Source organism: Tauraco erythrolophus, chromosome 6, assembly GCF_009769465.1.
Source record: "Tauraco erythrolophus isolate bTauEry1 chromosome 6, bTauEry1.pri, whole genome shotgun sequence".
Lineage (NCBI taxonomy): Eukaryota > Metazoa > Chordata > Aves > Musophagiformes > Musophagidae > Tauraco > Tauraco erythrolophus.
In genome coordinates this window covers 18,366,162-18,490,532 of record NC_141470.1, presented here as the reverse complement: position 1 = coordinate 18,490,532, position 124,371 = coordinate 18,366,162, and the positions used below count along the sequence as shown (strand labels likewise).

At 39.6% G+C, this 124,371-nt stretch overlaps 1 protein-coding gene across 1 annotated transcript; it reads right to left on the bottom strand.

Moving 5' to 3' along the window:
* Positions 1 to 22,762: 22,762 nt before the first annotated feature.
* PRMT3 (protein arginine methyltransferase 3) lies at positions 22,763 to 92,181 on the bottom strand. Its single transcript, XM_086612896.1, has 15 exons — positions 92,039 to 92,181; positions 91,200 to 91,282; positions 89,784 to 89,833; positions 88,367 to 88,469; positions 86,514 to 86,667; positions 82,325 to 82,466; positions 79,160 to 79,225; positions 74,389 to 74,510; positions 69,733 to 69,832; positions 57,658 to 57,736; positions 52,397 to 52,584; positions 45,118 to 45,204; positions 32,470 to 32,520; positions 32,185 to 32,272; positions 22,763 to 23,088 (listed from the first exon to the last, which is right to left on the bottom strand). Exons 1-15 carry the CDS (start codon positions 92,179 to 92,181, stop codon positions 22,979 to 22,981), a joined length of 1,566 nt encoding a protein of 521 aa, XP_086469022.1. The 3' UTR covers positions 22,763 to 22,978.
* Between the last annotated feature and the right edge of the window lie 32,190 nt (positions 92,182 to 124,371).

Genomic DNA, 124,371 nt, shown 5'->3' with positions numbered 1-124,371 from the left:
TCGGAAAAAACAAACAAACAAAAAAAACCCCACTCCCTTCGGCTTGAGGTTTTAACATCCCAGCTTACTGCCAGTAAATTAACTAAAATCACTTTTCTGAGCCCCGTTTTGGTTTCTCATCATCCCCCCCAAACGCCTGTCCCGGGGCCACCTTTTCCCAGCCCCGAGCACCTCCCTCGGGATTAAGGAAAAGCACCCGGCTGCAGCTCACACCAAACACGCGCCCCCCTCTCCCTCCCTCCCGAGAAGGGTGGTGCGTGTTTGGTGTGAGCTGCAGCCAGGTGCTTTTCCTTAATCCCCAAGGGAGGTAATCCCACTCCCGATGTAAACCTCTCCTGCCTGGAGGGGTCCCTGCCCACTTCCCAAAACCGTGGCCACCGGCACAGTCCCCGGGGCCGCCCACACCGCTGCTGGGAGGAAGGTCAGCTGCTCCGAGGAGGGAGGGGAGAGCTCGTGGTCTTCCCCAAAAAGAGAAGACACCTCTCCCTTACTCCTTCCCCGAAATAGCCCCCATGGGGTCCGCCTGCCTGCCGTGATCCCCCCGCGGAGGCAGCGCTGCCCGCAACGCGGCGCCCTCCGCAGCCCGCGGAGCGGAAGAACAAGTGCTTCCGTCTTAATTACTTTGTCAGAGATGAAAAATAGCAATTGATTCCCGCCTCCCCTCCCTTCTTGCTAGCCATCCGTCCTCTTCCCCTGCCCGTCTTTGCGGATAAGCAAATGCGCAAACCAAGGAGGGGGAAGCTGGCATCGCCGGGAGGGAGCGGGCTGCGCCGGATCCCCCGGGCACTCAGCCCCCGAACTGAGCCGTCTCGGAGGGTGCCCCCTCGTCGTCTTCCCCCTCCCCTCTATGACACGCACTTCCCTGCCGTGTCTCAGTGGAAAAAAACAAGTCACGACAGGAGCAAGCGATGACACCTTTCCGCAAACACCCGAACGGACACCACAACGGTTCCCAGCCCTGCGCTAAAATCTCCATTCTTGGCTACTTAGGACTGGGTTAAACATTGCAGCTATTGATCATAAACCTGCCTCCTTCTCCTTCCTTCCTACTGGAAAGTTTGCCTAAAACCGACGGAGGCAGTGGCAGCAAGAAACTGCACTCTCTTCCCTGCCCTCACCCCGTTATCTCCCAGGGCTTCCAGCCGCAGCCTTTGCAGCCTCCGCAAGTGCTACACTCCGAGGTCACAGCTTGTCCGGGGTCCTCACTTAGAAGAGGAAATCAGTTTGTGTCAAGCCGTTCACACAGCACATGAAATTACACAACTGGCAGGAAGTCTCCTTCTTTCCTCCTCTCTTTAGTCTCACCTTTTTTTTTTTTTTTTTCGTCTCCTTCTATGAAGCTTTCCAGCAAATCCGGAGCAAGCTCTTGAGTGGGAGTTCTCTACAGAAAACGGCCACTTAAATTCTTTTGTCCCTTAAAGCTAAAAGGCAAACACAATAGTAAGGGTCAGGAAGGATGCGAAGACCTGGGGGAACGCCTTTAAATGCCCAGTTGGGATTGCCATTGACTGGCCTTTTTATCGAGGTAATTAGATTAGAGAGGTGTTTAACGCCAGCGGGGAGATGCCTGATTGAAGCTGTCCCGCGCACTTTGTGGATTTGACTTGCAGTCAAAGCGTTTTTTTCCTCTGATCGTCAGACTTACGGGTGGGTGACATGGAATTCGGGCAAATCCCCTGCTCGTTCCGCAGCTCGGGATGGTCGCGTTTCGCAGCCCGAGAGATGGGCAGGTCCCCATCGCTCCTCCGAGGATGCAGAGCTGCGAAGCGAACCTCGAGCTGCTCCCTCCCTGGGGAATAAACCTGCCCTCACCCAGGACTTTGAAACCTTGCAGAGAAATTCCAGTGTTGGGTAACACGGAAATGTCAATATATGTGTAAAGAAAAAAAAAAAAAAGTTATGGCTTTTCTTATAACCAACAACCGTTTTAAACCATTATAATGATTTATGATTTTTTTAAAAAAATTTACAGCAATACATAACGCAAAGCCAAGAACGATATTGCATTCACTCGGCTGGGTGAGACATCGAAACCAAAAGCGGGTATCATAAGCCAGATCTTGCGAAATGATACTTCACCTTCAATTTCTTGTCTTTCCCTTTTCATTCTATCTATACACATGAATTTTTATAGCCTTAATTCCACTGAACAGTTTTCCCCTGCAGAGAGCACGGACTCTTCCTTAAGACAAAGATTCACCTTATCAGGCTGCGATATTTTTCCTCTCTCAGTTAATTATGTCCAAATAATGAAGAGACTGTAAAAATCTTTCAAGTGATAATGACCTGTTTATTTGCTTCTGTGAAATGCCTCAGGCTCATCCTGGTATTTATTTATCCTGTACACTTTCCAATGAGCTTGCTCCCAATTGCCTTAACCCATATAACTCACGGGATGGCCCTTGGATTTTCAGATCCTTGTCAAAGCCTAGTATCCTCATTGTAAAAGGAGTCAGTTCCCTGAGAGATTAAACTCATTCAGTAGAGACCACCGTAAATAACAGAATTAAACGAAAGGGGGATCAGGTAGTGGGGGTGTGTGTGTGAAACAGAAGCATCTGGAGGAAATTTCTGCACCGCTGGCCAGGAATTTATGCTCCTAACAGCTATTAAACTCATACATACATGTTTCTCATTTGTCCAGACATTTACCTTACCACAGGGGCATAATAACACAGGCTTGAACCTCGACTTTGCAACAGGACAGGACTTTTCTTTTTTTTTTTTTTTTTTTAAGGGATATATTTAATGAAAATTGATAAGTAGATGTTATTTAGAGATGTAAACGTATTTCCATGATTTACATGTGTGCTATCAAGTCAAGGATTTCTTTGTCTGGTGCCACAGTTAGCTTCAGACTTAGCCTAGCCCAGTCGCGGAACACACTTTCTCCCTATTCAGATAAGAATGTACCTGTCCTTACGTTGCAACCAAGATAAAATACATCTTTTGAACTAGTGGTGCTCAAAACTGGATTAAGAGCAGCAGTTTCTTCTAACTGCACAAATATCTAATAAGTAGGCTTAGCACTGAGAACAGACAAATGAAGCCGCCTTAAGTCCATGCTGGCTCTGTGCAGGCAGAGCTGCAGAGACAACACATAAAGGAACACTTTGTAGAGCAATCCAAGTGCTTTCTGGATGTCATCAACCATGTGCTTTATCTTAGCCTTGGCACAAATCTAAGAGGGATGATGAGCAGTGGCTGTGGCAACTGTGGGACAGAGAGGCTGGAATAGAAGCAGACCTTGGCCGAAGAAGAACGTGGCGGCCAGCCCCAATACTAGACACAGCAGATCATGGTGACAGGGACAAGGAACTACACATGGAGGGATATCGAACCCCAGCACGTTCACAGGGGAGCTTCATCTGCAGAAAGGTGCCTAAATCACCTGCAAGGTGGTTTTGCTTGGCAAGAGGGGAAGTTTTGGAGGCATGAAGACTCATTGTTCAGCCATGAAGCATCGACTCCACTAATTTCATTAATAATGATGATTACCATTGTAAACAACACTATCTGAAAACTGTAATTCTCCAAACTGTGGTATTTGGTCACTTGTTACCATGTGAACATATCACACTAAGGTCTGGACTCCTGATCAGAAATTTGGAAAGAAAATATCACAAATATTACAAAATGAGAGAAAGTTGATTTTCCAGGCAGACATCCTGAGAGGACATAATGAGCATCACACAGAAAATACACCAGATTCTGGCAGATACTCAGTCCATTTTAACACCTCTCATTCACTGCCTTACTCACTTTGGACTGTTGAGACAAAATCAGTAAGAACGAAAAATTGTGGCATGCACCTCTGTGAGGCTACAGGAGCTTTCCCAGGAGTCAGCAACATTGACTACATGGTCTCATTTTAAGAAAAAACATAATAAACATACCAATGTTACTACAGCAGTATTTCATAAAGCAAGTCACAATAGTCACATGGATTTCTGATGGGGGAAGAAAAAAAGAAAAGTAAGACTCAAACTTTTTCCGTGGTCTGTCATTGGAAGTTCTTGGTTTGCTTAAAACCAGAGTGCTCCTCATTAATTTTTTTTTCCTCCTTTTTCACTGTGAAAGAGGAAATCTCCTGATACATAGTGAATTGGGTACGGCAATTGTCATACAGAGATAACAAACCTGTGATCCCTCTGTCAGCATGAAAAGTATCCCATAACTCATCTTGTAGAGTGCCAGATGAAGAAACCCATCTGTTTGGGGTTGGTAAGTCAACCCAGTGTTGGGATGTAAGTCTAAATCGGTGAGTGTTTGTAGGACATTCATAGGAGCAGTGAACTTTTAGGGTCATAGGTTAAATCTAACTTTATTTTGGTTTAAGAATAAATGGTTAGTCTAAATTTCAGTTACTGCTTCTCTCACTGGAACACCCATTTGGAGAACATTAGTAATGACTCCCTTTCCTGAATCAAACTGGTCCCAGTGTACTCGCAGCAGCTCTGAGGGAATATACTGGTGGAAATACTTCACCTTATCACATCCTCCTTAGCAGACTTCCAGTGTAAGTCCAGACAGAGTCCCTGTTCTGGGGTCTACGCCTTGGGTACGAGAAAGCTGGGTACGCCAGCGCTGTGGCAGCCGGGATCTACCCTGTGGTTGAGGAACAGAAGATAGGGATATATTACATCGCCACTTTTCAGCTCCATTACACCGTCAGATGGCTCAACGGGGCTGGCATCACAGCGGAGAATCTGGCTTACAGCTTGTACACATGTGGCTGTTATCAAAGCTTCTCAGCTGTTAGTCAAAGCTACACAATCCCATAACGTCTGCACTTCACTAAGCTCAGACCTATGCTTCTATAATCCCACAGTAATTTTTCTGGTCATGCTGAACTAGACTGGAACTGTAGCATACCTTCAGCTTTCATTCTGAAGAGACAAGTCCAACAATATTTGCAATAATACATTACTAGCGCTATTTACTCCCCAAGACAATCTGTGCATTCCATTTATGGTATTGGATTTAAAACAAAGGCATTGAATTGCTTAAAAACAGAAAAAAAACAGGTAAGCTTCTACCAGTTCGCATATTGAAATCAGGTTTAAACATTCTCTTGAGCATAGATCTCCAACTAAGATGACACTGCTCTCCTAAGGTAGAAGATTCATTGTTTTAAATGACCACTTTGTTAATTCCTACAGCTTATCTTCCAAAAGTCTGGGTAGCTTCAACACTGAGCTCCAAATATATACTTAATGCCTTGGCCATATGAAAAATTCAAGGTGATCCACTATTTAAGATGATAGAAAACTGAAGCCAGACTTTAGGGTCAAGACCATTTTCTTACTAAGCTTCTCAGCTCACTCCTATGCTTTTAGTGAGATGGTAAGAGATGCAAAAAAGATCACCAGAGGTACTTGAATAGACAGTTTCTCCTGAGCACCTTTTTCATTTAATCTTTCTTCACACTTTCTTAATAAAGCCACGTTTATCTGGGACACTCAGGGGATGTTTTCTCATCACATTGAAAAGAACTTAACAAAATATAACTAAATACCATCATTCCTCTTCTGCAGCTAAAGACGCAAAACAGGCCCAGCACAGACAGACAGTGAATGAAACTGGAGAAGGGAGGAACCTACCAAGGACGATGTGAGACTGGAGCTTCGCTCTGCCACAAGCCTCCCAGGTGACTTCAGGCATATCGCTTCAAACAAGAGTTTGAATGAACATGGGCAGTAACCTCCGTTCTCTATCCTCCTCCTGTTCAGCAATATATTCTTCTGAGATCAGGTCTGACTCCAAGGACTCAAATCAGTTTCATAGCCCCTTCTGTGACCTCTCAGTAGAGGCCAATAGTCTGAGATAAAAGCATTTATGTAAGTAACTTTATACTCATGCATTTGCCTAAAACTGAGATGGCTAATACTTTTTAAAGTATTGTTATGATGGCAGTTAGGATGAGGTTTCACAAGTTTAAGGAATTAAACCCTCCCCACTCCTCCAGAAAACTCTTTCTGTCAAGCTTTAAAGAAAAGAAAAATTGGTACAAAACCCTGTCTATGAAACAGTCCTTATTCCATATTTTCTTGGTCTCTATAAATACAACACTGCGATACAACTATGTCTTGAAGCCACTGTGCGACGATTAACCCATACTATGCTTTCCAAATTGCATCATACTGCTAGAAAACTTTCCTCAAAATTTGAGCATTTTTAACATCTTGGCATTAAATGTTTCCTTTCCAATCCAGCAATTCATTATTTCTTATCATTGCACAGAACATCAGCTGATGTGGATTTATTTGCATTGTCCCTTCACTGTAGCATCCTACTTTGACACCACAAATGAACTCTATGTCCAAAAATAGTTAGACATTATTAGGAAACAATCTGAACCAACAAAATCAGAGTACTCAGAGTTGTTAAATAATATTTTCCAGCAGCCAATTCAACCCTTAAGAATATGCTTTAACTTGGTCAGTTCTGAATTGGTCAAGCAGTTGGACTAGATGATCATTGTAGGTCCCTTCCAACTAAAATAGTCTATTCTTTTCTGTACAGATCTTGAGATGTGGAAATGAATTATCTTGAGTTCAAAGCATGAGACAAAAAAAAGCTTCACCTTTGTCCAAGGTAACAGTCACCCAACTTGACTGGTTACATACAATTACAAAGAAGTCAGCAATATTCTATAGCTGAAAGGCAGAATTTATCCTAGAAAGGGATTTGAAGCAATATAAAAACATTTTCAAAATCATGCTTGGTGGACAGGCAAAAGGGACTATACATTAATGCAGAAACTGTGATATTGGAAATTACATGCAAAAAGTAAAGTTTGCCAGCTACTTGTGCTCATGGTCTTTTATTGTCAAGTTAGTCAAGTGACATTAGCGCAAGAGGAACAGATTCAAAGGGTATCATTCAGCACAATACCCAGTGCCTCCATATCCTGGGGTCTCAGATCTTCATCTGTCTGAAACTGAAAGTTAAGTCCAAGACAGAAAGGACCCAGAGAGATCTAAAGGACAAGCATACCTCCACCGGCTTCAGCAAAGTAGTTTATTGTGCTTTTAAAAAAATTTTTATTCTTGTTTTCTTCATTACCTGACATTTTGCAAGTGGATTCCCATTCACCATGACAAGAATTACTGTCGTTCATTCAATTATTCATTCCGTGTCTGAACAGCAGCTTAGGCTACTGGAGATACAGGCTGAAGTCTTACCCTTCCCTCACACACCTTCTTCCCTCCCACCAATTTTGCAATCCTTTTCTGAAAAGCCTGACCTACCAGCTCAGTCTTGGCTGGTGGAACATTGCCATGGTTCTTCTGACCAGAAAGGTAGCTAAGGGGGCACTGTCTTAGACATCTCACATTTTCCATGCCAGAGTATGGATGAGACTGTGTGCTGGTAAGATTGCAAACATGAATCAGCACAAGATAGAGAAGCTGCCCTGTCAATCTTTCCTTTCTTTATTTTCCTCTCTTGTGGTTGTTTTTGCTTTGTTTTGTGATTTTTCAGGTTGTTGTTTTGCTTTGGTTTTCTTCTGTGGTTTGCTTTTATTTTTTAAGTAACACTTTTTTCCAAGTAGCATTAGATTCTCACAGCAGTAGCAATGGAAAATAACTCCAACCTCTCACTTGTCTTTATTGTTTTTCCACAAAAGAAAGTGCTTACCATTTTTAAAACCTCGTGAACACCTAATAAAGAGGATTCTATTTCCCTTTTCCATTTGTTTTTCTTAACATATATTTAGTAAAGATAAAAAAAATCCCTTTTCGGTTAATCCTATATAATCTTTACTTTCAAGATGTTACACTGGCCTAACTATTTTATGTTGTACAGCACGACATCCATGCTAACCTCTTTCCTTCTCTGGATTTATTATGTTAGCATAATATGGTCACATTTTCAAGGAAAGATCTCTTTTGACACAAGCAGTCAATGCTCAGCATCTCTTAGAAACATATTTGAGTTCAGGCATTCCCAGCTGACTACCCCTCTTTTCCTCAGTAATCACATTAGTAATAGAGGAATCTCTGATGACTTTGACATGTTGTCTGGTCACTGCTCACACAGGACTCCCCTTTTAAAAAAGATGAAAATACATGACTGACACGAGACATCTATGCAAAACCAAGTAACATCCAGAAAGTAAGACCTTTCCATTCAGAACACCCCAAAACACAAGTCCTCAAAGCCACTTATAGATTAATCCTGTAATTTATCTGGTATTTTATTTTTTCTCTAGACCTCGTGCAATGAGGGAGTGATTTGCTGATGCATGCACTTGATATTCTACCCTTTTTTGTCTTGCTGTTAGGGGAAGAAATCTAAGTAGTCTTTTGGGGATCCGTTTATAATTTTAGTGTTCAACTGCTAAAGTGTGTCTGCCTGGAGCTCAGGAATGTCTGGCCTTACTCTGGCTGTGTACCAGAAGCTTTTACATACCTGCTTCTTCATGGCTAGCTTCATAGAATCATAGAATGGTTTGGGTTGGAAGGGACCTTAAAGATCATCTACTTCCAACTCTCCTGTCACAGGCAGGAACACTTTCCACTACACCAGGTTGCTCAAAGCCCCGTCCAACCTGGCCTTGAAAGCTTCCACGGATGGGGCATCCACAACTTCTCTGGGCAACCTATTCTAGTGCCTCAGCACCCTTAGAGTGAAGAATTTCTTCCTTGGATCTAATCTTAACATACTCTCTTTTAGTTTAAATCCCTTACTCCTTGTCCTATCACGCCACGCCCTTTCAAAATTCAGATAAACTGCTCTTTGCAACAGGTAGTCATTTTTCATAAAACACTAAGTTACAACAGCCAAGAAAGCAGCAGAGAAAGGAAACCCATGACCTATTAAGCAGGCCATTTTCTTGACTAACTTAACAGTAAAGTTCAGTAAACACATCCAGACCGTGCCCTTACCAGACACCCTATAGTGCAACCCAAGCTGGAAAAGCAGCCTCACCAGGGCAACGTTGCAAAATCCAACATGGAAAACAGGAGAGCTTTAACAAAACCACCACACACACTGCACAAGAACAGATAAAGGACAGATCAGACTCTCAAAGCTGTGGAAACCAGGAATGGAAACTCCCACAGTGCAGATTTCCCAGCCCCAGAGGTGACCAGACTCTTTGACTCAACAAAGCAACCCACCACAGATTGCATCATTGCTCTACCCATTGCTGACATGGAAGGCAAATGGTTACTCTCCTCTTCAGAGTTTTGTAGGGTTTTTCAAAGTAATATTTAGAGTTTCAGCTCCCTTGTTCTTCTCTACCTTGAGATAAATAGCCTCAGTCTATTCATTGCTTCCTCAGCAGTCAGCTTTTCTAGGTCTCTGCTCACTTTTATTTTTCCATACTTACGGCAATTGTTCCACCTCTTCCTGAAATATCACATCCCACGGCACTTACACATCTCTAGCTACAAACAAAATTAAATACAACTTCTAAAGCACTTGAAGATTTTCAAATATGGTTAGAATTTAAACAGTGCTCAGTGGTTTTCAGGTTAAGTCAGATGCCCATCTTGCTCAGAAATTTTAAAAATTCATCTTTCTTCAAGATAAAGCCTTCCAATGAAACTATTTAAGTCACATAAACAAGTTCCTCTTCTAATTTAATTCTTTTAGACATTTGCCTTTTTACAATATGTGTAATAACACAAGTCAGAAAACGAAGGTGTGTATTTTCAGCTTGAATTTAGCAGATTTACAAGCAAATCAGTTACTGATTCTGGGCCAATGGTAGCTGCATGCATTGCGGCTACCAGTTCGCATATTATTTAAACATTCTAAAATTTAAATCAAATCTCACAGGTTTGAAGCATAATTCTCCTATTTTATCAATATGGTTGCCCTTGTTATTGCACTCTTCATTTTACCACAGCTATATCTTAAGAGGTTTACTTTTTCTATGAGATGTTATTTGAAAGGTAGAAGAATCTTGTTTGGTGCCATGTATGTGACTGGCACCATTGGCTTTGTGTGCAACATGGTGTTTGATCTCACCTTTCATGTACCTCTGCATATGTGTTTTCCACTTCAGATGCTGTAAAAGCAAAAGAATCATATTACTTGTGAAAGAATCATAAAAATTCATAAATCTTTATATATAGTACTTTTCAAAGTAGTTTTGATATTTCAATCCAAACTTCCAATTATTTTGATGGGAGATACTCCTAATATTTGAATAAATGTCTCAACCAAAAAGCGTAATTTAATAGGCTTTTGTTCCATGACAAGATATGAAGAAGAGGTTACGACTACTTTCAGTTCCCCTTGCATAATTCCTAAGGAAACAAGATATCACATCAAATTCTGCTTTGTTGGAGATGGTATTTTAAGGACTTTTCTGCAACAAAGCATCTAAGCATCTCCAGATACCATTACTGCAGAACAGGAGCTTTTTGGATTACAGGCTTCAAGTATAGCGGTTCATTGAGTGACTCTACAAAGCATTTCTGCCCCCCCTCCTTTTTTTGCTTAAAGTGTTTTGCTCTGCTGCTTTGAGACTAACCCCTCAGTTCTCTTCAAGTTGATCCAAAAATCAGAGGGAAACCTACAATTCATATACCTGCATCTCCTACGTTATTACAATAATGTCTCTCTCAATCATAAACACATTCCCCCTTAGGTGTAACTGGGAAAACAGATAAAAAAGAGACATATTTAGTAAAATGATATCCTTGGAAGAGAGACTTTTTGACAGTGGAAATATTTGCTTTTCTGTTCTACCACCTCAGCATGAGTGTGGGATTTGGCCAGGTGAGGAGATGAGCTGAGCTGACTCACTTGTGCTGTCACCATTCCTGTTCCCGACGAGGAAGGAGCCATGGGAACATTCAAATCAAGGTCTTGCATGGTATGGTGAACCACCTGGTCAAACACCAGAGACAGTTTATACCTGCACAGATGTATGCAATATATCCACCTGGACAAATGCATTACTTCAGTGCCAGTATTCTCCCCTCTCCTATGTCAGAGGAAATTTTTCAGAGCAGCAGTTGTTACTTTACAAGACTTGTTAAAAACCTGACAACAGAGAGACATCTTTAATCTAGAGGATGGCTCCCGCCTCTTTCTACCCAATTTGCTTGTCTTTGAGCAACACATCATTACTCAACTTCGAGCAATAACATTTAGACAGACAAATGAAATCGATTTTGACGTTTGGAGACATTAGCCTGGAGAATTTCACAGAACTTGGCCAGACGTTCCTTGCTCCAATCTCCTGCTGGGATTGACAATTATTAGTGGTTTCACTTCAGACATAAAGAAAGCAAGTCTGCTTGGTCTGTAGCAGACAGAGGGGCAAATTCCAGGTACTCCACAGCCCTGATCCTGAGGAAAAGCAAAGAACCCCCAAAAGAAGTGAAGGAGCATACAAACACACACTTCAATACAATTTTGATCAAGACTAATACAATTTGGGAGCATGTGCCAGATACAGGGAAAAAAACCAACCACAAAACCACACCAAAACCAGACTGGAAATGAATGTACAGTCCAAGGAAGAGTAGCAAAAAGGCAGAACTGTTTCTTGTGCAGAGATGATCTGGAAACCACCAGCAGCTCATATCAGTTAATGGAGTCAGTGATGTTCAATTAGGGCTGACCCAGGATCTTTTTCCCCCCCTCCCCGCCCCCAGTGAGATCATCAAGAACTGCTGCAAAATTTAGTTACATGGGCAAGAGGACCTGATATAGGGCTTCCCCTTGGACAGTTCAAGGCAAGAGAAAGAGGGATACGTGCATGCTCAGTATTTACTTTTGGTAATCCGATTCAGTGATTACCACCTATCCTAGAAAGCTTGCATGTGGAGCCAGAATACTATTAACACCTATGGCAAGTTTTAATATTCCTTTCAAATTAGAAGGAAGCAAGCTACTGCAAACCACAGTCCAAAGGATGTACTACAGAAAGATTGTCATCTACACGATCAACAGCCGGCCTTTCATCAGATCCACGCGTAACCCCCTGTCGAAATCCTCCAGGTGATGATAGCTCATCCTCTCCCTTCTGTTTCCATGCTACTGAGCATGAAAAATAGCTTCGCGGTGTAACCTGCAACAGGCTGGCAGGGACTGAAGAGGAAGAAGAAATAACACTTGCAAGAAAACATAATAGGATCTGGTAATATTTTCTTAAATCACACGGAGTTCTAAGTTGAGATAATTACTACACCAAGTTCCAGGTAGGTATTTTATTGTCTTTTATCAACTTTCCCTACCATCTACACTCTTGTTACCAGCTAGGCTTATGCATTCCTTCCTTTAATTCAGCTTCAGCCCTAGAGGAAAGATAAATTACACTCCGCTAACGCCATCTAAGATTTTTATTCTTTATGAAAGGCAGGGAAGAGCAGGTAGAAGTGAGGCACTCAAGAAAGAGGCTGTGTATTTAAAATATTTTATGCAAAAAAAAAAAAGCACAATAGATCTACCAAGTCCCCCGTCCCCTCACCTGACCCCAGTTCTCCACACTTTTTAAACAGACTGGTAAAGTATTGTTTAATCCACAGTAAATATCAAGAAAACAAATCAAATGGTTCAACTCTGGACCGCTTCTCCCCCAAACAACAAAAGCTGCACATATCAAACAGAGAGAATGCAGATGGGGAAAATGATTCGAAAAATACGTGTTTGTCCTCTTCCAAAGGATCAGAATGCTTCCGTGTTTTAAAAATATGGCCGGCAACAACAGAATTTGCTGAAAAACATATTGACCAGCAATGACGTACTGAAAACAAGGTTTACAGTACTGGCAATATATTAGCTAGGCATATGGCTAGTACTGCTGTAACAAGGTGTATAAACATGTGAAGTTACTGAAAACATTCAAGCACAGAGCAGTCCCAGAGGAGCAACAGCAGAAGGCAGAAAAAAAACCCCATGTTCTGGCAGGCGTGTGAAAGTAGTATTTTATCAAAAACTCATTAAACTTCCTCTGTAAGTTTATTGAATGCCTTTTCCCAACTCTGTCGACTATCAAGACTATTTCTTGCTAGGAATAAATCCACATACCCAGATAAATGGTGAGACTGTCGTAACAGCTCAGCCATTGTTTGCTTATTCCACTCACTGAAGCAAGGGTTTCAGATGGCAACTACAAAAGCAGACTATGAGATGATCATAAAATTGTAGAATGGTTTGGGTTAGAAGGGACCTTAAATATCATCTGGTTCCAACCCCCCTGCCATGGGCAGGGACACCTGCCACTAGATCAGGTGCCTCACAGCCTCATCCAACCTGGCCTTGAACACTTCCAGGGATGGGGCAGCCACAACTTCTCTGGGCAGCCTGTTCCAGTGCCTTGCCATCCTCAGAGGGAAGAATTTCTTGGATCTAATCTAAATCTCCCCTCTTTCAGTTTAAAGTCATTGCTCCTTGTACTGTCGCTACACACTCTTGTAAAAAGTCCCTCTCCAGCTTTCCTGTAGGCCCCCTTTAGGTACCGGCAGGCTGCTAGAAGGTCTCCCTGAAGCCTTCTCCAGGCTGAACAATCCCAACTTTCTTAATAGGAGAGGTGCATCAGCCCTCGGTTCATGTTCACGGCCCTCCTCTAGACCTGCTCCAACAGCTCCATGTCCTTCTTGTGTTGGGGATCCCAGAGATGAACACAGTACTGCAGGTGGGCGTCTCACAAGAGCAGAGTAGAGAATCATCTCCCTTGACCTGCTGGCCACACTGCTTTTGATGTAATCCAGAATACGGTTGGCATGATCTTGTGGTGTTGATTTTGCTAAGGTTTTCCTGTTGACAGCTCTCCTACCCACTTCCTTCAATAATGTCTCAATTACTTCAAAAGTAATTAACTGTCATATGGATGAACAAGTCAGGCGTGAAACATCTGATTCAAAAAATAGTTGCATGGGAAAACCATAAAATTCCATTAAGGGATGGGGTGAACCACAGCCCTAACTCCGTGGTATATTCCTTCGTCAGATGTTGCACCTAGGTTTTAACTTAAGAGTTGACCAAAATAATGGAGTAAAAGGCAATCTGAAAGCCATGAAAAACTGAGACTTTACTACTGCCCTTATAGCACGTCATCTGTGTGTTTGGTTTTTTTTTTTAATATAGGAAGAAGACAAAAAGCATGTCACCTTTAAAATATTAAAACATAGATCAAGTTATTATGAAGACATAATATTCAGGAAGTCTGTTTTAGATAAAACAACCTTTAACTATCTTTCACTTTGGACACTACAAAGGGGCTTTTCAGAAAGCCAAATTCTTGTAAAAAAATAATTCTGAGTTTCAGCAGACCAATAGAAAAAAAAATTAAAATCACTAGTCACTTCAGAAAATTTTGATCACAGCTGAATGGTCTGATAGTTAAAGAAGGACTTGCCATTTTTTTCCTCAAAATTCTCTATTTTGGACAGCATTAATGTTCCCTGGCATGTCCATATTTCCAATAAAACCACTCTCCGCTTTTCCTCAGATAGCAGTGTGTTCCCTGCTGCTATTTGCCCTTGTTTGCAAGAGATGTTGTTTTTTTCTAGATGATAAGTCAAAGAGATTGGAGCCACGCATCTCCAGCTAGATTGCACAGGCCAGGGTTATTGTCATCTGGTACCCTAAAGGTGGTCAAAAATTACACACAAACCTATTGCAACAGCATTATTTCTACCTCCAGGGACACTACATAATATCTATTATTCTCTAATCTAAATCTATTTTGAGGTCTACGTAGATATAACAGCTTTGAATGCTCTAAACACACACCACCTTCGAAATTAACATCAATGCATATATTAACATGTGGCAAGAGACTTGAGTTTCCTACTGCTTTATCTTCTCAGTGTAAGGCTTTGCATTAATTCACAAGAAGGCAGTATAGCGCAGTTGTAACATCTGAGTTGCAGAGAAGTCCTCCCCCTCACATGCAATTTTCCAGTTGAGCAGACTTTGTTTCAACAATGTCCAGTATTGTGACAGAAGTCAATAATATTAAGAAATTCTCTCTCTTCATTGCTCTTCTCTTTGCATAAACCCATCAGAAGATTTAATCAAAGTTCAATTCTACTTACCGAATCCTATTTGTAGTTCAGGCTTAATTACCTAAATCATCATTAACCAAACTGGATCAACACTCCTTCAAGGCAGTTCTCTTTGTGCTATGTGCCACCTGGGACCTGCAGTTCTCCAGCATGTCTCTCACCAGCTGACCTTTCTCTCCTGCCACACTAGAGCTCCTTCTTTCATCCAGGCAGAATGCAATGCTCAGGGAAATACAAGGCAGTAAAAGTTGGTAATTCTTGGCAAGACTGACTTTTTAACAAAAACTACTGCAAACAGCAGTACTGGAGAGTGACGGTATTAAAGAGCTAAGGAAATGTGTATTAATTTGTTTGAATAGTACTGAATGACTGAATCAATTTTACAGATTTTAATTTTTTAAAAAAACCTAGGTTTTTAAATATATCATATGAATATCATCTGCTAAAGTGGAAAAAAAAATTAAGCCAGGTGTGATGATATGGAGAGGAGCATACATAGAACAGATTATGTTCTGGTAACATAACATTATGTCCTTGAGATGGTTTTCACCAGTGGAAATTTCCCAAACGTGGAAGTACTTGAATCACCCATATTCTTCTTACTCATTTCTCGTTACTACGGTGTACAGATGTGATCTCTTCCAATTGATGCAAGTCACTTTGGAAAAATCTATCCCTTATTTTGTACAGACCGTAACATACCTCAAGGTGCTAGAGTGGTTAAGAAAAAAACGCAAAACACATGAGAAAATGGGCATCCCCAGCTTCACTGGGCTCTCTTTGGAAGAAAAAAAAGAAAAAAATTTGAAAAGCCTCTAAATCACCATGTAAAGCAGGATTATTCTAGCATCTGCCAATCGAATCCAAGGAGAATAATTTTATTTAGGTTGCAGTTCTCACTCGTGAAAGGCTAACTTCAGTTAGTTTGTTTTCCATGGGACATATTTGCTCTCACTCTGTTTCCACTGATGTTTTGAGTAGTACCCAAGTGGAAAATAGAATTAACATGTTGAGTAAGCTTTATTCCTCTTTAATTTGTTATTGCTGTCATTAAGAGTCTTTTATTTTACTTTGGCTAATTGTTACAGGAACAGCAACAGAAATGTTATAAATCTCTAAATTGATTGTTTCATGGTAGAGTTTTTCCATGGGGCGAATCTTTTTCATTTATCATGCAGGAGTCCAGAGAGCGCTGGAACATAGAGGCAGTAGTAAGTCAAAGAAACTGAGTAACCCTCTTGCCATTCTGAAAGGGATATAAATGAAGTTTGTTTTTATTTTGACACATGAGAATTAGCAAAGTAGACAAAAATTCAGAACCAGTTGGAAGACATCAGGGAACAGACTGTTACTTACAGATTCACGTACTGAGAAAGCACAAGCTTTTGAAATAGTCTATTAACAAAATGCTAATTTCTACGTGCAGAGTACCTCACCAGCAGTAACATTTCTCCTTGCCCCTTCTGTCTTTGCTGCTCAACAATACCATTAAAAACACTGCTTTGAACTGTGAAGTTAATTACCTATTAATCTTATATAAGGTCAAATAATTTATCAAACCGTATGTGTTTAAATTCTTTCACCAAACCTGGAAAACTGAACCATCTTCAGGTTCCAGTCCAATTATATAAATGCAACTCAAACTGACTTGCTTTTAAAACCCATTTAATCACATACGCCCTTCTGCAAATTTATCTGCAGTGGTCATAACATGAAGTGCTAGCTTTTCCCTACATTTTCTCTTGCCTTCTTAAGTAATACAATATTTGCCTTTTAACTGGATGTCACTGTTTCACCAGCATTAACAATGCCTGTATAAACAGAAGGGCAAAAAATCTCTTTGGCATTTCTTTCAAAGTCTTATATTAAGAGATATGTCATAGGCACAACGTTATTTTTGGTTCCCTTTGAAAACATTTAAATGCCGTTATTATTCAACAAATCAATGTTGTAACAGAAGTAGCAAACTGTACCCCCAAATCTGATTTCTAAAACCAAAATCATCATCATTTTAGTCTTCATACAAGCCTTTAGTTTCAACTCTTGATCTTCCACCTTCCCTTCCAGTAAGGGCGAGGGCTCTTCCTACTTCTTCCAGAAAGTCAGTCATAGCTAGGCTGCGACATTCTACTAACCTTGGTAAATACACACTTAGACAATTTTCTCTTCCAATAATTTAAACCAGGGAAAGAAAATTTCAAGAGTCATTACTACAGGGAACTTCAGGCACTGTTAAACAGACAGTAGAGAAACACCCTTGAAAGGAAAAAAAACAGACTTAAAAACTTCCTAGCAGCCTGTCTTTTTTAGTTAGCAGCTATATCTCCCAAACCAACTCTTCAAATCCTCTGTAGAGCTTTACCTATCTGAAGTTGAGGCTTTGCTTTTATCTGGATCACAGAAGCTGGATCTAACTCATTATAGCAAACCCCACAGGACAGAATTTAGAAGGTCAAACGAGGTGCGCACAGAAAAATCCTATTAGAGACCCCAGCATGATACACACTGACAAGACATTCAGTAACGAAGGATCAGGAGCTTCCAAGTTTGTCCTTCTTGCTTACCTGCTCTCTGATGGGTAGAACCAGGAACATAGTTTTTATGGCTTAGGGCAGTTAAACATTTAAAAGCACTGTGGAAGACAAGGAAGATGAAATAAGCAATAGATCATAAAAAGAGGAAAACCTCTGTAGTTTAGCATCTAGACAAAAAGTGGAGCTGTGAGCATCCATACCCTTTTCAGTGGGGTTATTTTTGTCCAAGTACAAAGACTATGGGCACAGATTTGCAAGCAGAAAGTAGGCCAACCTTCAGTTTTATCTGAATATTAAAAGAACTTTCGTGAATCACTAGTCAATCTTAACACCTCTGACCTTGAGCTAAGTATAGTGCCAATTACTTAAGCATGAATAAAGATTGATAGCTGAGAATATTCCTCGCAAAAAAGGTTAACTATTGGATTAAACATTAAAAACTTTTGCACATTTGATGTTCTTCAGAACTCTTGGAATTCATTATTAAGCACGACAAAAACATACTTTCCCAATCCCTGCCCCCCCCAAAAAAAACATAGCAAACCCAGCTTATTCAATAGCATCACAATCATAGTAATTAATCTAGAAATGTATTTTTACAGAAAAAAATAGTTTAAATAAAGGAACATTCAGTGAATACTGTATGTATACATATATACACAAGACATATACATACAAATATATATAGTGTTTTGGAAATACATGGTGCCAACTGGAAAATTTCAGTATGCCTCAGGTATGGGTGCGTATATGAGCACATATAGGTGTATATATGAGTATAAATACTGGAGACATATACCTATACACAATTCCATGGCACTGCTAATATCTACCGTTCAAGTTCCTTGGTTTTGCAAATTTCCCATTAAATGTATAGTTGCTATCTACAATTTGGGACAGGCAAACTGTCATCCTCTTGGAAAATAGACATGCTTTTCCCACCATGTATTTGTTTGTCCTTTACCATAAGCAAGTTTCACAAAACAAACTTATAAGGTGAATTAAGGGTCCTAAATATTGCTGATGCCAAAGAAAAGGCTTTTTCTATTTAAGTGCGTGAAATTACATTGCACACACCTTAAGCAAGGTATCACAATATCATATCACATCACTTCATGCATCTGACCGTTGAGCCAAAATTACTGATCTTTGTACAAATTTTTTTCCTATCGTCCTCCTAGATAAGCATCATAGACCGAATAAGGTTTTTTTAGCATGCTTCAGCATTCCTCCGTTAGCAACAACAACTAATTGGTACCTCTTTAAGGCCTTTTGTCTGTACCTGTCTTACTGCATCTGCATCCTGTTTCCGCCAAGCCCAAGGACACTCTGGGCAGTGCTGATGGCTGAAGCAAAGCTTACACTTGTACACGGATTGTTGCATCTCAAGAATAATCTGCATGTTCAACATGTAGAAATAAAGAAGGAACTGTGAGAAGAGGAACAGTTTGGGACTGGGGATGGACAAAAGCCTTTGGATAACAGGAAGCTCTGGTTATCAGAAATAAGGGAATGCTGTCAGGGCACATCAAAAGTAATTCAAACAAAACAAAAGTCAACCAAATAAACAGAGCAGGAAAAAACCCAAAGGCTAAGGACAAGAGAGACATGCTCCGAAACAGAGCAAACAGCTCTGCATATCATGTCAGATAAGAAATACAAGGGGAAGAACGAGTGGTGTAAGCAGGACAGCAGCCAAGCACCAGCGGGGTTTGCTGTCTGCATGAAAAACTGCATCTGTACATACCAGTACACAGGAAGCAGAAAGAAAAGAAAAGACAGAAGAAAACACACGTCAAAGAGAGAGGGGTAGGCAAATAAATGCCAAATTTTAATTTCAAAGCTAGTGAGATCTAACCCATAGGATATACCAATTTGATATTTCTAAGGGAAAAAAAAAAGATTTTGTCATGTAAAGAGTTGTTACTAAGAGGACAAATCCTGTGAGGTAGACCAACTCAACTTACGTCAACTAGTCTAACAGACAAATACTGTCAGAGAGTAAGTGAAATTCAGGCTCTCTACAATTTACTTTTTTATTTCTTTTCTGAATACAGGAGCATACACTAAAGTAATAAATCTAGGTTTGAAACTGTGACTGTCCCAGTTATTAAATAAAATATTAAAAAAAATTGATACATGAATGACTGACAAATGGCTGTCTCTACAGCTGGGCTGTATTATCATATCGTAAAAGGAATTTAAAGAGGATGCGTAAGGAGCAAATGCCTTTGGCAGTACAGAAGCAGGTGAGAGTGCTGTAACTCAAGGCCAAAGACTAAGAGAAGTTGCAGAGAGGTTTGCAGAAGGGCTGGAGATGTGTGGTATGAAGCAAAACTCTGCCTGTGGGTATCAACGTGACCATGCAGCCCCTCTGACCAGCACCAACACACAGAGACTACAAACACCCAATACAGATAAACGAGTGTGATTCTCATCACCCTTCCTAGGAAGAAAACACTCAAGATAAGGACGATGCTATTTGCTTTTCCACAGCAATGAGCTGTAGCTATGGCATCAAACAGATCAGACATCTAGTCTGCACAAGTATTACTGTCTCTCAATGAACAGATTCAGGGGTATTTCTACTCAAAGCATGCACTTTCCACTTTTCTGTCTCTGATTCAATCATTAGAGTCCCTTTAAAAGAGTATTTATTGATCACGTTTCCTACAATATTTAATTCTCAGAATTACAATTAGGAAATATAAATAACTGATTGTGTTGTCAGATGAATCCCATATTATTCAACTGCTAGGCTGAGAAAAGCCACTTATAATCAGTGGGTTATTTCCACAGGACACAGGGAGACATTGGCTATTAGACCAATTTCCACTGATGCAGTGGAAAAGTTCTTTGAAAGTCCAATGTCTTTATCAAATGACCCTCCTCAGGCTTTACATTAATTAAGGTTTTTACAGGACATTTTCCTTCTGGTTAAATGATACCAAATCCTTTCTTCTTCACAAAAACCCAAACCAAAACAACAAACTGCATAATAGCTAGCATTTCCTTTTTTTCTTTTACACTTTTTCAATCATTTTTTCATTTATAGTCCCCTCTCACTGAAAGCTACATAAACTCCATATAGGCCTTTCTGCTGCTCTCTCTCAGCATTCTTTTTCTTCCTTTCTTGCCTTCTATGTCAACGTTTACACAAACACAAAAATCTGCAAAAGTACTGAAAAATTCAAGTTGGAAGGGATCTCAAGAAGATCATTTAGTCCAACACCGACCTCAAGATGATAATTTAGTCCAACACCAATATCCCAAAGTATTCGTCACACTAAAAACATGTGAAGCTCCTAAAGTCAACTACGGATCAGATGATCAAAATCAGATACAGGTTCTTTCATCTTCTGGTTGCCATAGTACTGAGAACACCATATGAGAACTCTGCTTAGTCTGTCAACATCCCGTATTTCTACAGTGCCTTTCGGCAAAGGACAAAATTAGCAGTCCATCCCCTAGCCTGTATATTTACTGTCTAATACTGATAACTGTCACAAACTCCATTAATCAGTCCAACGCCAACCGCTGGCATTTCATCTGCAAGGTCGATTTTTATACACAGTCAAACAGTCTTTAGTTTCAGATAACCAGGCTCAAGCATTTTAACAATCAAAGATAATCAATGTATTTTCAAAATGAATATACGTCCCCATGCTAGAAAAACATTAGCAGATCAGGGACTTATACATCAACTATATCACTGTAGAGTGTTCATGCTTGTCAGATAGTACTGTGAAATAAATCTTGCATCTTTGATATTTTTTGGTGTGCAATTGTCTCACTTTTTATAGTAAAGTCCATCCTGAAAACAAAATTCTGAAAATATTTCGAATTTATAAACTGTGTGCAGTTGCACTTGCACAAAATCGAGTGATCTAAAAATCCACGTGAGTAATGAATTCATACTTATTATTGGATAAACGTAACAACCAAGCTGACAACATGGGTGGCCAAGCCCTCCTTCAGACCATTAAAGTGAGTTGACCAGATGAGGTGCTCAGCACCTGAACATTTCTATCAAGTTGCACGAGTGAGCTGAGCTCTTGAACATCTAGATGTTAATGGACATCTAAGGATCTAAAGGTAATTTGACAGTTTTCACACAAAAAACCCATCTCCGCCCCACCCCTACAAGCCAAGGAAATTATTTGGATGCAAATTAATTAAGCCACATTTCCACAGGGGAGAATAAAAGCAATGTAAGATGAATCCACAAGTTTGTTTTCAGTTGAAAACACAGCAGCACTGTAGCAACTGTCACTTCCTGTTCAGTGCCCACCTCACTGTATGAAATCAACGCTGCCTCGCAGGAGAATTTCAGCTTTTGGAATATAAAGTTCCACTTTCCTGCCAAATTTGCATTACCACTGGTAACACTTTTGTTTAGTTACAGGCAAAAGAGTAAGTATTTTGCCCCACTGTACAACATACCATTACCTAAACTTTGTTGAGCAGATTCCAAGGGAAAGAATTTCCTTCTCATCTTAGCCCTTTACAGAAGGTTCTAATGTTATTTTAACAAACACTAGCAAAACACTGTCATCTTAGCTTCTTGAAATGAGTTTTGAAACCACTTCCAACACAAATACAGTGTACAATACAAGCATGTAAACTGCATGGCATTACACTTAGCTCCAACTGCATTGCAGTTTGAAATGTTTGAACATCACGACACACACATGAATCCTTGATTGCTCGTAGTCTGTTTCTGTAAGCAGCCAAGCCAAACCCACCATTGCAGCAACTGCTGCTATGTTTTCACAGTATTTTTCCTAAAGCTGCTAAACCACACATTTCCATCCACCTACGCTGCAACAGGCTAGTACAGAAAAAAAACCCAAACACAGGCACAAATAAATGAGCCATCACTGGACAGAAGAATTTGCAATTACACAGAAAACAAGGAAATTGGCAACTGTAATATATAACATTTATTTGGGTAACTGAAATGTGATACAACTTTTTAATTACATAAGTGTAATAAAAATAAAGTCCTTGTTGTTGCAGTCCTGCAGTTGGAATTCCAAACTTATTCCAACTGGGATTTTCCAGCTACTGCTGAGGTGCACTGGCATATGACTTAGCTGCTTCTTTCCTAAAAAAAAAATATATATAAAAATTGCGCAAGGATTTTGCCAGTTGAAGAATAAAACAATATTGAGAGATCATATTTATTGTTCCTCATGGCAAGACCTTAGCCTGATTTTTCTCACCTAGCAGTCTCAGGTAACCTGTGAAACAGCAGAATCTGATTTTGTCGTCAGTCTCTGTATCCCAGTGCAAAAGTATCCCAACAGTACACTCTCAGTTCTAGGTAAACTATTCATATTCTTGTGTATGCATATACATACAAAAATCCAAGAGTCCACAATTTTTGTATCTTTAGAAACAGTTATCAACAGTTAAATCTAACATTTAAATTTGACATTTCTCAAAGTTACATGCACAGAATTTTCACTGAAGGCTGTACGTCTGCTGCGTGTCCTTCACTGCAAGGGTTATGAAAAGGGACCGTGGATCCTTTCTGTTTTTGCGGACTGTTATCTTTCCTCTCAGGGCCTCTCCTGAAAAAGTAAAAAGGAAATTACAATTCTTACATTACTGAATCATGCACAGTAATAGCAGAGATGCATTACACACTCTTACGTTGCACAAGAAGCTGTTCCCAATTAATCAGAATTAAACAAGTCTAGAAAGGTTTCTTTTATGTTTCCAAAGCTCTAAGCAACGGTCTTGACAACAAACGTAAAGTCAAACCGACTGCAGTTCAACCTAGTGAGTTGTCGATTTATGTCTAATGCTTTACTGTTCAGATGATCCACCCAAAGAGCTGACACACCAATTATTTCACTTGTGATTGAGGAAAAACACTGTATTCCTCGGATGCATTAAACTCTCTATCTGTTTGCATTGGATCTTCACATCACTACTATAAGCATCAGGGTATCTTCTTTGGTGGCCTTCAGTCAGATACTCAAAAGGTGAGTTACAGCTCAAACTTACGTGCAACTTGTATTACATTGCAAAAGCTCCAGAAAGATAAAATTCTGTTCCTATAGCCTGGCTCTGGCTTGACAACCAACATACACATTGCATTGTTTTTATCTTTAGGAAACTACACATTCATTGAACGTTCTAATATCTGTAGAAAAAAAACATTCCACAAATAGATATGTTGCCTCATATTGCAAGTAAATATTACCTATACAGGCTTTAGTCTTGTTTTCAACGAGCTTACTGAGCAAGTATCTCTTAATTTCACTATGCTTTTGTGAAGATTGGTGCTTGCGGTTAATAGAAAAAAACTAATCTCAATTTATTTTCAGTCCTTAATAAGACCTGCAATTTAAGTTTTATTTGTAAATACTTAAGAAGCCCATTGCTGAGCCACTTCATACCATCATTTTAAAACCACAAGAACTACATCTAAACAGATGATTCTACTAAACACATTATAGGAGAGCACGACCTCGAGATACAGCAGTAAATTCTCTGCTACTCTTCCATTAGGCCTCCCTTGCCCCCCTCATCTTCATCCCTCACACCAGCCACATCCACTGTTAACTACTTTTCTATCTCTCTGGATTCAAAGTATTTCCCAGCTGTTCATTATTCACTGTGATTTTAAAAGCCATTGTTTATGTCTGTTAAAAAGCTGAAATTTTCAATATTTTTACTGCAAAAATGCAAACAAATAGCAATTTGAAAACTAAGCCAATTGCAAATTCAGTAAGAATTTTAGATTTGTCCATTTGGCACAATACTCAGTTGCATTCACAAACAGTAAACTCACAGAATGTTTTGTCAAAGGCTGCAGCATAAACATTAGAGAAAGTTTTTCAACAAGAATGACTGTGGTACCAATGCTGTGCAAATGAAAAAAAAAAGTATTCTTTGATAATTTTGTGTTGAAAATTTAAGAGTTAGTTGGAGATTCCACTTCAATCCTGTGCAGCTTTATTATTAGGACACAAATGACTGACATAATAAAATGCAACTTGCGAAGAATTGCAAAAATGGTTTCACAGACTACTTAAACAGAGACAGATTTGATAGGTAGAAGGACAAGAAAAAGAAAAAAGGGCGTGACAGCTTCTCTCCAGCTAGGAAGTTTAACCTAGTTTGAGCATACAGATTTTCAGGACTGCTGCAAAATGAATTATGTGATATATTTTAACATCCTATAATAACTATTTTTAAAACATTCACTAAGACTAAAGAGCCTCTAAGAGAACTACAATTACACAACTTAATCCATACTGCAGTCTTAGCACTTAAAACATTATATACAAAGCAATACAATAAATGAAATAAAAACCTAATTTTTATATCTAAATTATAGCTGACTTCATAGAACAGAACCTTCAGGTTCTGTTTGCAAAGGCAGCTAACGAAACCAAACGCTCCATTTTCCTCAGCTATTTCTTATGCGGTAACCACATTAAATCTGCCTTTCTAAACAATCTTTTCTGAGGGCCGAAGCAAACAACAGCAGTGCAACCAAGTAACAGAAAGGCAGTTCTGAACAATTAATCAATGTCATGTAGATAGAAAATGACTGATGTTTTTTCACCGTTCTGCTGTCCTGTGAGCTGCCTGAAGGAAGCCGTCTCTGGGACTCAGCTGCATCACCTTGCTCTTATCATGCTCAGTTGAATGCAAGTAAACCACGCAGTGCCATTGCAGTTTGATTAGGACAAAACTGAATCCATTACGAACCCCTTCCTGCATTTTTATTATCCCTTGGAGAGCTCTGAAATTTGCCCCCAAAGAGAAAAAAAAACCAAAACCACCAAAAACCACCAAACAAAGAATTCAGCAGAACTGCTGCACAAGCTTGCTAGCACAAGAAAAAAATGCACCCCATGGTCTATACTGACCCACTGTCAAATAATACACATCCCATTACATGCTCTACAGTACACCCTATACACGTGGTTTGCACACTCAAAATTGTTTATTTTGGTTCTTACTTTCACCATCAGTGAAACTGTAAGCAATCGCATCTTTGTCTTACATTGGTGTAATACAATCATACAAAGGGCAAGCCTGCAGTTTGTGAGTGAAGACACCTCTCCACGCAAGAGCCCCATCACTAAGAGTTTAGACCCAATAAGCTGTGTTTTCTTCAGTCTGCGACTCGATTCATCTGAAAGGATCTGACAGAACTCAAAGATTGCATGCAGTCTCCTGCATACATATCCGTAACATCTAAAAGCATTAAAGCTCAAAATGATCCATGGCAAGAAATTTGTGATGTGAAGAACTACCCTGCCTTTCAACATAACTTGGTGTCCTCTCCCTCTTCGATTATGAAAAAGATTGAATGAGTTACTGAAGGTAGCCAGCAATCTTTCAGGTTTCCTTCTTTTCTTCCTGTGGAACAGCTTTATGAAGTTAACAGTGACACAAGGAAAAAGATGGTATTCTTTCATGGCATTCTTCATTCTGAACCTCATTAAAATTTAAGAACCTTACAAAAGATCTCAAAGGAATTGTTTCGAAGAGAGCTGCGAGGAAACTGCAGTGGATTTGGGCTAAAGACATCTTAACTATGGAATCGTTGGTGAGAAATATCTTCACAAATCCCCTACACTACAATAACCACAGGCTTTTAAGTGGTAGTCATACATGTCCTCAAAGTTACACAATAGTGAGCTTCGACACCTCTCTTCAAAATAAAGGTGTCCTTGCTTAAAACTGACAATTTAAACATTACTTAGTTTTCCATTCTGGTTTAGACTAACTGGACCCAATATCTTACGCAAGATTGAGGTCTGGCACGCAACTGAAAAAAAGCAAGTTTCAAAAGCATTACTTCTGAAGACTTGGCTAGAAAATGATTTCTATATACCACCTATCTTCTGAAAACAAAAAACAACAATGAAAGACAGAAATAATTTGTGGTGGGACCAAGAGCATTTCCCCTAAACTTACTAACTTATCCTAATCCTCCCATTTATCTTCTTAAACCGCAGGCACCTGCAGCTGTACACAGATTGCCACCTTCCCATTTGGCCACTTCTCTAACTGAATCCCCAACCCAATGAGATCCAACAAGCAGTTTCTGTACTGAGCAGTAACCCACTGCCTGTTGGTATTACCCATCTGATCTGTGACACCCTTTTTACACCGGCTGGCTACTTTTATCAACTTAGCCACTGTTTGCCAGCTCCCTTCTGGCACATCACTGTTTGGCCTCTTTTGAAACTACTTTCAGGTTCTGTGTTTTTTCCTTTCATGCTCTGAGCATGCTGTCTGAAGAGTTTTTGTACCAAATTGGCACATTTTGGCTCCTCAAGACAAGCAATGAACCAGGCTGCTGCAAAGAAGTCTACACAGCCAGTTGAGTAAGGAACAGTCTGGTATGGCTGCCTAAGATAACGTGCACATGCAGCAAGTGACTGAGATTCCCAAGATATCTCAGGTACCAGAAATAGTTGCCACAGGGAATGACGAAGGCAGATACATGGTCTTCTAAAATATATAGCTGCAGTAGTCAAACTCACTCACCTAGAACTAGTCTTCACTCACTACTTTCTGTAGAAGACATCCTGAAGCCTTGTCTCAGTCTTTCTCTCTCAGCAGTGGCGACAAAACTATAAGAAAACTAGATTTTTGTTGCTCTATGAGCCATATCCTCTTGCAGTCGCAGAACTTGCAAAGGAGGGCACACAGAATGGCACAAGGAGTCCATCCAAGTTTTCCTGTCTACATACAGAACTTCTATTATCTTCCAATGAACTAAAACAGCCATGGGAAGAGATGCTCTCAATTTAATGCCTGAAATACACACTTACAAATGTTTCCAGAAAGTCAGCAGGATGATTTTAAATCACCGCTTTTGAAAGATACAGGATAAGACAAGCAAGATTTGGCATGACCTGAAAATTCAAGTTCTCGCAATTACTAGATTTTAAAAGTGAGCATCATTTTTGGAGGTATCACTTGTAAGTAAACAAGTGGCAGCGTTCTATAGACACCATGCTGCAGCTGTAGACAGGCAAAAGACACTAAAATCTCAATTAGGAACCAAATTATCCAACTGGGATGCACAATACTGAAGTATTTCAGTGTAAGATCAAAACATTCAGACAGATTAATTGTGCCAGTGTTGTTTTCCTACTTTTAACAAAGCTCTCTATGTAAACAAATTAACATTTTCAGTTTGTAAATTTACAAACAGCTACCCAATTATGGAGACTGGGGAGTTAAAGATAATCAAGGATTTTGCAGGGGCTTAGTCATGTGAGTTCTACTTCAGTTTTGCTGTGCTAGCTCCTTTTACCACCACAGAAAAAAACAAATCAAGGTTTTATTTCCACTGCAAGGCAATATCAAGAACACAATATGCCGACAATGTGCTGGTTTATTGCTAATAGAATTTGCTTGCATATAGATCTGGGTTTTAACTTAATGCACTGTTACTGAAAAGATTCTGTGGGCCCTTTAAAATAATTTTTGTAGGCATTTTATTTATTTAGTAAATGCTTGAGACAACCAAAAGAGAATGATATTCTGTATATAGTTTTTTGTATATGAAACTTAGCAGAAACATTTCAACAAACAAGAAAAGGAAGATACTTATGCTTGGACCATTAATAAGAAAGAGACAATGCTTTGGCATCTCAATTTCAATTTTCAAAAAAAGATTTTCAAGCTATTAAAAGGGCTGCTATGTGAAGTCTCGCACTCTGCAGGGAGTCCTACAATACAATACTCTTTTGTGTGAGAAAACCCAGTTTTTTTGGCAATAAAACATCATCTGGCTTCTTTCTCCAGTTTCTTTAATTTTACTGCAATGCCAGGCAGTTAAAGCATATCCAACATGCTGATGCTATTTCGTTTTACTTCGCTGTACATCAGCTTCAAGTCTCTCGTCACAGTCTGTGAGGAGGAAAACTAGCTTTTCAGAATACGAGTAGTAAGAGACTAGCCCCCACTCACACATTAAATCTAAACCAAATCAACAGAAATTATCCGTTAAAATTATAGAAAAAGCTTTCTACCATGGTTAGGTATCAAGCTGAAATTCGGTGGCCAATCAGTAGTATTAATTAGGTGTAACTTCTCTTGCCTCACTCTACAGATCTTTGGACCTAGATTAAACCTTTCCCATTTCATCCCAGAGAATCTGCAAACACCACACACCTAGCGCAGGCTGTGGCAGAAATGGCAAAGGAGGGAGGATTAGTTGGAAGCCCCATCCTTTGGCTTGTAATGGCTTGATTCTGTTATTGTTAGAATAGAGATCAAAACATTCAGGTTTTTTAATCGCTTAGAAAGTAGATCTATTTTTACAATAAATTATCTGGCATCAAACACCTGAGAAAAATTGGCTACTTGACACTACAGAATAAAACAATTTTGCCATGGCATAAAGCAGCAGCTTTTTCCTGTGAAGTACCCAACAAGTTCAGATATCTGTAAGCTCAACCTCTTTTACAGAGCAAATCCAAATACAGTCAGTGGTTTTTAACCACTTCAGGCATATCCCCAAAGGCTATAAAGCATCCGATAGGGACTTTCAGTCAGTCTTACTATTTCACTCAGAATTAGAAATCTGAGGGAAACATTTTTCTTTACTGGGGAAAAAGAACCACCACCTCTCTATCCGTTTTGAAAGCATCTTTCAGAAAGACATTTAAAATGCATTTTATATCACCAAATTCCTCTTTCACAACCTACTAAAACACTGAAAGCAAAACCCACCATGCGTACACTGGTCAAGACCCAAATGATATTATTTCTATTTCTTTTCCAGTATTCACTAAGAGAAGAGCTTGTCCTGACTCAAACAGTACATTTAGTCACAAGTGCATCTTCTTCGTTGTGTCTCCCAGTGCCATATACACATTTCTTATTGTAAGAATTTATAGAGAGGATTGATGAATATTGGTAAACACAGGGATGGACATAAAGGCTGAAGACTTCAAATGATGCAAATGTGTTTAATCTAATACAGTTATTTTTTTTCTTCAGTTAACTTGTATCGAGAATACTCCATTTGCAGACAAAAATATTTCCCCAAAAGCTAAGCACGCTTGGAGCAGAGCCCAGTTCAGCATGTCAGGCAGAAACAAGGCATCATAAAATGCTAACAAGCAGTGCTAATTCATTAACAAGTGACAGATGAAAAATAGCTGGAAGTCCAACTTCACATCTACTGCAAAAGAAGTTTGAGCAGTTTGTTTAGTTGGTAAAATGGAAAGTGAAAGACTGAAGAAATAAATGAGCAGGGTTAATCACAAATTATCAAGATGAATATTTAAGTCACTATTTTTACAAAGGAAAAAGAACACAATAAGAAAAAGTGGAAGATAGGGAGATCTGTACTTAATAGTAACATGTCTTGAGGAAAAAAGATTTTTGGAATAATGAAAGAATCGAAGAGAAATTTTTTTTCAAAAACATGACCTAACTTAAGTGACATTCCTATGTAAGTATCAGGAAACACCTGTCCTGATTGGCTTATGTCATCCATGAATAACAAATATCCCACAGAAATTAACACTAGGATAACAAAGGAAAAGAAAATTACATCAAGAGTTTCTCTCAGAACCTTCTCTAACATCAGAAATAACAGGCAGAGAATCCTAGGTTGAAGTGGTAATTTTAGCTAAGATATAAAACTAGACAGAATGGGCTAAAGGATGGGAAAGGGGAACTTAAGTAATTACAAAGAGAAGGAGGCAGGTAGAAAGAAAAGAGAAGCATAGTTGTAAAAAGATTTGTTACAGGAATAATTTTAAGAAATACGAGCTAATAAAGAGAAAGGAAGGAATTGCAGCAAAAGTGATCTTGAAGGTCAACTAGGTTGTGTTCACTGCTTCAAAGCACACTGTTTCTGCAGTTGTCTTCAGAAAGTCACCACACCTAGAATTCTAGAGGCAGGCACACCTCCCAGAAATTTCACACATTTGGTAAATGTCAAATGATCTGTGTAATATCAAGTAATGTGCATATTCTAACAAATGTCGTTGCACTTACTTGAAAAAATTTCACTTCACACTCTACGACATTGAAATTTAATGAGTTGCAGCAAGGAGACCTGAGCCGGCCTTGTCTAGAAAGAGAAACTGAACCGAACACAAGCTCGGTACAAACGCAATGCATACGTGCACGCCAAGAAGTGACAGGACCTAAGAATATGCAAATAAAAATTATTTAAGAATATAACGTCAGAGCATTAAAGAGAGAAAGGATCTGTCAGATAACATAGACCATAGTGGTTTTAGGAAAGAAGCTCCCAGTAAAACGTTGTCATGGCTGACAGGTGGAAGAGGTAACAGCAAAGGCAATTGAATTGAGTGGAGATGCTTTCACCATTGCACATTAATAAATAGGTCTGTTAAGAGAAACAGTATTCCACCTACCTCAACACTCCTCTACAGCACCTCTAAGCCTCTTGACCTCAGTTTCTTTTGCAGCATCCACATAAGGTTGTGTAGGCTTTCCCCCCATATGTCTGGTCTATTTATACACTGTTCCCAGGGCCATGTATTACCATGAGTTTATTAACTGACCAGCAGAACTGAGCCTCATTCCGAGGTTCTTCCCTTGGTCCTGCTAGTCTGTACAGAAAAACGGCCCTCAAAGATGACTAATTCACCATTGGGTAAGAATTCAACAGTAATGCGTAAATATCTAGTGATTAACTGGACAAAAATAGAAAATAATAAAACAGCATAAAAATATATCTACTTTATTTCCTTTTATTACAAAACGACTAGGAGAATCTGAAATAAAGTGCAGTTCTACAGGAATAAGAGGGAAAGACTTAGAATTCTCATCCTGTTGTATGTCCGCTCTTTTGCAGGACTATCCTGTGATGGTTACGGACATATTTCTGTGTCTATAAAGCAAGGAATATCTGACTACTTGCACAGAAACGTATTTTCAAGACTTACCAAACAGAACTAATCAAAACCACTAAGAAGCATCACTTTAGTCTTCAAAACCTTACTTAAACATTTTATCATATGAATTTTGGGTTATCTCTGATGACAACAAAAGCCTTTTTACTTGCATCAAATTCAACGTGAAACATATTACAGTACTTACTCATTTTATAAAAATTTACAGCATATCAAAATAACATCTTCCATACTTCAATGGATCGAATTCATGGCTGTGAGTTCTTTGAAACCATTTTCAATTTACAGAGTAATCCCACACTGCCAGGTCCAACACCCGTGCATATGTTAATGATTCATTTAACAAATACATCGTAGTTCAGGAGTGCTACAAAAAATCCCGTGCAATCACTTGACAAACATGATACTTAAGGACATTAGTGTTGTTAAAATTAAGAGAATGTAAATAGCAGAGTTCTGGTGTTACACTTTTCTGTCTCAGAAATGCTTTGATACACAAGTTTTCTCATGAAAATAACAGTATGGAGCTACACAAGTATAAGACATGCCCACTTACAATATACCTATGCAGACGTTTATATGTATTTTTACATGAATTTTGTAGAATGTAGATAGATATTTTCTGGTGCTTTGCTTAGAAAAAAAATTTCTTAAACAGCAGCAGAAAGATTTATTTACTAGTTCTTTTTAACACTTACGTCATTCTTAAAGTATTTAAGACTTAAATATAATAACAGCAGGGCCACACAACCATTGTTGCAGCAGAACCGAATTTAAATATACCTGCTTCTACAGGAATTGGTTTCTCCAGGAGAAAAAGTGTCTGTTTCCAGTGCGTTTTGGTACACTGGGGACCAGTTGAAAACAAGACCTGCAATGGAAGAGTTCAAGAGTTTGATTAACAACAGCATTTTTGATATCACACCACATCAATCAATTACCAAACACACATGCACATGAAGTGTTTGCTACAGCAAAACAGACTCACTGCTAAACACCCCGAGGCAGAACAAAATACAAACTCACCTCTCAAAGACATTTTTAAAATGCATAACCTCAAATACTTACCTTGTTGTGACAGTTCTTCTCAAAAACTACATCAAAATAACCAGCAATTGCCTATAAAAAAAAAAAAGAGGATAAAGCAAGTATGATCAAGGAAAAATAGGGATACTCAAGAAAAAGTCTATGATTAATACATTTATTGGGATTTCTACTCCTTTTCAAACCTTTACTAACAGGAACAAACTTAGATTTATGCTGTCAAGCATGTTAGAAATCCTAAGACAAAAAAGGTCACGACACCTTTGTTCTACTTGAGAATATTCAAACCACTGTAATTGCACTTTATTACATATCAAACTTCAGTCCGAGTTTCCAAAATAACTCGCACACGCTAACTGCAACTAGAATGACATATGAGAAAACAGCCTTTCAGATGTGCAAACCCACAAGCATAAAATTCAGTCCTTGTCCTCTCTGGCTCCCATGACCCTCACTAAGTACACACGCAGTCTGAGGGATTTTGCATCACCTGGTCACTCTTTGTGCAGCTTAACGCCATTTTCCATAAAAGTTTCCTGTGAACAGAGGCAGAGCATCAGCAGGCAGGGAATATTTTTCTTCCTCTACTACACACAGATAAGGAAAAAAGATTCACAAATGCCTCATGCTGGCTTTTTCAGCAGTTAATCGTTTCTAACGGTAACTCTCCATGGGATTCCTCAGAACACTTCTTCCACCCCTCCTGCCATCCCACTCCTAACCTCGAAGAGCCTCTTCTCTTCAGTGAGTAATTCATTAGTGGGACTTTTCTTCCAGCTTAAAGAGGAAAATAAATACAAAATGTCTGCACACAAAACAGTACACCGACACTAAGAGTTACACGGTCTTTTAATACTGGCCTGCTTTTTTGACCAAAAAAGCGCTTTTGACAGTCCCAGTAATCCAAAGAATTCAGGTAAAGAACTGGAAGATGCTAATAAAAGACCATCCACTCCACAGTTCCACCTCTGAAATCCTGTCCGCACTCACCGCTACTTGCTTACTGTTTCCTACGAAAAGGCTGGAGCAAATCAGCCCGCAGGCCCGCGGCAGTTACGTTGTATGTCAGCCAGAAGAAATGACCCAGAGTGGAGATTCTGAGTAACTCCAACTACTGCAGCTGGAGACTCTCTACCCCTATGACAGCAGGATGGGATTCTCCCCACATCAGCTCTAGTACCTTCAAAGAAAACACGTACCAATTCAATGGTGGCAAGCCCGCTGCATTAACACTCACTGCAAACAACTGATTATAACCTTCCTCTCACAGCACCAATGTTTTTCTCCTCCTTGATGTTTAAGAAACTGGTTCTTCTGAATAGTTAGAAAGCACAAGTTCTGTAGCATGCCCTTTTCATACCGGCTCAGAGATGGATTGTGAATGAAAAAAAGAAGTCAAACATGCTTACAAAATAAAGGTAACAAACTGAACGGCACAGGGCTTTATCATTATGAAACATGTAATATGAATGACAGCTAAACCCTTCTGGTATTGTTCCTCTCTAGTCTAAATCCAGAACAGATTTTACCAACACAGTTGTGAATATGATGTCTTAAAGCAAGTTAAGTTTATGTCAATGCAATTGTGTTAGTTTTTCAGCTAAGGGCACTCCAGAGAAGCTTGGGAAGTTCCAAATTCTTATGTGGGCAAATATTCTTAAAAAAATGAACCGAGGAGACACCGAGGGACCTTCATGACAAATGAGCACCAAACACTGGAAATGGTGACTCTTCCATCCCTTTAGCAAAGTCCTATCACTCAATGCTGAGAATCTCATTCCCAAGTGAATTACAGCCTTGTTTCTAATGTGCCTTTTTCAGTAAAGATTGAGAAGGCTTTGACAAAGTTTTATTGACCCATCGGACTATCTTTACTGATGCACAATCTTGTCTGGACATCAGTCAGAGGTCTAGTAAGTCACAAAAATATTTTGCAATCATCAGGTCAATACTGTTGTTATGCTTACAGATGAGACCTAGGATATTATTACTGGAGAAAGGAAAACAAGGTCGCAACAACAACAAAACATTAAGAATTGAGGGGAAAAAAATTCACTTCCAGAGAAAATGAGACAATCAAGCTACATTTTGGACCAGAAAGCTGAAAGCTCTAACCAGACATACTATCACAGTAAGGTCGATGCAATTATCTATAAACTTAGCAGCAGGAAGTAACTGAAACATCCTACATGCTACCCTAAGCACATATCCCCAGATCAGCATTTTTGGAGGATCCAGTTCAGGCTGAAAGAAAACTGCAGTTACAAGCAAAGAAACTGTCCCCTGCTATTTGCTGCTTCCTGCGCTTAAGGAAACACATTTGTACATGTTCTGTAAATGACTAGGACAAATGACCAGGACAAATGACCATCTTATTCCTTACAGTATCAATGGTTTCCCTAACTGAAATGACCTGAAACACTACCTTTGACTATCTAAATCCAGAGGTAGTAACAGTAATTATTACACATGACGAAGCTTATGCAGAACTCCAGGGACTACAGAGTTATAGGGATTACAGAGAACAAGAGTTCTACGTTGATCCATTAAATTCTTTTTGTTATGTTTTAAAACGGATATATGCCCTTCCATATTGATAGTGAAATAATTGTTGAATCAAAAGAAAAAAAAACACAAAAATATTCTAACAAAATTAATTCCTCAAGTCCTTAAGGACTCAAGCTCCTGTGAATGGCTTCAGACGTTCCCCAAAATTCCTCAAATTTAAGGTCTGACAACCGTTGACTGAAAGCCTAGATCCCTTCCCAGACACACTGCCTCCAGACAGCTGTTTAAAACCAGGCAGGAGGCACCCCAAAACCAAACCACACTCTCTTTGGTGAGCAGGCAAGGTTAAGACCCCAGTCCTGCATAGCCAAATAGCAATTATATGCTTCAAGTTAAATACAGGAGCGAGTTTGAATGATTTTTTTTGAAAACTAACTGTAAGAGCACATACTGCAATTTATAAATCTAATCAGTATCTTTTATTAATACATTTTCATACTGGTTTTAAGCCAACTAAAAAAAACCAAACATGCATACAAACTTGGTTTGACTATTTATTTGTTATTGTGCAATTGGTTACAACTATGTAATTTGTTTTTAATAAATATTTTTAGGCAACCTGCAATCAATCATTCACCAACACTGCACTTAATCTCCATATAGGAATCTCCTCCCTCATATTTTAAAATATTTAAGAAAACAAAAAGTCTAATACTTAACCCGGTAGTTATTCATCAGCTGCAATTTTGTTTTATGTTCGCTATAGCAGCTATTCCACAAGTCAATTACGGTTGGAGAAATACAGAAAGTGAAAAAGCACAGATTAAATATATCCTACTTCAATGAACACAGCCTGTGGCTGACCCTATGAAACAAGAGACCAAAAGTTTAAACCTGTTATTCAACAGAAGTACAGTTATTTGCATATACCTAGGCAATAAATGTAAGGTCAAGTATATCCTAAAGCCTCCCTGTAACTCCAGCCTAAATTAACGACCTTCTTCATTTCCTCCTCTTGATTTCATGTGCTAGAGGGCATGTGTTCCCCTGCCAATAACACAGCATTTTTAAAGGGACACTATTTATCCAAATTATACATTACTTGCATGAAGTAAGTTCCGTTTTACTTATGAATAGATATCTTATAGGAATAAAATTCACCAGCTCTTCTCTAGAAAAGGGTTGTTCCGTACGGTCCTCCATACCCTATGTACATTTATATGCTCATCCAAAGACCATGCTATGCTTAAATTTTTAACTATACTGATGATTTCTTGAAATCTTTCTGCTTCTGAGCTGTTTCCAGGCCTAGGGAATCTCAAGCCAGCTACACAGATACCTACAGACTCATTAAAACAAGCACACTTGGCCTTCCTAAAACCCACCAGACAATTTTGTAGAACAAGAAAGCAATCAATAAGAACAGTCATAATGAGTTTCAAGGCTGAGATAGTCCTGGCCTTAAATCAAAGTTTAAACTTGGTACGTAGTTTTCAGCTACCGATACTGTTTTCTCTCTTTCCATCAACAATCCATACTGTCCATTCCAATACATCTGTGTATGAAACCGGTAGTTCCATCAAAAGGTTTTTTTCCCCAAAAGAAAGAAGCTGGATAGCTTCTATGGCTAAAATACAAGAAGGGCATGCAGAACCTCAGAGTAGCTCTAAGACTTTTTTGTAGAAAGCAAGCAAGTGAAAGGGAAGCTTCAAATTTGCAGTTAATCTAGAAACTCTTAGTCTGAAGAGCAAGTGGGCCTGTTTCAAAGAGGAACCTTGTTCTTTACACTCAATATAATGATTTCTTCATATCTGAAAAGAAGTTGACAGCCTCTTACAACCACACAGCTTTGCTTTAAGTACTCTAGGCATTCCAGGAATAGACTATTGTAGCCTTACTATGATGGTCTGGTTTTATTCCTCAATCACAGAATAATTACAACTGTTAACAATGAATTCCTACTGCAATTTTAAATTGAGAGTGTAGCTTTTATCATTACAGCTCACTTTTGTAACTCTTTTAGTGTTCAAAGGAGTCAGCTATTCTAGAAGCAGTAAAACATTTCATTTTCCAAAAACTGGTCAATGACACTGCATCTTTAACACAGAAATAAAGTCTTCTTTGCCATGTCACTGGCAAAGTATTGAAGGATTAAAAGCTGCTACACAGTTCTAAACAATTCTCCTCTCAGTGTTTTCTGAAAAGCTTTACATAAAACTTTAAAATGTCTGGTTCTACCTGAAGCAGTAGGAAGTCTTCCCTGAAAAAGGAACAACTGCATTATAGAAGTCTATTTCAACACTCCCAAATGCCAGTGTTAAAAACCCCAAATCCAAACCAAAAAAAACCCACCACCACCCTCAAGACATATTAGTGTCAGCCTTGCACCACTACAAAAATGATCTGGTATCTCACATTAATATCTTTGAAAAAAATAGATAGAAATTTTTAAAAATCAGAAGTAAAGCATAAGTAGATGATGCTTTCTACAATTTTATCTACAATCACTAGTCCTGTATCTTTGAAAACACAATCTCACACATCTAAAAACCTACAAAAAACAAAGTGGAAACACCTGATGATACAAAACAAGCTATAAAATTGTGGTTCCAGTTACTATATTCTTCAGAATTTATATCTTCCCTTCCATCTTAACTTTTTTTTTTTAAACTCATTATCTGTTAGTAGTCTTATGCTGAAATGCACAGTGCATATCTTTTATACTTAGGCACATTCCAGGGAAACAATTCTGTAAAAGTGAAGTTCAAAACGTTTTTCCTTCATTTCACTTTTGAACACTGTCAAAATTGCAGTAGCTGTAACAGTCAATCACAAACTCCTACTAAATATGCAATACTACAAAGACAGATATTTCCAATGTTTACAGCTTGAAGGAAGATTAAGTCCTCCCTTCTTGTAAAATTTAACACATGCAGTTAAGTAGCAAAACGTAAGGAAAAAAAAAAATCACAAGTGGCATACTAGAAGCAGTCAGACACAAGCATATTAAAATGGAATATAGGGCCGGCCAGATTTTTATTAAAGGTGCCATCTTTTTTGTAAGAAGTCAAACTAAATAAAAGGAACAAGCAGATCACACCCCTATAAATTCTGGATGATGTTTTACAACTACTGCCTTGGTTGGTTTGGGTTTTTTAGTGTTTTGTTTGGGTTTTTTTTAAGCATAATAATAACAGTTATTTCTTCCATTGCAGACTTCCTCATCTTTTTGCTCCATCTTTGACAGCTCATTTACCACTTCAAATTAGCAAGAACTTAAGCCTTCTCTGGAAGAATCTTTCAAGTGCCAGTCTCTTGAATACCATGAAAGAGGAAAACAAAAATAATGACTTCTAAACTAGTAATAAATAACTGCAACTCTAGCCTGACACATGCTGTAGCCCCAAAGGATGTTAAATATTAGGAAATACTGCAGAAATATTATTCTTCCTGTTCTCAAATAAATTGCCAAGAGAAAAAACAAGGCTATGAGGGGAAAAAAAACTTCAACCCCAGAACAAAGTCTCCACATCTACCCAGAGAACTAAAAAGGTTAAATGAAGAACTAAGGAAATATTCAGGAGTAGATGTGAGACTGCAAAACAGTATCCTGCTGTTCAAAGAGTTCACTCAACAACCAAGAAGAAAAACATTCCTGAAATTACAATAGCAGCCAGTAACTTCTACCTGATTTTGTCAAAATTAGGTTTTGATGAAGAGTTCACGTAAAGTAGCTTAAGGTCTTCATCCGTCACTGAGGGTTTCTAAGACGTTCATGCAAACATACGAAAAACTTTAAACAAATCACTTCGTCCAGTAATATTCACTTGTCTCCAACAAATTTTTCTTCCCTTCCACATAAATCATCTGGAGCCTATTCTTTCCCCCATTTATTCATGTAGCATGTACCAAACACACTGAGATCACAAAAAGCTTTAATGTGTGTAATAGATTAATATTAGTACATATTCCTTACTTACACTTTTCCATTTAGAATCCTTAGCTGAAATGGGAAGAGAAGGCTAAATTTTAATTCAAATACATCTCAATACTAAGGCTTTTTTCTAAAGAAAATGGCTGTCTGCACACGCAGCATTTTAACAGGATAAAACAAATGAGGCTGTCTGACTCCTTATGAGAACTCGTAAAGGCAACCTTACCAATTCACTTAGGAACAAGGAAATTAAAAATTATCATCATCGCTATCACTTACAGTGAGTAATTTATCATTCTTGCTCTTCACTAGTATCATGTTCCAACAGTGAGTGGCTACAACAAATACAATTAGACAGCTGGCCACAGAAGTGGGAGATAATGTGCTTTTGATGGAGTTTATCCAAGCATGGAGATGGAATGTTTGTCATCCATGTGGCAGAGTTGCTGCGTTTTTATCACAGGGAAAAGAAACCCCTCGCTATTAAAGCCCAACAATTCTGTGTTTTAAAGAGTAAGAATCTGGAGATCACTGTAGAGGAGGCTATCAACAACTAAATAAATCAGAAGGACACATCCTGCATTGTAACATGATAGTCTTTCCTTTAAACAGAAAATCAGGCATTCAAAGTGTGTTTAACAGTGGCACCTAAAGCCAGATTTCCAACTTTCAGCTTGAAAAAATTTAGTTTCTCATCTAAGGTTGGAATTAAAGACTGATGCTCTAATACTTATTGTTGGCTCCCAAGTAGAAGATTGGACATTAATAAAACTAACACTGAAGAATATTTTAACAAGCAAAGATTATCAAAATAATTTTCTCTAGTTGACTCAACTTCCTTTTTCCTCCTCGAAGTTTTAATACATCAGTCACGTCCTCTGCTTCATTATCCTTCTTTCACCCCCTTCCTCCCTCCCACTTTTTATACACATCCCCTGCTCTTTGACAAGATCTCCTGGGAGCAATGAAGAGATACTGCCATTTTCCTCCCAGGGGATATTGTTATTCAGCTAGGAAAGATCAACCTTGATGGACTCACAGGGGAAACACTCGCAAACAAAAGAGAAAGTTTGTCAATTGATTTCTACACTGAGAGTAATCACCATTATATTTTATCTCAAAAGCTCACACAGTGATCAACTTGGAATACAATTAATGGAATATTTTCCTAGCAGCAACTACTAACTGATATTAGCCAGATGTCTCATTAAAATCAGCAGTGACAAACCCTAGGCCTTTACTGGGAAAATGCACTTTCGCAGGCTAATTAAATTTATTTTTGGCCATTATCTTTGTAAGAGTGAAATCAAGTCAACTTGCACGAAAAGTGCTTTGAAACAATTTCATATAATTCCATGCAACCGTTTCGTGTTTTGACAATCTTCAGTCTTTGAAAGCTAAAATAGTCATAAATAAACTTAACCCTAAAAGATACTAGTTGGAGGTAAACCACAGGAGGGAAAAAAGAAAAATCAACGGAAAAAGCACATGCTCTGAGAAAAGCCTTGACTTCCCCTCACCTCCAAAAAACTTTTGAAAAACTAAGCGCCACATTTAAAATATTTTTTTCCTCAATATTTCCATATTTCTCAGTTTTTTTTTATATTTCTCTAGGATTTATTTTTTTCTTGCAGCCTCATCTAATTGCTTGAACACCTGAAAGACAAACCTATTTAAAGCATCAAGCACTTTTTTTAAGACTCTGTATAATGCATACAAATGCATTACAGGATCATCTTCAACACACTTAAGATGCATCTACAGAGAGACATCAGGCTGATCTGTTATGAATATGACTTAATACTCTACTAGGTTGGGGATTTTTTTTGTTACGGAAGTATGAGAGCAATTTAAAACAATTTACAGGTAAAAGGACAGACTTATTAGACCAATTGGGTATGTTTCAATTAATACTATGCTTCTAGGTTTTGGGAACTGCTCCTAGGTTTTGAGAACTGCATAGCTTCTCTATTTCTCACCCGTTCATCACCAAGTCTGGGCATTTACGTCCCGATTTGATCCATTTATTTAAAAACAGAAAAGAGCCAGACTATCGCCTACTGAACTGCCTGATTTTCAAACAACCTCTAGTGCAACGAAGTAGCACTATCCTACAACCAGATAATTAGCCAAGAGGTCAGCAAGAAGGCCCTCCAAGAGCAAGAACAGTGATAGTATCTAGAAAGAAGAGAAATACCTATTTCAGCACTTGCATTATCAGTTTTCAGGAAGTAAAAGGTTTGTACTAAAAGGTGACAAAGCAAAACAGTGGGGAAAAAAGATAAAAATCAAAGGATGAGAAAGAAGTGGGTGGCAAGTCCCAAAGGTTAGCATTAGGCTTGAGAGGCTGATCTTCCTGTGCTCCCTCCAGGCAAAGAACAGGAAAAAAAACGCTGTTCCTACCCTTCTGCTAGGTGAGGCTTTCCTACAGCCTTTAAGAGATCCTCCCAGAAGTGTTTAACAGAAAAATTTAAAAATAAACAGAAATAAAGCATGGGGAAATCAAGAAGAGGTCAACTTCTCTGTTGAGACTGAAAATAAACACAGAATTTCAAACAGTATCTACTAAAGGGGAAAAAAAAAAAAGAAAAAAGAGACTGAAGGAAAACAAAAGTCAGATTTCAGAGGTATTTAACATTTGCCACAAAAATGAGCTTTTACTACTTACTGTCCTGTTACCACAGACACACAAACAGGTTGATGGGAGGAAGTTACAAACCTGAACACGGCTAAAGCCTCCAGAGCTACCAGCTGAAAGTTTAGCTCTTCAACGACTAACGTTATGCTTCAAAATGCAACAAGACAAGGCCACGACTCCTTGCTAAATTACTTCCTATCAGTGCTACACTTCTGCAAAAACAAGTTCAGTAGTAGAAACGACACGTTCCATGCTGCTGACACGTTTCCATCGTATACTCCTCTGCACCCACGTGGTGGAAAGAAGCAGCATGGACACCCGCTCTTCACAACGTGATGACACAGTACGAACTGATCTGGATGGATTTCCAAATTGCTATTATTATGTTGTTGGTTTTTTTTTTTGGTAAGCCAAAATATTTTAAAATGTGCAGATTTCAAAAATGCAAAAATAAGAACAGCCAAGTACAAAAAGCTACAATTTTGGAAAATACAAGTTTTCTCTTTTCGTGCAAAAAAATGAAAAGCCAGTAAAACAACACCACACAGATGCAAGCAAGAAAAACATCAAGTGTTATTTCCAAAGAATAAATTGCAATCTTAAAGCATCTCCTCAAAAATTCGCAATATAAATAATGGACTTTTATTGTTCATTTACTGCAAGGTTAGGCAGCCTGATATGATGGATGAACTGTCAACCTCCAACTAAACTTCCACAATCCATCACAGAAAGAGTGGAAATTTCACTCAAAGTGTCAATAAACCTAAATGATGAAGTGCAAAATACTTTACAGAGTTCTGATCATTTTTTAGAACCTGCGTTCACTGCAAAATTTGAGAAATGCTGCTCTTCTCCCACTTCCCTCCCCTTCTCACTGGAAATCAAAAAGTACAGGTGTACATCTTGATTTAAGTCAACGATATCATAGAATCATAGAACAGAAATGAAGTTTTCGTAAAGGTCTAGCACTAGGGAAAACGATGTTTACAAAACAAGTTACTTCACTCTATCCAAACCCCCAAAAGATCACCAGATTTTGTAAAGATTTCTGTTTTACTAACTAATTATTCAGAAGTGGCCACATTAAGAAAATTAACCTAGGGCTGCACTGGAGCTTGGTCTGAAACCAAAGCTGACCCTGCCCTGAGGCAACTAGAATTATTCTATGATTCCACGGCAACTAAAACCAGGAGAATTTTTTTGTGAACACACAATAAAATATATAGACTTCAATTTAATAAAAAACAAGAGGTTACTGTGTCTTTACTTAATTTGGTGATAATTGACAAGTAACTGAAATATTTGTACAAAGCTACTAACTCATGTAGTGATAAGACAAGGGGTAATGGCTTTAAACTGAAAGAGGGATTTAGATTGGACGTAAGGAAAAAATTCTTCACTCAGAGAGTGGTGAGGCACTGGAACAGGTTGCCCAGAGAGGCTGTAGATGCCCCATCCCTGGAAGTGTTCAAGGCCAGGTTGGATGAGGCTTTGGGCAACCTGGTGTAGTGGAAGGTGTCCCTGCCCATGGCAGGGGAGTTGGAACTGGATGATCTTTGAGGTGCCTTCCAACCCAAACTATTCTATGATTCTATCAACTCACACTAATAACAAGGCTTTAAATTTTATGCATGGGAAAACACTTTATAACACCAACAAATCCTTATGTATCCCGTTATACAGCAAAAGCAGTGGGAAATGCAGAAGCATGAACTAACACGCAGACCCATCCAAAACCAGGTACCATATTGCTTGACATAGGTATCCAAGATTTTGTTGTCAGCATAAGTGTTTACATTATACAGCAACACATTCTTTGTATCACACGCAAAAGCCAAATAAACCAGTTGCAGCAAACTTATCACAATATATTAAGAATTACCTACCCATTACCCCTTTGGACTTGATTCTGTGATGTGTTATGACTCAAAGCTAAGCATGAAATTCCCAGCAAAAGTGTCACAATACACTAGATTACAAAAATTTTAGTTTTAACTACTGATATCAGAGCCCAGTACAAACTTTTGCCAAATTTGATGAGGATATTTTAATAAATTGGTAGAAAGCATTTAATTTATGTTGAATGTGAAAGCATATTACTGCAATCATAAAATCTGTAAAAATTACGTCATCCTGCCTTTGTTTATCATTCAGTGTTTAAAAACTCAATGCTTTGCTTTCCTCTCAGCCACCACCAAACTTTCCCACCTGTACCTCACCTTTATCCCAACTGCCCTGCCTAATTGTAACGCTACAAAAATCCTTCTATTTGATTCTTTTCTTCTCTACTCTAACAAAGAAAGCAAGTTGTGCATCATAACCAAGTGAAATCAAGAAGGTATCCTAACACAGGTACCAATCTAGATATTTCTAAATATTCATGTTGGAATACTGAATTTGCTTTAGCTTTAAACACATTCATAAAATCTTTATTTCATAAGTCACTCACACCTTTACATGAAGTATGTTAAATACAAGTATTTAGCCATTTTCCTTGATTTATACTTCAAAAATGGAACACAAAACACACACACGCATATTTTTTTCTACAACTGTCCACGCAATTCTTTTCATTAACCTAAAATAAGCATTTGTTTTCTTGTAACTAGCAGATACTGAATAACCAAGGAAAAAAATGGCAAAATGAGTGTGTTTATGTAAATTCATACAGAACAACGTAGGCACAACATCAAAGAAGTGTTTGAAAGATGCCCTTGTACTGAGTTTTGATTTAATTTGAAAGCTCAGGCTGAAAACTTTTTTTTTTCTTTTTCTTTCTTTTCATATTGACTAGTGTTTGATAGACAAATATCACTCGACTGAGTGAAATCACAGACTTGGATTTGCTGGAGATTCTTCCCTCAATTTAATACAACGTAGTCTGTAATACCAAGATGAATAAGCTTGTGTTTGTCGTAATTAACAATCGAATTCCAATCAAATTCCACAGCCTTTCTAGAATTAGTGTTCCTTCAAATATAAGTCATATTAACTTACATAAAGTAAAAATACTGACTTGCAAACACTAAGTAAAACAGATGCAGTAAAAACCCTGGTTATCAACCAGTCATTTAACAGATTCAGGTTCTAATTATCTGTTTGTTCCCCCTCAGTCTTCACAAGTGAAGTTCATGTACGTCCCTTTTTGAGACACTGTTTGCCATATGAGCTGCCATATGTTTATTAAGTGAGATATAGTCTATCTTTCCCATACCTATTTTGGTTTTCACTCTTTTTACTAACTCAGAAAAGCTCTTTTGAGAACAGTGACTGCGTCATTCTTGAGCACAATAGCAGGAACACCTCTGAACAGAAAACTCTTACTTCAGAAAAAGGGCTAGAGAACAAAAGAACAACTCCAGTGCTAAGGCTCTTTATCTTTCCCTTTCTTCACCTACTCGTATTATACCATAACACTATTACTGGAGTTTTACATCCATCTCTCTTTACAACAAGGGCTCATTTGACACCTCTGTACTGCAGAAATGAATCTTTCAAGGCAAAGATTGATGATAAATGAAGCTTAATTAATACATTGTCCATTAGTCCAATGTGATACTGATCATATATGAAGAAACTAAAGTAGTCTTACCGTACACTTTGTGCTTGTTGTAACGGTCAGGGTGAAATCTGAAGAGAATTCTAAGTCTGGAGTGGATGCAGTATTACAGTCGATATGCTGTTGAAAGGAATAATATAATTCTGTCAGTAACAGTGCTGAATTTAAATTAAGACCTTCCTTTGGACGAAGGTTGTTCAGGTGCTCCCGTAATAAGATAACTGTTCTAGGGCAATACTAATTCAGCTCTCCAAAAATGAGAAGAGACTGAAAATCCACCTACTCCTATCTGCAAGCTCACAAAACACCTGAAAACTCTCTTCACCAAATGCCAAAATAAACAGACACTTTGACTAGTAGTGGTATGGAACTAGATATAGAATCATAGAATGGTTAGGGCTGGAAGGGACCTTCAAAGGTCATCTAGTCCAACCCCCCTGCAAGGAACAGGGATATCTCCAACTAGATCAGGTTGCTCAGGGCCTCGTCCAACCTGGCCTTGAACGTCTCCAGGGATGGAGCATCCACCACCTCTCTGGGCAACCTGTTCCAGTGTTCTACAACTCTCATGGTAAAAAATTTTTTCCTAATATCCAATCTGAATCTACCTCCCTCTATTTTAAAACCATTACCCCTTGTCCTATCACAACGGGCCCTCCTGAACAGCCTCTCCCCATCTTTCCTGTAGGCCCCCTTGAGGTACTGGAAGACCACTATAAGGTCACCCCGGAGCCTCCTCTTCTCCAGGCTGAACAGCCCCAACTCTTTCAGCCTGTCCTCATAGGAAAGGTGCTCCAGCCCTCTTATCATCTTCGTGGCCCTCCTCTGGACCCTCTCCAACTGGTCCATGTCCTTCTTATGTTGGGGGCTCCAGAACTGGACGCAATACTCCAAGTGAGGTCTCACGAGGGCAGAGCTGAGGGGAAGAATCACCTCTCTCGACCTGCTGGCCACGCTCCTCTTGATGCAGCCCAGGACGTGGTTGGCCTTCTGGGCCGCAAGAGCACATTGCCGGCTCATATTGAGCTTCTCGTCCATCAGTACTCCCAAGTCCTTCTCCTCAGGGCTGCTCTCGATCCATTCTCCGCCCAGTCTGTATTTGTGCCTGGGATTGCCACGACCCAGATGTAGGACCTTGCATTTGGCCTGGTTGAACTTCATGAGCTACGGGCCCACCTCTCCAGCCTGTCGAGGTCCCTCTGGATGGCATCCCTCCCTTCCAGCGTGTCGACGGCACCACACAGCTTGGTGTCATCGGCGAACTTGCTGAGGGTGCACTCCATGCCACTGTCCACGTCACCAACAAAGATGTTGAAGAGGGCCGGGCCCAACACGGACCCCTGAGGGACGCCACTCGTGACCGGTCTCCACTTGGACATCGAGCCGTTGACCACTACTCTCTGAGTGCGGCCATTGAGCCAATTCCTTATCCACCGAGTGGTCCATCCATCAAACCCATGCCTCTCTAGTTTAGAGAGAAGAATGTCATGTGGGACAGTGTCAAAAGCTTTGCACAAGTCCAGGTAGATGATATCCATTGGTCGACCCTTGTCCACCGATGCTGTCACCCCATCATAAAAGGCCACCAAGTTGGTCAGGCACGATCTGCCTTTGGTGAAGCCATGTTGGCTGTCACCCACCACCTCCTTGCTCTCCATGTGCCTTAGCATGGTTCCCAGGAGAATCTGCTCCATGACCTTGCCAGGCACAGAGGTGAGGCTGACCGGCCTGTAGTTGCCCGGGTCCTCCTTGTTCCCCTTTTTAAAAATGGGGGTTATGTTCCCTCTCTTCCAGTCATCGGGGACCTCGCCAGACCGCCACGACTTCTCAAATACAATGGCCAGTGGCTTGGCAACTTCATCCGCCAGTTCCTTCAGGACCCGCGGATGGATCTCATCAGGTCCCATGGACTTGTGCACCTTCAAGTTCCTCAGATGTTCCCGAACCTGCTCTTCAAGTACAGTGGGCGGTGGTTCATCCTCACAGTCCCTGCTAGTTCTTTCCACAGCTTGGGCAGTAAGACAAGAGGCTTTATCAGTGAAAACTGAGGCAAAAAAGTCATTGAGTACCTCAGCCTTCTCTATGTCCCGGGTAACCAGAGCACCAGTATCCTTCCGGAGAGGGCCTACGTTCTCCTTGGACTTCCTTTTGTCCCCTACATACCTATAGAAGCTTTTCTTATTGCTTTTTATATCCCTTGCCAAATTTAATTCCTTCAGGGCTTTAGCCTTCCTCACTTGATCCCTGGTCACTCTTACAGCTTCTCTGTATTCCTCCCAGGCTATCTGTCTCCGCTTCCACCCTCTATAGGCTAACCTCTTCATTTTCAGTTGGTCCAGGAGCTCCTTGCTCATCCACGCGGGCTTCCTGGTCTTTTTGCCCGACTTGTTCTTCATCGGGATGCATCTCTGCTGAGCTTGGAGGAGGTGCTCCTTGAATGTGGACCAACTTTCCTGGGCCCCTCGTCCCTCCAGGGCCGCCTCCCATGGCACTTTGCCCATCAGGTCCTTGAAGAGGCCGAAGTCCGCCTTCCTGAAGTCTAGGGCACAGAGCTTGCTGTATAGTTTCCTTGCTGCCCCATGGATCTTGAACTCCACCGTGTCGTGGTCACTGCAGCCAAGGCTATCCTTAAGTGTCACATCGCCCACCAGTCCCTCCCTGTTGGTGAGCACAAGGTCGAGCATGGCACCCCTCCTTGTCGGCTCCTCTATCACCTGCAGGAGGAAGTTGTTGTCCACGCATTCCAGGAACCTCCTGGACTGCCTGTGCCCTGCTATGGAACTAGATATAGTAGCTCACTCTGTTCAAGAAAGTTGCTCTTTATGACAGTTGCCCATTGTTTAGATTAAATAGCTTTCACAGGCATCTTGACCTGTTTTACTCCCTGTTCATGTAGCCACATGGTAAACTACAGTATGAAATTGACATGGGTTAAAACTGGGCTTTTTTGATTTGCAATGTGAGTTTCATATTGATCATAAAACATTTGAGGTTGAAAGGGACCTCTGGAGATCACTTGGTCCACCTCTCTGCTCAAAGTAGGGTTAACTAAAGCACGCTCCTCAGGACCATGTCCAAACAGTTTCTGAATATCTCCAAGGATGAAGACTCCACAACCTCTCTGGGCAACCTCTACCACTGTTCAATTGCCCTCACAGCAAAAAAAAACGTTTCCTGATGTTTCAAGGTGATTGCCTGGAGTTCAGTCTGCACCTGTTGCTTCTCGTCCTGTCCCTGAGCACCACTGAGAAATCTGGTTCCACCTCCTGGTGCTGAGTACAAGAGAAAGTTTATCTCTCTTTACTTACTGGTGATGATCCTTCTTCCTAACGCAGTCCAGGAGGCTGGTTGGCTGCCTTTGCCACAAGAGTGTGTGGTGCTCGCTCATGGTAAACTTGTTGGTGTTGACCAGGACCCCCAAATTCTTCTCTGCAAAGCTGCTTTCCAGCCAGTAGGCACCCAACCTCTGCTGGCGTGTGGAGTTATTCCTTCCTCCCTAGCCACAGGATTTTGCATTGCCCTTTGACTGTCTTTGGAGAGGACCCCCATTGGCCAACATCTCCAGCCTATGGATGTCCTTCTGAACGGCAGCACAACCATGTGGTGTATCAGTGTGTGAAACATCAGAGGAGAAAAAGCACAGGAGGCACAGAACTGCTCTGCTATTTTGAAATTAACACAAAACAACAGCATCCAGGATAACAACAACAACACTGGAATAGGCTGCCCAGGGAGGTGGTTGAGTCCCCATCCCTGGATGTGTTTAAGAATAGGGTGGATGAGCTACTTAGCGATATGGTTTAATGGGGATTAGGGACGGTTGGACTCGATGATCTCTAAGGTCTTTTCCAACCTAGAAATCTATGAATCTATGAACACTGCCAAATCAAACTGCAACTTGCATTTTGATATTCTAATTTTTTATTTATATATATATATAAAAAAAAAAATCAGAGTTTTTAAAGAGTAGCAAGTTTCAGTTTTCAGCTGCTCATAAAAATTCCACCACATTTTTTCACTGTATGAAGTTCTTTAGTTTATGTACTCAGTTAAAATGCTTTATCTGAGAACGTCATATACTGCAGAAGCTAAATGTCATACACATTTTAAATCAATACTTCTTGATGCTGTCTTGCATTTCTTTAGGGAATGTTTTGCTTTCTGAAAAGTTACATTATAAACTACACAAAACAAGCAGCAGCTAATCTGAGCAAACACACAAAAATATCTTCTGTAATAACCACATGATAAATTGTAACATTTTTAATCTTTCCCTCAAAAATATAACCCATTTGTTCTGCAGAATGGCTATTGATTAAAACAATTTACCTATAATGCCACTGTAGCTCAACTCATTAATTTTACTACATCGTACTGTAACTCCGGCAAACGAGCTCATGCATTGACTTCAGGTTATTTTGAAAACCATGACTGTTACTGAGAAGAGATGAGTATAAAATCATTAAGTATTACCAGTTATGTGAAATGCTGCATGATGACAAGCTATGCTAAGCACATACACCTGAGCTGGACAGTGACTGCTCCTGACAGTATATATTAAAAAGGGACATGGAGCATTACCAGTAAAACATTTTGCTTCTAAAAATGACAGCAGCTTATAGACTGCATTGATCAAATTTATAGTTATTGTTACCAACACTTTACACATGTTGTTTTAATTTATTTGCTTGCCTAACAAACTGATAGAACTCAACTTATCCAGGCAGCTGTTAATCTAGAGAACGTTAGATGTTCTTCATTTTCTGTATACCAAACTCGTCCAAGTGGAGGCCAGTGACAAGTGGTGTTCCTCAGGAGTCAGTACTGGGGTCGGTGCTATTTAACATCTTTGTCGGCAACATGGACAGTGGGATCGAGTGCACCCTCAGCAGGTTTGCAGATGACACCAAGCTGTATGGTGTTGTGGACACCCTGGAGGGAAGGGATGCCATCCAGAGGGACCTTGACAGGCTGGAGAGGTGGGCCTGTGAGAACCTCATGAAGTTCAACAAGGCCAAGTGCATGGTACTGCATGTGGGTCGGGGCAATCCCAAGCACAAGTACAGGCTGGGCAGAGAATGGATCGAGAGCAGCCCTGAGGAAAAGGACTTGGGAGTGCTGGGGGATGAGAAGCTCAACATGAGCCGGCAATGTGTGCTGGCAACCCAGAAAGCCAACGGTATCCTGGGCTGCATCCAAAGAAGCGTGGCCAGCAGGTCGAGGGAGGTGATTCTGCCCCTCTACTCTGCTCTCGTGAGACCCCACCTGGAATATTGCGTTCAGCTCTGCAGTTTCGAACACTAGGAGGACATGGAACTGCTGGAGCAAGTCCAGAGGAGGGCCACAAAGATGATCCAAGGGCTGGAGCACGTCTCCTGTGAAGACAGGCTGAGAGAGTTGGGGCTGTTCAGCCTGGAGAAGAGAAGGCTCCCCGGTGATCTTACAGCAGTCTTCCAGTACTTAAAGGGGGCCTACAGGAAAGTTGGAGAGGGACTTTTTACAAGAGTATATAGTGATAAGACAAGGGGCGATGGCTTTAAACTGAAAGAGGGCAGATTTATACTGGATCTAAGGAAAAAATTCTTTCCTCTGAGGGTGATGAGGCACCAGAACAGGTTGCCGAGAGAAGTTTTAGATGCCCCATCCCTGGAAGTGTTCAAGGTCAGGTTGGATGAGGCTTTGGGCAACCTGGTGTAGCGGAAGGTGTCCCTGCCCATGGCAAGATCAAGAGTTGATCTTTGAGGTCCCTTCCAACTCTAAGCATTCTATGATTCTATTTGCAAGAAGTATTCAACTACCTTCCACTTGAACCAGAACATGCAAAATGTTATAAAAAAAGGGCAGGCGAGAAAAGCACCTATGCCTCATTCATTGCACAATCCAACCCATCTCAGATGCCTAACAATTACAGACTCAGATTCTTCATCTCAGTACCTCTGTTTTGTGCATGTTCATTCACTATAGGTGGAATTCATCTTCCCTATAACTACAGGTCTACAAAGTATATTTCACCAATTGGGCTGGTCACTCTACCCCTTCCTTATACTCAAGGAAAACAGACACTTAAAAGCTTCAACTCACACAACTTATTACAGGTGTCCTTAGGAATTCTGTTTGACTGACTCTAGGTGGAGTCTAGTCAACAAACTCAGAGAATAAAACATCAGACACATCTGTAATGACTTCATCATCTACAAATAAAGAATCCTGAAATATAAAAAACAGTAAGAAAAAAAAGGAAGTAGTGATGCACAAGAAGGCCAAAGTAGTTATTTAAGTTAAATCAGGACATACTTAACAACAAAACTGTACTTCACTTGCTACTGCTTTTGTGGGCAGGATGACTGACCACAGCAAGTAGTTTCTATGCTGGAAGAGACTGGTACTACCCTCAGTCATAGTATGAAGTTCAGTGATGAATTATGTAAATTCATTTTCTTCTATGTAAAAATAGGATAGGAATGCATTTAAATAGAAATTACCTCTTTAGTAAACAGGCAATTTCCACTGAAGGGCAGTAATATTACTGCCTTAAGTGCCTTACAATAGAAAAGTAACTATATGAACAATAATTAAAATAACATTGTGACCAAAAAAACCTCCCAAAACTTTCCTTATAATAGTCCTAATCTCAATTGGATATGAATTGTTCAAATTATAACTAATAACAAAGACTGTGAGCATTTCAAACCAATCAGTGTTGTGGAATTACATATCATGTGGATGTTCTCTCATATCAATCACTACCAGCTTTGCTGACATTCCTCATCACAAAGCTGCCATAGAAAAGGCAACACAGAAGAGTAAGCACAAAATTAATTCAATGAGTACTGCAGAAACCATTGTTGCCTTTTTAGATGTGGTCATTCTGTTGGATAAAGCTATGGGTGATAGCGAGTGATCCTCCAATGAAAGATCTTTAAAGCCAGCTAGCTTTACACAGAAATAGGTAGGAAGCCCCCCTGCAACTCAGTACACTCACTGAGGTGAGAAGGGAAGGAAATTAGAAGAAAAGATGCTATATTCCAGGGTTTTCTTGGTGAAGTTCAAATTTCAGTTACACATCTTGTAATTTACTAAAATGCAAGTAAATTTGGGTTTGGATTAAAGAAAACGTATAACAGAATAATCTAAATATGGGAAGATTATTAAGAGCTCAAACTTTATAAAAAAATAAATTAATACAAGTCTTGCAGTTTTAACACCAAGAACCTTATTGCCTTTGTATCGCGTGTGTATGTATTTTTTTTTCCCCTCCTTCATTAAAAAAAGGAAACTTGTAATCTGACTAGTAAAATTTTAAGTATAGTACCTTAATGACACAGGCTGTGGATATCAGTGTGTTTGAATCCAGCACCTCCACAACAGCTTCTGGAATTACAGCCTTCTTCATGCAAGACATGTCAAAGCCATATACATCGTCCCAGAAAAGTAGCTTGTCCACATGTTTATTCATATCCCCCACAGCTACCAGACTAATGGTGCAAATGTCAGGATAAACTGTAACAGAGACAGATGAGAGAAATTTTATTTCAGACATGCATAAAGAGGATTTCATTTTTTCTCTTTTCCCTTTAAGTGATTAATATATTAAAAGAGCAAATAAAATAACTCTTTTCAGCTCTTGGACAAGCCACTTTTTCTGCTATTTTATTTTCTGGAGTCTCATTTGTCGACAGAAGAGATTAGACACTGGAACTTAATTTTCCAACACTACTCTAGTAACATTACTTACTGTTCATGACAAAAATATCCCTGTAGTTGAATCCCACCACTGGGAAACAACTGGAAACTTCGTAACTGAAGAAATTAATTTGGAACATTCTACCCTGGATTCTATACAGAAATTGCCCTAAAATATATGACATAACTGTAGACAAACACCCAAAGGAAAATGCAGGTGAGGGCTTTGCAATAACAAGAAACCTCTGTGAAAAGACCTTATTTTCAGAAGAGAGCAAATCTTACTCAAGAGTTTTATTCCTGTTTCTTATCAGCTCTGAAATACTATTTCTGGGTACCAGAAAAGAATAACCATTCTTCTATCTGCATCTGAAGAGTATGGAAGTGACAACAGACAGAAGAGAACTTAGTCATCGATTCCCCCCTCCAGTTCTAGGATGACAGCTATCATTCTTACACTATCTTCCACATTAGTGCTCTCCCTACTCCCAAGAACATCTTCAGAACAAGTACTTATTTACAGGTTTTCCAAATAGTAGCAGAAGAGTGATATTCTTTAACAGCTGCCAACAGCAGAACCAGTCAATCTCTTGGCAGTGTCTATCCACTACTGATTGGAAAAGACACAAAGAACAGCTGCTAGGAACATGGCTGTCTACAGCACTATCAAACAGTAAGAGAAACTCAATTTATATTTAGCTACGTTTCTTTCCACAAAGACATTCCCATGTTTTGTTTCTAGAGTTTTAAAGCCTTTAAAGCCACATTACGTTGAACTTTTGATCTGGCTTCAGAGCAAAGTGCCTACTAATAAACATCTTATTTTATTTTTTATTGATACATGAAGGCAGCACTGTTAATGAAACCAAAGCTAAGTTTCTCTTTTCCTCCCCAGAATCTGGTGAACTGTAAAATTAATTTTGTCTTCAGCTCTGCTTGAAATTGTAGCTTATCAAAATGAGTATGGAGAAATCATTGCTATAGCACGGTAAGTCAGAAAAGCAGTATTTTTTGCCTTGTAAAACACTGAAGACAGAAACAGTAAATTGAAATCAGACCTTTTATATAGTAAGAGTAGATTTCGACTAAAGGAAATAATGTTATACATATTAATGATGAAGAAGAGTCTTCTCTAAATAGGCTTTTTTTTTCCTCTCTACATGAAGACATTGAAGTAAGCAACCATTCCTACATTTGGAATGATTAGTTTATACAAAATATGAACAGTCATTTTTCTCACTTTATGACCGTTCAAAACAGAATAAATAAATAAATATCAGCAAGCTTAAACTGGAATCCCATTAGTAAGCCATCACCATCCCTGCTTTGCAGATGAAGAACTCAAACCAGAAGGTTTCCCCAGGAATAGCCTACAATTAACTGAACAGTAAAAAGGCAGTTTGATGAGAATCAAAACAGGAAGGCATTCAAACTGTCTTGTCTGAAACAAATCCTTTGGTTCCAGCACACCTGACAGCTGTCGCCCACGCACAAAAATCAACATCTGGTAGTAGGAGTATTTGAAAGTAGTTTCTGGAGCCATCAATAAGAGATTTCAATTTCCTGAAGCTTTCATATTGCTGTTTACTAGTGTGACAACTGCGTTATATTCAGCTTTACCTTCCAGCGTTTCAAACCTTCAAGAGCGGCCACTAATTAAATTAAACAACAGTGTAAAACATAAGACAATATCAAGTGACTATAGCCTTTGAAGGAATATTTTTCATGGAAGCGTTCTTCATGGGATGCAAGGGGTATGGCCAGAACATTCAAGAGGGATGAGAAGAGTCCAAATGTCCCTAGTTGCAGCTGTAAATGAAAATGAAAATTACAGCAAAGAGTGATCAATTACTTTATAATCTTCCTGTCCACGTTTCTGGGACATTGTGTTAAGAGGAAAAAGTTTACCATGCCTACCAAGCGTGAAATATTTGAGTGGGCTCATAATCAGTTTTTATTAAATCTTTGTCCACACAGCAAATCCTTAAATCAGCAGTGGAATTTATGATCGATTATACAAAAGTGCTTTAGAAGGAGCTAAAAAGGTGAACACTAAGGCTCTAACGTAATCTGCATTCTCAGTTTAGCCCATCAATAGCAACCAGGAAGTTGACAATGCCTGTTCAGACTTCACAAAAAGAAATCTGTTCCACCAACAGCACACAGGCAAATGACTACAGTGATACATTAACTTCCAAATTTACTAACCCACCTATGTCCAGAACCCTATGCTATATTGAAGTTTGACTGGAAATGTAAGCATGTTATTTAAACATCCACCTAGATCATCTAAATGCTGTAGAGTTTTGTAAATACTTAAAAGCATCTGCTTAAAATTTTATTTGCCATTTCACCCATTATCCTCGATTTCCCTGAAAATCCTCTGCTCATTCTGCAACCCTGTAACACTTTCCTGTGCAATCCTGACAGACTTGTCTTTTTTTTCTCATTAAGCCTATAATTTAACAATTATTCCTTCCCACAGGTGAGAAGAACAAAACGCTGATCAGACAAAAGCACGTACTCCTCAATGCTCTCGGAGATTTATCGTTTTGACCATCTGTGTCCTTCTCGACTCAGTGCCCAGAAGTCATCTGTCACTAGTAACAGCTCACGTGGTGAACGGAATACGATGGGAAATCCTTTATCCCTTAGCAATGCCTCACAAACTTCAGGACGCTGAAGGGTAAGGCAGCAATCCTCCAGATATACAGAAATAATTCGAAGTGAACACCATCATCATTCTGACGTGAATAAGTAAACAGTATTACATTTTGAATGACACCTGCCTTATCTATGTCACCCCTCACCGATGTGTGCTGCGCTCAAGTGTATGCAAAAAAACCTATACTCAAGCAAGTAACAGCTCTAAAGAACAAACAGATGGGTCCTGGGCAGTAAGAATTTTATGTTCCCAAATAAAGCTATTATATACTGTACACATTACCCTAGACAGTTTGGCATAATCCACTTCAGCATGCCAGTAGGCTAAATTGAAGTAACGACGATATGACTGACTGAACACAAATCTAGAAATTGGGATTCTATTCCCGGCTCCATCACAGAAAGATGTGGTCAAATTGCAGCAGCTTCTATCGCTTTTCTCAGCTTTCAACCAGTCCCTGTAATAGCGATCGTGGGCTCAGTAGTACGAAGTGGCTTGAGACAAAATTAAGCTTTATGGCAGTCAGGAGTTTCTGTGGTAAGAATTCACCTCTGAATGAGCTCTTAATTTTGGCTGGTCTGAATTTGGACGTGCCCACAGTCCTACTGCTATTCATCCACAGTGCAGAAGCTCCCTCTTGCCAAGCTGACTGCTGAGCATGAATCTCAGGCACAGCCGTTTATCTGCCATACACGCTGGCAGAGGAGTAGTAATTGCAAACGTTTTAAGGAAACAGCTTTCTGTTTAAAATCTGGCCATAGCAATCGGCAACTGTATACTACTGTATGCTTTGTGAAAAGTCAAATAAAGGTCCAAGATCATTCTGAGACCACAAAGGATAAGGGCAGAACCAGGAAACGGAAACTTGGGAAGGCTCAAGCCATTGTTAAACTTAACAACAATACAGACAGAGCCTAGAGAACAAGATACTATCGCAGTTTCAACAGAGGTCAAAAAACTTCTGGCCCTTTTCAGAAGGCTTTGGTAGTAGTAACTAAACATAAAATGATTCCTCACAATTTTAGGGGATGTCCCCAAATCGTGATATGAAATTATCAGCATATACCTATACAGTACACTGTAACTGTGTTCCAGATCTGGCTGGACTATTCTAAACTACCGAAAACAAAAAAGCTCTTGTTCAGTCATGCTGTTTAAGTGGCTTCTAAATATTTTAATGCATGAACAGTAATCTTATAATTGTATATTCAGCTTTGTGAGCGAATGTTGAACAATTGCATAAAAACGTGGGTTTTTTTTGTTTGGTGGTTTTGTGTTTTGGTTGGTTTTTTTTTTCTGCTGCACTCTGTAGCACACAAAAGCTCACTGCAATCAAAGTGAAGCACTGCAGCGAGCACTGTTACATAGTCATTAATCCAATCATTAAGTCAGTGTAGTGAAACTAACTATGTGCATGGTTAGCACAAAAGGGGAAAAAAAACCCAGACTGATGGCTACAATTGAAAAGGTCAATATGAAATACAATACCGACAAAGGAATTAAGCGCAAGGAATAAAGTATATGCAGAACTCATGCAGAAAACCACATCACATGAGGAATAAATATTTACAGGCATTTAAATGCTGCTTAAGATGACACTACCCAAGCTACTTAAAAGGATAGAAGAACTCTACCTCAAAATGAAACCTTTTTGTTCTGTCACTTCCCTGCCTTCCAACCAGGAAGAAAAAGGGTAGATTCCCACCAGGATATAATAAATATGCTGGACTGAAACAGTGTAAATCTGTTAGTTATTTCACATGACTTCTTGCATTTGACACTATGTCTTCCCCACACTTCCCTCCTGCAGGAAAACATCCTATCCACTTTTCCTCTAATTCATCGTAGCTTACTCAAGCAGTACCACATCTTACAGAACAGAACTTATTTTGCTCTGTTCATAGTTATGCAGATGCTGGGATTTCGACAGGGTAAAACAAATGCCCACATGTGTGGGATGAAGCAGGGAGGAAAAATTTAGACTGTACTTAAGAACAAATAATCCCCTCTATTCTTAAAAACACCATTAACTTGAGACCTTGATACCCCATCTAATGTTCTTCTATTACCCATACAGTAAATTAATGCCTTGAAGCTCATACTAATGGAAACATTTTTCATTTAGACTGGCAACTTTCTCATCCATGCATAGCTTATTCTGAGTCTCCGAGTTCATTTAGTTTCCCCCCAGAGCTAAATTTATTAAAAGAATTACGCACACCAACCTGAGCCTCCCTCTACCAGGTACTTGTCCTTTGCGTAGATGACAGAATCCAGCATTGACTCAAAGAGAAGGAAATAACCCTGTTTATAGAAAAGGGAAAGAATTTAGAAATCATTATGCTTCTTATGTAGCCTATTTAATCAATCTACAGGTTAAGACTTTATCAACACAGTTTAAGAACTTTATATGCCCATACACCTCAAAAAGAGCCAGCACTCGGTGAATTTCTCAACAACAGCATTGTCACTTCAAAACTTCAGTTACATAAAGTATGATCTTTAATTTCCCAAACTTCAAGTATCTAGCACCTACTAAATTAATAAATTATAGGCAAACATCCAATCTACGCCAACAATTACCTGATCAAGTCCTACAACATAAAAAGAAATTCAACTCAAACCAAGTGAAAAGCTGTATATATTGATTTTATAGTAATAACTCTGAGGTGCCATACAAAAAAAACCCCAAGAAAATCCCTTCCCCCTTAGAACTGCAATTAACATTGAAATTATTGTGGGAGAAACACCAAGTAGAATGCATCTTTGCTACTTCACATTTGCAACTTCATGGTGCCCTGTACCAGCTTGGGCAATGCTCACAAAGACAGGTGGATATAAATCATATACCAAAGACATGGGCTCTCTGGATGTTCTACATCATTTAGCAGCACCTGAACTCAAAACATTCTCAGAGTAAAAATGCATAGAGTTAGGTTTGAGCAGGTTTTTTTTAGTGTTAGGATTAATTTTATAGCAGGTTCATCATACTGCTATAGTTGTTTAGAATAACTAATTGTAACCTTAATCGAGTCAAACTTTTTTTTAAACTTAAAAAAATTTATTTCATTAAACATTTCTGGAATATTAAAACCATATAGCAGTATTACACACAATGCAGCATTTTATATGTAACATTCAATTTCTCAACTACTTCTAAGTAAAATGCAAATTTCTGAGATATATAGCCCTTTGTTTTCCAGTTGATTTACTGATTTTACACCCTTCCCATCTTCCAAGTTTGGATATGATACTTATTCTTGCTGAATACTGTAACACAATTTCATCCACATCGACATTCTTGCAACATCAGATCAATTAAGACAGATCATACCAGCATACACGTTGGATTTTCACTTAGCATCCTCTCATTTTGCCTGAAGTACAGCTTAGCCATATGGCTTGATTTATACACTGATTGCCCATAGGAAAGAATAAAAAAGACAACTGGAAGTCCAGACTTTGGACCTGCAGGCCTACAAGTCCAGTCAGCAGTAACCAAACACAGCAACGCTAAGAAAATTTTTGTGCATCATCTTTCCTATGCTTCCATATTTGTACAATTAAAGGGATATTAAAAAAATTATTATTTAAATTATTTTCTATTTTTGAAGTCATCATGCCGCACTACTGAAGATCAACAGCACTGTGTGGGAACTGCACTGCTAAGACCAATCAAGTTTACTTCAAGTTTACGCCACCTTGGATGTTTATTTTGCCTAAGGCTCTTAGAACAAAAAACGCTGCAAGTTCAGAATTGCTTATGAACATCACCATCCACACTGCAGCCTTCAGAACTAAAAACAAAACTAGAAAACCATTTGTATTCAATAAGAACAATAGTATGAAAACAACAGAAATGCCCTGTTCTCAGTTTGTTTCTTCTGGTAACGGGACAGAATTCTACTGGACACTTTTCTTCCAAATATTGCCTGTTCTTTACTGCCTAACCTTTATGAAGTCCTTAGAACGAGTCCCGGAATGAAGACTACCACTTCGTGAGCGATGATTTTTAGTAAGCTTTGCAAAACGGTTGAAAAGGCCAAGAGCTCCAATTGCATCAAGCAGAGATGATTTTATGCCTACAGCAAGCCAAAAGCACAGAATGGAACCAGTTTTCTTTTTTTATTCTTATTCTTGCATTTTTAAAAATAGAATGTGTTTAGTTCATAAAAGTTCTTTTCTGATGCTTTCAACTGAAAATGAGTTGTTTTCACAGTACTTTAAATGTGACCTCTAGGATATATCTTACCAGTAGTTACCAGTAACAGTCATGAAGTACAAAGTGACATTTTTTTAGGGATCAGCTCTTCACTTATTTGTTCCTGCCTAAAATGCCCACCATCTACAACGTCTGTCAATCAAGTGTATTAAGTACAGCTGGAAGATACACCTTCTCATGAGAAATATAGTTAAATTCTCATCATCTTCTCCGCAACCTTTCCACTCTGACACCCTTGGCTCTCCTCTCCCCTCCCAGATCTATCTCCCTCCCGCCCCCCCCTCCCCACCCCCAATTCATTATAGCATTCCTGTAAGTTACACAAACCGTCAATGGTACCGAATCAAGTCATTTATTACCTATACCAAAGCGTTTTGCTCAGTGCGCTGTGCTCATCTGTAGTGTAATTTAGAATGTAATTTCACAGGCTGCTGCCTCACCTGTAGGGATGCCATCTGGAAAGAGAATTATACCTGATGTCTTTTCTCCGTGATGCTGTGGGGCACTCTTGCTTTCACCCCAATAATCTTCAGGGTTTTGTGCTGTGGTGTTTTTTTTTTTTAAGCGTGCATTAGCATCTTCAAAATTAATTATTGCAATGAGATCTCTAAGATACAAACCTGTGAGCTGAATATTAATAATTTAATTTTGCTAGCAGGTAAACTAAGACATATAAAAGGTGACAGGTTCTCTGTTAAAGATAATCTGAATACATGGCACATCTTAAATGTTATGCTTCGTATGATGCATTCTACTAAAAAGCTGGCCATTTCTTTCTCAAAACGAACCTGAAGTTCCTTATTTTTATCTTTTCAGAACTGAAACGAAATGGTTGTTCTCCAGTTAACAAAAAAAGTAGATCTACACACACTTATAAACAGATTTGGACAGGAACAGAAATACACAGCACTATGGAGCGGTCTGTTGAAGTATATGTCTGTCCTACGTCATGAAGTCAGCTATCAAACACACATGAGCCCACTGACAAATCTGAATCCAAAGAAATGTGAATATAGCTACATTTCTTATATGTCCCTTATATCTCTATTTCGCATTTGTAACGGAATTATAAAAGGCTCACAAAACTTTGATGGCTTAATATGCTGCATTGCTAAATTTTCCTCTATTATTCAAATACACTACAGCACTCCAAAATTTATTTTCATTTTAATGCAAAACCACATTAAAATACTTTACTAATTAAGTACAGAAAGCTCTTTTAACATTAGTGCTTCAGTATTCATCATGATATTCTTCATGAAGAAAAAGAGATTAATTAAGCTCTTTAAAAGCACTAATATACAATAACAACACTGAATTTAAAAATATACCTGACTGCATGGAGAGTACTAAAGAAAAACGCTTTGCTTAAAACAAATGACTTCAGATTAAAAATGCCTCTCCATGTACATTTCCCTTCCTATCCGTTCCTATCAAATATCTGTGTGGAATTTTATTTTGCCTTCACTTATTTTCTCCTTATTGGTGAAAGCCACATTATCAAGAACGCTTTTCCAAAAGTGGTAGTAGCATGTTTACAACAGTAAGAATTAGCAGAATTTTTAGTACAGCAGAAAAAACAAGTAAGGATAAAACTGAGAAGAAATATTTAACTACTTGAATAAGCAGTGCGGCTTCCCCCTTGCCTTCTAGCAAAGATCCATTTTATTATTTTCTGTAACATAGTCCGATACTCCAGACTAAGGCCTAATATTGAATATTTAATTAGATGAAAGGTTGCTATCAAACCACTGGCCCAGAGAGTGAACTTTTTTTGTAAACCCTATCAGTATAAAAACAAAAGTGCATTATTTTCTTGAAGTGAAGCTTCTAACTACAAGGTTTCCATTGGACTGTGGAGTCAAACAAATTACACAGGGCATGTAAAACAGACTGGACAACGGATTCTGATTTATAACATCAAGCGAAATCTTGAATTAACAGATGCATAAAACTGATGTGGTCCGCTCGATTTCGTGAAAAATTACTTTTTACTTGACAAAATCCCCCCAAAACCTGGGGTGCATTTAAACGACAAGCAGCAGCTTCACGTAAATTCTGCATGCTCTGCTGCAGCACCATTTCCCTCACACTAAGTCAGCCTTCATGCTGATCTCTCATGTATGATTTAATTTAAAAAAAGGAAATAATTCATTACTGACAGAGCAAGCCCACACATTTCAAAACCACAGCTTGACTTTGCTATTACGCACACCCTGGTGTGTCCTTAAACAAATGCGAGATGAGTGAGAACACTGAAAGGGAAGATGTTAAGAGCAGAAAAGTGATACCCATTATTGGTGTTGGCAAAAAAGAAAATATTTTCATGCAAGGAAATACAATTCCTTTGTGAAAACCATTTTGCTGTCCAGAAATTAAAGCGTTCAGATACTTAGTATGCTCTTTATACAGCATTATTAAAAACACAGGAAAGGTCAATTCTTACTTAAAATTATAAATTATTACTGTGTTATAGAAACAGAACACTTGTATTAACGCACCTCCATATACTAACAAAAGCAATAGAGAATATTAAGATTACAGAAAGACTAATAATTGTTAAGAAAGTGCCATCACTGTATATCCCTCACCGAAATGGGGGAAAGCAGGGAGGAGCGAAAAGGTTGTTTCCAGTCTTTCAGACATGCTCACTTCTTAGTCCTTTTCCCTAGACCCTCATGATTACCTCCTGTTCACAGCTCATTCTGGTATCACTTCAAAATTATCTAACACACAAAAAAAAACCCACCCACAACAAGAAAAGGAAGGTAACCAAAATATTAGCTACCTAAGCAATGATACGATTAAGAGACAAGAGTACTGGATTCTATCCTTGGTTTATTTTAATTTGAGAGTCCATCTCTCTCCCAGTTTTGCCTTGTGTAAAACTCTATTGCATATTCATGATCATAAAGCACTGCATAAAACAGTGATTTATGAGAACGCACTGTACTCTTAACACTGTATTTGAGACAAATAATTGTCTCAGATACCAGTAAAACCCTTACAAAAAACCCAGATAATTGTCTCTCACAGTAAACCCCTTACAAATAAGAAATGCAGATATTTTTTCCAGTGAGTAAAATTCTCAACCTCTACCTTTACATTCTTAGCTAGAGAAAGGAAGCAAAAGCATACTTGAAAGAAATCTGCACACAGATGCAGCTGGGTAAGAATATTCCAGAAAACATTACATGTGTTTTCTTTCTTTCTCCACTCATCCTTTCAATAAGCAGCCTATGAAGTTTACAGTTGCACTACCAAAATCCACGTGTGTAATAAAGTCATCTTTGGAAGTTGATAGCAAATCTTTTCCTGCCTAGAATTCAATTTCACCAAAACTGAGATTCAGCACTTTGTACAGCATCTCTCATTTCAAACTTATATACTGTATGGGAAATTATTCTAATTATAGTAAAACAGCATCGTTTATTAAACTTCAGCATCCCTAGGGAGAACACGTAAATGCGATCCTGACTGAGAGCACGTCTACATGTGTAAAACTCATAAGTATTTTTCCACCACCTGTACCAACAGCAGCACACTCAAGTCAAAAATCCAAACTTTCAATGAAATTTTGAGCATTTGCAAACCACTTTCAGGTCAAGTCACTAACTGACAAGGTTTTCATTCATTACACCAAGGTGCAAATGAGTCACTGACACGTTTTCAGAAATCATTTGCATCAGATTGCCACTAGACAGTGTATACAAATACTCAACTAGGTGCTCCTTTGCTTAGAAACATAATGCATGTAAGTCTACAGTTTGAATAAGAAGATAAAGAGATTTGCTTGTGGGTTTCCTATGGTACAAGCAAACCAGTAAATACGTTAGAGGCTGGTACTTGTAACCACCAACAATAAATTGTAGTTTCACAAATTAAGGCTTTCAAAAGTTTCACACATCGGAGCTCCAGGCAACCAAGAAGCTTACAGCCCTGCTCTACAGTACCAAATGACCCTGGACAAGGAAACTTCTACAAAAACAAGGCCGACAGTGAGATCTTACATAAAATTCACTTGCTCTTACATTTAAATAACCCTTCTCCAAGAACTGGAAGACTTTCTTTCTAGAAAGAGTTTGGTTAGCAGAACAGGCTATTACTTGGCTATTCTTAAGTTCTTTCTTAAGACAATGTGGTTTATTGGGTGGTTCTTCGGTTCACCCACTCTTCCTTGCGCTCCTGGGTCACAGCACACAAGAAGTCCATGCGTCAGGCTACATACTTCACCTATGTTTTGCTAAACGGAATGCACAGTCTTCAGAGTGAAAAAAGTCTAAACAGATGGCTTTATCTGGGTCTTCGGTAGTCCAACTGGTCCTCAAAATCTTCACCAATCTGCCTCTCAGACACCAACAGAACAGCGCACAGCTCATCACACCTTCCATCGTCTTTCTCAACTGTTTGCACGCTGGTTTTAGTCGAACACAAGCACACAAAGGCCCTGCTTATGGTCTGATTTTAACTATAGCAAACACGCATACTTCAGATGTCACAAACAATGCTTTTAGTCTTCACATTTGTTGCGGGTTAGGCCGAACCCCACACACAGCCGGTCACTCACCCTCCCCCCCTCCAGGAATGAGGGAGAGAATTAAAGGAGAAACGGGAAACCCGTGGGTTGAGATAAGAACAATTTAATACAGATGATTTAATACACAGGGTAGGTGCTCACCACCCCCTCGTATGCGAAGCCCATCTCGTCCCGAAGCTGCAATCCCGGACGAACGCGAGGCCCCGAAATAGAGAGGGGCGGGGGGGGGGGGGGCGGCAATAGAGCAAAAGCACAGAAGCACAAACAAGCAGAAGTGGCAAAAGAGCCAAAGCGCAAAAAGCCCTTCTTTCCGGCTGACTCTCACTTTTATACTGGGCATGACGCTGCAGGATATGGAATACTAATTGGCCAGTTTGGCCCTCAATCTTAAGTTCCACCACAAATCACAAGGGGAATCGTGTCCCCCTTGTCCCAACTATGCTCCCCCCTTATCCCGCCGTGCTTCTGCACTCCGGCACACTGAAAAGTCCTTGGAGTCTCACGTCCAACCACAAACATCAGCTTGCTATCAGCATTCTTCTCAGAGCGAGCCTCTGAGTAAAACCAAAACACGGAGCTCTTCTAGCTGCTAAAAAGAAGAGCTAACACTGTCCCAGCTAAAACCAGGACAACATTCAATCCAAGATCATTGCTGAATTCTTTCATAGGCTTAAATAAAGCCACTGAAGAGACAGTTGCTCATCCTTCAGCCTCCAAACTTGGAACATGACAAAACCATATCCAGATGAATTCAAAATACTGAAAAATACTATTTTGGAAGATGACAAATATAGACTTGAAACATAATTGGGCTACATATATATATACAGAGTGTAATATTTAAGATACTTCTGCCATTATTGCACATTTTTAAGGGAACTAATTTAAAGATGAAAGAGAAATAGGAGTAGCAAGCAGTCTGCAGAAACAATAGGTCACTTAGACAATTAAGAGAACAATCAACAGAAGCCATTACATTGGAGATGCTTACAATGCAACTACCATACCTTTAACAATAGACAGTTCTGTGCCATCTTTCTCAAAAAGCTTGTTCTAGAAACATTCCTGGGAGATGCAGTATTTTTTCTCTCTCCAGCCACCATTCTATTGCTTCATATTTGTTTTTAATTTTCTGATGCCACATACACAGCTCTAAAAAGCTTGTGGTGGTCTTAAGCACTGCTCTGTACCAAGCAAAACAAAGCCATGGCTCCACAAAAGGGTTTAATGTTTACTAGTCTAAAACCAGTTTGTTTTCTAAACAGAACAGCAACTGTTCATATTTTTGTTACAAAGAAAAAAAAACAGTTTCCATTACAATTTTCCTGCTAGTCCATATAGATTTCCTAAATAAAGAGCTGAAAACTGACATACATTGAATACCTTGTGCTCTCACACTCAGCATTTCCAACATTTTCGAGCGCTTACATTCACATATTAACAAAAGATTTCACACTGGTCAGTATCATGTAGGGAAGGAAAAGAAAAAGCAAATTCACACAAGAAAGCTAGACAAAGAAGAATCTTCATTTGCATCTAGGCAACATAATGTTCCTTTCTGAACAGTGCTGGAACAGCATGTACACTGTCCAGCTATCAATCTTACTTCCACGGCATTGTTCTCTTTATCTCTGTATTGCAGCAACCTATAAAAATGCCAACATTCCTAAATATCTAGAATACCTAATTAAGTGAAATGTACATGGCTATATAATTATGACAGTAAAAGGTAAATTAGCACACAAATGGGAAACATGGAACATTCAATACTTCATTTCTAACAAAAGCTGCTTTTTGAAATCCTTTATTTTACCTTAAAGCAACTGATTTACAACATGACGTAAGCTCTTAAGTGCCCAAGTTACTTCTAAAACCAAATCTTGGTCTCCACAATGAGAATCATGATCCTAGGAACATTATTCTTGGTACACCCAATAGGCAACTGACCAGAAGTTTCCCTTAAGGAACTATAATTACATTTCTAGTGAAGTCACTATACTGTCAGAAATCACCAACCATAACACACTATTTTTAAACCCTTAGCTTAAGTCGGTGCCTTAAACCTTCCTTGAAACTAGTGACCTCAACACTAAATTAAGCTCATGCTTCAAATAATGTTCATTATAGCAGTGGAAGAAAAACTTTTGCAGATTTCCAGCTCACTGAAACAGGTAAAATAAATTAAAAAAACCACCACAGAAAAAACCCAACAATTTATTTTCACCTTTACCTGGAAACTAGATACATATGGATCCATAGTGAACATGTGACCTCTCTCCCAAAGGACTTGTATGTAATAGAACAGCCACAGTCAGTTAAAAAAAAAAAACCAAAACACCAAAACAAGTAGCTTTGAATTACACGTCTTCATTACTGATCTTAAATTTGAAGGACAAAAGAATTTTTTTTTTTTTAAGTCCAAACAGGGGGAACTAGCATGAAAAACACCTGTACTTTGAAGTGCTTTTTGAAGGTCTGTGATACAAGGAGACTGAATAGCACAAGTCGACGGAAAAAAAAAGTCACAAGGAGTGTTTCTTACCACATTTTGGACAGGGAACAGACTTATTCAGTCACTATGAAGTTCAGCCTAACAGTGGGTCTTGTCATATAGATTTCTTTATTAGGATCAATGTCAGGTAGGAAGCACAATTGTGAAATGGTCCTGAGCCAGCACATGAAAGACAGGTAACAGGCCAACAGCTGAAATCCAATAGATTCCAGGAAATGGGTCATTTACACACCACATACTGCATTTCCTGTTAGCCATCATCTTTATTATGTACTTTTAAAATGCGTTGTTTTATTCTCATACTGCAAAAAAATGCAGTAAGTAGGAACGCTGTTTTCAAGCTCCTATATATTTGCAGATTTCCCCATGCGTATGCTCCTCACCTCCTTATCACCTTTCCTGCACAGTCAGCATAGCCTGTAGCTGCCTTTATGAACTTGTCCTGGTTTTAGCTGGGACCAGGATTAGCTCTTCTTTTTAGCAGCTAGAAGAGCTCCGTGTTTTGGTTTTACTCAGAGGATCACTCTGAGAAGAATGCTGATAGTGCACTGATGTTTATAGATGGCACTGGGGTCTCAAGGACTTTTCAGCTGCCATGTTCTTGCCAGTGTGCAGGAGCACAACAGGATAAGGGGGGAGCATAGCTAGGACAAGGGGTCCACGACTCTCCTTACGATTTGTACCTGAACTTAAGATTGAGGGCCAAACTGGCCAATTAGTATTCCATATCATGCAGCGTCATGCCCAGTATAAGAGTCAGGGTCAGCCGGAAAGAAGAGCTTTTGCCCTTCCGGGACTCTCACTTTCGGGTGCTCAGAGTGTTTTCCCCCTCTCTCTCGCTCTCTGTCTCGGGGCCTCCCGTTCGTCCGGGATTGCGGTATCGAGTTCTATCTGTTTCGGGATTGCAGTTTCGGGACGAGACGGGCCTCAGTCAAGGGGTGGTGAGCAATCACACCGTACATCACTCGTTTGCATATGTTTATCCTTGTACATATCTGTATATACATATATTGGTAGCGGTAGTAGTAAATTGTTCTTATCTCAACCCTCGGGTCTCTTTTCTTTTTCCTCTTTGATTCTCTCCCTCATCCCTGAGGTGTGGGAGGGTGAGAGGGGAGTGTGTCAGGTATAGTTGCCGGAGCAGCCTAACCCACCACAGTCTTATTTTGGCGCCCAACGTGGCGCTGAGGAATTCGAGATAGGGATGGAGACTGGGAAAGGTAACGGGCAAAACATGGACTGCATAGTGGTGAAAAACAGAAGGACCTTGGAAAGCTCAGCTTGTTGTGACTGGTGAAGGTACCAGGGGTGGATTGTTTATGAAAAGCCTGTTCTTGTTCAATATTGTTTGCAAAATCTGTGTTCTTGTTGATGTAACTGAAATTGTGCCTCAATAGGGAATCCGCAGAGGCGAGGGGTGGAATGTTATGGTTTGAAGTGGGGGGGGGAATCCGGGTGGCAGAAGCTGCCCATCAGACCGGACTCCCATCCCCCTCGGGGCTTGAGCCAATCGGCGCCTCTGCGAATTGCCCTATTTACGTCGGACAAAGGAACCGGAAAGGTGTGCCTTTGCCCGGGAGCAAGGAGAAGGGAGGGGGGCACGGCCCCTGCTCCCGGCCGGGCCGGCGGCCCGGGCTGGGCCCAATGCCCGCCCCGTCGAGGATGGCGGTGGCGGAGCCGCTTGGGGAACTCGGGGAGAGCCCCGCTGCCGGGGCGCCCACTGGGCCGAGTTCACCCAGACAGGACTGAAATCTAAGAGAAACGGCCACACAGATAAGAGGTCAGTGAAGATAGGACGGAACAACGTGTGCCGCGGCTGAGTCCCCCTTGCGAGCAGCCCCTTTGCAAACAAGTCCTCGGTGGGGCAAGCAGAGACCCACTCGCAACCAGTGGATGACCCACGTCGGGAAGAGATGCCTAAGCCTGAGACTATTGTGAATCATGGGCACAGGCAGAGACACATCTACGCATTTTACGCATTCAGAGTCTGTATGGAGACGCATTTAAGGTCGACATGACGACCCACGCCAGAGCACATTTAAAGTTTGTTGATGACCCACGCCAGAGCGAGTGGCTGCGGCTCCTTAAAAGCCCAGGACTGGTAAAGCCCACACTTGGGGCAAATCCGATGGGGTAAGGATTTGCTCCCCCAGCGGGCAGGATTCACGCTTTCGCCATGAGTAGGAGATCCACTGGAGCAAGGGACAATGGTGTAAGGACTCCTCTTCCTTTAAGAGAAGCGGCAGTAACAACTTGGAATGAACTGACCTGCGCTCCCCCATTCCCTGCCCCCCTGCGCCGCTGGGGGGAGGAGGTAGAGCCGGGAAGAAGAGGCAAAGGGAGGGGGAGTGGTGTTGTTTTTAAGACCTGGCCTTGTTTTCTCGTTATTCTCTTAAGTAACCGTTTTTGTGTGCTTTTCTCTTTCTAGGTAGCTGTTAATAAGTAGTTTTGCATTAAGAAAAAGCCTCTTTTGCCCGGGACCGTGGTTGGTGGGTGCTCCTCTGTTCCTGTCTTGATCCTCAGCTCTTTTATTACATTTTTCTCTCCTCTCCATTTTACTGCACTGGGAGAGCTGCATGGGTTTGGTTGCCGAACTCAGCCTAACCCACGACAGAACTAAAGGTATTTTATTCATCAGAATGACCTATCTAGATGATTAATACAATATTTCTCCATTACTTTCATCTGAGTGGCTGCAAAAAGCAGTATTGAGGAATACAGAGTACTTCTGTAGATTCACACACTAACTACATAACAGAAACTTACTGCTGTACCCAAAACAGCTCAACTGTACTTAAGAGAACCTTGACTTGAAAGAGCGTGAACAAGAGCGATCAGGAATTCTATCTGAGGACCACATAATCAGGACCATCATCCCATCTCCCACATGATCAAAGACACTGCTGCAAGCATGATAAATTTTTGGTTAAAAAAATAGCATTGCTTAAAGAATCATTTTTCAAATGAAATGAAATGACACATTTTTTCCTGTTAATAACTGTCTTGAAAAGGATATTCATGCCCCTTACCATCCATTCAGATATAATGACATCCACTTTTTCCGAAGGCAGATCCACTTCTTCGATTCTTCCTTTGACTAATGTAATGATATTTTCAAGTTTATTTAATCTGCAAGTCACAACATAAACAAATTACTTGATATTTCCAATTTATGCTGTCAAGAAAGAGATATTGTTTGTATTTTGCATTTTTCCACCCAATAATTTTTTAACTGATCAAGAGAGCACTAAAAAGTAATATTCCTCTTCTCAGTTATACTGGTTCAGAGAGAACATTTCCGAGTAGCCAAAAATTGCAGCAGAATAAGTGCCAGGCAAAGATGGCAGACAGTACATCTGTATACCTCCAACGTGCTGTGCACACAAATGTGTAAGCTTCAGAAACCAGGAAAATAGAGAAGACTACAATTTAAAATGACGCTCCTCTTTACGCAGAGTTGCTTCTCCCCAATTCTCCTTCTTTGACCCATGTAGCTTAAGTCTATAGTGATTAGAGCCTACTCATCACACTAGGATAGCAATGGAAATTACAGAGCTGTTTTGCATGACTTGTTTTTTTATTTAACAAAACTAGCTGCAAAGTCACTGAGAACAAATATTCCCTCTACATCAGTTATTCCACAATAAAGGCATCCTACCCACTGTGATTCCAGCCAAAATCATCTGCAACGTTTAGTAAGTGCAGCAGTCAGGTAATACCCCATACGCAAGTAACGGTACAACCATTCTGTACAAGCAGGAAGGTAGTCACTGTGACGTGTCTACAGTTTTTGAAACAAAAACTGCATGATAGTGAAATTACTAAATACATTACTACTTGAAATTTAGTATTTTTTCTTCTTGGCAAACCATATTAGTCTTTCTTGCACATACCATTATTACCATAGATACTCCTATGGAGGGCAGAAAAGTATTTCCACCAAGGAAATTTATCTTCCTGCTGCAGTTCTTCTCTCTGTCCCTTCCCTCCCTATCCTGATACCTTACTCTTGCATTCTGTCTGGCTTTCAATGGAGACTAGTAATCACATTAAAAATTCAATCTAAAAGACAATGGGAGAACGATCAGAATGAAGGGAGGGAAAGGAAAGGTTCAAAGGGTTACTTGAACATGTGGGCTGTTGGAAAGATCAATTAAATACTCTATACACGGCAGTCTTCTGTTACAAGAGTAGCAGTTCATCATTAATATCACATTTAATGCTCTAGACAGAAGTAAAATCAGAAGCTTAAAGTGAGAAATAAAACACTGAAGAGCTATCACCCACAACAATATTTCACGAAGGACAAAAAGAGATCTAAGGATAACTTCCTAAATAACCACATATAAGGACATGAATTAAAACAGAAGAGAGGCAAAAGACTAATTCATTACCTACTTGTTTTCGATTGTAAGGTACAAAAAAAAAGTCATTTACACATTGTAGAAAAAAACGCTGAGATGCTATTTAGGTAGTATACTTCAACTCTGTTCTAGTGTAACAGTGATGAACGACAAAAATCAAGTCATTCACTGCAGTAGAAATTTTACGGGCAGCTATTCACATTAAGAAAGAGAGAAGGGAAGCATTTAGTTAAAAATAAATGTACTATGCAACCTTGGGAAGGAATCACGCCACTCAAGCCACTTATTCCAGTTTACTTACACACAAGGCTTGCACTGGTTCTAGTAATTAGCATGCTAGAAACGAACGCCAATTCTGGGAGGGACAAAAGTTCTTGAATATGTACTTTAATCACAGGTGGAATTACACTGTGGTGGTTATTTTTAAGCAACACAGAGTTGTTTAGTATTCCAACAAATATTTGTTACTCCATTACAAGTTTGTCAGCTTTATTCCTTTAGGAAAAGTAGGTTTAAACAAGACAAATATAAATCGTTGCGAATTAAAAACTTTAATGTGAATTGAACCTTTTATAGCAGAAGGTATCTATAAATGTAGCCTCAGTGATGGTTCGCTGTGTATTTCAAGTGGCAATTCATCATTCTCAAGAGAGTTTAAGAGTTTTGATTTGTAGTTTTTCTTAAAGGCTTGCCCTTCTTCTCACCAAAGGTAGTATGTATCGGCTGATACTTCTATCCTCTTCTGAGTATAAATAACACATAAAGGACTCTTTGAGCGCTTGTTGAAAGATATGAACAATCCTAAGTTTGTCATCTAGTAAATTAGAAATAAAATAGCATTTCACACTTGTAACCACTCTGAAGATGTTAAGGGCTCCTGTCAAAAGTTCTCTTTAGAGAATGAGCTCTTGTGCCATAAAAGCATTTTGGTCAAGTTGCACCTATGGTGCTTTTCTTGGTATTTTTCTTAAACAGGCATTTATTTAATAGAATAATTCCACAGCATCCTAGTGTGCAGTGCTGAATCTCTAATGTGTGAAGTGGTATCTAACCTAAAACTTCCGCCTAGACAACCTTATTTCTCTACGATTTAAACTTGCATAAAAACTGTCAATCCCAAATTCCTCAGTATCTACCTTGACTTTCTTTCATAGCCGCTCTTATAAAAAAACAACAAACCAAAGAAACCTACACACCTCAGCTATCAACAGTACACATTTTCACCAACATTTCTCCTATCTCATGCTAGGAAATACTTTTTAAGTCTTCAGATGCCATTGCTTCATTTTTACATATACTCGTAGTCTCCCACAATATCCTCTATAGGTAAATTGGTGAAATGCGGAATGGACAAATTAATATATGATAAATAATAAATGCATTAATAATAGATGAATCATTAGATGGCAGAAAACTGAGGTTCAAGAGCTGAGAGGAGTACAAAGTTTGGCAGACAGGTACCAGAGGTGTCCCTCGGGATTCAATCCTTGTTCTGATACTAACACACACCTTTATTAGTGACCTAATGGGACAGAACACACGCTCAGCAAGTCCGTGGATAACACTGAACTAGCAGGGAGCAGTCGATATGCCAGAGGGTAGGGCTGCTATTTAGAGGGACCTCAAACTGTAGAAACGGGCTGACGGGAACCTCAGAGATCCAGAAAAGGCAAAAATGAAGACCTGCACCTTTGCTGGAATAACCCCATGAAACAGTACAGATTGGTTCCTGCTGGTCAGAAACCAGCTTTGCCTCCCATTCCCACCCTGACCTGATGAGGGGCTCGGCGAACAAGCTGAACATAAGTTTGCAGTGTGTCTGTGTAGTCATTGGTCAAGGAAAGTGATCTTTCCCCTCAATTTGACACTTGTAAAACTGCATCTGGAGTACAGCGTCCAGTTGTGGGCTCACCAGTACAAGACACTGACATATCAGAGCAAGTGCAGCGAAAGGGCCACCAAGATGACAGGGGGCTGAAGCACATGACACACAGGGAGAAGCTGAGAACTGGGCTTGTTCAGCCATAAGAAGGGATGGTTAAGGGATGGGTTTCTGATGTCTTCCTCTGCCTATTAGAGGGTGAAGAGAGGACTGAGCCACATTGGTATCACAAGGATGGGATGAGAGGCAAAAGATACAAGCTGTAACAATGGGAGTTACCATTTGATACTTCAAAAGTAAGAGTGAGAAAGAAGAGTCAGAAGACACACATTTTCCAAAGAAGTTCAGAGAGAAGCAGCAATGTTCAAAATTTGACCAGCTGAGGTTTTAGCCACCTATTGGGTCTGAGCCTGTTTTGACAGGAGACTGGACCAGATGCTCCCCAACAAAAGGGGTCCTTTCCACCCTGTATTTTTCCATCACAGTTTACGTGGCATGAAACATCTTCGTAGTTCTCCTGGAAACAACTTCTCTCAGGGACTCCGCAGACTGTGTGTATGTCTATCTGCACGCTCTACAAATAGGATTTTTTGGTCAAACTATAGAAATTATTACAGAGAAACCAACCACTTTCCAATTAGCACGAAAGCCAGAAGACAGAAGGTTTCTCAAGAAACGAAGTAAGGGGTAATAGACACTTAACTGTTCTCACAAAGAGAGTCTCCCTTAAATATAGCAACATACAGAAGACCTTACTAGAGAAAGGTTTTCCACAAGTTAAAACTAAAGTAACATATACTTCTAAAACCTATTTGCCAAAGGAAGCTATATGACATGTTTCTTTCGTATATGCTAAAATTGGTAAAAGTTAACTGATGCATGACAAGCTTTTGCTTAAAAACAGCTACAACATGAAGACATAAATACATAGAGATGAACCAAGTAAATGTTGTTTAATTTGCTATAAGATAGAGAATTAAATCATAGAAATTACATAATTACAGAAAATTTCTATATACAAACATATATATTGTTGTTTAATTTTCATACAATTTTACTGAGTTTATCTGCATCAGAATTGTTTCTTTAACTCAAAGTAGCTCAGCCAGAAAAAGCATCTCACATCCTCTTGGAACAGTGTCTCAACTCTGTTATCTAAAAATTTACAATTTTATCAGTAGCAACATTTAAAGCATAGCAATAGAAAATGGACAGGCAGCAGACAGATGGAGCCTCTGCAGCAACGCAGCAGAGGTTTTAATTACCTCTATCAAAGTAGCAAACAACTTGACCCCACATCAAAACCTGTACTAATTCCTGGGACAAAGAAGGACTTCAGTAAAAGACACACCGAGTGATAAGTGATCACAAACTAGAAACAGCATTTTAATAACTTTTTACAGCAACATTTACCATACTTTTCTCAGAACTCTTCCTACCTAATGATGTCCATAGCCTGATAGATGATTTCAGACTGGTCGACTCCAATCACTTTCTTTGCACCTGCTTTGGCAGCAAACATGGAGAGTATTCCAGTTCCACAGCCAACATCCAAAACCACCTGAAATGAATATGATGTTTATTTTCACCTCCATTTATTTCCCTTGCTACGACTTTTCTACACGTCTTCCTAAACCAGCAACATCCACATTCTAACAGCAGGAACAAATTGTAGCATCATAGAATGACAGAGTGGTTTGGGTTGGAAGGGAGCTTAAAGGTCACACAGTTCCAACCGCCCTGCCATGGACGGGGACAACTTCCCCTTAGATCAGGTTGCTCAAAGCCTCATCCAACCTGTTCTTGAACACTTCCAGGGATGGGGCATCCACTTCTCCAGGCAACCTTTTCCAGTGCCTCACCACCCTCAGAGGGAAGAATTTCTTCCCTATATCTAACCTGAACCTACCCTCTTTCAGTTTAAAGCCATTACCCCTTGTCCTGTTGCTACACACCCTTGTAAAAAGTCTCTCTCCAGCTTTCTTGTAGGCCCCCTTTAGGTACTGGAAGGCTGCTAGAAGGTCTCCCTGGAGCCTCCCCTACTCCAGTGTCCTGGTTTTAGCTGGGACAGAGTTAGCTCTTCTTTTTAACAGCTAGAAGAGCTCTGTGTTTTGGTTTTACTCAGAGGCTTGCTCTGAGAAGAATGTTGATAGCAAGCTGATGTTTGTAGTTGGAAGTGAAACTCCAAGGACTTTTTCTGTCCTGGCCAGAGTGCAGAAGCACGGCGGGATAAAGGGGGAACACAGCCGGGACAAGGGGGCCACGATTCCCCTTGTGATTTGTGGTGGAATTTAAGATTGAGGGCCAAACTGGCCAATTAGTATTCCATATCACGCAGAGTCATGCCCAGCATGCCCAGTATAAAAGTGAGGGTCAGCCGGAAAGAAGGGCGTTTTGCGCTTTGGGTCTTTCGCCGCTTCTGCTTGTTTGTGCTTCTGTGCTTTTGCTCTATTGCCTTTTTTTTTTCCGCTCTCTCCCAGTACTCCCACTCTCGGAGTACTTTCTCTCTCTCTGCCCCTCTCTATTTCGGGGCCTCGTGTTCGTCCAGGATTTGCAGCTTCGGGACGAGACAGGCTTCGCATACGAGGGGGTGGTGAGCATCTACACTGTGTATTAAATCATCTGTATTAAATTGTTCTTATCTCAACCCACGGGTTTCCCGTTTCTCCTTTAATTCTCTCCCTCATTCCTGGGGGTGGGGGAGGGTGAGTGAACGACTGTGTGGGGTTTTGTTGCCGGAGTGGCCTAACCCACGACATCCAGGTTGAACAACTTTTTTCCAAAGAAAGCATGAAATCACTCAGTAATCAATCCCACACTTGAGAACTATAACCCTGCTTTACAAAATATTTCAAGGCAATAACACACCCTACTGCCAAACCTTCTAGTTTATGAGCTATGGAGCGTTCTTGCTTTGGCAAAACCAAGACTTGCGTGTGCGCTTTTAGATTTCACCTGACAAATAGTATCAAAGTAAGCACTTGAATGCTCTGCACAGTAGGCCTGCTTGCCTTGCATACAACTCTATACATTTCGATGATAGATACAGAGCAGCAATTCTGAAGCCAGCATGAATAAAACCAGCTGTTTATCCTTAGCAGCACAGTAAGTGAGCTTCTGCTGTGGTGTACTGGGAAGCAACGACTGCAGAGTTGACCGCCACTTGTCTTCATAGAGCAACTTACAATCTGGAATCAGACTAGAAAACATTAGGGTGATGAATTTTTTTTACAGCATCTTGTGTAGAGGCTGGTCACGCAAGTTGTGGAGAGAGTTACTTGTTCCACTTGCAATTCTTTGCATCTATGTTCCAATAGGAGTCAATTCTACAACTCATTCAGAAGTTACATGTGAGTATGCACTGGCTACAGAAATCCCTAGGCTAAAGTCTTCTAGAGACAGGAATAGAAAGTAAAAATCAACGTCCTTGCAGCTGCTAAAGTCTCCCACCCCCTAACTTCATCTATTCTAACACTTTACCCATGGTAGTTAACAAAATTGCTGAGCCACGAAAGCTGGAAGTCAGAGCCAAAAACAAACCTCTGTGAAAGAATGATCTTGATGTACAGTTGCATGAAAGAGAGCAATCACCACAAATTGGAAAAAAATCAGAACAGACACCACTTTGGACAGCTGCCCTGGTCACTTAAAAATCCAGATGGAGCTCATCTAGCCTTAGGCAGGGGATGGGGGTGGAGAAAAAGGCACAAGAGAGAAAATATACAAGCAGGAACACATCTGAGGAACAGAAAGACAAGCAGAATGATCACCAATTAGTCTAAGGACAAGGGTCTACAGCTAACGCATTCTTGCAGTGATCACATATGGCCTCTCACCAGAGATCTGGAGCAGCTAGACTGGTGATTTGACTACACTACAGTGTGCTGCAGCATCACATCCTTCTCCACAGCCTAATCAAAAACAAAGTCTATTTCTAGCAACAGAAGAGCAAATTACTTGAAATTCAGAAAAAAGGAGGTCAGGTAATTTGGTCAATTAAATTAATTCCATCAATGAACTTTTAGCAAGAGCAATGTTTAAAACCTTATTTTTCCCCCTCAATATGGCATTGATGCCTGCCTCAAACTTGTATCCTACAAAACTAAGTATGGCAATAGGGCTTGTCTAACCAACTACTTTTCCACCAAAAAATGCTCTCGCTGTATAATAAATCACATTTCCTTTTACTGAATAAGGCCACCTTCACTACTCCTGCTAGGTAATCTAAATTATCCTATTTTCATCTGAAGTGCATCTGGCAGGTTGAAAATAAAGGCAGAAAGCAGGATTCATTCCAGTTTTAATAACTTCTTTTGAAAACCAAGAGAGGAAAAAACACATTGGCTGGTTCTGAATAAAGTATGCCTAATAAACAAACCTAGGTATTCTGTTATCATCTGTTACCACGCAATCACACCTCTTTGGGATACTACAGATTTGCATCAAAAGCTAGTACGATCAACTAAGCTCTTTGAACATGGTCCTCCCAACCCACCTCAAATCCATCATCTAAATGCATAGAGGTGTCCTTTCAGAAACAGCAAAAAGCATCACTACATATTTTCTAGGGAGGAATACCGTATGAGAGTCCTAGGAAATATGGTATCAGACTTTTACTCACTTTTTTTTATACTGTAATCAAACTTTAAGGGAAAACAGCATACTTCCAGCATATTTCCTCAAGTTGGAAGTTTCACTCATTAATATGGTTCTGAGAGTATCATATGACACAGAAATTAAGCAAAACATCTTAACAGTTCCTTCAGCAGAAGTCTGTAACAGATACCACTTCAAAGCTAGATCTCTGAAAAAAAAAAATTCCCACATATTCTCCATAACAGCACACCAAGTGAAAGCTACATCAACATTTAGTCAGATACAGAAGTTTAGTGGGGCACTGGTCACTTGGATAGAAGCTGTTGGGAACTCGAAGCACTTGAGAGTCTTTCTTTCTCAACTTCAACACACTATGATGAGTTTGGATACACTATGAATTTGAGGTCAGAAGTTACCAGTATGTCCCTATAGTGGAGGAAAAATACAGTCAATCCTGAAAAATTACTGTTCTACCGGGACATACATTCAGTATAACTTAAGATCAGTTTTACTCTGTGAAAACCTGCAGTTATCAATTTTAGGGGCATCCATGAAACTAAATTCTTTCCTTTACTGATTCTTCTGCTTTGTTGGATAAGCCACCCAGCTACACAGTCGCCTGCATCTTTTATGTAGCTGGCAGTATAATGTTTCTACGACTTTTGCTTGTTCTCTCAATATAGCTAAAGAGCTTCGAAATGCTTCATAGAAACAAACTTGTGACATGGATTGAAGCAAAAAGGAAGGAAAATCTTTTCCTCCTATTTTTCTGCTGTAGTTGCCAAAAGAAAATGGAGCTAAAACATTCAAAGAGTATGCCCTATCTACCTTGAAATACCTCCTGCCTAGGACGAAACCTTATCTAGCACAATTTCCAACTGAGGAACTATCAGATGGGTGCATTTTTATTACTTACACAACTATTCTGAAGCCTTGTATTATCTCTTATTAACAAAGTCTCAATTAAAACCAAAATCAACAGTGATTGCCTTCCATGAACCTAGACGTGCTGGTTTCACATCGAGAAATATCCATAAGCACTAAGTGGAGGAAAGCTAATCCAGAACAGAAGGCTGCACAATGTAACTCAGAACACAACATTAGAAATAGCCAGCAGAAACAGAAGTCATGAGGAGGATCGTAACTGTGCAAGGGTCATAACCACAGAAGATCATAAAAAACTAATTCAATAAATCAGTTGCGTATGAATTCTTCCCAGTTCTAATTACACAGTGCTTCTAGGATGTTTTTACTTTATCAGGTACAAATTGAAATTCACTTCAATTCTGGTAAAGAGGCCCTCTAAGATAGAGTCCACTTAACATACTGGACAAGAAAGGCTCTACTTAACCCGGCCAACATAATTAATCAACATCCCGACATGGCACACAGAACAATGACAACAGCGATCAGCACTTCTGTTATCAGCACTGTGCACCCTCCAGCAGTCGAATAGCACTCTACCACCTAATAAAGCCAGAGGACATTAAATCCAATCTTGTCTGTGCATTACTGCATTCCCAAAGCCACGCAGTAGCCATCCTGAAAGATTTCTACCACTCGAGAAAAAATAAAGCGCAGAAATTACTGTATCTTCTGCGCTGCTTTACCTACCTTGTCCTTGAAGATATGTGGGTTTTGATAGATGAAGTCACGATAGCTTTCCGTACGCACTTTATCCTATGATTTAAAGAATAAAAAACAACGTTCACTTTTTCTACTTATGTACAGCATGCCATTCAAAAATGCTGAGAAACTTGCTTTTTAACTTGGCCTAAAGGTGTTTTGTGGCTACTGTATTTATAAAGGCTCTGCAATCATGACACTTCCCATATGATATTCTTTCAGAATTTAATGTCTTTGCAAATGAAGCCAGTTGAGCCTCTGGAGGAAAAATAAGGAATTAGCTTACACTTTTCTGACCTGACACATTTGATTTTTGATGTTTCAAAGTTCTTAATACCCCTTCACCAATTTCCAGGAACAGCAGTAATGGAGTGGCAATACTGCATCAACTTTGCATAACAACCTTCTATACAACGGTAAAAATTTGAGTCACAAGCTCATAAAACATTTTGTATAATTTTATTCTGACACTCCTGTGACACAGATGCCTTCAAAAACACTTATGGATCAGATTAACCTTTTCTATCTCTGAAGAAACTGCAAATTTGCAAACCAGAAGACAAGCTAGTAATTGAAAGTGTATAGTCCATTGTATGAAAGCCCAATACAATAAACTTGTAATACAATGCGACCTGAGAAGCTGTAATTTTTCAAGCATATAACTACACTTTTATAGTATCTTACTATATGAAAGCTAACAGCATAGCACAACCTACCAGCAAGGTAATACATTAAAACATTGATTATCTTAATATGCATCAGCAGATACACAAATTGATAGTCACGGATAGATTTTTGAATTGCTGTTACAGTTCAAGTGTTAGAGTAAAGCAAAAGAAAATTTTTAAGCAATTTTTTTCTAGTAAAGAAACGCCTATAAACAACAGTAAAATACAAAATCCAACCGCTTATATTTAAGTTAACATTCTTCTACTATGGCAGGTAAGAATTTTAGAAACAATAAAGAAACTAAGTAAATTTTCTCCAGTGAGAAAGAGCAAAGTTCATTTTATTTAAAAAAAATGATCAAAATCAGAGACTGAGAACAAAAGATATATTCATAAAAATACTGGAAACAAAACTTTTGAGGCTTAAAAATCCTAAAATTCAGTTTTAAGTTTAAGAGGATATATCACAGACACACAGAGACTAAAGAAACAGCTAGGGATGATGTTAGATAATTGTACTTCAAAATTATACGTAATTAACATGAATTCAGAAAAAAAACCCCACAAAATCCTTTAAAATCATACTGGCTTACTATGGTGTTATCTTTAGAGCAACTATTTTTAGTACTTCACCTCTACTGCAGTATATAATAGGATTTGCTGAAACAACCAAAAAAGTTAAAAAAAAAAAAAGGGAAGGTTCAGCATCAATCGAGAAAGCAGTCAGCTGGAAAGCTTTCAGCCTTATACCCTGCCCACTCACATTGCCTCAGCACTGCCCCAACTTAATCAATACAATTCTAGCTGCTGTCTCTACTATATGCACTGCTGCTCGAGTACGACACAGTCATTCACTTTGGGTCTCTCTATTCATCAATTCCATTCTCTCAGTCATCATTTCAATGTAAAGCTTTTTTTTGTTTTTAAATAAAATGGTTTACTAAGGTGATAGTCAAGAAATTATCGAGTAAACAAACAGAACAAGCAGAATACTAACCATTTGGCCAGTGTAAAGTAACAATAGTCTTCCCCCTTTTCTGAAGAATTTGCAAAAAAAAAAATAAACCTGAAACTCTGTCTTACCACTACGAGGCATAAGGGAAAAAAAAGGTTTCAAAAGCCTGTGTCAGAAACAGACTTAAAATTCAGACAGCAAGTCTCCTTTCTTAAAAATTTCAGTGTAGCATACCACTATATTTATACAAATGAGGTAGACAAAAAAAAATAAAGTTACTGCTTAGCATATAGGAAAAAATTTAATGTACACGTGATAAAAATTCCTACATTTTGTAAAGTCAAAAGTCTTCTTAAAAGCATTCTGACAAACACTGCCTGAAACCAATAAAACACGATTTTGTACCTATCTCCTTGTGCAGAGATGGAGAATTAATATAAGCTTTATTAGCAAACAGAAAGGCTTCCCCATTCTACAGCCTGTAACATCTCAAACATCACCTTTAAACAATTGCAAATACAAGCTTCTAACATTTCTTTTTATCTTCAAGACTTTAAATATATTTCTCTAGACTATACATTTTAGAAAACATTATTCTACATCTGCAGACATCGCTGTGCTCCTGTAAAATCCATCCCCCCCACCCCTACTTTAAAATTAACCACATACTATTTTTAACACATATTCATGTGTATTTCTCTATTTAGTTGGGGCCACTAAATGATTTACAAAGGAGAAAACTTCATACGCTACCTGTACGGACAAAGTCACTTCACAACTTAATGTTCTATCTCTACGTTAGGCAGGAATTTTATTTATTCATGCCTTAAAATGATAAAACTGTTTATGACTTTCACAACTATGATATTTTCTCTGAAAGGAAACATTAAGAGATTCTGATTTACTTGCCAATTATAAAGTTGGGGTTTGTGTGTGTTTGGTCGTGGTTTTTTTTTTTTAAGGTAAAAAAGCATATACAGGTTTGCCTTTGAAGAGTTTTAAGCAGTTTTTCAATCTTTATCACATAAAAGGATCATATAGTTTTTCCAGCTGTTCAATGTTACATTATCAATACACTGAACTGTGCGCAAATATCAGCAATTTCTGTTTACCTAATACAACAGAAAACCACAATATTTGAGAAATAGTTTTGCCTGACAAATTTCAATTGTTAGGAAGATATAAACTCAAGAAAAACATTCACTGTCTGTACCGTGTTTTATCCTCTATCTTTTAAGCACCCAGAAAAAAGCTGCTTTTGACAAGGTAAAGTTGTGGCACAGATATCGTAAAACATATCTGTAGAGGAAATCATTTTATGTTCTTAATGCTTCACCTACAGTAAGCAGAATTTATACAAAGGAAATAAAACTGGAAAAAGATCTCTCAACTCAATTCCAAGGAAAAAAATCATGTATAGAAAGGGTTAAAAATGCAGCTGCTCTGCAGTATATTTATGGGCACACAGCCCACTTCATTCCATCCTTTCTCTTTGGTCCTACTAAGATACAGTTGAGACGATTTTCTAACCTTTAGCATCTCTTCGTGTATCCCATAATGCCCATAGGAGCTGAAGTAAACACCATCCTCATCCTCGTGAAGGTCTGCAATGGCGCTGGATGATGAGCTGCTCCTGACATCAGCGTTCATCACGAAATCCTGTGCAAATTGTCTGTAATCAATTTGAAATGTACCCTTGAGACATGTTTATGGCATCATGAAAAGGAGGTGGGAGTAGTGGGGGGAGAAGGGGATTGAAAGAGATAAGGAACCCAGCCTGTACAGGGGCTTTGACAACAATAGAACCGGTTTTAAGTGTGCACAACCTCCCTCTGCAGGCTCCTCTAAGCTGCTGCACCATCATTCTCCATCCATCACCCTCCTGCAGTGACTACTGTCTGCTTTCAACCAGCAAATATCAGCAGTGAAACATTCGGACCTCGTTTCTATTTTTAAGGAGGAATTCTTTAATTTGCATTCGCTAGTACCACAGCTAGTAGCGCAGTGGTCACAACAAACGTGTTTTAGGGTGTGCACTGAAAATATGGACTCGATACCACAAACAGCACAAGAACTACAAAGCATACAAGGCTGCACGGTGAGTGGAAGGTTGGATAAAGTACTTGAAAACTGAAGCATTCAGGTGGAAACAAACCAGAGCTTAAAATTCAATTTACTACTTTAATTTCATGCTGCTTATTTTTCCTCCTCTGCGGCCCTGCATTCCTAATACGCACATTCTCATTCCTCACAGCAGTTTTGATGACAAAATACACAAATCAAGGGGTTTATCCTGAAAACATAATTAAAAGTTGACAGGCAAGCAGCTCATACTATACCCACAATGAAGTGAAAAAGCAAACATGCTTCAGCCAGACAATATTCCTCCAAAGTCTACAGTCCAACATCAGCAAAGCTTGCATCCTAGACCACTCCAAAGGAGCCACAGCTCACCTCTAGCAGCAGTCATACTTCCTTAAATAGGAACTTACTGTAGAGAAGCTGTAGGTAACATCTCATTAACAGTGCCACCCGTGTAGAAAAGCAAAACCAAAAAATACTATCCCAGTACTGACATGTCAAATACTTCTCTGCTTAACTAGTTTGAATGGGGAAGAGAAGGTGGTAGAAGAGCTCATATGAAAAGTTCTTCAGTAACAGAAACTCCTTATACTCGCTGACACATAGGTAAGACCTGGATCAATTTTAATATTGCTCTTTACCATGTCAGTTTGCATTTTCCTTACTTTTAGATAAATATAAAAATGATAAAAATCAAAACTTACAAAAAATAGATACTATGACATACATTTAAGTATAATTAGCATTTTGTAAGACTTAAACCCAATTTAAAATTTAAACTTATTTAAAATGGATTCAGCCAACAGTTCCTCCAGCTGATGCAAGCAAAATAAGGACCAAATAAACTCCAGAGACAGATCTGCCCTCTTGTCTTGTTAATCAAGAAAACTCAAGGTAAGCAAAACCAAAAGCCATGACCACTAAACAGGACACAGATGACAAACTTCAGGATATACAAGCCATGCTTAATCCAACTTAAATCCCTAAGTTAGATATAATGCTGAAGGTGACCTGATTTATAGAACTGTTACCATTTGTGAGGGGGAAAAAAAAAATGTCATTAGGCCTCCAGCTACCCGTCTTTACATCGTACCCCTTTCAATTCTCCTAATTCAGTAAATTTACTCAGTCTAGCAAACTTGGAAAAACATTTCCACAGAAACTATTTCATACTTGACCAGCAAGCATCCTCATGCTATCATTCCAGAGCTCAGAGGGCAGCAACCTCTAGCGAGCTGCATGACTGATCCTGGACAGGCTGCCATCAAAAAGCCTAAAATATTTTGTTTCCACATCTTAGAAATTAAGACCTGTATAATGCAATTGAAAGAAGTTACAGTTACTTAGTCCTCCAAGAAGTCTCTGTAGATAGGTATAGCATGAGAAAACTCCTGGATCTAGCTTTTTTTACTCCAGAAGTTCAAGTCAGCCAACCAGCCTGTTAAATACCAGTATAAACCTATATCCATGACAGAAAACAACAGAAAAACAGGTTACTGTAGATCAAGGTCCTGTACACTATTCTTGCTCCATATGAGACTTCTCAGCTATCTCTATTTCATAGAGATTTACCTGAAAGGAAACCTCTGTAGATGGTCTCTTTCAGCAGAGCAACCTTCAGCATGAATCAGTATCACTATGAATTTCAGCACATACAGGCTACTACAATGCCACTAGTTCATCCGTCCATAATTTAATACTGTGCTGCTTCATCAGCTCTTCATCTGGCTAATTTTGCTGCCAGCCATACCCCGCTGAATTGAAGAGCCAGCATTGACGAAGAACAATTAAAGGCTCCCTTTTACAACAGCAGATAATTTGATATATGAACCTCAAAAAGAAATATACGTAAGCCTGACTGAAGTTTAGAGAGCTGAAAAGAAATTGCAACTGATGACCTGAAATGACTTTTCTTTTAAATGAAAAAAAGGGAATAAAAATAAGACAACATACAGAAAACCCCCAAGTTTTCCAAGTAGTGACCAATTTCATAGATTTCATAGATTTTCTAGGTTGGAAAAGACCTTAGAGATCATCCAGTCCAACCATCCCTAATCTCCCATTAAACCATATCCTTAAGTAGATCATTCACCCTATTCTTAAACACATCCAGGGATGGGGACTCAACCACCTCCCTGGGCAGCCTATTCCAGTGGCTGACAACCCCTTCAGAGAAGAAATACTTTCTAACATCCAACCTGAATCTCCCCTGACTAAGCTTATACCTATTTCCTTTTGTCCTATCACCCATCACTAATGTAAAGAGTCCTTCCCCCACCTCCCCACCATCCCTTCTCAAGTATTTGTAGGCTGTAATCAGGTCTCCCCTCAGCCTCCTCTTCTCCAGCCTAAACAGCCCCAACTCCCTTAGCCACTCCTCATAAGTTTTATTTTCCAGCCCCTTGACCAGTTTAGTCGCCCTTCTTTGGACTCGCTCCAGGAGCTCAATATCTCTCTTAAAGCGAGGGGCCCAGAACTGGACACAATATTCCAGGTGCGGCCTCACCAGTGCCCAGTACAGGGGCAGGATCACTTCCCTGCTCCTGCTGGTCACACTATTCTTGATACATGCCAGTATCCCATTGGCCTTCTCTTTCTTATTCTTTATGATGAATTACAGTACTCTTCTGATATCTTTGTGTACTTGCAAAAGTTAAACCCAGCCAAAGACAAAACTGTTCCTTTTTGACACGTATAATTGTTCACAGCTAGTAGGATTTGAACAAACACATAAATTTATTTTGGGATACTTAGATACTAATAACATCAAGTGTGTACTCTCAAAACATACAACAAACCCTCAAACGTATTTTACAAAAACAAGGGTTTTGTCACTTTATTTGTCCACAGAAGAATATGAATTGCTTTTCCAAGTCTCTTACACACAACTTCAGCTCTTCAGTGCCCAATCAGCAGGATTTTGAAATTACATGTTTGTATAGGATTTAAACCTGTGACTCAAAAAGAAGTTTATATTCCCATTTTAACCATGAGCATCAGCAAACTATATTCTGAGGACCTCTAGATTTAGAAGTAGCGTGTACATCTATGAGGACGTCCCGATTCATGACTGTGATGCACTGAACGTGCTAACAGAACCCACACCTGAAACTGAAAATAAGTGTAGCTGAAAAGTTGGTTTATTCATTTCACTGAGGGCTTCTCCAAACTTTAACTGGATTCTACTAGTAACAATGATTGTTTGGAGCCATCTCTCAAAATGTTGAGAGTCCTGTATTTAATGTGTCAATACCTCCCTCTTCTCCATTGTGTACATCTTCAATGTTTAAATTCATATTTAAAGGACTAACAGAAAAGTATCTAAAAAACAGAGTGGTCTGAAGCGAAATACATGTTTCTGAGCCATGTGCTTATTTAGCTTTCCTAAGCATGCCTTGTTCTTTCAGTTTGTGCAGGTTTTATGCAGTTTTTACTGATCATCTACAAGATGCTTACTAATCATCTATAAGATAAAAGTGAAACCTATGGTCTGAACACAAGTCATGAGTTTTACTCCATAGTTACATTCTACCACTTTTTTGAATATCTATTGCTCTGTAAACACGAACATCTCATCTCACCTAAAACACTAAAGAAAAAAACAAGACCCCAAAAAAACTTCAGTTCAAACACTTACTTCATTTTTTGAAGATCATCTTGTGCTCTAGCCAAGGCCGCTTCGGCAAGTCTTGCTCTGTGTTCTGCATGTTTTAACTGTTCAAGGAGCATCATGGTATCATTTAAACCATTAGAAGGCAAAACGTCTGCAGGTTCACAAAGATCATCTATATCTGATGAAACAGGTAGAAAAAAAAGACTTCTATGAGTCACAGTTTGCTTCAGAGCAGCTCATAAACGTATGATGTTCTCAGTGTTGCAATTTCTGTCTGGATGATTTGTTGAAGTAGTCTGTTTTACAAGAAGCATCACTGAATTTGATAGGACTAACCACAGAACACAATACTACTCAGTAAAAGCAAGTATGTTAGAAGGAAGACCTAGGTTAACATATAAATAAATCCAAAATTCAGGCTTCTTTAAACACTAGTGTTTGATAGTTGATAAAAGATAAATTAGGTTTAGACTGTAATTAAGTTAATTACAGTCCTATTCTCTATTTTTTCCAATTATGTTATTCTGAGGCCAATAGGGCTGGTAATGGTAAAAGGTAACAAGGTACATAAATTTTAAATATCTGAATAAGTAGGCAGCAACTCTTAATTTTCCAACCAATTCCTGGGCTTTTCTAAAGCTTATGAACACACAAAACTCAAAAGAGAAAAAGCAGATTAAATATAAATGAAACATTGCTTTTTAGCTACCAAAACTCAGACTCAGCACTAGGTCCCATTCACCTGTTGCTAAATTCAGTTAGTGACTTCAACAGATGTCAGTGGATAAACAGAACGGTGCTACCGTGGTTTTGAATGTAGTAAGAAGTTACAATGAGCTTATTGGGCAAAGACTTCATTTAAAAAAAAAAAAATCAATTCCTTTTAATCATGGAAGACTGACTATTTGGCCCATGGAACTGAAACAAACCACAGATACTTAAAATAAGTTTTCAGAGGTTCAGATCACCTCCACAACCCTTTAGCAACCGCAATGGCACCTCGAAGCATCTCAAAGGTCTATAGCTTAGGCAAAGAGTATATATTAGGCAAGAGCTGATACAGTGAAACATGAAATTCCTGAAGTAACTAACCAATGTCCTCTACCACGCATTATCTCTGCTATCACGCAGAGAAAAGGGTAGAACTGCATCCCAGACTGTCTGGAGAAGAAAAAAATCCACAAGCCCATAGCACCTTATGGTTTAGGTGAAAGAAAGAGGTAGAATCAAGTGCAAAGTAGGAAGAGAGTGAGAGGATCACAGGCAGCAAAAATAAGTTCAAAAGTCAAACTGGATTCTCTCAAGACCATCTGATGAACTGTCATGAAAGAGAAACTAAGGTTGCTTGTACTGATCGCTAGAACCACTAAAAGAAGCAAATTCTTCTATGCAACTGTAGCACCTTAAACCAGGTTGCTTCAATATAGAACCTGTATAAAACGAAGATAGTTCAAACAAGCCAAATTCCTTGCTCCTTACTTCTAGCATACATTTTTGAATGAATGCATCTGATTTTAAATATCTACATTTAGAAGTTTTAAAAGCTTTATAAATCTTCCAGTGAAATCTGGGCAGAGTGCCTCTTTGACCTGCTTAGTTATTACGTACAGCATCTCTGCTATGAACATGGTATTTACAGTAAGTTAATGCAGATAATAACACAGGGCTATAGAAATCTTAGCCATTAAAAACCAACATAAAACGTGGTAAAAATTTCAGAGCGTGACTTAACATCATGACTTCTGCTATTACGTGGACTTTCTCATGTACTTAAGTCAACTGAATAATACTGATGACGTTTCGTATGACAGGAACTCTGCCAATACCACATTTACCCCCACAAGGCAGTACAGTCGTACTGAGAGATATCTATTTACCAAACTGCAGCAGGAGATCATCTTCTAGCTCTGGTTTCAAATATTCCTCTCCTTCCCAAGGCAGTGGGCTGCTGAGTGAACTCAAATATGCTGTCGTTGGTTTCTAGACAGTAGGAAAAGATCATGTGAGCTACGTTTGTTTGAAAACACCAGCCTTTCAATTTCATTATAGAAAATAAGGCAAAGAACTGTTCTCCCATCTATTAAAATAAATGGGGCACTATTAAAGTATCTTTGCAGCAAAGGCTGAGAAAGATACTACTTTAAAGCATGACTAGTGAGAACTGTGAAGAAATGAACTTCTGGCTTCCATCCTGCCTCTGACAAGTACTCACCTTAGCGTACTGACACTACAACTATGGTGACCAGAGAACAGAATAAAACTACACCTATGAGCTAGTCTGCATCCCAAAGCCCAGGAAGCTACAGGATCAAGGAATTCAGTACAAGCAGTAAAGCAAAGCAGACTGACAGACATTGAAGGATACTTGTAGGATTACACTGCAATCAGAAACCAAGTTTACTCAGGTGTTTGACCACGTCAGATCCTCAGCTTACAATAGAGCTAATCAATAAAGCCAAGATACTAATCACGTCAAGTGTTTTTACAAACAGTGCTACAGGGACAAATTTCAGAAATGCTATATTCCCTCCTGTTTGCATCTAGCCAGTTAATACTTTGTCAGGAAAGAAGAGGTCAGACTCCGGACTTCAGTTTCTCCATTTCCATGTTTACTCTGCATAGCTAGTTCCACCTTAAATAACTATTTGAGAATTTAAGATTTAAAGATTTAAGTAAAAAAAAAGCTTAATTACATAACATGGTATTAAAACTAAAGCAAAATTTCTTCGAAACAACCAAAGAACATACTTCAAAGTCATAGAATACACAAAACACCCAGGCCTAACTTAAAACTGTAGGTTTCCATCAGCTTTCCTGATTCCGGTATTATTTTAATAGAGATTAATTTTACGTTCCGCAACCTAAGGGAACAGGTATTGTCCTTACTAACAATGTAGTAGGGGTCTGGCCAGCTCATATCCCCAGGAAAGTCTTTTACACCAACACATACGTAAGGACTGAGACAAGAAGCGAACATATTACTGGAGCGAGACAGCAGAGCCAAAGCCTAAGATGAATTAACAAAACAACATGATACTACATAGCGTGAGCTTTTTGCAAGTCTGAGCATCCTCTTCTGGAAACAATAAAACTCGTATAAATTAAATATATTTAAAATGAAAACAACTTCACATCTAAATAAACTAATCAATAGCTATTTTAATTCCTGTAATTTCATCTTTCTAGAAATATAAGATTTCATACAGTCATTAAAAAAGGGCAAATTGAAAGCGTGGCATCTTGATATTCCATTCTCCAGACACAGAATACGGAAGTACTGTATGGCACACCTACCTTTAATCTAACAAAGTTGATTAGTTTAATGTATCCATAAAAATCAAGCCCTGAAAAGAAAGAAATGGGGCAGGATGAAGAGAGAGAATTTGCATTATAGAAAACCCACAAACATCTTACAATTATATAAATACTAATTACTTGTTCAATTGGTCAGCTTCCCCTTGGGGTGTACATCATTATCTTGCGCAGTCTTCCTATCTTAAGTTTGCCATCTACGTTTTTCTTCTCTTTAGGACGAAATCAGAAAATTCTCACCCTCCAGAGAAGTACATTTACCACAGATTAAGAATGGAACACATGTAAATGTGGATTATGAACAGGGGTTTCATTCATTTGGCAAGCAGCTACATCAGGACAGCCACATTCATCTCCTATGAGCTACCTTGTTGACGTTTTAGGCTGTTGTGCTCCTTTACGTGTATTTTTAGCTTCCTGCTTAATAAAATGTAAATTGATCCTACTCATCAAGCATACACACCAATATTGATTTAAAACTGCCACTTTGCTCAGCAATAACAGTAGTTTAAATGTAAGCCTGTACTTTCCTAAAGAACGGCGAGGATACTACTTAAACTCAAAATACCTTCTATTGGATTTTAGACAGAAAATAGACCAGATTTTACAATTTTACATACAGATTTCTAAATGCTTCATGTAGTTCCCATCCCCTTATCTCTCTCCTTTTCAGTGCACACTCTTACAATAGCATTTCTTCAATACCATTCCACTTCCCCTGCTTTCCTCTACATGGGTTTCAGGCTCAGTAGTTCAGCACTTACTGAACTCTTCTAAACCACCCCCCTGCTTCACATACGTCCTCCTATACATATCCTCCTTCAGTCACGATCTCAGCCTAAATAGATAGCAGCTTCAAGTGAAGGCAACCTTAAACTTCACTTGGAAAGAATGAAACAGACATGGGAGGGTAAGCCTTCCTGTGATCACCTGAGGGAACACAAGCCAAGACTGCAAACTACTGCTTAAGAGACACCAGCAGTACCACCTAGTAAGTTGACCTCTCAGTGGGTACATCCACTTTGGTCTCTGCTAAGCTCTGGAGTCAACACAGTATCCCTCGTCAGGCAAGAGTTCCCAGCAGATCAGGTAAATAACTCTTACTCCAGCGTGCAGTGGGCTGGCTCAGGTTGATCAAGCAGGCAGTGGGGACTTGGCACAAGCCAGCAGAGATCAACCTTACTTTTGTTACCAGTCGAGAGCTTTACTAGTTGATAAAGCATACAGCCAACACAAAGATAACACATAAGCATTTTTCTAGAATAGTTTATCTTGCTCAATCTTGGTATTTTCAGCTACAACCAGGAAGTCAGTTAGAAACAAGCTAATCTTAGCAATTTATTTTAAAAGAGATACTGATAACGCAGAAGGAAGTAACAAGTCATGAAAAAAACTTACCGTGCGTCTTTATCACATCACAAACATTAAACTGATGCTCTGTTTTGCAGTGAGAGAATACATCTTCAGCAGAACTAAACAACCTGGGAATAACAAATTATTAAATGTGCAGCATTAGCACGTTCATAAACTGTAACACTCCTAGGAGCTTTACATGCTCTGCTCTGACCCACTAGGTAACGTGTTCAAATGCATCATTTTTGCCTTTGAGAAAAGATGAACAGGCACCTACTTATTCACATGCCTCACAAAGAAGCTTTCAACTTGTTTGCAAAACATTTTGCAACAAAAGGTAATAAACCCCAAAATTTTGTTTGGCAAAAACACAAACTCTGTTAACTTTCAAAAACTCCTTGAGAGCAAAGACAGCATTAAGCCTGAACCCCGAGAACTGCATGCCCAGGGAGGCAAGCTGGCCAGCTGGATCTGCGGCATCACAGCAACGGCTCTCATCTATTTACTAACAAAGCGAAAAGATGACAGAGAAAAATAAACTGAAAAACTTCCATCCTACTTCAGGGTGAGGAGATGGGAACTATCTGTTTTCCACGTTGTTTCTCCCTCCTTTAGTCTGGGTTTAACAGACTTTTGGCCGGATTTAAGACCTTCGGCTCTCAAAAGGCCGTATACAAAACCGACAAGCTACAGAGCACGGTTGCAAACTACGTGTTATTTACTCTCCTGACGCGGCCGCCTCCCGCAGGCCGAGCTCGGGCGCTCGCACCGAGCCCCCTCCTCGGAGGGGCTCCGCGGGTGCGCCCGCGCCTCAGCGAGTCCCTGCGCCGGGCGAGAGGGGAGCGCAGCGACAACGACGGCGCGCCGACACCCTCGGGACCCACCTGGCGCAGAACAGGCAGCGGGTCCGCAGGCCCTCGGCGGCGGCGCCTTCCTCCTCTTCCTCCTCCTCCCAGGCCTCCTCGTCATCGGACAGCTCGGGCATCTCCTCCTCGGCGGGCGGCCCGCGGGCCCCTGTAGAGTGCATGGCCGGGGATCGTTACGACCGGCGGGGAAGGGAGAGGAAGAGATGGGAAGAGGAGGAGGGAGGAAGAGGAAGACGGGGAAGCAGCGCGTCCCCAGGGACCCACCTGCAGCACCAGCACCCGCCGCCCGGCAGCTCATGGCCCCGGCGCCCCACGTGCGCCGCTTCCGGGCGGCCGCCCCGCCCCGCCCGCGCCACGTCAGCCTCAGGAGGGTCAGCGCGCCCCCTGGCGGGGCCCGCCGGCACTCGCGGCGCCGCCGCCGTGAGGGGCCCGGGGCGGCGCCACCTAGTGGGGGCTGAGCTGCGGAGCGGAGCGGAGCCGCTGCCTCCCCGCCGGCTGCGCTGTTAGCGCCGGGCGGCCTCACCGGAGGGAAAAACAAAACCGGGCGGAGGGATGAACGAGTCACGCCCTGAGTCCGCCTAAAACGTAAGAGATTATTTCTGCTCCGAGGTGGGGCGGCGCGGCTGCGAGGGGAGATCACGGGAAACGACGCCTGCGCGTCGGCTTGTGGCTGAACCTCAGCCACGGGCTTTAGCACTGGGGGCCTCCTCCGAACGCAGAAGTCAAAGGTGGTAATAAAAAAAAAAAAAAAAATCACATAAAAACTCAAAGCTTGAGGTTCATAATCCAAAAAAGACAGTATTCGACATGCTAGGTAGGTGACTGAACCTCCATGTTTTCTCAGATCATTTTATGTCTGGCGGAAATGTACGTCTCTTCAGAACCAAACTGCCTTTCCACTGGTTCGCCTGGCGCTCCTAAGTGGCGCACGGTGGAGGAAACGTCGAAGCTAGAATTTTTCCAGTTTCTACCCTCAAAGTGTATAAATTCACACCTGTGCTACTAAAAATATTTTCAAATGTTTTGCTTTAAATCTGGATGCCTTATATGACTAGTAATTGCAAGAGCAGAGGCGTGCTGTGTGCATCCTGTTAGCACTGGTCTGAATCAGCTAAACTTTGTGTTTGTGCAGCATCTCATAACTGAACAAGGACACAGTCTATTTCCCAATATGACATACTTAAGAAAGTTCATATCTTATCACTGCTGTTAAACAACTGCACCTAATTAGGCATCATACATGGATTTATGTATGTTAAATTAATAAAACCAATGATCCAGCCTTGCAAGGAGTTATAGTCATTTTTAAATAACATCCTGTACTTTTTGACCAAATCAAATGTCTGTGAATAGGTTGAAAATAATAATTAAAAAATCCTTTTTTCTTCACCCATTCAGTTAGCAAAGTTAGCATGCCTCTGCCTTGCCGCTTCAGATCAGGAGATCCAACATGTCCTTGAAAAGCTGATTTGCCAAACTCCATCACTTCCTGTGCTTTGGTCTACATCACAGCATGGTCTCACAGTGCATCACGTGGGTTCCTTTTTCAAATAAAACTACCAGACTGTTCCAGAACTGTAGGTCTCAGGACCAAACTACAGCTGCTAGCTCAAAGTTAAAATTTTGAAGCATCCAGGTACTGGGTTTTCAGCACCAAATGTTTTTCCACACTGGCTGTACCACGCTACTTGCCAGGGCAGACATGGCAATAGACTCCCCTCTTTTCATCCCTAATCTTGTTTTTTGTAAGAAGCTATTCTATGGTGTCTTACAAAGGCTTAATCTGCAACACCACTTGGCGCAAGTGGAGGTACCAACTGCTAGTTAGTACGTGATAGTTAATTGTGGCTCAACAGAGGGAACACCAGCGTTCATCATCATCATCATCGGTTTTGGTCCTTTCTAGAGGAATGGAACCAAGGGTCACATTCTATTCTCATTCTTAGAGTGCAAATTCAGTGGGTTTTGCCGGATACAAAAGTATACAGGTTTGAATTGATCGACTGAAAAAAAAAAAGGAGCGGGGGTATGCAAAATTCAAGAAGGAAACCTGAAAGTTTGCATTTACTTTGTCTGGGTTACGATCTCTGATTTCTAATCCATACTGGTAAATCTGTCCCATGGAGCGTAATTTTTCCTTTCACTTACCCTCCTATCTCTCAAAGCTAACAAAGGCAGCTTTTAAGTACAGTACTAATTAAACAGATTAGGCTTGCTTAGTTATAGGCAAATCCAAAAGGATATGAAAAATCTAAATACGGGAAGTGGTTTTAGGTAAGACCATAATGACAGGTTTGCAAAAGGATATTTCATCTAAGAGCTACTAAATAATACCCCTTCACAAATTCCGTTTTGTTTTGTTTTGTTTTTAAATTCCATATCCATTCAGAATTACTTCTATGGGTATGACAAGATAACACCTATTCTGCAAACTCTACTTAGTGGTGTAAACCAATGCTTCTCATGGATTTTTTTTTTTCCTTACATAACAACTCAGTACTAGACATTGAATTAGAATTAGTGCAAATGGTGGCAAAATACTGCATACCCTTAATGTACAGAAGAAATCTTGGCAAGTCAGATGCTTCTGCCTTATTCTGTCAAAGTAGGGTCTCATTCCACGAAAGAAACAGAAGTGACGCGGAATGATAAAACATACTTTTTCGCTCCTCTTGCTCAAGCAGCTAATCACAGAAATAGAACAGCCACTGCTCTGTAAGTAGTGCCCGGGCTGATAGCTGCAAAAGCAGAAACAGCAGCTTCTTTGTGTTTCACTGAAATTCTCCCCCCACCGAAGGGGCACGGGGTCACTGATTGCATAGTCTTTGCTCCATTGCACACCCTCGGCTATTGTTGAGTCCGCTCAGAGAGCCACAGACTGAATGTGCCACACGGCCTTGTAACCGCAGCTTCTTTTTTGTTATCGCTTGAATTAAGATTCTCTATAAACATAAAGCACCTGTTGGCTTGGGTCAGTGTATATAACATGTTGGGTGAAGACTGTATGAAATCCTGCCGCAGAAGTGTATAACTTACACCGGTACCTCTTGAAATATGATCATCTTTGTTACAATCTCCTAATCCCTGTAAAGGGATTTGCATGGTACAGGAAGATTTACAATGTAATGGATTACCATTTCATAATCCGGGCCAAGGGGAAGAAACTTCAAATATTTACAGTTTTTTTACTGCATTTCAAATTTTTTTTGCAGATCTGGAAGCACAACACTCACTGATGAGGCTGTTAGAGAGTGTTCACACACAAAATACAGTATCACCATATCACTTGTGGGCTTTGTTTCATCTGGATTTCCAAGCGTGGGTAACTTTATTCTATACCTGCATCACTCTTCTGTGACCACAGGGCTCGTCATTATTGAAAAGCAAAGAAAGTATGTTAATAGGAATTGCATAGGAAACAAATGAAACATTTTAGATCAAACTATTATTAAATGGCTATGACTTTACCCTGTGTAAAATACATTACAATAGAGAGAAAATGTTTAAAAATCAATATCAGGAAACTAAATTACTTCTTAGTCAGTTGTGTAGTCAGTTATATTTTTTCAATTTTAAGCACTCAAGGTCTCCAACAGAACAGACAACTATGCAGAACCGTGAAACTCAAGACTGAAGACAATTTTTCAACAGTATTTTCTATCTAGAAAGTGCAAACTGTCTCAAATTTTACACTACACTCCTTAGATTCTGTACCCAACCTGCTACACGTAAGTGCCAAGAATGACACTGCCAAAAACACAGAATACGATCGCAAATACGCTCTCGTGCTCAGTTCTCCCATCCCAGTTTGCTACATTTTTTATTAAATTAATGATGCAAACCCTTTGTAGCGAGCTCTCTAAAAGCAGATCGTGGCTTTTTCGTTAAGTCTTTACGATGCGTAGCAATGAGGAGATCCTCACAAAGCGACAGCACTTCCCAACATCACACAGCAATCAAAAGCGTAGCTGCAGCAGTGGTAGGTTCAGCAGAAAGAGGTACAGAAACCTCACATTTTACAGAAGGGCATCACTGCAAGTGAAACATCATGAATGCCAGTGATCTCCTTACACCTTTATTATCATCTCAGCTGAAGGGTGAATGTAGACTCTTAAAATAATTAAGAGCTTGGAAAGATTTAAATGAAATATAAATCAGAAAATTTGAGTGCCAGTTAGAATACAGAGGGAACAAGCCGTACTCAAAAAATACTTTTTATTTCTATCATCAGGAACAATGAGTGATATTGAAAGAAGAATTGCTAACCTGGATTTACGTGCTCAGTCAGTTTAAAAGTTTCAGAACATGATAGCCATATTCCCCTTAATATGTGAACTAAGATAACTTATCAAGATCTTTTTCATCTGGGCAAAGCCCAGGAGCCCCTGCATAGGGCTCACCCTGAAGGTAGGGTTAAGGCTTAAGCTTGAGAGAGAAAGCAAGCCTAGATCTGCAGGTGAAGTGGGGCTGGAAGGGGCTGCCAAAGGAAAGTGTGGGCTGCAAAACAGAATTTTTTCCTCTGGGCAGGGGAAGGTTTTGGGTTGTTGGGATTTTTTTTATTTGAGGGTTTTGGTTTGGTTTGGGGATTTTTTTCCTTGTTTTGTTTTGTTTTTAACAAAAGCTCCCCTGGAACTAAGGTTAGGGTTATGTTATGAAGTATGGGACTCGGTATGTTACGCAGATGATTTTCAGTGCCCTACATTCTTTCTCTGTTTTTGCTGCTTTAACATTAAAGCAGCATTTCTTAACCTGTCAGAAAGGCAAAGGAAATACAAATATCACATCTCCCCCACTTTCTTGCATCAGATCAGCAAACTGATTAGATGGGCTGTTTTCTTTCCTCCGATGTTTAGTCCCTATCAGACAGGCTAGTTAAACCCACGCGCTTCAGCGCTACTCAGCAGCTTTGAGGAACAGCGAATAGCAGGAACGTACAGCCAGAAATGTAACGCTGTCGCTACAAATACTGCGAGTGACCGTTTCCAGTGAAGGACTGAGCAAATTCAGTCTCTGCAATTAGGGCAAATCTACAGTGTAGAAAAAGGAGTGACACTAACTTGAGATATAAAATACATTTATACACCTACAGAAATGCCTCCATAAAATGTACATTGTGCAGCAGCTTGAGGAACACAGGGGAATTTCAGGTGCTACAGACGGCTGGGATCTAACTGAGATAACTCAAATCGGATAATGTTAAATGATAAAGTACTTAGAGGCTTAGAAAATCACTGATCTTCAGAGTTACTTTCACTGTTGATGTCCAAAAGGTAAATGCAGATAAAAGTACTCGTAAGCACCTTAAGGGTAAAACAGTGTTCACAGAGAAAGCCTCTGTAAGTAATTCAGAGTTTTCTATCTGTTAATACCTGTGTTTCTACAGGGAAAAAAATACCTGGACTTAGAGTAAATGATTGTACAGATCAACTACAAAATAAATCCTATCCCCATTTGAAGTAAAATGAAGTGTTTACCTTACACAATGTCTTTACCAGGAAAATATATGGTATCTATTCATTCACAGTAAGAAAACAGGACAGGCAGCATTCAGATCACCTAACAGGTCAAATAGTGGAAATATGAGGGCTGCGCATTAAAAATAAACCCTTAAAAGCAACTATTTGGCACATAACTTTTTTTAAATATCTGCAAGATATTTAGTGTCACAACAGCGGATGTTAAGCATTTAGCAAACTCTGGATGTATATACCTAGATGAGTTACTTCAAAACAAAAGGCCTTCTTATGAGAGGCTGAGCGTTTGAGAACATCAAATCCACCAGAACCAGCTCTGGTCTGTGTTCATGAGGAGCAACAGACCAAAGACAGTGGAAACTTGATCTGTGCCAGAAAAAAAAAGGATCAAATTGTTTGAGCTCTAAATGGCAATATAACTGAAAAATTTATGAATCGTAAATGAAAAAAGCATCAGTACATATTGTCGTAGCTATTTAAGAAATCTAGTGCTTAGTGCCTAGATTTCCAAGGGCCTGATAAGAATGTCATGAAGAGCAGAACTGAAATGCAAGTAGAGGAAGAGTGTGAAATTTTGTAGATTACGGGTTAATAGGGACCAACAGAAGACAGTCATACTTCTCATGTCTATTACATATGCAGTGTAAAATGATTTCCTTAGTGTGCATTAGGTCACAGCCCAGACCAGTCTCTCCATTTTGATGGATATAATGAAAATACAATTATTTCTTTGATCAGCTCCACTTTCCCAAGTTGTGACTACCCCAGCAGAATGAGGAACAATATTGATGATTGTGAGCACACGAAAACAAGTTTGAAGTCAGAGAAAGAGATGAAAATCAGAAAGTAGGATTAGGCACAGGACCGCATCTATTGACCCTGCTTTCTTGCAAAATCATTTTTACTTTTCCAGCAAAGATGGAAGGGAGTATCCATCACGTTGCATTTTTCAAAAATAAATTTCATAGTTAACAGGGATGAATTCCGTTAGTTGCTTGCATCAAAGGATGTACTATTTTCCTTCCATTTCTTTATCTAGAAAACTGGAGAGATTTATACAATGATTTTGACAACACACAGATTGGAAATATTTCAGGAGTTCAGGGTTTGGAAAGAGTTACTGCAACAATTCAGTTAAATCTTTGTAGAGGATCCATAAACACAAAATCTCTTCATGTTATTAGTATTGCAAAGAGAGCAACTATCTCTTGGTGTAAGCTTCTAATGAAAACGCTTTGCAGGAGAAGGTAACAGACAGCTTAGGAAAATTATTTTCTCAGAGATGATCCAGCTAACTCAAAGGCTTCTCCCAGAGGTCTAAAGCACGCAGGAAGGAGGCAAAAGAATGGCTTACCTTGCACAAATAATGCAGGTAAACAATAGCAAAATTTAAATGTGCAATAAAACGATTCTTAAAGCAGGTAAACTAGACTATCTATTATGAATCAAACAAGAAGTCATTAAGCAGCATTAGGCTAGTGTTTTGATTTTTGTGCCAGCTTGTTACAAGTTTTCTTGGTTTAGGTTTTTTGTTGGCAGATTATTGCCTCATTTTCAGTTCATTTCACTGAACAAAACTAACATAAAAATGGAAATATCCTTCAGTAAAACTGCACATTCTCCTGATAAATATTAATTCCCGCTTCTTTAAAAGGTACTTGTTTGAGGTATTATGAGTAGTAGCTATGTGTGTTAAATCTCCCATTCTTTGTACCAGCTTCTTTAAAAAAAAAATAAATAAATCAGCCAATGAAAAGTGCCTAGACCGACGCTGTCTCCCTCGGTTAATCCAAGGCCAGTAGAGGGATAATTTGATTAAACTGAGACCCTAATTTATTTAGCTTTAGTTCTGGATCAACCTCTTCTTAATAGAGTGCTGTCGTCTCCAATTGTTTGATGAAAATTAAAGTGACATAAATACCATGGGACTTTTTCAATCTGATTAGTCAGCTAACTTGCATCAATACTACCCCAGCCATCAGGCGCTGGCGTCCTTCCTTTCACCAGCCTTACTAACAACTGACAAGTTCTCCTTGAAGACTGGGCACCCACGCTGCCACTCAGACCCCCACACTTAACCCATCATCCGTCCTCAATGGGTCTTGTTTGACAAGGTGCCCACACCTTTTTCCATTGCTGTTCATCAGACAAAGCTAAATATTGTTTTATTAGCAATCAATAGCCTGTTAATCCCAAACGATTTCACAAATCCACTGAGCTCTCAAGCTGATTATAAACGTTTGGGTTTTTTTTTAAGCTGCTAAATTTCAGATGGATTTTCTCCTCTCCTCCCAACCCTCCTGCTCTGATATGGGACATTGTAGCTAGTAAGCAAAGCCACAAAAGCAAAAGAGTTCCACTGTCTTTAATGTTGCCTTTAACTGGACATTTACAAACGTCAAAGATTCTCCGTTTAAACATGACCAAACCTATGCCACCAAACCCTCAGCAGATTTCCTAGCTCTTCCACTTTCAATCCATCAGTTTGAAACTTAAAAATAAGAGGGCTTTTCTTTTACAGCAATATGGTAAATTCTTGCTTAGTCTGTGGACTGGGGGACTAAGGAGTGACAGAGAGAAGTAAGTTTCTTTGATTTACAATACATAAAATGCTAACAAAGCTAGCTGTTGCACTATTGAACGATGTACCATTCATGTCCAAGTCACAGACAAAACGCTTAGGCCTGCCTGGTACACTCTGATGATCCCTTTGTTTGTGTGTTGGGTCATGGATACATCTTCTGTGAGACACACGAGGAATGGCATTACACTCTTCCTCCTGGAAGACACCTACTGTCTGCCTTTGCCCGGGAGACGCTGAGCGTGATGGCTGGTAGTACAGTGACAGTTCACTTACCTGATGCGGTGTACATCACCAGGTCAAGGCAAAAAGGCAGTACTGGTAGGCACACGCTGAGCCTATGAAGCTCCCAGAAACAAGATGCTGATTTTCAAGGCCTGGTAAGCTGAGCTGGCTTTGCAAGTCTGCGTTATTCTCTGTGTGTCTCTGCTGAACTGTTGTTCCTGTAGAACGTGCTCCCTCTGCAACAACAGGGAAAGAAGGGTTGCTGGCAAGCAGATGCCTCAGCAATGTTGCACATGCCCTGCATGAAACATCTTGAAATCTTTACTCTTCAGTACAAGACAGTTAATTCTAGTAAAAGTTCTTGACGCTGAAGGCACTAACTAGAAACTAAAATGGACTAACACATTTTATGCTTTCTGTGAGGGGATTTAACATACCCAAATTGTGTGTTAAGTAGCAGGGAAAAAGTTGTTTCAGCTGATATAATCCTCTGGGATGTCTGTTGAAACGAAACAGATTTCCTGAGTCATCAGGAACAACTTGACAACAGAGCATCAGTTCTGAAACAGACTGCAAATGTAAAGTTTCAGAGGCAACATTTCAAATCAATAACTTCCAAAAGTTGGCACTATTACTGTGAATGGACCTACTTGTAATGTTAAAATAGCTCCAAATTTGACTGTTCAGTATCTGTTTAAGTGGCTCGTTACTATAACTCAGATCTCTTACGGGCTTGTCTCAAACTCTTATTTCAATAAATTTTTCTGTCAGGAGAAATATCGATCCTACCAACAATATTCATCAAAACACTGGAACATACTGACAAAGACCACACCTACTCATAATTTTCAAGAAAGGTTGACATTTAAAATCTCAGATATTTTAAATCTCAGATGTTTTAAATGAAACTTGCAAGTTTCTGCCAAGACAAATAAAGTAGCAACTTTTTGTTACTCTTTCTTTGTCTACTGTGTCACCATGTTGCGTTTGCCAGTGGTAAAAGTGGGCCCAAAATGTTGGAGAATGTTTTTCAGTTTTGTGTTATTAACAATAAGAATTAACAAGAAACAATATTAAAATGAATACTCACTCACTATAGTAAGTGTTTACTGTAACAATTCCTCTCCAAAACCTGTATTTCTAAGGTCAGTGATGGTAACTTTAGATAGTGATTGCTGATTCAAGATTGGAACAACTTCCTACTGCTCTTGAAGACAAAGCTAAATGTATTTTGTGTCAAACTTTTTACAAGATTTCAGTATATTCTCAAGCTGCCTATTCTGCACAGATAATTACACAGTCATTCTGTAAGGAGTATTTGAACATCTAAAAACACATAGGAAATGAAACTTGAAAGATTTTCTTTGACAACACAGTAAGAAACACACTGTCATCATAAAGAGCTGCCAAAGACTGAAAATCAGAAAGAGTTCTTGCTGCATCGAGGTGTGGGTATGTCCAGACTGCAGCAGTCTACACAAGACAACTCAGGTATTGAAAGGACTCTATCCAGAGCAACACAAAACTCTACGCTCTTTAATTTACTCTAATACACCATGGACTACATTAAGCTTTTCAGTTCCTGCTCAGAATACTTGTCTTAAAAGTTCTTTAATGTTTTGCTTTTGATGCAATGTTTTCTACTGGAAAAAAAAATATTAAATTCATGAATGTATTCAGGAGAGCAGAAGATACAAATTTGCAAGTACCGTTTTTGTCTAGCCTATTTTAATGCTGGGTTACAGCCTCGACTGTATGTCAAGACTGCATTGGTTGCATCTACCAAAACATTTGGTTTTGTGTTGGAGCAGCATTATGATTTCGAAGTGATTCCCGTTTCAGATTTGTCATTTGGATCTGCAGACCACTTTTGGTGGACACACACTAGACTCTTCAGAAGACACTCTCCACTCCAGATGCACACCAAACGTGATCCAACAGCAGAACAGAGGGTCTGAACCAACAACTGCTTGCTCAGATAACTTCAAACCACAAATGGGGTGCACGTGGTGAATCCAGGGACTAGACTAAATCAAACCTGGTGTATAAACCTCTTCAACTTAAAGAGGTGTAGATGTAAGAACGTCTGCATCTTGCTTCTGGTTATTGATCTGCTCCTAAGAAATCACTAATGTAAATGTAACATTTTTTCTTTCAGGCTGAGAGCACTATTATTTCGGAGTTCTTCCCCAGAGGAATAATCCCTGTGAATCATTACAAACAGTCACAATTTAGAGCAATTCCTCTAATGCTTTGCTTGTGCTAGGGGCCACCTGCCTTTGCAAACCAAGCAGTAGTGTTCATTGATGCTTGTGCACTGGTACAAAATTCAGGTCACCCAACTTGTTTACTGGAAGTCTTTGACTGGTAGCCAAGTCATGCAGCTGGAAGCCAAGGCAGATGCTCAGCAGCTGTCATCCTAGTTACATGAGCAGAAAGGAGATTTACTGCTTTGCTCAAGTTCTCCAAAAGGCTGGTTCATTTATTTGGCAACATTCAGAGCACACTGGAGACAGAGTTATGCAGTTTTGCTATTAATTGTTTGGGTATTTTTGTTTCTTAACTGTGGTTTTCGGTAAATATGACTTGGTTTCTTTAATGGCTGTATCATTTGTATGCTCAGGTTTTGTCTTCTGAACTTTAAAACCCCAAAACTCGAACAACATGACACTCAGAGAAGCTCGAGACCAAATCTAGATTCAGATTGAAGGTAGAATTTGAGCCAACAGGGAATGGAATTCCCAAGCAGATTCTGGATAGATAGTAATTCAGTAAAATGAAAATTGAGTCTCAATGGCGTGAAAGGTAGTGGCTTATTTTGACTTTCAGCTTCCACACTTAGAAATACCTGACAATAACTAATTCTTCTATTAATACTAAGTTCACTTTTGTCCCCTAGAAGAAATCTGTGGTTGTAAAACCGTGAAAGATTCTACGGTCGATAGACTTAAAAAAAAAAAAAAAAAAAAGAATTACCACTTTTATGTTACAATTACAGTAAACCTGGTGCAACTTTATTGAACCAATACTTTACTATTTTATCCCAAATTTGCCCTCCTCAGCAGCTGTCCTGTTTATCCCTTAGCAGCACCACTGGACAAAGTTTTGTGTTTGGTTTCCCGTTTTCTGCTGTCTTTGCCTGCATGCTTTGTTCCTGTTCTGTCAGGTACAGGTCTCTGTGCTTGCCTTCTAGGAACCAACTCATTTTGAAGAGACATTACCAAAACACACTGGGCATCATAGAGGGAGGAGAATCCTCCTCAATATGTGGCTTCAGCTACTTCAATCAGAAAGTGTGTGACCCTCCAGTGAACCCTTGATTTGTATACGGCACAAAGGGCACTCCATAACTAGCAACAACTTTCTATATATCCATGTAGGTTTTCCCATACCATTCACTCATTCTTGCGGGCCACTATGTTTCCTTTTAAGTGCACCAACTCTCATCTTAAAATGAGTTGCTTCTTCTTATTCTTAGCCTTTTATGGAAAGATTGGTCTAGATTTCATTTTTCTAATGCTCAGGAACCATTTTATTTTGAAACTAGCAGGTGGATGGAGCTGCCATGCAAGTACAGGGGTGGGGAGGACAGGACAGGTCACAGCTATTGCTGCTCCAGAAGCTTGTGAACCTGCTCTGCTGCACACCTGACTAGGGGAAGGGGCTGCTGGCAGACCCATGGGCAGGCCAGCCCACCTAGCCATGACCCAGAGCCCCCAGACAGCTCTGCTGAGCCCTTCGAATTAACCTCCAGACGGTTTAACGTAGCTGTACCTGACACAGTAAATGCCACTTAAGCGCTTTGGCTAAACCCTGTCGCCAGCTCTGGCATGAAGGCTGCACAGACAGCTCTCTTCTATATTCTGATTTTCAGAGGTTTCAGCCTGCTTTTCATTTCTGCTTCTCAGAAATTTCTGAATTTGCTGGACCCAGCGTTGGGGATGGTCAGAAGATACAACTGGGCAACCTTATGTCTGCGCAGGAGCTTTCTACCACTGGATTTATTCTCACTGATGGCTTTGGAATCTGAACAGCTATAAAATAACATGCTTTAACTTTTGATCAGCCCTGGAGTGGTCAGACAGTTGGGCTAGATGATCGTTGGAGGTCCCTTCCAACTGAAAATATTCTATTCTATTCTATTCCATTCTAAAATGGTCAGGATCCCTAAAGTTTTTCCACAAGGAGCCTGAACTGGCTGCCTGTAAAAGCAGAGCATCTTGCAAAACTTACAAAATTTTCAGGCAGTGGATGTGAAATTGGAAAACAAGTTTAGTTAATGCTCCAAACAGATTGGACTATCTGCTTTTTGCGTATGTTGTGAGTGAAATCGAGAGCAGAACCTACCCTAAGCAGGCTAAATTAATTTAGTTATATATTCTTCTAAGTAGCCAGGCACAGGAATAATTTTCATGGTACAAAACTAGACGCTTCTTCTGTACCAGGGATACGTTCCCCAACTCTTTCCTTTTCACACACGATTTTTCTGCTGTGGACACAGGAGGGCAGTGCAGTTCTAATTTGGATTCAAACATCTCAGAAGCAGATGGTCTTCAACATAAAGCAAGCTCGGCCCAAGTCCAAGCAAAGCCTCCCGCTTAAAGCATAATTTCTACTCTTTATTTCATTATTACACTCGGCAACTTTTAAAAATAAATATATGTTCCTCAACTTCTACATGCACAGCAAATATCTATGATGTCAAAGGAAAAAACAAAATGGAAAAAAAAAGAAAAAGTGGAGAGAAAGGAAAAAAAAAGGAGGGCAAAGGGAGGGAAGGGGAGGAAAGGGTGGGAAAAGGGAGGAAATGGGGAGGGATTAAAAAAAAAAAAAGAGAGGGCAAATATTCCCTAAGTGTAAGGAAGTAGCTTTATCGGTGCTACCAGGGACAAAATCCTGGAAGGTGCTGAAGACTCATAATTGCTCAGGAGTCCTGTGCCATTTGTAAGTGCTTGGGACTCCCTGAGCTGAACTCCAGAGCAGACCAAGCGTGTCTGAAATGGATCTTCCCAAAGGCACCGAATAACAGCTCTGAGAGATAAAGCTCTTCCAGCTCCTTCCAGACAGCGATGGGAATTAACGTGCAACAAATACATTGAGTATCGATTTCAACAAGTGCGGTAGCCTCTCACCCGCAGCAAAGGGAGCCCATCCTGGCTTTGAGATTTAAAAGAAAATTTAAAAGTTGCTTTCTTACATGTCTCCCAGTCTTTTTCAACATCTTAAAATCAGATAGGGGAACCTATCAGAGACTTTACATCTGTTGTAAAAAAGCAGTACTAGAGTATGCTGGTGTACTGAATTTTTGGGGAGGCAAAAATTGCTTGTGGAATTAATTGCTTACTGGAAATAAAGACTGAAAATTCTCCCCACAATTTGATGTCATCTTCAACAGGGAAATAAAAGAGCCCAGTGTTGATCAAAAAGCCAAAACTGCAACGTGTAAACTAAACTAAAAAAAAAGAGGGCAAATTTCCACAGGCAAACTCTGGTTTCACACGTTTTCCTTCTCCCATCAGTGAAGGCTTTTGGTTTCTCCCTGTCATGTTCTCTTCAAGCTTCGTTGATCCAGCACACTCTGGAAGTGCTAGCCTTTGGTGGATTGTACCTATCTGTACCGCATAAAAACAAACTGCTGGGCTCAAAGGCATCCAAAACCAGTCGGTCAGGGTTGCCAACTCATGTACACTTCTAAATACATCCTAGAAATTTTACTTGAAGTAGACACAGTAGCTGCATGGTTTTAAAATGTGTGAAATAGATAAATGAAATTACCATTTAGTAATAATTTTTTTTTTTTAAAAAAAAAAGGTTAGTGATTATTTTTTCCTGGTAACCCTTTTGGCAAATTAGTTCTGACCCTTTCTGATGGGTTGGCCTCCTCCTTCAAATCTCCTCTGTAAAATGTTTTTCCACTGTTGCATTCTGATTATTTTAGTATACTCATTTCACAGTGGTTCTTCCAACCAGGTACCTTCATGGGAATGCATTTTGCAAGTAAATGACTACTACCACCTAAACAAAATAGTCACTGAATTAAATAAGTAGTTTGGGGAAAAAAAGATTGCCCTGTTTGGTGCGATAATTGGGATATTTTTTTAAGCACATATTTTTTCCCAGCACATTGAGGCAAAGTAAATTATTTAGCGTGAACAAAAGTCTGTTGTTAGCAGGATATTGACTTTAGCCAGACTCTTACCTTCTGCACAACCTGAGAAATGGGGCATTTTTGGAACCACCCCAGCATCAGCCAAGGTCTGGATCCCATCACATACCACGGTGTTGAGAAACATTTAGATCATATGGCTACACAGGATGGGTGATAAATATCAATAGTACCACAGAGGATGCAGTGGCATTACACAAGATCTCACAGAATCTGCCGTAGCCACATGAGCAGAGAAGTTTTTGTGCTGCAATACTTCTGAATCAGGAATATGTTTTCATTAAATTCTGTTGGTCATCCATTTGTGGCACTTCCTAGCCTTTTTCTGTTTGACCATTTTCATGAACGCCTGTGTTCCATGGGAGTATATATACCCATAGAGAAATTTTAGAAATCATTGATGAGATCTGTGGCTGTTATTTTATACTGTTATTTTATGAGCATTTCTAGCTAACATTTCAGTGAGCTCTATTTTTTTTTTATTTTATTGCTGCATTTACTTTTTCTGTATTTCAAATTTCAGCTTACTAAATATTAAGACTGAAGTGCTGTCAAGAAATCACACAATCATGTAACATGGTTCATTTTGGCTCCTTGGTTCACCTCCAGCATGAAGCAACATAATAATTCTTTAAAGGTGGATAAGAAAATAAATTGAGTAGTTTCAAGTAGTTATTTCAATCAGGTAAAAAAAAAATAGAAGATATACTAGTAGAATAATCACTTTTACAAACATCTCGTAAGATATAAAATAGTAATAATAATTTTGTTTCTGACAAAAGAGGAGATTATCCTGTTTCTGGTTTCACATTCCTACCAAATCCTGAGACATTCCCATATGAATAAAAACCTAATTCATCTGAAAACTGAACCTGCAAAAAAAATGGATCAGCAAGGTCAGTCTCTGCTAAAACATTTTGGTAAAGGAGGAGAGGTGGGATGATGCTACTAAGGGCAGAGAGGGAGGGAGGGACCGCTCTTCTGAGCAGCATTGCTTATTTGGACTGGTGTAAACCGAAGGGCAGAACCTGAGACTGTCTTCCACTGAATTCGAGGGAGTCACAGCATTAGGAGGGCTTTTCCCTGAGGCCACTTTCTTATAAAGTCCTTCAAAAAGTACTAGATCCACCAAAAAAAAAATCAATTTTAAAATATCAAGGTAATAACAGAGTGTCTACACTTCTGAGGGCATGCTTTTGCTATGAAGGTGTATGTGACATAAAAAGGGGAAGAAATGGCTAAAAGTCAAGCAGTAAAAGAAAAATCACAGCAAAATCAGGAAAAAAAAGATGGCTGAAATCGAGAAGATGCACCTCAAAAAGAAATACTAAAAAGGATTTATGGAGCCGATACTTTGGAACTCAGCTGCACTGGTGTAAGAATATGAAGCAGGTCCTTCTGCCTTGCCGTAACAGGTTTGCCATGTGCAAAGCTAACAAAGTAATCAAACCAGTTACTGGAAAATTATAAATAAATTTTTAAAAAGAAGGAACCACAGGGTATTAGTAGTCTGAAAGACTGACATTCCTCAGTGGGATGCTAGAATTTTTTAATCTGCATTTATATCAATATCTGTGTTACTCACCACTGCAATTGATGCTGCCAAGTAACATAATACATGTAGATATTTACATAGCCAATACCATTGCAATTAATAAATATTAACGTATAAAATCTATAATTCCTCCTGAATTTTGACTAAAGCCATCTTATCAAAGAGGAAAATGATATAAGGACATACAGCAAAAAGCATACGGCAAAACATTTGAAATTCTGTTGCCTCGGTATTGTATTTTTCAGCAAATTAAGTTCTGATATTTTCTCAGAGAGAAAAATAATGATGCTTCTGAGCTTTTTTCTCCCCCCACAGATAACAAACATAAAAGAAATTTGATCAAGTTCACGTGAATCTTCATTAACATTGGTTTCAGCTGCAATTACCTATTAAAGGATTTTCTTTTCTTCTATATCCATGCAGCTGACAGAGAGAAATAACAGTTTGACTGTTATTGGATCAGTTTTGAAAAATCTTTAAAGAAGGCAGGGTGGCAGGACTAGATTTTAGGCTACATCCATCATTATGAAGTACCTACCCTTATCGTGATAATTTTTGTGAGAAAAGTGGGTGAGAAAGACCCACTTGTTCATGGAATTAAATAGAAGAAATCTTCATGCATGAGGATGCAATGAGCGACCAGTTATTGCAAATGATTGTCCCCAAGAGGGATCCCAAGCTGTACAAAACATTCAGAAAATAAAGTAAAACTGAACTATAGAAAACTATTTGAGCTTTTAAAAAGACTACATTAATTCATACTTTTTTTTTTCTTGTCATTCTGTTACAGTAATCATAATAACATTTTTTTTATTCTTCATCAAATTTGGTGAGACAGCTATTATTTTTTTTTGTAAAAAGAAACGTGAAAACTGATTTTTCACTCCTTCCCTGTTTCACTGGTCTAATTCTCCTTTAATTTGCAATCTCTATATAATCACCCCTGATACATAGGAACATGTCAGGAAAAAAAAACCAACCAACCAACCAAACGTAGAACCTCTTTTTTTAAAGCACTTTCAGAAGAGATTATACAAAATTACAAGACTTTTCCTTTAGTATTTCAGGCAGAGCTTTCCTGAAACATCCATGCCCTCCCACCTTCTTCAGGAAGCTGGCTGAACAACTGTGAAGATTAGCAAAAAACAGATGTCAAGAATATTAAAATAACGAGATCATCGCCTGGCAGACAAACTGTTTCAGAAACTAAGATCCAAGATACATCTCCTGCGCAGTCAGAGGCTATGAACGAGATAAAGAGATGACCATACAGAAATATACTCTAAAATCCTATAATCCGTTTGTCCATAACTATTTCCAGCCCCCAGAATCAAGAACAAACAAACAAAGCAATCTGACCTCAGAAGAAAAGATAAAGTGAACTGCAAACAAATCTCAAATGCTATCTCCCTCATCACCATGCTCAAAATGCCCTGCACAGCCCATGCCAGAGGAGCGGGAGAGCCCAGCTCTGCAAAAAGACCGTTGGGACCCAAAAAAAAAAAAATCAAAATCTCAACAGCGGGATGAAAGAAAGTGCCATATCAATTTCATTTCCATTCATCGCTTGATAAGCTTCAAGTTTAAGAAACTTTCATTGCCCATAACTGCTCAGATCATAAGCAGGGGCACATGACATCGTTTAGAGCTCGGTGGCACAACACGTATTTCCCCCGAGCTTTGTCCCCAAAGCTGCAGCCTGACAGGCGTCAGCGAGACCCAGCCTGCTTCTTTAGAACTGCCTGCACCGCGTTTTTACATTTAGCAGCTGAACCAAACTTCACAAAAGAGGCCGAAAAGAATTGGTAAAAGGTTAGGATAGATTGACTGTTTCCAAATTGGAATACTAATGATGATCTTTAATGAAGCCTGACAGTACAATCTGTTTCTTATTGTTCCCTAAGTGCTGGCTACTGATCATATTCACTGGCTTTAGGTGACGGGACAGACAGGGACAAATGGGCCCCGCTGGTAAGCAGGACTGCGCACAGCTGATCTTTCAACAAGGATTAAATTAATTAAAATGATTCTCCCATCAGAAGAATCAATCTTTTGATTTGTTATCGTCGTAGTGGTTATTAATTTTGAATGATGTCTAATTGGTGCCACTGCTGTTTGGGTCAGCTGGCTTAGTAATCTTCTTAGGAAGCAGTAAAGAATACATAATTTTAGTAGCTCTAGCAGGGGAGCCGAAGGAGGGGGAAAAAAATCCCCAACTTGATTTAATACCTCTCATAACGTTGGAAGAACAATAGAGTAAGGAGGCAAAATACCTGCAAGACCCAACTGGTGAAAACTGATTTTAATTGTTTCACCACTTTTAATACAAAAATTAAGGCATTTTCTCATAAGGATAGCCCTAAAAGAAGTAATTTATTATAAGGTTGATAATAAGCACAATTGAAAATACATCATTTTCTGGGCAAAGACAGTATGCTCAGGGCTGGGCAGCCCTCAGGGGGAAGCCCAGGCTGATCAAAGAGGTCACCGCTAGACTTCAGAGACTGGACTTGCATAGGTTGCATGGTATCTGGCCCAACCACATCTCCCATTTGATTCACACAACCAGTCTTTTTAAACTGATGTCAATGACCCCAAGATTAGGACTGGGACAATCTGGTCTCCTACTCAAATTTTTACGGTATTTAAGCACTTTAAATGTCAACAGGAATTTAGGAGAAATCGCAGAAACACCTTTGTGTTGAAGTTTAGGCTGGGTAAGTTATCTTCACAGCTATACACTCCAATAATGCCTAAATTGTCCCTGCAAGTGGATGTGGGGCTTCCTGTTTGTTGCTTAAAGTGACAGGGCAAGAAAAAGGCCACGGCCTGTGCCTTATGTCAACAGATACCTTAATGAGTGGAGGACGTGACCGCTTCTGGCAGAGCTAGTACACTACAGAGTTCTTCCTCCCGTTCAGTTTTGAAAGATAAGTGTATGCCTGCTGAGGACAACCTGAAGGAGAGCTAAATCCTGAATCTTGGAAGATAGTCAGATGAATTTAAGTCCCAGAGATTTCTGCTGAAGCAAGTGATATCCACATCTCACTCAAAGGAGAACAGGGATGTAATTCTTACTTTTTGGTGGTTTGTCTTCTACACATAGGAAATTGTTTCTGTTTTAACCTATCACCATAAATATACAACAGCAATAGCATCACTTTGTGAAGGGAGCAGTTCATCTGGGAAGGCATCTATCCCATCAGAAGAACAGGTGTTTAGATGACACACATCTATATAATCTAGCATGTTTAGGGCCTGAATGTGTTACCTCGATCTTCCCTGCAGCTGGCAACAGGAGGCATTGCTGTCTTTGCAAATCCACAGTTTCACCTTCCCTTTCTCCAGCCACACTCTCCAGCTCAACATCTAGCTTCCTCTTAGGAAAAGGGAATAATACACTGCAAGACAAATGGGAGGGGTACAATCCTGGTTTCTCTTGGAGTCATGTTCTGTCCTCTAGAAGGTTGGCATGATTGTTGTAATTCATGTGTTTTATCTAAAACCCCAGTTAGGCTGGAATAATAACACTTGAGTAAAAGCTATTTCATACAGTTAGCCCTTTGAATCAACAGCAAAACCATCAACCCAAGAGCATCCATCCACTACCTTAGATGAAAAACAGACCTTTTACAATCTTAGCTACATTCTGTAAGAAATTCTGCTTAAACTGATCTTGTCAGGCTTTACTACAGACCACAGTTCCCATCAAACTATCTTCAGAACTCAAGTGGTAAAAAGAGATTTTAAACCCCTGTTTTTAATTGCTCATCCTTCAGATGGTCATTCCTCAGCTATAAGAAAGCAAGATAAACCTCAACCAAATAACAGGTCGCTATAACAGAATAAGCAGAAAGCTTTCTTATGATAGAGCCCAAACCTTCATACAACTTTGAGAAGCCAGACTATCCAGACCTGGATCCTATTTCATAGGTTAAAAGCATTTATACTTGTTTCTTTTTATCTTTTCTCCACACACATTCCCACTACTACTTCTTCTGTGTTTGGTTAGACTAGGCACACTGAGCTTATTCAACGCCACTAATAACTGTTTAGACAAGCAGTAAGTTACAGATTGTTAAATCCAACTATTTTTCCTGGCCCCAACACTAGTTTTAGACATACATATACACACACACGTATATATATGACTTTGGGTAATTTACATCTCTGCAATTTCTTTTTTTTTTTATTTGTTTGAATGCCCTGTTCTGCAAAATATTTTAAAGTAAATGAAGCTAAATATCATTACTAGAGCTCTGACAAATAAATTGTTTTTAAACAATCATTGTAGCTTTTTTTGTATTACTCTTTTTATGACGGATAGCATGCATTTCAAAACTGGACCGAACCAAAGGTTGCTCATTAATGTCCAGTGGGACAATACCAGCTCCCAACTGTCATATCCAAGACTGGTACTCTATCAGTTTTTTCACATCTGCAGTCAGAAGAGATAACCAGGTTTAAAGAGTCTCATTGAAATGTATATTTAGAGTTTTATTTCCACAATGAGAAGAGTCTGAGGGGGGAAAAAAAAAAGGAAAAAGGAAAGGAAGTTTGAAAGCTACACAAGGCTATTATTGTTTAGTTAGTCTTTCAGTCAAGCTTGAGCTCAAATCATCATCTTATATTCTGTTTAGAGACACAGCTGACTATTTTGATTGGGGTTTCAAAATTCCTCAAAGTATGGAAGTGTATACAAAGCAAGAACATTACAGAATCCACTTCATTCTAAATTCAGTTCTCCCAAATGTATGTTGCATTCCTATCTCATATTGCTTTTTGTCCAAATATATCTAAATATAATACTTCCTATTCTGCCTTACAAACATGATGCCTTTAATTTAAGCTTCATAATTGCCTTGTAGCTAAAAGCTATTTCACACACTGGGAGACTGTGGCATAGAACTGCCACAGAAAAACCGAAATGCAACCGGTAGCACAGCAGATGTTTATCTCCCTGAATGAAACCAGTGATTTAGCAGAAAGTGGAATGAACATCTTCCCTGCCATGACAGCAGTGGAATCCAATATTTCTACTTTTGTAACTATACTACTGGAATCTAGTATGTTCACCTTTATGCATGCACAAAGTTTTAGTCCTGAAAACCATATTAATCCTTTAAGATAAGTACCTGTCTTGTCATCTTTAAATCCTGCTGAAAAGCACTTTGAACATTTTCATATCCAAAAAGACTGCCGAGCTGTCTACCACTCCAAAAAAACAGAATATCCAGGGACATGAACACAAAAACAAAATAAGAAAAGAAACCCTGCAAACTAGATGAGAAAGGAGATCTAACAGCTGGACTCCATGCTTAAACAATATGAATATTTCTGGCCACCTACATGATAATAAACTCTTCTTCAAAATAGGACAACATAGCCTGGAGAGTTTTTATTATGTCAGGATTCCTCCAAGTAAACTCCAATCCCTGATGCAATACTGCTTCAAATAGTGCAAGATCAGAAGCCCCCAACAGCTTTTTCCTTTGCTTCAGATCTGACTGTAAAATTACCACTTACTTTGCAAGCTCTAAAAAAGAAGTCAGATACATCTTGAGAGGCATAGCTACATCAAAGGAAAAAACATGGGAAGAGAAAACTTCTGTGTACATTGAAAACAGAGCTTAAATAGAGCCAAGCGAAACTATTTGCAGAGAAGGCTCTCAGCTCCTTCTAGCCACCATGATTTCCACACAAGGTATTTGGATACTGTCAGATTTTTGTAAAGAAAACTCAGCTTCTAATGGTGGTTTTTAGTTTATATGGTGACAGGCTTTCTGGAATTCCCCGTCTCTGCACTCTTTTTGTTCCCCTAAATACTTTCCCTGCTGGAAAATGCACTGATTCCAAACAGCCATAATGGCTAAGTCCTCTAGCAAATGTCTTAAGTACCTGATTTTGAATAACACCTTGTCCAAGGAATTGGTCAGTTGTTAACCTTTAACCCTATGGACTGCCATGCAGGAGGAATCCGCTTAAAATTCTCATTGTAAAGATACACAAGGAGTAGCATTAAGGCTATTTGACCTAAGGATTTTCTGAAGGTAACTTCTGGATGTAGTTTTCTCACAACTTTTTGCATTCGCAAATAATTCCTTGAACAACAATCCAAACAAACTTACTTTTCATGCTGCACTTTTTTTTTTTTTATTATTTTGTGATCCTATTTAGCAGTGAGGGAACTGAGAGAATTCCTTCCAGAAAGTTACAAACAATTTAGTATTCAGAAGTGCCTAAGAAAGAAGGTGCATTTACTTTCCCTGGATGGGAGACAGAAGCTGTCTTTGACAATTGATCTTTCTAATAATAGAGTTATCCCCAGTGACCAGAAAACGTTCACTGGGAAACGTGAAAAGCTAAATATAGACCTGCCTTAAGCATGTAACTAAAAAGAAACCCATGTAACACAGACGGATGCCCTAATAATTTTATGTAATAGAAAATGTCTAGAAAAAATATGCGGAATATAACTGTTGCAGGCAGGTAAAGAAACTTGCTTGAAAAAGAAGCTATTATAATTCCATAATTACCATATCACTTGAGGTTCTCTTTGAAAAAGAAAAGAAGTCAGACTTAAATTTTTGCATCCAGGTTGCAAGAGTACTGAAAAGGACCTGTGAGATGTATATAAACTATGTTACAATGTATGATGCAGAGTTACAACTTCCCTCTGGTACTTCTTATTAGAGAATACCACAAACGCTACAATGTGTTTTGGTTTCACCTTCTCTTTAATCGTATTTCCAACCACTCTGTTGACACCACAAGTGAAATCCTGCCCCCGCTAAAACTACCGGAAATTTGGCTCCAAACAGGAAGTCATCAGTCATAGAATCATAAAACGGTTTGGGTTGGAAGGGACCTTAAAGATCATCTATAGCTGCAAACCCCTTGCCATGGGAAAGGACATCTTCCACTAGATCAGGTTGCTCAAAGCCTCATCCAATCTGGCCTTGAACACTTCCAAGAAAGTCACGTAGAGAATTCCCTTTGAATATAGAAATGCTTCCATTATAAATAGACTCCGACAACTCTTGAACCCAGGCCTCCTTGCTGTCTTGAAATACATAGAGAGCACGGGACGGGGTGAGGAACAGCCAGAGCAGCGCTGCGTTAAGTGTCTGTGCAGCCCTGGGCAGTGTCTGTGCACATATGAGGGTGCAGGGGACCAGATCGCACGCGAGGTGAGGCAGGACTATATCGCCTGCCCAGCACGTCTGGGTTCATCGCACATGCAATGCAGAGTCCCCTGCAAAGGCACAGAAAACCCGGTGTCTCTGCTGTCAGACTGACGTGTCAGGTGCTCCCCGCTTCCCATGGTGGTCTCTAAGAGATCGTACGTGAACGTGGGATGAGGCCAAAGCCTGATGGGGTAGCAGGAAGCATAGAGATCCCAGAGCACATTAGCTGCTCCACAGACCCCCCTTCTACTACCTGCTTATGGGCCACATCATGAGACACAGCTCAGGATAAAACTCAGTTGGTTCAGGCTAGCTAGATTCATAGTCTAGATCTCCAATGTTATCTTTACCCCATCTCTTGATTAGGCATCTCTTCTTGTCAGAAATATTTTACTGTGTTAGTGAGCAGAACACAGGATTTCTCTGAGCAATGCACAATTGCTTGCTGATGGTCCTACAAAGTTGAAGCTCTTAAAGATATTCTGGTAGCCTGGGAATGGCCTATTATCTTTAGCACTGTGGAGGACTATCTTTGAAGTTAAGGGGGTCAAAAATGGATTGTCTTTCCTATGAATACGTCTGTTTCCATGATGTAATTTTAAAATTGCTCGCAGTAAAGCCATCAGCTGTAGGATAGATCCCAGCATCTGAAATTAAAACTGAAACTCTCAAGGATTCTGATTAAAAAAAGCCATGTGTCCTGTTTATAAGAGTGGTTTGTGTTTTGTTTTTTATTACCTACTCTGCATATATGGGAAAGAAATGTTTTACAGTGAGTTCCTGAAAACAGATGCAGGATACATCTAACCTTCAACTTTTATTGGCAAAAAAAGATCACTTCAAGGGTGACCAAGGAGAGATCTGTTATTTAAAGCATAAGTAAAATGGCAGACTGAAAAATTTCTCCTGAGATCTAGAAGAGAATGCTGTTTAAACCAGAACTCGTATGAACCCTGGCAACATCACTGTGCCATTTCTAGTTTAGAGCCAAAAAGTAGAGCATCTGCAATAAACTGGGGTAAAACTGAACTCCTGAAGTTGCAGTATCACCAGTCCTGTGACCACAACATATACGGAAGTCAAGGATGCTCAGCATTTGAAGGGTTCACTTCCAAAAGACAAATGAACATTACCTGGCAAATTAAACTGCAGCGAGGGTGGACAGAATCTGAGGCATATACCCCTTTCTCTTCCAGCCTCTAAGACTTACTCTTCTGGTGTGCAAGACTGGGAGCTGCTGAAGTCCCTAGTACCAGTACCGGGTTGTTTGCAACGTACGATTGCTAACTTATTTACGGCAAGTGATTGCTATATGTTGAATTATGAAGATAATCTGAGGAGTCTCATCATGGGGAAAGCCTGAAGGGCTGAATCGCAGTGGAGGACAGAACCTGCTGAGGAACACAGACAGCAGCAAGCTGGAGTTCAGTTGCATCTTGTACAACAAAGTGTCTTAGTCTCATATTTAAATAGAGAGAGAGAGATATATTTAAGTGCTTAAATGTTCAAGGCCAGGTTGGATGAGACTTTGAGCAACCTGGTCTAGTGGAAGGTGTCCCTGCCCATGGCAGAGGGGCTGGAACTAGATGATCTTTAAGGTCCCTTCCAACCCAAACCATTCTATGATTCTACAATATTCAATAAACAAGAAACACTGCAAGGCAGTAATTATTTTGCCCTTTAATGACTTCCAGTGAAATTCTGATCCCAGCAAAGCCAGAAGGATTTTTTTGCAGAAGACTTCCACAGAGGCCAACTTTCATCTTTCATGCCTGATGGTCCTACAAGCAGTACCACTCTCAGAACCTCACAAACTCAGATCGTCCCTCTTGGCCAGTGGTGCATGGCTGACAGCACATCACCTGGCAGCTGGTTTGTCTTCCAGTGGAAGTCAACATGGGTTGGTTCTTAATTTAACTAAACTTTAATTTAATGTTTACTGTCACAGTTTCATCCCTCAACATGTATATGTTCTTATAGCCCATGTGCTTCTCCCTACTGGAACACAGACACTTTTTCACACACACATTCATTTTTGAACACTATATTGGTATGTTTTCTTGACCATATCAAGGAGTAACCTTTTTCTTGGATGCAGCCTGCACTCTGCTCAAAGTGCCAGCAGTTATCATCCTTGTGTTTTGTTTTTTTTCTTTTAAAAAAAAAGAAAAGAAAAAAGAAACTCACAGCAAATGTATTATGTAACTGCAGTCTTAGAAAGTTCTTTTGCTCTCACTTATGACAACTATTACCAATGCTGATATCAAATCAGATATTTTTCTTTAAAGTTTCCACAATATTTCTGATCTGTTCTGTCCAAGTACAAGCAGGCTTTTTTCTGCCATGACTTTTGCATTCATTTAAGTCAGCTGCATTCCATAAATTCAGTATCCTTCACCACCTCAGCTCTCAAGTAAAACAGAATCATCAACACTCAGAGAGTTATTGTTTCACTGAAACACCTTTTTTTTTTTATTTTATTTTTCCTTGTTCTAAAGAGTTCTTTAATCTTTCTGAGGATTTATGTTCTTTGTGAACATTCAGGGATTCCAGCTCCTGAGATTTTGAATAGGTCCAACCTCAATAAATTTTCCTCACCTTCTCACTGTTCGAAGCAACAGCATGCAGATATAAAGCATAAGGATAAATAGACAGTGGTCTCTCTGTAATCTACAAACAGCACAACAACATTCTGCCGACAGGACTCCACTGGACTGTTAATCAATGTGATTCAAATTCTTCTTATAATTTCCTCCAAGTTATTTTAGAGGTGAGCAAAGAGCAGGATAACAGAACGATAAAGAAACCTAAAATACACGCTCTATTTAGACCGTTCCACTATGTCTGACATTTTCCCATCTATGAGCTTTTTCAGTACATCATTTGCAAATTCATTACACACAATGACAGATTATCCCAAGCACAACCTGAAGGAGACAGTGTCCATGGGCCACCTCAGGTTCCAGTTTACAGACCAGGAGAGCAAAGCAATCTTAAAAGTGCCGTATAAGCAGATAAACCAGCCTCGTTTATCCAAAGAGATTGATCACTGATCAGAATTTGCAAATTTGGGACCTGTGTTTGATTTTCAAACGCCTTAAAGTGGAAAGGCACAAGAAAAGTTCAGAAGCAGAACCTTCCTCCAAAGATATGTGTTTAGTTAGGGTCAGTCAGAGCAAACAGATGAACAATAGGTGTGTATGCATTAAATCTAAGAGGCTTTGCATATTTACATTTGTGGACCTACTTTCAAACACTTTACCCTTTAAACCTTTGTCTCAATCTCCCCACGTATAATGATAACAAGTCCAACTCAGTCAGTTAGAAGATGAAATCAAAGCTATAAACTCATTAAAGGCTACCTGGGCCCCCGAATATCTGGCTGTTCCTAGGATAGCTCAACAGTCTAGTGAGGTCCTTCAATTTTAAGTAATATTTAAATGAAGGAAAGAGTAATTGGAGGTATTACAATTGTAATAAAAACACAACACCACATCACACCTCTTTGGCAAAATCCTCAAATGTGCCTTAAGCTAATATTTCCTTTAAAATACCTCCTCTCCTCTGCTGACTAGGGAAGATAAAGGCTGTCATTCATTGGGCATCTTCTATTTAATTTTGTTGCTTCTCAGGTGATGTACTTGGGGATTTCTACTATATTCTGGGTCTCCCATACATGGAAACAGCTATGTTTCTATGACTCATTATTCATAAAGCAGAGATCTTTAAAATGATTTGCTAATCCTAACTTAATTTCTGCTGTAGGCTTAGAAAGGCTGGCACCAAAGGCCTTCAGGGAAATACTGAAAATTGCTATAGACTTGGCATCATATATTTAAGCGCAGAGTATTTGCTGTTTATGAAATGAGCATACTTAAGGAAATTTTAGACAACCAAACAGCAGGAGTATCAGCTAACGAATTGTTCACATCACATACTGTGGTCTATGAATACCTTACTGATGTCACTCCACTGTTCTCCACTGACACAGTAAGTAAATGCACTGCAGTGTAAAATTCCTTGCATGTAAAGTAATAGCACCAAATATGAAAAATGAAAAAGCAAAAAGTTGTACTGAACCATCGAAACAGCCAAAGCCCCAGAGAGATCACTCATCTCCAGAAGCCACATATTTTGTTCTCACTGTATACTTTTAGGCTGCTTATTCTTTCATGGTAGAGAGAGTTGGCTAGTTGTGACCGAAAGAAAATACAGGTTGATCGTATTGCTGTGCTTTACATTTTATTCAAAAGTATGCGAAAAGTTCATATAAATGTTAAGTAACTGTTAATCAAACTCTCCCTTTGCCCTCTTGTGGCAATTTCCCAGGCAGCTGGTGGGGAGGGGGAAATCCCCATTTCAGTCACGGGTCGTTGTGTACAACTAAAGACCAAACCAACTAGATTTATTAACTTCATATCTAGCGGCGAGGAGTTTGTATCAGACCCACCACAGCCCTAATAGATCTCCTACTGGGCCACAAACACCAGTACAAATGGCAGGGCTGCCAGCACAATCCCAGCGTGAATGGACCTAAATTAGCCAGCGCCTAATAACCAGTTTACTAACACCTGTATTAGTACTGTATCACTGTGGGGAGGACTGCTGTCAGACAAGGCATAATCCCATAAGCTTGGCATTTGCATATCCCTCATTAGCTGATTAAAACCTGAAGGAGGCAGGTTTTTGCAGCCGGTGGGTCCATTCCGATGCTCTGGCTGCCTGGGTGGCTCGATAATGAAGTAACGGTGGTGAATGTGAGGTTTATATGTATGGAAGGGATTAAGAGTATTAGAGTTTGTGTGAACCGATGTTGCCATATTCTCTCTACTGGATCACAGTAATTGGATGGGAGGAGCAAGAGTGGATCCATTAGTTTTGTCTGTTTGCCCAGAAGCTGGGTGCTAGAGATTCAATTTTGCTTCCTTTTGCTCCTTTGCTTTTGTGAAGCATGGCTGCTTTGTCTAGGCGAGCCCTTAGCACCTCTGTACACTACCCATGCTAAGGCGATTCAGCCACAAAGAAGAAACCTCAGAGACAGCTGGCATAAAACGCAGCCTAGACTCAAGTACTACTTGAGGGCAGCACAATCCTGCCTAGCCCAATCTTGGGAGAGAAAGCAAGAGATAATTGAAATCTATAAACACCTCTGGAGCCTTTTTATTATTTTATTAGTTCTCCACATATGGGCTTAACAAACCTCATCATCAAAGAAGCTGTGAGCTCCTTACAAGAAAGCTGAATGGCTTGAAATTTCACTGACTTAAGGAGCAATTGTTGAGAGTATTTGCTGGGCTTGCATGATTCTAATGCAAAAAAAAAAAAATCCATTTCCTACATTATTTGTACAGCTGGAGTAATCTCTCCGTGTGACTGATGATGTAGGAAAAAAAATTTGCAAGATTCTCTCTCCCAAAGCACCAACAATGCATGTTCAGAGACAGCAAGAAGAAAATACACTAAACAGTTGAGGAAAGCCTGATGTCAAAGACAGGCTTGGCAGGATGTGAATCCACAAGTCATACTCAATACACATTGATTAAAGACACAATGGTTTGGCGCGGGGCGGGGTGGGAATATTTTAGACATTCTAACATGGCAACATCATCTCAGCAGCAATTTGGAGAATGCTTTCTTCTGTTCAAGATAGCTTAGCGTTTAAAAAATGACTACGTAAACGAAGCTGCGGGGCACAAAGAAGATGGGACTATTCGAAAATAATAACAATAGAAACAATACCCACTGGAAGCATTTTTTTTCTGTTTTTTTTTTTTTTAAAATATTGTTTTGTACCCAAAGCTTAACACCATCATTCTATTAATTACGCTTCCCTGAAATTTGGTAGTAAAATCTCTATTTATTTTATATCACCTCTTTATTTTGTGTTTTTATCCTAAACAACAGCAGTCATTTGTGAAATAAAAAAACCTAAAAGTTCCTTTAGTTAGAGATATAAGAAAACTGAAAATATTCTGGTCTTTATGAATAAATAAATTCTAGAACAACCAAATGCGCAGTGGCAGTGCAACGTTAAGGAATAATGTGTAATTTGTCCTTGTGTTACTCCAAGATATCCTCATTGGAACAGTTTTATGAGCATGAAACTATAATGACACAGACTCTATTCATTAAGCAGTGATTGAATCTGTATTACTAACTCCATCTACAGTCAATATAGTTACACGCACTTTAATGACGCCATAGGCATTTAGTGTCCTTCACCTGAATCTTACAAAGGAAGACGACTCTACTGTATTTCTAATTGGATGCAAAGGAGAATGTTTAAATTAGAGATGGACTAACAGTTACTCCATAATTCCACACCTGAGTTATAAGGGCTTGATTAATGCCTGCAGCAGGCTGTGAGCTGACCTGATGAGGCAGTTCAGGGCTGTAAGAAGATATACGTCAAAAGTAGCTTTACATCTTCTTTCTCTCAGGAAAGGCACAGCAAGGAGAAGGACAGGCACAACCAACCTGCCAGGCTGCTGGAGCCCCTGAAATCCAGACAGGAATTACAGCTCTCCAGCTACAGCTTTTGTCCCCAGGAATGTACCCCACCCTAAACACTGGAAGGGTTCTCTGGAAAAGTGACATGAACTGGGGGTGCATTGGCTCCATCACCTTTGGGTTACAGCACAACACAGAGACTGCAGGTCCTCATGTTCCTAGAGCTGAGTTGAACCCTTGGATTCAAACACTCTTAAAGTGGATGGTGTGAGATACAGCACTGACAGCTGAAGATTCCCAGAGTCCAAGGAGTTGAGTTTCTGCACTCACTGACCTCCACCGCTTCCCACGGGTGACAATCACATAGTGTACAATATTCCTTCACTGTATGTGCTGCAGGTTTGAGCTACAAACAAGGACTCCGTAAGGATTTAGGGGTTGGATCTAGATGATCTTAAAGGTCCCTTCCAACTCAAACCGTTCTATGATTCTATGACTCCTGCTCTGCCTATTTCTCATTTAAAACAGCGTTGAGAGCAGCCAAGAGAACAAATAAAAATCTACACCCAAAATATTTTTTTATTTTTCCCCCCCCCAAAAAAATTTGGAATTACACTACTTAAGAAGCGTCTGCACCTAGGTATCTCTAGAAGGTATCACAGTAGTGCCCCGTCTATTCCTTGTTTTAAGTAAACTCTGTTTGCCTTTAGAAACAAGCAATTCCCTGTGTCTTTAACTCACTTCTCATTTATGGCAGCCACACATCACTGCCGAGAGCAGACAATTCAGGCAGACTTTGTTTAACCTCATGGGAATTTCAGGAAGCTACACAAGGTACCACCAGCTTGTGCAAGCCATCACTTTCCTCTGTTGATGACAAAACCCATCATTTCCTTTCTTCTTTCTCTCCTTCTTGCAGGAGATGAGCCCTCTGCGGTGGCTCTGACAACGCTGGTTTTGTCTGCAGGGTAATGCTACTGGTAACACCTAACCCGACCTCACAGCTATGGGAGATCAGGTCACCGCCACGCTGTGAGGATGATTAATGAAAAAGCACTGGTTGCCAAACTGCTACTGAAAGGACAACACACATTTGTCTAAATATTTTGTTTCCAGAAACTCCGGTTCAGCCAGGACTAGTGACAAAGAGGAATGATGCTGTCCTGGGGTGAGCTGTAGGTATTTCAACAGCTCCTTATGTGCTCCACTCTATGCCTCTGCCAGTGAAATCTTGTAAGGAACCAGCTTCAAAAGGGAAGGGGCAACAGAAGTTCCCATGCTACCTCTCATTCCCCCAAGCAAAGTGTCCTTTTAATTCAGATTATTTTATAACAGCCCCACAAACAGATTTGCTCCCAGAACAGAGCAGACACTGACAAAGTCAAGGCTTCTTGAGTCAGTCGGGATATGAGTGCCAGCCCTTGCAACGCTGAAGAGTCAGACACATGGTGTCTCTGCTGCAAAACCAGAAGAGATGACAAAACAGGGTTTCCTGTGACAACCAGATTCTGTAATTTGAGTTAGCCCTTCTACATTGATGTTCCTGTGTTGAAGTAGGAATTAATGTAGGGATTCATAAAATTCATTTGGGGCTTTTGAATAACAATTCGCATCTCATTTCTTCATATAAAAGCAAACACCCAGGTGCGTTTTCACCATTTACTACAAATTACTGTCTAAACATCTCAGTGCAAGAGAAGTGGCATTGTAAACAAGCCAGAGAGAACGTTAGCTTGCTAATACGTCTTACTAGATTAGGCAAAAAAGAGAGAGCATGAAGTAAGGACCAGTGTTTTTATAAAGTGTTGTCTACAAAATCCCACCTAGTGTTATTATATAACTCTTAGTGATGTAATGTAGCATCTTAAATTATAGCTGATTATACTATAGAATATGAAAGATGTAACATGGCCTCCACTCTCATAACCTCCAGTCCCATATCCTCCCATTCTGTGGCCTCTGGTCTCATGTCCTCCACTCCTGTGGAATCTGGTCCTGTGGCAACCTGTCCCATGGTCTCCACTCCCAGTACCTCAACTCATGTGTGCTTCATCTCCATGGCCTTAAATTCCATGGCACTCATTCCCATAACCTCCACTGCTGTGGCCTATGGTCAACTAAACTTCCCTCCCATGGCCTTAGCTCCTGTGAGGTCATGTCCCACAGCCTGAGATCTCAGGGCCTCTTCCTCACGGGAACTCTACTCACATGGCCTCCACTTCTGTGCCTCCATATCTTATGGCCTAGGCTCCTCCAGCCTTGGATCGTAAGATTTCTATTCCAGTGGATCCACCTTCAGACAAAGATGATGACTATAGCTTAGATGAAATGTCTTCTGAAGATTTGGATTTGGACAAGAGAAAGAGCTCAACCATTCCAGTGGAGCCCACAAGTAACCACAGAGACCCAGCAGAGCTCATCATGGACAAACCAGCTAACTGCAGTTCACTTCAACTCTCACACCAGTTTGCTCCTTGAATTGCACTCCTCCAGCTTCTGGCACTTGCACGTCCATGTCCAGCTGGATCAAGGAACCAATCCAGCTCCAAGGAAATCTGGGGATTTGAGGGTTGGAGTTTGTTTAGATTTCCATGGATCAGTGCCTTGATCCAACTCACTGAGAGCACAGGAACGCTTGCATTCCCTTCACGAGAAGCTGCATGGAGAAGACAAGGGGCAATGGGCACAAGTTGCACCAGGAGATGTTTCTTAT

What these genes read in the sequence shown, in the direction of transcription:
- PRMT3 (XM_086612896.1), bottom strand. Translation starts at nt 92,181, where the DNA reads ATGCACTCTACAGGGGCCCGCGGGCCGCCCGCCGAGGAGGAGATGCCC. An exon ending in TACACGAAGAGATGCTAAAG is followed by an intron (nt 79,226 to 82,324) that starts GTTAGAAAATCG and finishes TTTAAATCATAG; the next exon opens with GATAAAGTGCGTACGGAAAG. An exon ending in CACATATCTTCAAGGACAAG is followed by an intron (nt 74,511 to 79,159) that starts GTAGGTAAAGCA and finishes TATTCATTTCAG; the next exon opens with GTGGTTTTGGATGTTGGCTG.